Source organism: Anthonomus grandis, chromosome 15 (assembly GCF_022605725.1).
Source record: "Anthonomus grandis grandis chromosome 15, icAntGran1.3, whole genome shotgun sequence".
NCBI lineage: Eukaryota > Metazoa > Arthropoda > Insecta > Coleoptera > Curculionidae > Anthonomus > Anthonomus grandis.
The window spans coordinates 17513073-17657251 of record NC_065560.1 but is presented as its reverse complement, the minus strand read 5'-3'; the positions used below and the strand labels follow the sequence as shown (position 1 = coordinate 17657251).

General features: G+C 30.8%; 2 protein-coding genes and 1 long non-coding RNA gene across 5 annotated transcripts; 1 reads left to right on the top strand and 2 right to left on the bottom strand.

The window, feature by feature from the left end:
* The first annotated feature begins 30971 nt into the window (after positions 1–30971).
* LOC126744997 (cAMP and cAMP-inhibited cGMP 3',5'-cyclic phosphodiesterase 10A-like) lies at positions 30972–143715 on the top strand. 2 transcript variants are annotated; one of them, XM_050452631.1, is made up of 11 exons: positions 30972–31333; positions 56186–56386; positions 72947–73227; positions 77227–77539; positions 77600–77733; positions 123142–123257; positions 123369–123606; positions 138507–138662; positions 138839–139097; positions 139153–139339; positions 143575–143715. In XM_050452631.1, the coding sequence occupies exons 1-11, from the start codon at positions 31048–31050 to the stop codon at positions 143663–143665; spliced, it is 2262 nt and encodes a 753-aa protein (XP_050308588.1). In that variant the 5' UTR covers positions 30972–31047; the 3' UTR covers positions 143666–143715. The 2 variants fall into 2 exon arrangements, with proteins under 2 accessions (XP_050308588.1, XP_050308589.1); XM_050452632.1 differs by lacking the exon at positions 138507–138662.
* LOC126744998 (uncharacterized) lies at positions 72263–76000 on the bottom strand. Of its 2 annotated transcripts, XM_050452634.1 has the most exons (3): positions 75197–76000; positions 74629–74947; positions 72263–72454 (listed from the first exon to the last, which is right to left on the bottom strand). In XM_050452634.1, the coding sequence occupies exons 1-3, from the start codon at positions 75233–75235 to the stop codon at positions 72396–72398; spliced, it is 417 nt and encodes a 138-aa protein (XP_050308591.1). In that variant the 5' UTR covers positions 75236–76000; the 3' UTR covers positions 72263–72395. The 2 variants fall into 2 exon arrangements, with proteins under 2 accessions (XP_050308591.1, XP_050308590.1); XM_050452633.1 differs by lacking the exon at positions 72263–72454 and having other exon boundaries at positions 73856–74947.
* Positions 84474–86350, bottom strand: LOC126744999 (uncharacterized). Its single transcript, XR_007663391.1, has 3 exons — positions 86169–86350; positions 85997–86086; positions 84474–85794 (listed from the first exon to the last, which is right to left on the bottom strand). It is a non-coding gene; the product is annotated as an uncharacterized LOC126744999 (long non-coding RNA).
* Positions 143716–144179: the final 464 nt, after the last annotated feature.

The window sequence follows — 144179 nt, the reverse complement described above, 5'->3', positions numbered from 1 at the left end:
AACCAGAGTTATGAAAATGTAATAACTAATAGCGTTAACGATTGTTCCGATTTAATTTTTAGATATAATTTGATTAACCCTAAATGAATTTTAAAAATATTTTGATGTATTGTGTTTAAAAAAAAAAGTCATATCTCACTCAATTACGGTTATCTATTATTCAAATTTATTTTAAAATTAATATTTAGATTATACAAGACGACCCAAATGATCCTTTTTAAGTTTTGGACATAACCAGGGTTAAGAAAATAGAACAATTAATCATTATAGAATTGTCCGATATGATTCCAATTTCATTTTTGAAGTTCATTTGATGTACTGTAAATTATTTTTAAAATTTTTCTTATGAATTGTTTTTTAAAAAAATAATTATATCTCACTCTATTACTGTTATCTATTATTCAAATATAATTTAAATTTACTATTTCGCATATACAAGATAGCCAAATAATGTTTTTTACGGTTTGAATACAACCAGAGTTAAGAAAATGCAATAAATAATAGCGTTAATGATTGTTCCGATTTAATTTTTAGATATAATTTGATTAACCCTAAATGATTTTTAAAAATATATTGATGTATTTTGTTTAAAAAAAATAGTCATAGCTCACTCAATTACAGTTACCTATTCTTCAAATTTATTTTAAAATTAATATTTAGGTTATACAAGATGACACAAATGATCCTTTTTAGGTTTTGCACATAACCAGTGTTAAGAAAATAGAACATTTAATCATTATAGAATTGTCCGATATGATTCCAATTTCATTTTTGAAGTTCATTTGATGTATTGTGAATTATTTTTAAAATTTTTCTTATGAATTGTTTTTAAAAAAAATAATTATATCTCACTCTATTACTTTTATATATTATTCGAATATTATTAATATTTACTATTTCGCACATACAAGATAGACAATTGATGTTTTTTACGGTTTGAACACAACCAGAGTTAAGAAAATGTAATACCTAATATCGTTAACGATTGTTCCGATTTAATTTTTAGATATAATTTGATTAACCCTAAATGATTTTTAAAAATATTTTGATGTATTTTGTTTAAAAAAAATAGTCATAGCTCACTCAATTACGGTTACCTATTATTCAAATTTATTTTAAAATTCATATTTAGGTTATACAAGATGACCCAAATGATCCTTTCTAAGCTTTGGACATAACCAGTGTTAAGAAAATAGAACATTTAATCATTATAGCATTGTCCGATTTGATTCCAATTTAGTTTTTGAAATTCATTTGATGTACTGTAAATTATTTTTAAAATTTTTCTTATGAATTGTATTAAAAAAAAATAATTATATCTGACTCTATTACTGTTATCTATTATTCGAATATAATTTGAATTTACTATTTCGCATATACAAGATAGCCAAATGATGTTTTTTACGGTTTGAACACAACCAGAGTTAAGAAAATGTAATAACTAAATGCGTTAACGATTGTTCCGATTTAAATTTTAGATATAATTTGATTAACCCTAAATGATTTTTAAAAATATTTTGATGTATTGTGTTTAAAAAAAATAGTCATATCTCACTCAATTACGGTTATCTAATTTTCAAATTTATTTTAAAATAAATATTTAGGTTATACAAGATGACCCAAATGATCCTTTTTAAGTTTTGGACATAAGGGTTAAGAAAATAGAACAATTAATCATTATGGCATTGTTCGATTTGACTCCAATTTCATTTTTGAAGTTCATTTAATGTACTGTAGATTATTTTTAAAATTTTTCTTATGATTTATTTTAAAAAAAAATAATTATATCTCACTCTATTACTGTTATCTATTATTCGAATATAATTTAAATTTATTAATTTGCACATACAAGATAGCCAAATGATGTTTTTTACGGTTTGAACACAACAAGAATTAAGAAAATAGAACAATTAATCATTATAGAATTGTCCGATTTGATTCCAATTTCATTTTTGAAGTTCATTTGATGTACTGTAAATTATTTTTTAAATTTTTCTTATGAATTGTTTTTTAAAAAAATAATTATATCTCACCCTATTACTGTTATCTATTATTCGAATATAATTTAAATTTACTATTTCGCATATACAAGATAGTCAAATGATGTTTTTTACGGTTTGAACACAACCAGAGTTAAGAAAATGTAATAACTAATAGCGTTAACGATTGTTCCGATTTAATTTTTAGATATAATTTGATTTACCCTAAATGATTTTTTAAATTATTTTGATGTATTGTGTTTAAAAAAAATAGTCATATCGCACTCAATTACGGTTATCTATTATTGAAATTTATTTTAAAACTAATATTTAGGTTATACAGGATGACCCAAATGATCCTTTTTAAGTTTTGGACATAACCAGAGTTAAGAAAATAGAACAATTAATCATTATAGAATTGTCCGATTTGATTCCAATTTCATTTTTGAAGTTCATTTAATGTATTGTAAATTATTTTTAATATTTTTCTTATGAATTGTTTTTTAAAAAAATAATTATATTTCACACTATTAATGTTATCTATTATTCGAATATAATTTAAATTTAATATTTTGCATATACAAGATAGCCAAATGATGGTTTTTACTGTTTGAATACAACCAGAATTAAGAAAATATAATAACTAATAGCGTTAACGATTTTTCCGATTTAATTTTTAGATATAATTTGATTAACCCTAAATGATTTTTAAAAATATTTTAATGTATTGTATTTAAAAAAAATAGTCATATCGCACTCAATTACGGTTACCTATTATTCAAATTTATTTTAAAATAAATATTTAGGTTATACAAGATGACCCAAATGATCTTTTATAAGTTTTGGACATAACCATAGTTAAGAGAATAGAACAATTAATCATTATAGCATTGTCCGATTTAATTTTAATTCAATTTTTAGATATAATTTGATTAACCCTAAATGATTTTTAAAAATAGTTTTATGTATTGTGTTTTAAAAAAATAGTCATATCTCGCTCAATTACTGTTATCTATTATCCAAAATTATTTTAAAATAAATATTTAGGTTATACAAGATGACCCAAATGATCTTTTTAAGTTTTGGACATAACCAGGGTTAAGAAAATAGAACAATTAATCATTTAGCATTGTCCGATTTCATTCGAATTTAATTTTTGAAGTTCATTTGATGTACTGTAAATTATTTTTAAAATTTTTCTGATGTATTGTTTAAAAATAAAATAATCGTATTTCACACTATTAATGTTATCTATTATTCGAAAAAAATTTAAGTTTACTATTTCGCATATACGAGATAGCCAAATGATGTTTTTTACAGTTTGAACATAACCAGAATTAAGAAAATACGATAACTGATAGCGTTAGATATTGTTTCAATTTAGTTTTAATTTCATTTTTAGATATAATTTGTTTAACTCTAAATGATTTTTAAAAATATTTTGATGCATTGAGTTTCAAAAAAAATAGTCATCCCTTACTCTATTACAGCTATCTGTTATTCGAATTTAATTTAAACTTGGTATTTAAGTTATACAAGATGACTCCAATGATATTTTTTAAGTTTTGTACATAACCAGGGTTAAGCAAATAGAACAATAAATCCCCTATAGCATTGTTTGATTTGTCTCTAATTTAATTTTTCAAGTTCATTTGATGTACCGTAAATTATTTTAAAAATTTCTCTGATGTTTTGTTTTTAAAAAAAATAGTTATATCTCACTCTATTACTGTTATCTATTATAGGAATTTAATTTATATTTAGTATTTTGCATACACAAGATAGCCAAATCATCTTTTTTACGGTTTGAACTTAACCAGAATTAAGAAAATACGATAACTGATAGCGTTAGATATTGTTCCGATTTAGTTTTAATTTCATTTTAAGATATAATTTGTTTAACCCTAAATGATTTTTAAAAATATTTTGATGCATTGAGTTTCAAAAAAATAGTCATATCTCACTTTATTACAGCTATCTATTATTCGAGAATAATTTAAAATTGGTATTTAGGTTATACAATAAGACTCGATTAATAAATTTTAAGTTTTGGACATAACCAGGGTTAAGAAAATAGAACAATTAATCATTTAGCATTGTCCAATTTCATTCCAATTTAATTTTTGAATTTCATTTGATGTACTGTAAATTATTTTTAAAATTTTTCTGATGTATTGTTTAAAAAAAAAATAATCGTATTTCACACTATTAATGTTATCTATTATTCGAAAATATTTTAAGTTTACTATTTCGCATATACGAGATAGCCAAATGATGTTTTTTACGGTTTGAATACAACCAGAGTTAAGAAAATATAAAAAATAATAGCGTTGGCGATTGTTCCGATTTAATATTAATTCAATTTTTAGATATAATTTGATTAACCCTAAATGATTTTTAAAAATAGTTTTATGTATTGTGTTTTAAAAAAATAGTCATATCTCACTCAATTACGGTTATCTATTATTCAAATTAATTTTAAAATTAATATTTAGGTTATACAAGATGACCCAAATGATCCTTTTTAAGTTTTGGACATAACCAGGGTTAAGAAAGTAGAACAATTAATCATTATAGTATTGTCCGATTTGATTCCAAAGTAATTTTTGAAGTTCGTTTGATGTATTGTAAATTATTTTTAAAAATTTTCTTATTAATTGTTTTTTAAAAAAATAATTATATCTCACTCTATTATTGTTATCTATTATTCGAATATAATTTAGATTTACTATTTCGCATATACAAGATAGCCAAATGGTGTTTTTTACGGTTTGAACACAACCAGAATAAAGAAAATATAATAACTAATAGCGTTAACGATTGTTCCGATTTAATTTTAATTTAATTTTTAGATATAATTTGAATAACCCTAAATGATTTTTAAAATTATTTTGATGTATTGTGTTTAAAAAAATAGTCATATCGCACTCAATTTCAGTTATCTATTATTCAAATTTATTTTAAAATGAATATTTAGGTTATACAAGATGACCCAAGAGATCCTTTTTGAGTGACCCAAATGTTAAATCCTTTAATAGCGTTAGCCCATTTAATTTTAGTTCAATTTTTAGATATAATTTGATTAACCCTAAATAATTGTTTAAATTATTTTGATGTATTGTGTTTTAAAAAAATAGTCATATCTCACTCAATTACGGTTATCTATTATTCGAATATAATTTAAAATTGGTATTTATGTTATACAAGGTGACTCGAATGATCCTTTTTAAGTTTTGGATATAACCAGAATTAAGAAAATACGATAACTGATAGCGTTGGATATTGTTCCGAGTTAATTTTAATTTTATTTTTAGATAAAATTTGTTTAACCCTAAATGATTTTTAAAAATATTTTGATGTATTGTGTTCTAAAAAAATAGTCATATCTCACTCTATTACAGCTATCTATTATTCGAATATAATTTAAAATTGGTATTTAGGTTGTACAAGATGTCTCGATTAATATTTTGTAAGTTTTGGACATAACCAGGGTTAAGAAAATAGAACAATAAATCCCCAATAGCATTGTTCGATTTGACTCCAATTTAATTTTTGAAGTTCATTTGATGTACTGTAAATTATTTTAAAAATTTCTCTGATGTATTGTTTTTAAAAAAAATAGTCATATTTCACTCTATTACTGTTATCTATTATACGAATTTAATTATTAATATAAATAATATAATGAATTTAATTATAATATAATGAATTTAATTATAATATTTAGTATTTTGCATACACAAGATAGCCAAATCATCTTTTTTACGGTTTGAACTTAACCAGAATTAAGAAAATACAATAACTGATAGCGTTAGATAATGTTCCGATTTAGTTTTAATTTCATATTTAGATATAATTTATTTAACCCTAAATGATTTTTAAAAATATTTTGATGCATTGTGTTTTAAAAAAATAGTTATATCTCACTCTATTACAGCTATCTATTATTCGAATATATTTTAAAATTGGTATTTAGGTTATACAAGATGACTTGAATGATCCTTTTTAAGTTTTGGATATAACCAGAATTACGAAAATACGATAACTGATAGCGTTAGCTATTGTTCCGACTTAATTATTTTAATTTCATTTTTAGATATAATTTGTTTAACCCTAAATGATTTTTAAAAATATTCTGATGCATTGAGTTTCAAAAAAATAGTCATAGCTCACTCTACTACAGCTATCTATTATTCGAATTTAATTTAAACTTGGTATTTAGGTTATACAAGATGACTCGAATAATCCTTTTTAAGTTTTGGATATAACCAGAATTACGAAAATACGATAACTGATATCGTTAGCTATTGTTCCGACTTAATTTTAATTTCATTTTTAGATATAATTTGTTTAACCCTAAATGATTTTTGAAAATATTTTGATGCATTGAGTTTCAAAAAAATAGTCATCCCTCACTCTATTACAGCTATCTATTATTCGAATTTAATTTAAACTTGGTATTTAGGTTATACAAGATGACTTGAATGATCCTTTTTAAGTTTTGGATATAACCAGAATTACGAAATCATGATAACTGATAGCGTTAGCTATTGTTCCGACTTAATTTTAATTTCATTTTTAGATATAATTTGTTTAACCCTAAATGATTTTTAAAAATATTTTGATGCATTGAGTTTTAAAAAAATAGTAATACCTCACTGTATTACAGCTATCTATTATTCGAATATATTTTAAAATTGGTATTTAGGTTATACAAGATGACTTGAATGATCCTTTTTAAGTTTTGGATATAACCAGAATTACGAAAATACGATAACTGATAGCGTTGGATATTGGTCCGAGTTAATTTTAATTTCATTTTTAGATACAATTTGTTTAACCCTAAATGATTTTTAAAAATATTTTGATGTATTGTGTTCTAAAAAAATAGTCATATCTCACTCTATTACAGCTATCTATTATTCAAATATAATTTAAAATTGGTATTTAGGTTATACAAGATGACTCGATTAATATTTTTTAAGTTTTGGACATAACCAGGGTTAAGAAAGTAGAACAATAAATCCCCTATCGCATTGTTCGATTTGACTCCAATTTAATTTTTGAAGTTCATTTGATGTATTGTAAATTATTTTAAAAATTTCTCTGATGTATTGTTTTTAAAAAAAATAGTCATATTTAACTCTATTGCTGTTATCTATTATACGAATTAAATTTATATTTAGTATTTTACATACACAATATAGCCAAATCATCTTTTTTACGGTTTGAACCTAACCAGAATTAAGAAAATACGATAACTTATAGGGTTTGCTTTTCTTCCGATTTAGTTTTAATTTAATTTTTCGATATAATTTGTTTAACCATAACCTGCTGCTCTCTAGATATACTGAACGGTCACTTGCGAAGAGGAGAGAAATGCATTCGGTGAAATTCTTGTTTAATTTACTTAACCATAAAATTGACTGCCCATCCCTTTTGCAAAGGATTTGCTTTCATATACCACGCCCAGGATCCAGACAGTGTCCAGCTTTTAATTTGAACACAGCCAGGTCCAACATTCTGTACCAGAGTCCTATTCACTTTATGTGTCAAAACTTTAACACTATTGCTGATTCTTGTGACATTCACCATGACGATTTGGCACTTATCTTGAATCACCTGCGTATGGTCGGTGGGGGAGGCTAGGTTATCTAGGTGATTTAGTTTTTAGCTTTAATATATTTATTTACTCATTTTTTTTTGCTCTTTTGATTTAAATTAATTTTTGATTCTTATCCTAATTTAGTGTTGATTTTTATTATTTATTATCTCAAGTTCACTACTTTTTTTTTTATTATTATATAGCAGTTCTTTTGTAGTTCTTTTATAGTTTAGTTGCATGAATCTAATACAATTCATGCATTCGTACAAAAATCAATTAAATATATAAATGTACATTTATATATTTAATTGATTTTCCTGTAACTGGGTATATGTAACCTGTTGGAAGTAAAGCTTATTATTATTAACCCTAAATGATTTTTTAAAATATTTTGATGTATTGTGTTTTAAAAAAATAGTTATATCTCACTCTATTACAGTTATCTATTATTCGAATTTAATTTAAAATTAGGATTTCGCATATACAAGATAGACAAATGATCTTTTTACAGTTTGAACATAACCAGAATTAAGAAAATACGATAACTGACAGCGTTAGATATTGTTCCGATTTAGTTTTAATTTAATTTTTTAGATATAATTTGTTTAACCCTAATTGATTTTTAAAAATATTTTGATGAATTGAGTTTAAAAAAATGGTCATACCTCACTCTATTACAGCTATCTATTATTCGAATTTAATTTAAAGTTGGTATTTAGGTTATACAAGATGACTCCAATGATATTTTTTGAGTTTTGTACATAACCAGGGTTAAGCAAATAGAACAATAATTCCCCCATAGTATTGTTTGATTTGACTCTAAATTAATTTTTCAAGTTCACTTCATGTACTGTAAATTATTTTAAAAATTTTCCTAATGTATTGTCTTTTAAAAAAATAGTCATATCTCTCTCTATTACTGTTAGCTATTTTTCGAATTTAAATTAAATTCAGTATTTTTCATATACAAGATAGCCAAATGATCTTTTTTACATTTTGAACTTAACCAGAATCAAGAAAATACGATATCTGATAGCGTTAGATATTGTTCCGATTTAGTTTTAATTTAATTTTTAAATATAATTTGTTTAACCCTAAATTATTTTTAAAAATATTTTGATGCATTGTGTTTTAAAAAAATAGTTATATCTCACTCTATTACAGTTATCTATTATTCGAATATAATTTAAAATTAGTATTTCGCATATACAAGATAGACAAAATGACCTTTTTTAGTTTAAACATAACCAGAATTAAGAAAATACGATAACTGATAGCGTTAGATATTGTTCCGATTTAATTTTAATTTCATTTTTAGATATAATTTGTTTAACCCTAAATGATTTTTAAAAATATTTTGATTTATTGTATTTTAAAAAACTAGTCATATCTCACTCTATTACAGCTATCTATTATTCGAATATATTTTAAAATTGGTATTTAGGTTATACAAGATGACTCGAATGATCCTTTTTAAGTTTTGAATATAACCAGAATTAAGGAAATACGATAACTGATAGCGTTAGCTATTGTTCCAACTTAATTTTAATTTCATTTTTAGATATAATTTGTTTAACCCTAATAGAATTTTAAAAATATTTTGATGCATTGTGTTCTAAAAAAATAGTCATACCTCACTCTATTATATTCTCTTATTCGAATATAATTTAAAATTGGTATTTAGGTTATACAAGATGACTCGATTAATATTTTTTAAGTTTTGGACATAACCAGGGTTAAGAAAATAAAACAATAAATCCCCTATAGCGTTGTTCGATTTGACTCTAATTTATTTTTTGAAGTTCATTTGATGTACTGTATATTATTTTAAAATTTTTTCTGATATATTGTTTTTTTAAAAAAATAGTCATATCTCACTCTATTACTGTTATCTATTATACGAATTTAATTTATATTTAGTATTTTGCATACACAAGATAGCCAAATCATCTTTTTTACGGTTTGAACTTAACCAGAATTAAGAAAATACGTTAACTTATAGCGTTTGCTATTCTTCCGATTTAATTTTAATTTAATTCTTAGATATTATTTGTTTAACGCTATATGATTTTTAAAAATATTTTGAAGTTTGTGTTTAAAAAAAATACTCATATCTCACTCTATTACTGTTATCTATGATTCGAATTTAATTTAAGTTTTGTATTTTTCATATACAAGATAGCCAAATGATCTTTTTTACTGTTTGAACTTAACCAGAATTAAGAAAATACGATAACTGATAGCGTTAGATATTGTTCCGATTTAGTTTTAATTTCACTTTTAGATATAATTTGTTTAACCCTAAATGATTATTAAAAATATTTTGATGTATTGTGTTTTAAAAAAATAGTTATATCTCACTCTATTACAGTTATCTATAATTCGAATATAATTTAAAAATGGTATTTAGGTTATACAAGATATATATGTTATTATATATATGTTGTCTATTATTCGAATATAATTTAAAATTGGTATTTAGGTTATACAAGATGACTCGATTAATATTTTTTAAGTTTTGGACATAACCAGGGTTAAGAAAATAAAACAATAAATCCCCTATAGCGTTGTTCGAATTGACTCTAATTTATTTTTTGAAGTTCATTTGATGTACTGTATATTATTTTAAAATTTTTTCTGATGTATTGTTTTTTAAAAAAAATATTCATATCACACTCTATTACTGTTATCTATTATTCAAATTTAATTTATATTTAGTATTTTGCATACACAAGATACCCAAATCATCTTTTTTACGGTTTGAACTTAACCAGAATTAAGAAAATACGATAACTTATAGCGTTTGCTATTCCTCCGATTTAATTTTAATTTAATTTTTTAAATATAATTTGTTTAACCCTAAATGATTTTAAAAAATATTTTGATGCATTGTATTTAAAAAAAATTGTTATATCTCACTCTATTACAGTTATCTATAATTCGAATATAATTTAAAATTGGTATTTAGGTTATACAAGATGACTCGATTAATAGTTTTTAAGTTTTGGACATAACCATGGTTAAGAAAATAAAACAATAAATCTCCTATAGCATTGTTCGATTTGACTATAATTTATTTTTTGAAGTTCATTTGATGTACTGTAAATTATTTTAAAATTTTTTCTGATGTATTGTTTTTTTTAAAAAAATAGTCATATCTCATTCTATTACTGTTATCCATGAATCGAATTTAATTTAAAATTAGGATTTCGCATATACAAGATGACTCGAATGATCCTTTTTAAGTTTTAGATATAACCAGAATTAAGAAAATACGATAACTGATAGGGTTAGATATTATTCCGATTTAATTTTAATTTAATTTTTAGATATAATTTGTTTAACGCGACATGATTTTTTAAAATATTTTGAAGTATTGTGTTCTAATAAAATGCTCATATCTCACTCTATTACTGTTATTTATGATTCGAATTTAATTTAAAATTAGTATTTCGCATATACAAAAGAGACAAATGATCTTTTTTACAGTTTGACCATAACCAGAATTAAGAAAATTCGATAACTGATAGCGTTAGATATTGTCCCGATTTAATTTTAATTTCATTTTTAGATTTAAATTGTTTAACCCTAAATGATTTTTAAAAATATTTTGATGTTTTGTGTTTTAAAAAAATAGTCATATCTCACTCTATTAGCGCTATCTATTATTCGAATATATTTTAAAATTGGTATTTATGTTATACAAGATGACTCGAATGATCCTTTTTAAGTTTTTGATATAACCAAAATTAAGAAAATACGATAACTGATAGCGTTAGCTATTATTCCGACTTAAATTTAATTTTATTTTTAGATATAATTTGTTTAACCCTAATGATTATTAAAAATATTTTTGATGCATTGTGTTTTAAAAATATAGTTATATCTCACTCTATTACAGTTATCTATTATTCGAATATAATTTAAAATTAGTATTTCGCATATACAAGATAGACAAATAATCTTTTTTACAGTTTGAACCTAACCAGAATAAAGAAAATACGATAGCGTTAGATATTGTTCCGATTTAATTTTAATTTCATTTTTAGATATAATTTGTTTAACCCTAAATGAGTTTTAAAAATATTTTGATGTTTTGTGTTTTAAAAAAATAGTCATATCTCACTCTATTACAACTATCTATTATTCGAATATATTTTAAAATTGGTATTTCGCATATACAAGATAGACAAATGATCTTTTTTACAGTTTGAACAGAACCAGAATTAAGAAAATACGATAACTGATAGCGTTAGCTATTGTTCCGACTTAATTTTAATTTCATTTTTAGATATAATTTGTTTAACCCTAAATAATTTTTAAAAATATTTTGATGCATTGAGTTTTAAAAAAATAGTCATACCTGACTCTATTACAGCTATCTATTATTCGAATATAATTTAAAATTGGTATTTAGGTTATACAAGATGACTCGATTAATATTTTTTAAGTTTTGGACATAACCAGGGTTAAGAAAATAGAATTATAAATCCCCAATAGCATTGTTCGATTTGACTCCAATTTAATTTTTGAAGTTCATTCGATGTACTGTAAATTATTTTAAAAATGTTTCTGATGTATTGTTTTTTAAAAAAATAGTCATATCTCTCTATTGCTATTATCTATTATATGAATTTAATTTATATTTAGTATTTTGCATATACAAGGTAGCCAAATCATCTTTTTATGGTTTGAACTTAACCAAAATTAAGAAAATACGATAACTGATAGCGTTAGATATTGTTCCGATTTAGTTTTAATTTCATTTTTAGATATAATTTGTTTAACCCTAAATGATTTTTAAAAATATTTTGATGCATTGTGTTTTAAAAAAATAGTCATATTTTTTTCTATTACTGTTAGCTATTATTCGAATTTAATTTTAATATCATTTTTAGATATAATTTGTTTAACCCTATATGATTTTTAAAAATATTTTAATGTATTGTGTTTTAAAAAAATAGTCATATCTCTCTCTATTAGAGCTATCTATTATTCGAATATATTTTAAAATTGGTATGTAGGTTATACAAGATGACTTGAATGATCCTTTTTAAGTTTTGGATATAACCAGAATTACGAAAATACGATAACTGATACCTTTAGCTATTGTTCTGACTTAATTTTAATTTCATTTTTAGATATAATTTGTTTAACCCTAAATGATTTTTAAAAATATTTTGATGCATTGTGTTTTAAAAAAATAGTCATATCTCTTTCTATTACTGTTAGCTATTATTCGAATTTAATTTTAATATCATTTTTAGATATAATTTGTTTAACCCTATATGATTTTTAAAAATATTTTAATGTATTGTGTTTTTAAAAAAAATAGTCATATCTCACTCTATTACTGTTGTCTATTATACGAATTTAATTTATATTTAGTATTTTGCATACACATGATAGCCAAATCCTCTTTTTTACGCTTTGAAGTTAACCAGAATTAAGAAAATACGATAACTTATAGCGTTTGCTTTTCTTTCGATTCAATTTTAATTTAATTTTTAGATAGAATTTGTTTAACCCTAAATGATTTTTTAAAATATTTTTATGCATTGTGTTTTAAAAAAATAGTTATATCTCACTTTTTTACAGTTTTCTATTATTCAAATATAATTTAAAATTAGTATTTCGCATATACAAGATAGACAAATGATCTTTTTTACAGTTTGAACATAACCAGAATTAAGAAAATACAACTGATAGCGTTAGATATTGTTCCGATTTAGTTTTAATTTCATTTTTAGAATAAATTTGTTTAACGCGATATGATTTTTAAAAATATTTTGAAGTATTGTGTTTTAAAAAAATACTCATATCTCACTCAATTAGTGTTATCTATGATTCGAATTTAATTTAAAATTAGTATTTCGCATATACAAAATAGACAAATGATCTTTTTTACAGTTTGACCATAACCAGAATTAAGAAAATACGATAACTGATAGCATTAGATATTGTTCCGATTTAATTTTAATTTCATTTTAAGATATTATTTGTTTAACCCTAAATGATTTTAAAAATATTTTGATGCATTGTGTTTTAAAAAAATATTCATATCTCACTCTATTACTGTTATCTTATATACGAATTTAATTTTTATTTAGTATTTTGCATATACAAGATAGACAAATGATCTTTTTTACGGTTTTAACATAATCAGAATTAAGATAATACGATAACTGATAGCGTTAGAGAATATATACAATAACTGATAGTGTTAGCTATTGTTCCGACTTAATTTTAATTTATTTTTAGATATAATTTGTTTAAGCCTAAATGATTTTTAAAAATATTTTGATGCATTAAGTTTTAAAAAAATAGTCATACCTCACTCTATTACAGCTATCTATTATTCGAATTTAATTTAAAGTTGGTATTTAGGTTATACAAGATGACTCCAATGATATTTTTCAAGTTTTGTACATAACCAGGGTTAAGCAAATAGACCAATAAATCCCCTATAGCATTGTTTGATTTGACTCTAATCTAATTTTTCAAGTTCATTCGATGTACTGTAAATTATTTTAAAAATATTTTGAAGTATTGTGTTTTAAAAAAATACTCATATCTCACTATATTACTGATATCTATGATTCGAATTTAATTTAAAATTAGTATTTCGCATATACAAGATAGACAAATGATCTTTTTTACAGTTTGAACATAACCAGAATTAAGAAAATACGATAACTGATAGCGTTAGATATTGTTCCGATTTAATTTTAATTTCAATTTAAGATATAATTTGTTTAACTCTAAATAACTTTTAAAAATATTTTGATGCATTGAGTTTTAAAAAATAGTCATATCTCACTCTATTACAGCTATCTATTATTCGAATTTAATTTTTATTCAGTATTTTTCATATACAAGATAAACAAATGATCTTTTTTAGGGTTTGAACATAACCAGATTTAAGATAATACGATAACTGATAGCGTTAGATATTGTTCCGATTTAATTTTAATTTCAATTTAAGATATAATTTGTTTAACCCTAAATGATATTTAAAAATATTTTGATGCATTGTGTTTTAAAAAAATTGTCATAACTCACTCTATTACAGCTATCTATTATTCGAATTTAATTTAGAGTTGGTATTTAGGATATACATGATGACTCCAATGATATTTTTTGTTTTGTACATAACCAGGGATAAGCAAATAGAACAATAAATCCCCTATAGCATTGTTTGATTTGACTTTTCTGTTTCATATCTCACTCTATTACTGTATCTATTATACGAATTTAATTTTTATTTAGTATTTTGCATACAAAAGATAGCCAAATCATCTTTTTTACGGTTTGATCTTAACCAGAATTAAGAAACTACGATAACTTATAGCGTTTGCTATTCTTCCGATTTAATTTTAATTTAATTTTTAGATATAATTTGTTTAACGTGATATGATTTTTTAAAATATTTTGAAGTATTGGGTTTTAAAAAAATACTGATATCTCACTCTATTGCTGTTATCTATGATTCGAATTTAATTTAAAATTAGTATTTCGCATATACAGGATAGACAAATTATCTTTTTTACAGTTTGAACATAACCAGAATTAAGAAAATACGATAACTGATAGCGTTATATATTGTTCCGATTTAATTTTAATTTGATTTTTAGATATAATTTATTTAACCCTAAATGATTTTTAAAAATATTTTGATGGATTGTGTTCTAAAAAATGAGTCATATCTCACTCTATTACAGCTATCTGTTATTCGAATTTAATTTAAAGGTGGTATTTAGGTTATACAAGTTGACTCCAATGATATTTTTTAAGTTTTGTACATAACCAGGGTTAAGCAAATAGAACAATAAATCCCCTATAGCATTGTTTGATTTGACTCTAATTTAATTTTTCAAGTTCATTTGATGTACTGTAAATTATTTTTAAAATTTTTCTGATGTATTGTCTTTTAAAAAAATAGTCATTTCTCTCTCTATTACTGTTAGCTATTATTCGAATTTAATTTAAATTTAATTTTTTGATATAATTTGCTTAACCCTAAATGATTTTTAAAAATATTTTGATGCATTGTGTTTTAAAAAAATAGTTATATATTACTCTTTTACAGTCATCTATTATTCAAATATAATTTAAAATTGGTAGTTAGGTTCTCCAAGATGACTCGATTAATATTTTTTAAGTTTTGGACATAACCAGGATTAAGAAAATAGAACAATAAATCCCCTATAGCATTGTTCGATTTGACTCCAATTTAATTTTTGAAGTTTATTTGATGTACTGTAAATTATTTTTAAAATTTTTCTGATGTATTGTTTTTTAAAAAAATTGGCATATCACACTCTATAACTGTTAGCTATTATACAAATTTAATTTATATTTAGTATTTTGCATATACAAGACAGCCCAATGATCTTTTTTACGGTTTGAACTTGACCAGAATTTAGAAAATACGATAACTAATTGCGTTAGCTATTGATCCGATTTGATTTAGATTCAATTTTAAAATATAATTTGTATAACCCTAAATGATTTTTAAAAATATTTTGATTTATTAAGTTTTAAAAAAATAGTCATATCTCACTCTATTACGGATATCTATTATTCGAATATAATTTAAAATTAGTACTTAGGATATTCAAGATGACCCAAATGATCCTTTTTAAGTTTTGGACATAACTAGGGTTAAAAAAAATAAAACAATAAATCCCCTATAGCATTGTTCGATTTGACTCCAACTTAATTTTTGAAGTTCATTTGATCTATTATAAATTATTTTTAAAAATTTTTTGATGTACTGTCTTTTAAAAATATTATTATATCTCACTCTATTACTGTTTTCTATTCGAATTTAATTTAAATTTAGTGTTTTGCATATAGAAGATATCCAAATGATCTTTTTTACAGTTTGAACATAACCAGAATTAAGAAAATATGATAACTAATAGCGTTAGCTATTGATCCTATTTGATTTCAATTCAATTTTAAGATATAATTTGTTTAACCCCAAATGATTTTTAAAAATTTTTTGATGGATTAAGTTTTAAAAAACTACTCATATCTCACTCTATTCCAGTTATCTATTGTATGAATTTATTTTACATTTAGTATTTTGCATATACAAGAAAGCCAAATTATCTTTTTTACGGTTTGAACTTTGAATTTTAAGATACAATTTGTTTAAGCCTAAATGATTTTTTTAAAAATATTTTGAAGTATTAAGTTTTAAAAAAATACTCATATCTCACTCTATTACAGTTACCTATTATTCGAATATAATTTAAAATTGTTATTTAGCTTATATAAGATAGCTCGAATGATATTTTTTAAGTTTTGGACATAACCAGGGTTAAGAAAATAGAACAATAAATCCCCTATAATATTGTTTGATTTGACTTTTATTTAATTTTTTAAGTTCTTTTGATGTACTGTAAATTATTTTTAAAATTTTTCTGATGTATTGTTTTAAAAAAAAAAAATTGTCATATCTTACTCGATTACTTTTATCTATTATTCGAATTTATTTTAAATTTAGTATCTTGCATATACAAAATATCCAAATGATGTTTTTTTACGGTTTGAACATAACTAGCATTAAGAAAATATAATAACTAATAGCGTTAGCTATTTTTCCGATTTAATTTAAGTTTAATTTTAAGATATAATTTGTTTAACCCTAAATGATTTTTTAAAATATTATTATAAAAATGTAAATACGTTAATTATTCTCCTAGTTTTTGTACAATTTTTTTAGTATTCTGTAGTTAAAGTTGATTCGTAGGGTTTCTTTATGTTTCTACTTACGTTTGGTTTATTATTTTTATCTATAGTGTTTAGTTTTTAAGTAGTTTATCTTGTTCGAGAGCCCCATTTTGGCCCCAATTTAGGTTATTTAGGTAATATTATTGTAAATTCCTGTAGTTCTAATTTTCTATAATTTGTATACTTGCTTGCTTTGACTGTCAGTATTCTCTTAAAATTATTGGTCTCTTTGGGCAAAAGCAATGAAGATAAATCTAAATATTTCGAAACTGTTCCATCGGGTTTTAAAAAGGACGCGCTTCGTGACAATTCATTCAGTTTTAATTGTTTAGTCAGTTTTTACCTTGGAAACAATTAAACGACAGTCAAGGCGAGTTAGGTTAGTGTTTTTGACGTTCACAATAAACGTGTGTTCTCGAATTTCTTTACAATTGGTGTCAGAAGTAAAGGATATTTGGAAGCTCATTTTAGTGGATGCTTTTAACAAGAAGTCAGACCAAGATGGAGACCGAGAAATCGATGAAGCTGCTATTAAGGAAGTTTGACGAACAAAAAGTAGAACAAGAAGACCGAGACCGTAAACAGAAGGAAGAACAAGAAAAACAAGACCGTAAACAGAAGGAAGAACAAGAAGAGCGAGACAAAAAACAGAAATATTTTCTAAAGACAATTAAATCTCACCTGAAGAAGGAAAATGAAGACCTGATAAGAACCATGAAAGATGACCTAAAGAAAGAAAATGAAGACCTGATTCGAACCTTGAAAGATGACTTACTTAATTTACAAGATAATCTTAAAAAGGAGCAGGAGAAACGAGACAGAAAACAAGAGGAACGAGTTTTACAACTTAAAGAAGATCTGGAGAAGAATCAGAAACAATTAATGACTAACTTTGAAGCAACGGTAGAAGAAGAATTGGGGCAAGTACAAAAAAAAATCCAAGAACTAGAGATGAAAGTAAAAAATAGTTATATCTCACTCTGTTACAGTTATCTATTATTCGAATATAATTTAAAATTGGTAGTTAGGTTCTACAAGATGACTCGATTAATATTTTTTAAGTTTTGGACATAACCAGGGTTAAGAAAATAGAACAATAAATCCCCTATGGCATTGTTCGATTTGACTCCAATTTAATTTTTGAAGTTTATTTGATGTACTGTAAATTATTTTTAAAATTTTTCTGATGTATTGTTTTTTAAAAAAATTGGCATATCACACTCTACAACTGTTAGCTATTATAGGAATTTAATTTATATTTAGTATTTTGCATATACAAGATAGCCCAATGATCTTTTTTACTGTTTGAACTTAACCAGAATTCGATAACTAATTGCGCTAGCTATTGATCCGATTTGATTTAAATTTAATTTTAAAATATAATTTGTATAACCCTAAATGATTTTTAAAAATATTTTGATTTATTAAGTTTTAAAAAAATAGTCATATCTCACTCTATTACGGATATCTATTATTCGAATATAATTTAAAATTAGTACTTAGGATATTCAAGATGACCCAAATGATCCTTTTTAAGTTTTGGACATAACTAGGGTTAAAAAAAATAAAACAATAAATCCCCTATAGCATTGTTCGATTTGACTCCAATTTAATTTTTGAAGTTAATTTGATCTATTATAAATTATTTTTAAAAATTTTCTGATGTACTGTCTTTTAAAAATATTATTATATCTCACTCTATTACTGTTTTCTATTCGAATTTAATTTAAATTTAGTGTTTTGCATATAGAAGATATCCAAATGATCTTTTTTACAGTTTGAACATAACCAGAATTAAGAATCAGAAACAACTAATGACTAACTTTGAAGCAACGGTAGAAGAAGAATTGGGGCAAGTACAAAAAAAGATCCAAGAACTAGAAATGAAAGTAAAACGGACTCGAGACAATGACCCGAGGAAAGACTCAACAGTTTGAGGCCGATGTTGCTCGATTAGTAAATCTGGCTTACCCTTCAGCCCCAACAGAGTTCCGGAAAGAAATATCTATAAATTGTTTTATTGACGGAGTTCGAGATCCAGATACTAACCATGCTCTAAGGATGGCTCATGATAAAAGTATTTCAGAAGCTTTGGCCCATGGACTAGAGTATGAGGCAGCTTTTCAAGCAACTAGAAGGCAGACACGAATAAGACAAATCAGAACTTCGGAAAGTGATCTCGAAGACCGCCTAAAGAAGATTGAATCATTATTAGTGAGGAAACCTAAAAGACCATTGCAATGCTGGAATTGCAATGAGGAGGGGAACCTTAAACGTCACTGCCTCAAGAGATCCAAGGAACCAGGAAAACTTCAACTAGTCAGCTTTATGACGCGCAAGCTGGCTGGGTGCTACCACGCCCCACGTATAAGACTAAACCGGCTACCACAACCTGGAGAGAGCTTGGTAGTACCGGGAAAAAATATGCAGCCGTTAATGTGAGATGGTAGTGGATACAGGATCAAGTCATCGTGAACATCGTAGCACACTGTAGGCTTTCAGCACCACCCAATTTAATTCTGGAGTCTGCAAATGGAAAAAGGATCCCGATTCTTGGATTGCATGAAGTCACCATTGGCTTAACAACATTCCAACAGCCAGTACTAGTGGCAGAAATCATGGATGATGTCATATTAGGATTAGATGTTATGAATGCTCAGCAGTTTAAAATGGATGTATATAATCGGATATTGACGACGAGAAATGAAGAGATTTTTATGCACCACCTATATGAAGATAAAGCAAATACCAGAGTCGTTAAGTTATTCAAGGATATTACCATACCAGCAAATTCAGAGGTAGTGGTTAATGCTACAACTGGAGAAAAAGATGGAGAAACTGTTTTGATTGAGCCCATGGAAAACTGCAAACTATATGGTCAAGAAATATTTCCAGCCAAGACGTTATCTACGCAGAAGAAATCTACTGTTTTGGTTCGAATAGTAAATTTAAAAGGATATGATCAACACCTAAAACAAGGAGAGAACATTGGCGTATGCTCTGAAGTAGTGGCAGTCATGAAAAGTGCTGATAGAAGTCGTTATTCAAACAGACCTTTTCCTGTACGTTTACAAACCCTATTTGAAGAATCTTCTGCCAATTTAACCATGGACCAGTGTAGGAAATTGCTACGTCTTCTTGAAGAAAATCAGGATGTGTTTTCCTTGCACGATAATGACCTGGGAAGAACTGATTTGGTGCAGCATCGAATTAACGCTGGAGACAATGCTCCGATTAAACAAGCACCTCGAAGAATTCCGATAGCTAAACAAAGAGGAGTTTTCTCAATGCTTCAGGAAATGAGGACAGGACACAAGGAGTGATAGAACTTTCTCAGAGTCCTTGGACATCTCCAGTTGTGCTAGTGAAGAAAAAGGATGGATCCACTAGATTTTGTGTAGACTATCGGCGACTGAATGACATTACCAATAAAGACAGTTATCCCCTACCACGTATTGACGACACGCTATCAGGTTCACAATGGTTCTCAACACTCAATCTAAAATGTGGATACTGGCAGGTAAAGATGCACCTAGAAGATAAGGAAAAGACCGCATTCTCAACTGGAACAGGACTTTGGCAGTTTACAGTAATGCCCTTTGGACTCTGCAATGCTCCAGCTACCTTTGAGAGACTTATGGAAACAGTTCTACGTGGAATGACTTGGGAATCATGTTTAGTTTATCTGGATGATGTCATCATACTGGGAAAAACATTTGATGATCATTTGAAGAATATTCAAAAGGTATTTGTTAAACTGCGAGAGGCCAACCTGAAGCTAAGTCTTAAAAAATGTTGCTTATTTCAAAAAGAAGTTCGATACCTTGGCCATGTAATATCAGAAAAAGGTGTCAAGACTGATCCAGATAAAGTAGAGGCAATCGAAAAGTGGCCACGACCCACCGACAAACACCAGTTACGAAGCTTTCTGGGCCTTTGTACCTATTACAGAAGATTTGTAAGAAAATTCGCTAATCTTGCAAAGCCTCTACATAAGCTCACGGAGGACAAAATGGTATTTAGTTGGTCGACAGACTGTGAAGAAGCATTTCAACGGTTAAAAAGAGCACTATGCACATCTCCAATTTTAACATATCCGATTCCTGGATAAACTTTTATTTTGGATACCGATGCAAGTAATGTTGGAATAGGAGCCATTCTATCACAAAAATATGAAGATGACGAGCAAGTGATAGCTTATTTCAGTAAAACATAATCAAAACCAGAAAGAAACTATTGTGTCACCAGCCGAGAGCTATTGGCAGCAGTAAAAGCTATTGAAAATTTCCATAAATATTTGTATGGTCAACGATTTATCCTTAGAACCGACCATGCTTCGTTGAAATGGCTGTTTCAGTTTAAAAACCCCGAAGGACAAATAGCAAGGTGGCTTCAACGATTACAAGAATATGACTTTACAATAGAACGTAGGAAAGGCGCATATCACCAAAATGCCGATGCTTTATCGAGAAGACCCACTTGTAATCGTATTGGCCTTCACAGTTCTAAAGAGTGTGATGTAGCTAGTTTAATCCAAGATCAAAGTGATGACCCAGTATTTGGTCTAATTTACGAGCTGAAATCTCGAGAAATTTCAAAACCAGAATGGAAAGACATTTCTGACAAACCTCCAAAACTAAAAGCTTATTGGTCTCAATGGAATTCATTGGTTATAAAAGATGGATTGTTAAAAAGAGTCTGGGAAAGCGTAGATGGAAAAGAAAAGACATATCTGACAGTCCTTCCTCGAAAACGGATTCCGGAAGTTCTTGAAGCTGTTCATGGCGGTATTGGCGAAGGACATTTTGGTGTTAGTAAGACCTTGACAAAAGTGAGAGAACGTTTTGACTGGCTGAATAGTCACTAAGATATTGAACGCTGGTGCCGACAGTGTGAGCAGTGTTCGTCAAGCAAGTTCCCAAGAACCCGGACAAGAGGAAAGATGATGCAGTATCTTGTTGATGAATCCTTTGAACGAATTGCCATAGACGTAGCAGGACCCTTTCCTACTAGTAGCTCCGGAAACCGATATGCTCTTGCTCAAGAAGCAACAACAGTAGCTGAAGTGCGGTTCCAGAACTGTTCCAGAACTGGATTTGTCGATTTGGTGTACCCAGAGAGATACATTCAGACCAAGAAAGGAACTTTAAGTCACAAATATTCCAACAAGTATGCCAGTTGCTGGAAATCAATAAGACCTGTACAACCCCACTACACCCTCAATCTGATGGAATGGTTGAAAGATTTAACCGTACATTTGAAACCTATTTGAGGATGGTGGTAAACTCTAAGCAAACCGACTGGCATATCTGTATACCACCATTGCTATTGGCATATCATTCTTCTATCCACAAGTCAACTGGAAAAATCCCGGCAAAAGTTGTCTACGGTGATGAACTTCGTTTATCTTTGGACATTATTACTAGAGGACCCCATAAGTCCGAAACCCTTGAGGAGTACGTCGATTATTTACAAGAGCGTTTACAAATAGTTCACAAACAAGCACGGAATAAACCTCATCTAGAAAGTAACAGAATGAAATCACATAAAGGCAAATTCTACCGGTTTTAATCCTGGCGATAAAGTCTTGTTATACAATCCACGGAGGACGAAGGACAAGTCACCAAAGCTCCAGAAGGATTGGGAAGGTCCATTCAATGTAGTCACCAGAATCAACGACGTGGTGTACCGTATCCAGCGATATTCGACAACGATGATGAAAATTCTAAACATCGTCCGGCTAGCGCCCTATCATGACTCAGGTGGTCCCATGTTTGATCGAACGATGGGACGATCAAACTTGAGAGGGGAGTAGTATTATGAAAATGTAAATACGTTAATTATTCTCCTAGTTTTTGTACAATTTTTTTAGTATTCTGTAGTTAAAGTTGATTCGTAGGGTGTCTTTAGGGTTCTACTTACGTTTAGTTTATTATTTTTATCTATAGTGTTTTTAGTGAGTTTTTAAGTCCGCCATTTTGGCCCCAATTTAGGTTATTTAGGTTATATTATTGTAAATCCCTGTAGTTCTAATTTTCTAGAATTTGTATACTTGCTTGCTTTGACTGTCAGCATTCTCCTAAAATTATTGATCTCTTTGGCAAAAACAATGAAGATAAATCTAAATATTTCGAAACTGTTTCATCAGCTTTTAAAAAGGCCGCGCTTCGTGACAATTCATTCAGTTTTAATTATTTAGTCAGTTTTTACCTTGGAAACAATTAAACGACAGTCAAGACAATCAAGTTGACAATAAAAGTGTGTTCCCGAATTTCGTTACAATATATCTCACTCAATTACAGTTATCTATTATTCGAATATAACTTAAAATTGGTATTTACGTTATACAAGATGACTCGAAAGATATTTTTTAAGTCTTGGACTTAACCAGGATTAAGAAAATAGAACAATAAATCCCCTATAACATTGTCCGATTTGACTCCTAATAAATTTTTTAAGTTCATTTAATGTACTGTAAATTATTTTTAAAATTTATCTGATGTATTGTTTTTAAAGAAAATAGTCATATCTTACTCTATTACAGTTATCTATTGTACGAATTTTAACTTATATTTAGTATTTTGCATCTACAATATAAAAAAAAGTAAACTCACTTAATTACAGTTATCTATTATTCGAATATAATTTAAAATTGGTATTTAGGTTATACAAGATGAGTCAAATGATATTTTTTAAGTTTTGGACATAACTAGGGTTAGGAAAATAGAACAATTAATCCCCTATAACATTGTTCGATTTGACTCCAATTTAATTTTTCAAGTTCATTTGATGTACTGTAAATTATTTTTAAAATTTTTCTGATGTTTTGTTTAAAAAAAAAATAGTCATATCTCACTCTATTACTGTTAACTATTATTCGAATTTAATTAAAATTTAGTATTTTGCATATACAAGATAGCCAAATCATCTTTATTACGGTTTGAACTTAACCAGAATTAAGAAAATACGATAACTGATACCATTAGCTATTCTTCCGATTTAACTTTAATTTAATTTTTAGATATAATTTGTTTAACCCTAAATGATTTTTTAAAATATTTTGATGTATTGGGTTTTAAAAAAATAGTCATATCTTACTCTATTACAGTTATCTATTGCACTAATTTAATTTATATTTAGTATTTTGCATATACAAAATAGCCAAATCATCTTTTTTACGGTTTGAACTTAACCAGAATTAAGAAAATACGATAACTAATAAATAACGTTAGGTATTGATTTGATTTGATTTGATTTGATTTCAATTCAATTTTAAGATATAATTTGTTTAACCCTAAATGATTTTTTTTTAAATTTTGATGTATTGTGTTTTAAAAAAATTGTCATATTTAACTCAATTACAGTTATCTATTATTCGAATATAATTTAAAATTGGTACTTAGGTTATATATGATGACTCGAATAATATTTTTTAAGTTTTGGACATAGCCAGAGTTAAGAAAATAGAACAGTAAATCCCCTATAACATTGTTTGATTTAACTCTAATTTAATTTTTCAAGTTCATTTGGTGTACTGTAAATTATTTTTAAAATTTTTCTGATGTATTGTTTTTTAAAAAAATAGTCATATCTCACTCTATTACTGATAACTATTATTCGAATTTAATTTATATTTAGTATTTTGCATATACAAGATAGCGAAATCATCTTTTTTACAGTTTGAACTTAACCAGAATTAAGAATATACGATAACTGATTGCGTTAGCTATTGTTCCGATTTAATTTTAATTTAATTTTTAGATATAATTTGCTTAACCCTAAATGATTTTTTAAAATATTTTGATATATTGTGTTTTAAAAAAATACTCATATCTCACTCAATTACAATTATCTGTTATTCGAATATAATTTAAAATTGGTACTTAGGTTATATATGATGACTTGAATGATATTTTTAAAGTTTTGGACATAACTAGGGTTAGGAAAATAGAACAATTAATCCCCTATAACATTGTTCGATTTGACGCCAATTTAATTTTTCAAGTTCATTTGATGTACTGTAAATTATTTTTAAAATTTTTCTGATGTTTTGTTTAAAAAAAAAATAGTCATATCTCACTCTATTACTGTTAACTATTATTCGAATTTAATTAAAATTTAGTATTTTGCATATACAAGATAGCCAAATCATCTTTATTACGGTTTGAACTTAACCAGAATTAAGAAAATACGATAACTGATACCATTAGCTATTCTTCCGATTTAACTTTAATTTAATTTTTAGATATAATTTGTTTAACCCTAAATGATTTTTTAAAATATTTTGATGTATTGGGTTTTAAAAAAATAGTCATATCTTACTCTATTACAGTTATCTATTGCACTAATTTAATTTATATTTAGTATTTTGCATATACAAAATAGCCAAATCATCTTTTTTACGGTTTGAACTTAACCAGAATTAAGAAAATACGATAACTAATAAATAACGTTAGGTATTGATTTGATTTGATTTGATTTGATTTCAATTCAATTTTAAGATATAATTTGTTTAACCCTAAATGATTTTTTTTTAAATTTTGATGTATTGTGTTTTAAAAAAATTGTCATATTTAACTCAATTACAGTTATCTATTATTCGAATATAATTTAAAATTGGTACTTAGGTTATATATGATGACTCGAATAATATTTTTTAAGTTTTGGACATAGCCAGAGTTAAGAAAATAGAACAGTAAATCCCCTATAACATTGTTTGATTTAACTCTAATTTAATTTTTCAAGTTCATTTGGTGTACTGTAAATTATTTTTAAAATTTTTCTGATGTATTGTTTTTTAAAAAAATAGTCATATCTCACTCTATTACTGATAACTATTATTCGAATTTAATTTATATTTAGTATTTTGCATATACAAGATAGCGAAATCATCTTTTTTACAGTTTGAACTTAACCAGAATTAAGAATATACGATAACTGATTGCGTTAGCTATTGTTCCGATTTAATTTTAATTTAATTTTTAGATATAATTTGCTTAACCCTAAATGATTTTTTAAAATATTTTGATATATTGTGTTTTAAAAAAATACTCATATCTCACTCAATTACAATTATCTGTTATTCGAATATAATTTAAAATTGGTACTTAGGTTATATATGATGACTTGAATGATATTTTTAAAGTTTTGGACATAACCAGGGTTAAGAAAATAGAACAATAAATCCCCTATAACATTGTTCGATTTGACTTCAATTTAATTTTTTAAGTTCATTTTATGTACTGTAAATTATTTTTAAAATTTTTCTGATGTATTTTTTTTTAAATAGACAAATTATTCGAATTTAATTTAAATTTAGTATTTCGCATATATAAAATAGCCAAATGAACTTTTTTACTGTTTGAACTTAACCAGAATTAAGAGAACACGTTAGCTATTGTTCCGATTTAATTTTAATTTAATATTTAGATATAATTTGTTTAACCCTAAATAATTTTTAAAAATATTTTGATGTATTGTGTTTTAAAAAAATAGTTATATCTCACACTATTACAGTTATCTATTATTGGAATATAATTTAAAATTTGTATTTAGCTTATCAAGATGACCCAAATAATTCTTTTTACGTTTTGGGCATAACCAGGGTTAAGAAAATAGAACAATTAATCCCTATAGCATTGTCCGATTTAATTCCAATTTATTTTTTTAAGTTCATTTGATGTACTGTAATTTATTTTTAAAATTTTTTTGATTTATTGTTTTTTAAAAAAATTGTCATATCTCACTCTTTAAATTTAGTATTTAAATTTAGTATTTCGCATATACAAGAGAGCGAAATGATCTTTTTTATGGTTTGAACTTGACCATAATTAAGAAAATGCGATAACTAATAGCGTTGTTAGCTATTGTTCCGATTTGATTTCAATTTAATTTTTAGATATAGTTTGTTTAACCCTTAATGATTTTTTAAAATCATTTGATGTATTGTGTTAAAAAAAATACGCATATCTCACTGTATTAGGGTTTGCTATGATTTGAATATAATTTAAATTTAGTATTACGCATATACATTATACAAGATAGCCATATTGTCTTTTTTACGTTTTGAACTTAACGAAAATTTAGAAAATACTATAACTATTAGCGTTAGCTATTGAGCCGATTAAATTTCATTTTAATTTTTAGCCCTAATTTGTTTAACCCTAAATAAATTTTAAAAATATTTTGATTTATTCTTTTTTAAAAAAATAGTCATATCTCACTCTATTACAGTTATATATTATTCTAATATAATTTAAAATTGGTATTTGGGTTATACAAGGTGACCCAAATGATTTCTTTTACGTTCTGGACATAACCAAGGTTAAAAAAATAGAACAATTAATCCCTATAGCATTGTCCGATTTGACTCCAGTTTAATTTCTGAAGTTCATTTGATGTACTGTAAATTATTTTTATAATGTTTCTGATGTATTGTTAAAAAAAAAGTCATATCTTAGTCTATTACGGTTATCTATTATTCAAATGTAATTTAAATTTAGTATTTAGTTTATACAAGATGACCCAAATGATTCTTTTAACGTCTTGGATGTAACCAGTGTTTAGAAAATAGAACAAATGATCCATATAGCATGGTCCAAATTTATTCCAATTTATTTTTTAAAGTTCATTTGATGTACTGTAAATTATTTTTAAAATTTTTCTGATGTATTATTTTTTTAAAAGGTTATATCTAGTATTGTTTTTTAAAAAATAGTTATATCTCACTCTATTACTGTTATCTATTATTCGAATATAATTTAAAATTAGTATTTAGATTATGCAAGATGACCCAAATGATCCTTTTTAACTTTTGGACATAACCAGGGTTAATAAAATAGAACAATAAATCCCCTACAGCATTAGCCGATGTGACTTCAGTTTAATTTCTGAAGTTCATTTGATGTACTGTAAATTCTTTTTAAAATTTTTCTGATGTATTTTTTTTTAAATAGTGATATATCACTCTACTACTCTATTACTCTATTATTCGAACATAAATTAAATTTAGTATATCGCATATACAAGATAGCCAAATGATCTTTTTTACGGTTTGAACATAATCCGAATTAAGAAAATACGATAACTAATAGCGTTTGCTATTGTTCCGATTTAATTTTAATTTAATTTTTAGATGTAAGTTATTTAGCTCTAAATGATTTTTAAAAATATTTTGAAGTATTGAGTTTAAAAAAAATACTCATCCTACTCTATCACGGTTATCTTATTATTCGAATATAATTTAAATTTGGTATTTAGGTTATACAAGATGACTCAAATGATTCTTTTTACGTTTTGGACATAACCAGGGTTAAGAAAATAGAACAATTAATCCCTATAGCATAGTCCAATTTGATTCTAATTGATTTTTTGTTTTAAATTATTCTACTGCGCGTATTTTTATTTTGTTTATAGATGATTGTTAGTTCGATTTCAGCTGATTTATTTTGAAAATAAATATCGTGATTGTGTATCATCCGCAAAGCTTCGTATTTTATAAGTTTTTACAACCTTGCACATATCAGAAATATACAATAAAAATACCAAGAAAAGAATTGGTTTAAGGACTGAACCTTGACTCAACCTTTGTTGACACAATTTCACGAGAATGTGGAAATTCTATTTTATTCATTACCACCGCCTTTTTTAGGGGATGCATGAAAAAACATGACTGCAGTTTAATCGTATCCATAATACTCTAGATTTCCATACATAAAGTCATGACCCAAAGTATCAATTGGTTTGGAAAAGTTCAGCAGTACCAAGGATGAAATATTGCCTTTGTCAATAAAATCTGTTATATCATGTGTTATATTAGCTAAACCTAGTGGTACTAGTTTCAGGTTTACTAACCTTGAGCAAGGGTCTTTAAGAATAAATCAAAGAATATTTTCATCATTTTCCATTTCCATTTCCAACTTAATAAACAATAATTTATGATATGAGTAATATGACTTGAAATAAAATAGGTACAATATTGAATCATTTTAGCTGAATTACCATAACAACCATATGCATTAAAGGATATGTATATTGTTACAATATCATCCACAGTTGCCATTTTAAATGAGACTAGAATTAACTCAATTAACTTAAATTGTTATGAAATTTAGCATTTTTGTAAAAGTTTGCTGTCCCAGGACAATTCTTTAAATGTTCAGGAATTATGCAATTATTTTTTATTTTTTAAATCTAAATTATTTATTGCTTTTCATAGTTTTTATTGTAACTTTTACGCTGACGTGATTCCAAAAAAGATTTCTTTTCAACTCGTATAGCGTTTACAACAGTATTTTTTATTTGTTCGTAAAAACACCAATTTGCCTTACTTCTGAATCAATACCTTTACTGATTCCGAGTTCTGCTCTTTCTTTACCATTAAATCCATTATGAATCTCAAGATTAGTAAGTGCCTTAATGTAAATTATAAGAAGTTTAAAAATGATTGTTCATTGTGAAATTTTAATTTTTATAATTTTTTTTTATCAGATATTGTTCTCCGTCCCTTAAGTAATCACAAGTAACCACAAGTAACCTCGATCTTATGGTGTGTCTTTATAGTTTTTCAAATAATATATTAATGGTTAGTTTACACCTGCTTTTAAAATTATGTTTAACAGGAAGATTACCGGTACTGTCTGTATCCAAAATAAATAAAGCATGTTTAGTTTTATTTGCTAAAAAATTTCTTAAAAAGGTGCTTATCATTATAATGACACGTGTAGATGATACTACTGATGAGGAAGGTCTATACCGGGTGACATAGGAAAAAGGGAACAGTTAATAACTATTTTTTTGTTTTTTGTCGGTAGGAGATTGCGTTTTGACACTTTCTTCAATTATTTTTCAATATAAATAACACATGACATCTTTTCAAGTGCAATTTTAATGTTTACTAATACTTGAGAGGTTTGCGAACTGTATTTTTGAAACACTGCATTTATAATAAGTTAAAAAAATGAAATAAATGCCAATAATACTGGTGTGGAAACTTTAAATAGGCGTGTATGGCGATGGCAATACGTTCAGAGGGTGGTCTTCAAAAAACTGCATCATTTTCCTTCTGATGCGGGTTCTTGGACCCTTAGCTTAGTATTCCGTATCCTGTCAGCACCAGCATTTAATATCATGACCGTTCAAGCACTTCAATTTTTCTCTCACTTTATACTTCCTACCAAGGCTTCAAAATAGTCCTTTACCAATGCCGCCATGCTAGAGTGTCAGATAGATTTTTTCTTTCCATCCATGCTCTCCCAGATTGTTTTTGATAATTAATTTTGTGTAACTAACGATTTCTGTTGAGTCCAGTCTTAACATTGCTGGATCTGTATCTAAAATATATATCTGCCTATGAACTGGATAGATCAAAATTGGACACCGCTCTTTTTTGAAGGGCCTATTCGCACTCTAATGACCAAGTAACTGCATTCTTTAATTCGTAAACTATGTAGAAGCTTTGCAAGGTTAGAAAAATTTCTTACAAATCTTCCATTCATTTTAAAACTGCGACTAATAAGACGCCTCAAGTGGACATCCTATTTTTTTTGCTATTACAATTTTTCAAATCGTTGCGTTAAGTACCCGCTTAGCCCTATAGGCACAACAGACCAGGTAATATAATGTCAATTCACCTTTCTTTAAAAGTGACATTTTAGTTGACACAAGAGTTTTAATTATATATTTTTCTACACACATCCTAACATATTTTATTTTTACAAGAAAATGTCAAAGAAAAAACCCGATAAGAAGGAAATTATTAAAGATCAAATGACACTAGATACAACAGATAAAGCAACAAGAAGGGTGATAGCCCCTTACGTAAAAATTGTACGCAAAAGTAGGACCGGTTTGGATAAAACTAAAGAAAGCCAAAAGTTTAGTTTTTATCTGCAAAATAAACCCAGCGTATTGATGCAAGATCTCTCTTCGTTTCTGTCCGATAGCGTCGATTTAGCTTCGGTTCTGCAAGAAACGGCCGAGGTTCTTAAAGTGGTGACAAAAGCTGGCGGTAAGTAAAATAATAAGTAAAATTATGTTCTTAAGCAACTTTTGTTAAAATGCAATATTTCAATTTTCAAGAAGGAAAATTTGCAATATTGTCATATATCTAATAAAATATGTAAATTTTGTAAAAGAAAACATAAGTAATCTATTATTTTGGAAGTGACCTATGATTCATGGCTGCATTCTGGAAACAGATTCCAACTTAGGTTATCTTTCATTCAACATAAAATAGAATCTTTTACCCGTGTACACAGAAATCTTATACTGGTTCTGTTCTGAATTTTTAATTATCAAAGGTATCTAAAAGAGATGGTCATTAGAAAATAAGGATAAAAAAGATTTGCTATTCTGGACTAGGACAACATAGTCATTATTTTTAATAATATAAACAACATATGTGCTAGTGATGCTATGGCATGCCTGAATTTAAGATAAAAATAAGTAATTACGTTTAAATACAATTTCAGATTAATAGTTTAGGAAGAATGCAGAATTTGCGGAATTTTAAATAATTTTCTCTCATATTTTATTACACCAGACCACCATACTTTACCTTTCATATATTTTTTTTAATTAGCATTTTAATTAATAAATCAAATGGCACTATATCGAGTGCTGACTGATATATTGCTTTCGTTAAAGCGTCGTAGTTTGTATAGTCGTCGACCTTATTAAACCTCCAACTTTAACAATTTTCGATTCGCAGGAATTTGTTTTATTCTATTGAATGGTATTTCCGCAATGTTTTAAAGTAAGTATATAAACTAGTTATTTGAAAATACAATATTTTCATCTTTGCATTAATATTTGGATTAATAAAAGGCAATTAAAAAATTTTTTTCGAAATCAAAGAATTATGAGAGGTTCATATATTTTATACAGATTAATCGTAAAGTCTTGTAGTTACATATTTCTGGTTATTATAAGTGGTGATAGTAGTAACTTGGGGAACCAAAGTCCAGCGGTTAAATTTAAGAGACCCTTTTTGCAAATCCCGATAACTCCTGTCGTCACAACTGACCGTTCTCTATAATCCTACCGAGTCGACCTACTAATGAGGAAAAGCAGGGGTCCGTTACAGTAGCCCCCCCAGTTGTTTAAGAGATAATTAGCTCCCCCCGGTGAAAATATTCTATAATTCGCTGGGGGGTGTGGTGCTAGCTCTGTAAGTTGGGTGCTAGGTAGTGCTAGGTAAGAGCTATAGGATGCTAAAAAATTAATGCTCTTAAGCACCTGGGGGAGGGGCTACTGTAACGGACCCGAACTGCAGGGCTTCCTAGTCCAGGTTATTGATTTCCTCTTGTGGCAGGTGTGGAGATGCCATAGTTTCAATCTGCAGCCTAGCTTACCAATCGCATTCTCCTATGAAATCATAAATCTGTTCCTGATCCAGTTTTGCTGTCCGATGTAGGACTCCGCATCGACCACAACAATCGAAAGAGACGATCCGTGCCTTACGAAGTGGTTCGCTCGCTCGTTTTCCTGCACTCCACTGTGTCCTGGAACACAACTTCAACCAGCATCCTTGCACTCTTGCACCAGTTTGCACCTGGTTCTATGTGCTTGGATGGCCTTTTAGGCAGTCTGACTGTCATAACTAATATTAATCACCTTTTTTGGTGCTCTTTCGACTTTCTCTCATTTGGCTACCTCTAGAATGGAGAACAGTTCTACGTGGAAAACCGTTGTGAAACTTCCCATCGAAAAGGCAGTATCTCGGTAAACTCTTGCTCAGTTTGCGCCATTCTGGAGCCGTCTGTCTACCATATTTAGAAGTCCTTGAAGGAAATTTGCCAAATGTTACTGAACATTTGGCAAATTTCCACTACTTCACTACTGAGTGCAGGTCAAGATTTAAAATGTTGCTGTCAATTTATTTTTTACATATTATTTTTGGTGCTAAGATTTTTATATCGTATTTAAGATTTTTTTATAAACTGGTGTGTACTATAAATTTATACGTAAAAAAACTACAAAAATAGTCAAAATCTTAAAGACGCATGAGAAAATTTAGGTAATTAGCGTATTACCCTAAATAGAACTGGTATGAAGACGCCATCGGTGACGGGGAATTGAATCGAACTGACTGAATGTGATTCTCCACGTTTGAGATTCTTGGGTCTGCGGCGAAATGAACAACTTTAAATTTTATTTTCTTCGTTGTTATCGTCGGTATGAAACGTTAAGGTAAAGTTTCTAGATGTCCGAAAATATTTTATCAAAATTTAATTGGTACGAAAATTTATTAATTAATTAAATTATAATTTTTTTAATTTAGTAATTATAACGTAATACACTTAAGTAGAAACTTAATTAAACTATATTTAATAAAGTTGTGCTTAATGGGTTGGCCATTATACATATTTTTTTTTATTTAATTTTTAACTGCTTGTCGCTAGGATCAAAAATATTTTTTAAACATTTTTTATCGCTGGGATACCCTGTATTTTGTTTTGGTTTCTTTATGTTTGAAATACTTATAAGAGAGACTAGTTTAAGATATAAGTTAAATGGCTATATAAAGTATTAAAATAATGTTTAACTATGCCGAAATCTGAATCTGAAAAATGTGTTTAACATTGGAATATAAGAAATATTAACGCAGAGAGAATTCCAAAAAAGTTGTGGCATCGAAATTAAAATATTCTGTGGAATAGAGGCAAGACTTAAGCTCATCAAGAGTAATGGTAAATTATTGCAGGTGATTATTATTTTTTATAAGTATTTTAATTATACGTTCAGATTCCGCGAATGTCAGGGGAATGGTAAGTCTTGCATGGTAAAATTTAGTGTCAAAATAACAGATAAATAAATTAAAAAATCATGCGAAATCGGTAAGATACGACGTTTAGTAACATTAAAACTTCGCCAAAGAGAAAAATCAGCGCTATGCCTAACAAATCTGAAATTTCTGCGCAATCTAAGATTGCAGAAATGAAAATAACGATTTTTTGACAGAAAATAACAGTTTCTTTAATAGAACTGCTTATCTAACAAATCTAATTAACTTGTTTTCAGGATTCTAAGATTGCTTAGGGGATGTCATTTGGGCAGACTCAAAGCGACCAACATTTTAGAAAAGGTATTGTGTGCCGAAAAATAAATCATTTCTTATTTGAAGTGCTCTAAAATCAGTTTGACCAATGATAAATCTTTCCAATGATGAGCCTAATAGAGCAAGTTACCAGAAAGGAAAGGAAATTGTAAATAAATTAGAGATACCTCTACTAGGCATTGTGTCGGACAGTTGCACCACTATTTTTAGTAGCAAAAACGCAAGTGACAAGCAAATTAACCAATGACATCCCATGAGTAATGTTTTAAAAACGTGTATATCATTCATTACATTTATGAGCGAGTAAGGAATGTAAGAACTTAACGAAGTTGATGCAATTGATAATACACATTTTGTTCCTATTAAAAATATATATTTGGGAATTGTAGTGTTTTATGATATTGTTTTTTTAAAATACTCAACTAAAATTGATTTTCTTAAACGCTGTCGTATTTTTTTGAAAACTGCTTTTTTCGCGAAAACAGGTTCTTTGGCCGGTGGGAGAAAACTGACTGTGCCGAATTATCTGAAACTCATTGAAGTCAAAGCCCTACATGGAAAGCAGTGCAGAAAAGGCGCTTTTTAAAATAAACCCTTTAGAAGTAGGAGTACGCTTCTATGAATGTAATTTAAACTCTTTGCGCGGTACCTTGCGGACTTAACCGGTTGTGGAGCCTAAACGGTGATGTTTCCGATGATGCGGATAAAACTATGCTTTTCTACGTAAATGTAGCTCTATTTTTATTTTTCTTTTTTGGTAAAACTGTTTTTTGCAAAAAGAAACTGCTTCCCGTATAAACGAGCTTAAACCTATTTTTTTTTTTAAGTGAATTTTTAAAGAAATTATTTTTTTTCTACTAAACTTTTTTTCTTGTTTACTCTATTTGAAAGCTTAATCCTTAAGTATTAAATTTAGGTATTACTCATAGCGCTGGGTATTATATAGGCTGAGCTGTGTTAACAAATACGAACCTCTTTTTGAGCCTTTTTTAGTTATCAACTCTTTATTTACGGCACCTAGGGATTTCAAGCTTTCAGCATTTTAAGAACTTCTTAAAACTTATTTTTTGATATAGTCTACAACTTTCTACATAGAGCAGTTTTCGCTTTACACCTTTTCTACAAAAAATGGTGTATTTCTGTATTTTTTGTATCTTTTTACTATTTTTCTTATATCACGGCTTTTATAGGTTCTATTCAATACGTTGTATAAGAATTTATCTTTTTTTTCTTTTACATTTTTTTATTTTATTACAATTGCCTTCGATCTTTAAGCAGAAAAAACAAATTTTGAATTCGAAGAATATTTTGAAAAAATGTTAATTTTGATCCAGATTTTGTTCGAGAATCAAAAAATGCAAAGAAATAGGTTTTCTGTTCATTTTAAATTCAAATCGAATGTAACCTTTTTGAAAGATATTTTGAAGTGATACAGGATAGAAAAGTACAAAATTTAAAATTTTCCATAGGGCTCTTGATAATTCGATATTTATGTTTCATGGTTTTTTTTCCATTCTCTCCGATTCTATGACAGCTAGAATAAATTCGTTTTAACATACCAATATCTCGTAATATTCTCGAGAACTTTTATTTGATACAAAAAGTTGTCAGATTTATAGTTTATTAAAAAAAATAAAAACCATTTTTTTTTCAACGAAAAACTCGGTTGTATTAACATAGATTCTTATGGAACCTAATCTTTCCCTTTATATTGGATCACTCATATAAATTGTGGAAACTTTTGTCATAAAGGTTTTTTACTAGTTTTTGAATGATTTTTCACCAGAAAAACGAAATGTTGAATTTGGAGTATATTTATATATAGTTCCTTTTCGATTTTCGACCAAAAAAAAATTACTTTTGCTTTTTTTACTGAAAATTGCCAATTTAGGGCTTATTTTAAAATTTACCAATTATAATTGCCAAATCATTTTAGGGAAAAAATGGTACCATGGGAAAAAACCTGTTTTTTTTTTCTTTTTTTTACATTTTTACTAATATCTTGGCTTCTATAGCTTCGATTGAATTCGTGGATGGTTTCTATTCTTTATTCCTTCTGTTAATTCTTTAAATTTTAATTCTTCATACTTAATATATATATATATATATTATATATATATTATATATATATATATATATATATAGCTTTTTCCTTAAACCTTTTTTTCCCTACTACCCTATAGCAGCCTCACTATAGCTTAAAGGCAAGGTGGTTTGGTCGTAGTAGGTTGAGCAATGAGAGACTATTGGGAGTAGAACTCAATTCTGGTTTATTCACAAAAATTAACAACTATTAATATTAATCTTAAGATAACATATCGAAATAATTATAAAAATCAAGTTGTGCAACGTAATCATAATTTTAACTATTTGCTAATTACGACCTTGCAAACTTATAACAAACGTGATTTGTTATAAGTTCGCAAGCACCTTGTGTTTCATCGCAGTGTTCCATCGCAAACACTTTGACCGACTAACATAAACAATGTTATATAATTATGCATATCCATGCATCCACTTAAAGCTACCAAAAAATGTAAAATAATAAAAAATGTCGTTTAGACATTTATTTATTTTATCTTGGATGGCTTTTTCAATAGAAAGCTTTACTTTATTTACACTAGAAAGTTTACTTAAGTTACTTTATTTACTTAGAAAATAAATAAATATAAGTTGAAAGTATAGACCTACCTCGGTTTTTGACATTTTCTTTAATTTCTCCCTGGTTAACCTCTTTGCACGTGCAAAAATAGTGAGACTATTCATTCTATTTTTGTCAACAAAGTGAGAGTTACATACCAATGCATCGATTAAAGGTTTTTTTATCCTTTTGCCTGCAAGGAACAAAATTTATAGAATATCTCACTTAGATGACGCTTTTCGCTATGATACTTTCAATCTGGAGCAAAGCACATATCCTTTGGTACTCCACTAAAATCACAAAAACAAAATTAAATATACCAATAAAAACATGATGGCATAATCTTAAAAGTTATGCATTTTCATAAATTTCCAGATTATTTACTAAAAATTGATAATTATAAAACTGAGTTTTTAAAAAAACTTTTGTAGGTATGTGTGTAATTATAATACTTACATTTTATTTTCATATAGGAAAATACAAAAGATGTAAAGATTTAAAATATTTTTTATTTTTGGATTTTGGAAACTCCGGTTGCTGGTGGCGTTTATGCTTGTGGGCCGGCAAGTGACACTTTCGATTTTTATGGCTTAAGCCCGATAGCAACCACCGTGAGTCAGAGTTATATGGCATGCAAAAACATGTTAAGATGGCTTTATATAGAGCAGCATTACTCAAAGTGTGATCCGTGAAACCTCCGGTAGGGCTCCGCCAGCAGTCATAATAAGTGAATGCATGTACTACAGTGGACCCTATAAGAATAAATTTACTAAGATAAAAATAAACAACCAAAAGGAAACGCCTACTTATAGGTGTTACTGGTACATATAAGAAAATTTAATATATGTACTATTAAGTGAATGCCCGACCTATTACATTGAAATGTTACAGCGTTACTCGTACGCCACCATTCGCTCCCGGACTATAAGCAATCAAATGACCTCGGTTCGTCTCGCTGTTTCTCGATGTGTACTGGTTTTTTGTCACAAAATTGACCAAATCAAATTAGTGTTAAAGAAGAATGGAGCGCTGGCTTAAAGGTGTTGCAAAAAATGTGGTTCGCTTGGATGATGCGTCAAATTCAAATCAAGGTGATATGACGGCGTTAAGTTCTAGTTTTATGGTTTCAAGTTCAAGTAGTAAAACATCTAATGACACACTGAAGGTGAAAAAAATGTGACGAAAATATGACGAATCATACATTTATCTCGGATTTGTTGATTCCAACGGCTCACCTCTTTGTATGTTGTGCAGCAAAATCCTTCCTAATAGTTCGATGGTACCTGCTAAGATGCGCCCAAGCAGGAGAAGAGCACACTATCGCTAAAAAGCTAATGAAACTATGTGTGGTAGACATAACAAAATATATGCTCGACGAAAAATCTGTAAAGCATCTTTCTACAGTGCCGCTTTCGAACGATGCAGTTACGCGCCGAATTGGGGATATCGCAGCAAACATAAAATAAGAACTGGTTTCACGGCTTCAAAATAACCAATTTGTCTTGCGAATGGATGAGTCTACTGTTGTTGCTGAACTGGCCATCTTACTAGTAAATGTGCGATATCCATATAAACATTTACTCGAAGAAGACTTGCTTATGTGCTCATCGCTGCCTAGTAACATAACCGGAACATTTTTAACACGATTAACATACTTTTAAAACCAACTCGATTGGAATGATTGCATTGATATTTGTACCGATAGAGCCGAGGCAATGACAGGTAGAACAGCAGGAGCAATATCACGAATAAAAATGAAAGCGCAAAATTGTAGTTCTAGACACTGCATCCTGCATAGCTTCGCGAGCAATCACTCGCGGTTAAGAAAATGCCACCAAATCTAAAATTTGTTCTTGTTGACTCAGTAAAAATAATTAATTTTGTTAAGTCACGTCCACTACAATCCCGATTGTTCTCAATATTATGTGAAGATTATGGTAGCGATCATAAAACACTATTGCTCTATATTGAAGTGAGATGGTTGTCTCGGGGTAAAACTTTGACAAGGCTTTTTGAACTAAGAACAGAATTAGAAGCTTTTCTTACAGATGTTTCTTTTAATTTAAAAGACCGTTTGTCCGATAAAACCTGGCTATTTAAACTAGCATTATCAGACATGTTTGGAAAACTTAACAAATTAAACCTGTCACTACAAGAAAAACAGGCAATAGTTTTCAATGCTAACAACAAAATAACTGCCTTTAAAGGAAAATGAGATTTTTGAATTACTTGTTTTGGTAAGAGAGAAATCAAAAGCTTTTCATTGCTAAGTGAGTTCCTGAGTCACTATAGTGTTAGTTATACAGAAATATTTTAAAATAAAATATTTGCTGAATTGGTGCAACATCTCAATGATCTGCAAGGGTCTTTTCAATACTACTTTCCCAAAAAACAGAATACAAAACTGAAAATAAACTCACGGATTTAAAACCCTTTTTCATCTAAATTGCAGAAGCCTGAAAATATGTCAATTCAGATCTATGAATAATTTCTAGAAATGACATCGGATATAATAATATGACATCGGATATATTCAAAATAATTTCACTAAATGATTTTTGGTGTAGGGTTCGTGATGAATATCCACAACTTGCCACAGAAGCTTTTAATGTTTTTCTGCCGTTCCCAACAACGTATTTGGGTGAAACGAGATTTTCAGCATATACAGCTACAAAAACAAAATACCGCAATAGACTGGATGCCGAACCAGACATGAGGATTCAACTTTTTTCTATGAACCCTGACTTTACCAAAATGATGAGGGATAAAAACAACTACATGCCTCGCATTAAATGAAATGAAATGAATCAATCAATCAAATATGATTTTAAGTCAAAAAATTAAAAAAAAAATTGTAGACAAAGCTATACATAAAAAAGCAAAACACACTTAGTGTTATCATTTGCTTACTAACTCACTACTTACGTATCTATCTTTGTTTATATGATTATTAATAAACAATTCACATATAACTCCTTTTGCTTTTAGTTTAGAGTTTAGGGTTCCGTTAAAAATTTAGTTTTTTAAAAGGGTTCCGTCACGAAAAAAGTTTGAGTAAGACTGATATAGAGGAATTAAGCTGTTTTCCTTCCAAACAATACCAGCGTTGTCAATTTGTTTTTTTAAGCCATAATTAACAATTAAATTATAAATAATGGTTGAGAGTTAAACGGTACATTTTATATTATTAAAATTAATATTAGACTTAGCAACATTTTAAAAATATTTCTAATGTTGATCTGGTTTTAAAGTTAAAGTTTTGAGAGTACTTTTTACTAGAGTAAAACTAAAAAGCATAGTACGGAGCGTATTGTAACACATCATGGTTCTCTGAAGCATGATGCCCTGAAACAATTAATATTTAAATGTATTTTATTCCTTATTATTATACATAATAAAACCGCCTCTTTCCTCTTCGTATACTATCGCTGTTTTTTTTTCGAAGTACTAAAAAAGAAAAAGTTGGACAAAGGATGTTGATAAAGACTAAGATTTGAACTCAGAGTTTTGCAAGGATACTACAGGTTTTTTCCCCACTACGTATTTAGGGCACTCTTTGGATAATTCTCGAGTTTTTTTTTCGTAGTTCTAACAAAAATTAAGCAAATTTCTACTGTTTCCCATAGACTAAAGTAGACGCGAAGCGAATACAAGAACTCTACATTATTTTCAAAAAACTTTCGCTGCTTTATCTTTAAATATTTTTTTTATGAATATTATTTTTTTTCGATAAATTAAATATCAATATCATACGGTAGCGTAAACACTTATTTAAATTGAGCGCACTCGTTCTTGCTCCACATGACATAGTCTTCTTCGTCGGCAATAAATAATATGTGTGTAAGGATATAAAGTGCCGCCCACACCTTCCGAACCGCTCAGCTCAGCACAGCATTGTTTTTTGTATTTTCACTAGGTCAAAAACCGCCGATGATGCACTGTATCTGCGAGCATCAAGAACAAAAAAAAATTTTTAATCGTTGTTTTTAATTAATTTATTTATTATGGCTTAATTTTTAAGTATGTTGGATAAGTTATTTATTAAAAAGTGTGTGTTTAAGGATATCCGTTATTATATAATTCGAGTGATAGATATGATTCTTTATCATATCAGGAAACAAAGTTCGCCATAGGTTTCTCGCTTAAGGTTGTTTCAAATTCAAAATCGTCTTTTGGCTCTCTCTTAAGCACACGTAGCAGTTATAATCGAAAGTTCTTTGAAAGTGCTCATTTTAGCAAAATAAGATGTATGCATATTTATTATTATTACACCTTGATAGTCAACGCTAACTTAAACTGATATTATTGACGTAGCAGTAGCAGTGATAATGCCAGCCGCGCTAGCTTTTCTGTGCGAAGCCATACCGAGTGGATCACCTTTTTACTTAAGCACATGTAGCAGTTATAATCGAAAGTTCTTTGAAAGTGCTCATTTTAGCAAAATAAGATGTATGCATATTTATTATTATTACACCTTGATAGTCAACGCTAACTTAAACTGATATTATTGACGTAGCAGTAGCAGTGATAATGCCAGCCGCGCTAGCTTTTCTGTGCGAAGCCATACCGAGTGGATCTTAAAAACTAAAGACTTCCGTCACCTTTGTTTTCAACCACGGATGTGGCTGTTCTCGCAGACCCCTTCCTACCCCTAGTCGGTGGTTGACTAAATCTAGAGAACTTACGCTGTTAACCAGGTCCGCATGCATGATAGGATAAGGACTACCGTGTCCCGAAATTAAGAATCTGATATTTATTTTGCTGCTTTTTAAACGAGTTTTAGTATTTAAGGTACTGACTTAACGTGATTTGTGCTTATTGAAAAGGTAAGCATATAAGAATTTTCATATCTTTTTTCTCATGCTCAAAGATTCTAAAACTCAATTTAATTAAATTGGGCTAAGAAAATTTGTCTGGCGAAAGCTTTATAAGTCGGGATTCAGAGATGCCATATGTAGCTAATAAAATAATTTTTTAATTTTTTTTCTAAATAATTATTCCTTTTTCTGACAATCACTGACATGCGACTTTTCATCATAGAGCTGCCCTTTTATTCATTACTTTGAACTTAAATCCAAGTGTATTTAAATGTCTCCGGAAGGTTGAAAATTGATTATACATTTGTAATGATGTTTTATAAATTATTTCAATTGTAGGAAATTCATTGTTTTTGAATTTATTAAATAAAATGCTACGTAATTCAGCAGTCTGCAATCTGCATTTTTCTTATTTTCCTCGCCAAATATGAAACGCCATTTAAAAAAGCTGTTTTTTGTTAAATAGTTCCGCTTTTTAAACTTAAGGTCCTTATTTAAAAAGTTTAAATTGAAAGACCTTAAATGCTTATTAAAACAAATCCATTTTGCATCTTCACTAACACACACACACTGGGTCTACTATCTGAGTCTAGGTCACTCTTCAGGTAAATTTTACTAAAAAGTCAATACACTCTACCAAGTTACTTTATTAACAAACTAAATTCACCTAACCTGACCTCAACACGTAAATACGTATAATAGCGTAAACAAAACAAAAATCACAAAAAAATGTAACACGGCGGTCCTAAAATTTCCTGGAAGCACTACTTGGCGCGACCTGTGAAGTAAATAATTTAATAATTTTTAAGAACAATATAAAATTCTGTATGTGTGAGTGAGATTAGGAATATATAATTACACATAGATTATTTATGGCTTATAAATCGCTAAAAATTTATACAAACCACCAGATTAATTTTGGTGGTTATATAATATTTAACTATTTAATTTAGTATAATTTAATAAAGCTTTTAAAGTCTTAGATTAGTGGTTATAAAAACAGGGTTTGGGTTTCTAAGGAAAAGTAATCCCCATAGAAAAATTAACCCTAGGTTTGTAGGTTTGAATAATTATAAAATTATTATATACCATTATACCATTCCATTCTGGGGTTCATGCTGTGCCACTCAATTTGAGCGCGTATTTAAGTTGCAAAAGAGAGCGATACGCTATTTACTGGGACTTGACAGTACAGCTCACTGCCAAGAATACTTTAAAAAACATACAATATTAAACTCTTCCTTCACTGTTAATATTTGAATCTGTTTGCTTAATCCGAAAGCATGTGTCAGAATTTCCAAAGAGGCCTTCTCATAACTAACCACTTAGAAAAGCAGAGCATGATATTTATCTGCCAACGCCATGGTCGGAATTAGTAAAAACTTCTATACTCTATAGAGAAAAAAAATGCACAATCAGCTTCCTTTTACGATTAAATCTATGACAACGTTTTCCTGTTTTTGCCAAGCCTTAAAAGCTTTACTATTGGAAAAGGCTTTATACAAGTAGAAGACTTTTTTAATCTTACCTTTTAAATACCACACACACACTGGCCCTATTTACTTTATAGTCTCCATCCCTAGAATTAGTTATACCTATATTGTGATAATAGTCGTAATTTAACTTCAACTTATTTTGTATACTTCTTTTACCTAATTTACATTTTTGTATTGTTTTATATTCTTTTTAATATCAACAACTGACTTTATAAACATTTAGTTGTATAAGTAATTTGACCATGTACAATAGGTTACCTATTTGTGTTTTTATTTTTTGTGTACTCATGTGTTTACTTGTATATGTTTAATTATTTATTTATATTAGCTTTGTCTACAAAATTTAAAATTTTTTGACAATAAAGCGATTGTATTGCATTGTATTGTATTGTATTATCAGTTTCGAAAATAACGATGTTTATTAATATACAGTGAGGTGACTTTAACTGGAATAAATTCAGTTAAAACCAATCAAATTTTATCTCGCAAAATTCCTGAGACCCGTCGATTTTTGTTTATTTTTTTTTACATTTCAAGATAGTTTTTGTATTTTTTCCCCTGCAGGGGGGGTCCAAATTAACCCAAACTTTTTTTTTTCGATTATTATATAATAATTTCACCGCAAAAAAAGCTTTCTCTTGTTATATTCTGAACGTGCGCACTAAATCTGAGATCTTCGTCGATAGTTAAGTCAAGATTTTTTTGTGCTGGATACATATTTTAATGTAGAATTATTTTTTTTTTAATTTTAAGTTGTTTTTAATAGAGCTTCTTTTGGTTTTACTTTTAATACATAATAGCTTAATTTTGTCAGAATTTAAGTTCAGGTTATGTTAAGCAGATAATTTTTTAATTACTTGAACATCATCTTTTATTTTTTCAGCTATTTCTTGCAATTTGTTATAATTAAAAGAGACATAGATTTGTGTGTCACCCGCGTATGATTGTATTATTTATTATTGTATTGTATTATTATTTATATTGTGATTTAGGTGCAAGAATTATATCAACGGTCTAAATAATAAATAGGAGGGGTGACAAAATAGCTCCTTGTGGCACACCCGACAGAATATCCAACGGATCCAACGTGATATTATTATAGACCATTTTTGCGACGGTTCGCTTAAAAATGAAATTATTAATTGAAAAGTCCACATCGAACCTATAATATTTTAGCTTAACTAGTCTAGCTAGCGGTGATCCAGAGTATCAAAGGTCTTGGAGAAGTCTAGAAGTACAAAAATATTTATGATGTAGCCTTCATTGCAGGCCTCGAATATATCATCAAGCAGAGATGGTAAAGCAGAAACTGTACTAAAATTCTCTCGAAATCCACATAGAATATTAAAGAGGAATTTGTTAACAGTAAAATTAGTGAATATTTCTCTATAGAGAATTCGCTCAAAAATTTTTGACAATGGGGGACGAATACTTATGATCCTTAACTCAGAAAAGTGGCAAAGCTGACGATTCTTTGGTAGTGGGATTTCCAGAACAGTTTTCCAGATTGTTGGAATTTGTTTCTTCTCTATGGCCGTGTTAACAATGTGTAAAATTGTATGATCTATTAAAGGGCTATATACAGTGCTTTCATTTCAAAACAATCCACCCTTAATAACTTTCTTAAAAAAAAAAAAAAAAATCAAATTAGATATACAAGGGGACGTTTAATTATGCATTTACTGAAGTTCTGTTCTTCACCTACTCACCTCCAGCTAACCTCACTTTAATATGTCAAATGGAAACTTCCATCGTGTGATACATCATAGTAAGCAGCGTAAAATTCTCTATTTAACGGTACCAAAAAAAATGAAATCGGTAAATGTGTAAGCAAATAGTTAGCGAAAATGTCTAGAAATAATGAATATTTTATTTACGCCAAACTTTGGTATGTCAAATGGCTACCCCATGGTGTGATACATTGTTTTAAAGGGCATTTATTATGCTATCAATTCTGAAATATTGCATTCTTGAAATATTCTATTTTTTTAAATTCTCAATACTCTCAGGTGGGGTTTTATAAACTTTGCTTCTTAAGTAGCCGGGTTAGGTCCGGAGACCGCGCAGGCCATTCGATTGCACCACGTCTGCCAATCCACTTTTCTCGAAAATTTTCATCAAGCCACTTTCGAACTACCAAAGTGTAGTGCGCGGGAGCTCCATCCTGCTGAAAATGTATATTATTTTCATTCAATAATATAGCACCATGTTGATCTCCTTGATTTTCCATAGATTGGATGATGGAAGGGTATATTGTATTTTCTAAAAGGTTTAAATAAATTTCGCCAGTCAAATTTTCTCCAAAAAAAATGGCCCGATTATTTCATTCCCATAAATTCCTGCCCACACATTAATTTTTTGGGGATATTGGGTATGGCCTTTCCAAAAAACATGCGGATTTTCATTATCCCAGTAACTACAGTTATGTCTGTTCACCAGGCCATTTAAAAAAAAGGTCGATTCGTCACTGAAGCAAATGTTCTTCAATATATAAGAATCGTCGTGAATTCGCTGGCACATCACTTCACAAAATTGAATTCTCCTATCAAAATCATCTTCTCCGAGTTCATGAAGAATATGAATTTTATAAGGAAAAAACTTATTTTTTTGTATGTACAAAACCAGTGGAAATATTTGTTAGTTTTGCGGCCTTTGGTATAGAGAAAATTGGATCCATAGCAAATTGTCCTAGTACTTCAACTTGGCATGCTTCATCGACAACTCTATTTTCATATTTTTTCTTATTGCAAATCGATCCCGTCTCTTCAAATTTTCGTATCAATTCTAATACGTATTTATGGCTTACGTTTTTATCTTGATACCTTTCATTAAATGCTCTCGCGGTTTCGCGAGCACACCGATCTTGAGCTCCATGAAGGAAAATTATTTCTATTCTTTCGGCGTATACACCATCTTATTAACTCACTGTTTTAACTAAAATTGAAAAATTGCACGCGTCAAACTGACAGTTTTAACAATAATAAATCGCCTGCTTTTTAAACGCCTTCAAAATGTAGAGTATCGCAGTGTTTTTTTGTACCTATTAGGTAGGTTTCGCAAAAATATAAGTGAAATAAATACTCATACAAAGTTATAAGACTGCAAAGATTTTTGCAAAAAATTTGAAGACACTCTTTTTTCTCACAAATAACGGTACATATTCTTTACTAACTATTTGCTTACACATTTACCGATTTCATTTTTTGGTACCGGATTTTTTTTTGGTACCGTTGAATAGAGAATTTTACGCTGCTTACTATGATGTATCACACGATGGGGGTTCCCATTTGACATATTAAAGTGAGGTTAGCTGGAGGTGAGGAGGTGATTGACAGAACTTCAGTAAATGCATAATTAAACGTCCCCCTGTATATCTAATTTGACGTGTTTTTTTTTTTTTTTTTTTTTTTTTTTAAGAAAGAAAGTTATTAAGGGTGGATCGTTTTGAAATGAAAGCACTGTATATGTTATTTCGCACCACTCAAGAACCCCTTTTTAAAAAAAATCTATTTATTAAATATTAAAATTTAAACTGGCATAGTTTCTGCCTATAATTATTCTTTAATTAATCTGTAATTAATCTGTTTTTTACAATAAAACATAAACCTATTTATACTAAATCTAACTGCTGACTACGTAAGAACTGTAGATTCCATAATATGGTGTGATTCGATTCAAGGATGCTGATTTAGCGGTTCCCATGAGAAAGGTCGCCCACGTGCATGGGAAGATCCAATATAACAGCTCCCCATCAAATAAAAAAGTTGATGCTATGCAACAACTTTTAAATTGAGCTTAACTGGATGGTTTCTTCCCGGATCGGGTCTTCTGGATGGATGCTGGTTCGTCTCTTGGGAACCAGTCTTTTTAGTAGATTGGTTCCAGGTCTTGGTCGTGGTGGTATGTCATCGGTTGCAGGAAGGCTTAGTCTAAGCGGCTTGCGACGTCGACATTTGCAGAATATGTACAAAACGATGAGGGTTACTACCAAAATTGTTGTCAGGATAATAAACCAGTGGACATGCTTGGTTATACAGGGCTCTTCGAGTAGCTTCTCCAGTGGCTCGGAATACTGATTCAGCTTATGTTGAGCCACATTCAGGTCGTCAGCGTTGAGGTTGCTGAGCTTAAGGGGCTTCAGTTCGGGAACATGGAACTTGGTTGGGAAGCTCTTGCAACAGTCGTACGGTATCAAGACAGGGTGACTTCTATAGGTAACATTTTTGTAGACTTCTATTGGGTAATTAGAGTGAACCCTGGTACTGCCAATAAAGGAGTTGCATTGGGGTTGGCGTCTGAGAAAGGTGTTCCCTCAGATGATTTTCGTCGCAACTTCTGTTTTTCCACACTGGGTGGTTACTGGTAGGGGTCCTGAGACGGTTATTAGCCAGTAGTTTTGGTCCAACTCTTGCACATGATAGTCTGACGTCTGAAGAATGGAAGTTTGACAAGTGATCGGTAACTGGGTACTCTGCCTCAGTAGCTGTGCCTCACATATTGCATCGCTATCTATGGAATATTGTAGGAGGTTGGAACAAATGTAGCTATTGATTTGAACCAGTTTGCAGTTATCCAGGATTGGAGGTAAAATGTAGAGTAGAGAATCGTCATCACACGCAATGTATTTATTTATTGTTGGAATTACATGAGAGAGACCTGTTCGATTATCCAAAATTGGGATAGGAAAGTTTCGGTATAGGGTATAGGTTTCAGGTTCAAGTAATGGAATGTTAAGCACAAATACTATTTTGTTTTCAATTTGAAAGGCTTGCAATTCTATTACATCAAGATACTGAGCAGCGTATTGAAGGTAGGTAGGGAACGGTAAATTATTCTTTGAAAGAGATCGCGAGACTTTTTGTAGAGAATTGATTAAATCCCTTGGGTTTATGATTGAGCTATGTAAAATCTTTGGGCGAGCAAACGTTACGGAGTTTAAAAGATCATTTAAATAATTTTCCAAATAAACATAACTTTCCATTAAAAACTCGCAAAGCTCTAAAGTTTTTACTAGGCTTTCATAAAACTTCAATGTATCTGAAATGTCTATCATTGATGTTTTTATTTCTTTAATATCGTGATTGAATGTTAATTCATCTATTTAAATTTTTTGTATGGTTAAATTAAAACTTTTAATAACTGACGTCGTTACCGATATTTGGTTTTTTAACAGGGTTTCAAGTTCTCGTTCATCGTGCGATAATTTGTCTATGCATTCATTAAAATATTCGCCGTCAGACGAATCTAAGTTGCCGGTTATTGATTTAAAGATACTACCTATTCCGTTTATTAATCCGCGCTTGATTCGATAGGTATAGTCTTTAGTATCAGCCGTAACTTCTGACAATTTAAAATTAACAGAGTCAGCGTTTCTTAAAAGAGGACTAAAATGAGCTTGAACAATACTTTTAAAGGCGGTAATACGGGGAGAAGAGTCAACAGTTAGGTCAGAGAGGATAGAAAGTAACTTATCATTATGATTAATGGCTTGCCTTATGGGCTCTAAATCTTTGTACACAAGCAAGGTCCATTTATTATTTGACACTCTTACTTTTCCTTCTTCGTGGAAAAATATGCCAACCGTGTTATTTACAGGCGTAAGCAGGAATTGAGTGACCGCTGCTGGGATCAGCAAGAGAAATCTGAAATAAAATAAGAGTGTTCTAGTCATAGTAGGGCTTCAAACGATCAAAATTGACTTAAATTTTTCAATTTTGCAGAATTTCGATAAACTTCGAAGGGGCCATTAAAGAGGTTTTGCGCTTTGGTGGTGATTTGCGACTCTTTGATATAAACTTTTTGTCCTACTTGATATCCTGATTTATTTCTATTTACAATGCGGTCAAATCGAATTTTAGCTTTTTCTTTCCTGTCTTTAGTTCGAGAGCGAGCGAGTTTGTAATAATATTTCATAAGATTATTTAAATCTCGGACATATTTCGTTATTAACTGTTCTTGATTGTATAAGGTTTCCGGTGGTCTACTGGACGTGTGACCAAAAATAAGCTCGTAGGGTGTAAACTTATGAGTTTTATTTTTAGTGTTGTTGTAGCAGATTACCGCATACGGCAGAACATTAAAAGGATTTTTATCAGGGTGTTCAGCGCTATGGGCTCTAATCATTTCAGTCAGCGTCGCGTGAAATCTCTCAAGCGAGCCATTTAACTGGGGGTGGCTTACACTGGAAAACGTTAGTTTAATATCATAAAGTTTACAAAGATCTTTTAAAAGGCTATTGTCAAATTCTCGCCCTTGGTCAGAATGGATCCGCAAAGAGGTACCGTAGTGTTGAAAAAATAATAATAGTGTATTAACTACAGAGGATGCCTTTTTATCTAGTAGGGGGTAGGCTTGCATGAATTTGGTTAATCCGTCCCTAATAATTAATGCATAATTTCTAATCGGATATTCAAAAAGATCTATGTTTATTCTTTCAAACGGTGTTTTGGTTTCAGTGATTACAAGGGGAGTACTAAGATTTTTTCTATAAATTTTTACCTTTTGACAAATATCACATTTTTTTATAAAAACTATATCGCTAGTTAAACCAGGCCAGGTATATCTTTCTTTTATACGCCTGACTGTTTCGTTTATGCCACGGTGTAGGTCATTTTTCCCTGTGTGGTATTGATCTAAGATGATAGAGATTTGGTCTTGATCTGGTGTTAAAACGATGCCTTGACATATTCTTAATCTTAATCTGTCGGCAAAGATATACGAAAATAATTCGAGAACCGGTAGGTTAAGGTTATTTTTAACACAATAAGTTTGAGTAAGGTCAAATTCATTACTGCACGTGTAAAGAGCATAGAAAAGGTGTTGAGCAATAAATCTTTAATAGCTGGCAAAAGAAAAATTAAATATTTTCGATGTTTTACACTTGTGCTTGACAGGATATTAACTTTATTTTGAGTTTCAAATTCGATATTCTCTTCGAGTAAATCGTCCATTATTTTATAATGAAGATCTTCGAGTTTAGTTTGACAAAAAAGAAACTTACGATGTTTTTGTGTGATTTGTCTGAAAGTTGTGAATTAGAAATTTTGATTTTTAAATAATCAATAATCGACTGAGTACTGCATAAATTTACGAATCTATTGTAGTCTTGGGTCATTTCTTTATCGTCATCATCGGGTTCATCTTCATTGGAAGGAGGTGTTTCTTTACTAGTCGAGGGCTGATCTTCATTGGCGGCAAGGCTAGTAATTTTTGATTGAAGATCTATACAATTCTTGACATGATTAATTTTTACCCTTGAAAGAGCGTCCGCATTTTTGTTTATTTTACCAGGCTTATATTCGATTTTGTAGTCGTACTCCTCTAGTTTTAGGCGCCAACGAGCTAATCCACTGCCGAGATCCTTGATTGAGAAAAGCCAAGTTAAAGGACGATGATCAGTAATTAGAAGAAACTTACGACCGTAGAGATACGGGCGGAAATGTTTCACAGCCCAGACGATGGCTAAGAGTTCTCTTTCTATAGTGGAGTAGCTCGTCTCAGCACTACAGAGAGTCCTTGATGCATAGGCTATTGGGAGGTCCTTTCCTACAGCTCCTTGTGAGAGTACAGCCCCAATAGCGAAGGCACTAGCATCGGTTGTCAGAACAAACGTTTCTTCAAAGTTTGGGTATATCAGAATTGGATCGGATAAAAGAGACTTTTTAAGATCGTTAAATGAATTCATACACTCAATTTTATTAGGATTGGATTTAATGCCGTCCTGGGTGATGAGATGTCCCAAATAAGCGACTTCCTTCCTAAGAAATTTGCACTTGTCAGGCTGAATTTTTAAATTTGCCTTATGAAGACGTTTAAAAACCTTAGTAAGTCTAGCGATGTGCTCATGAATAGTAGGCGAATAAATTATTATGTCGTCCATGTAAACCAAGCAGCGTTCGTTCTAGATACCAAGAAGAATATTGTCCATAACTCGCTGGAAGGTAGATGGAGCGTTCTTCAGACCAAATGGCATTCGGACGAATTCAAAATGACCACTTTCTACAGAAAAAGCTGTCTTGGGAATGTCGTCTGGATTTATCTCGATCTGATAAAACCCTGAAGCGAAATCGAGCGTAGTGAAGTACTGACATTTCCTTGACTGGTCGAGAAGATCGGAAATATTCGAAAGAGGATACTTGTCTCCAACGCTGATCTCATTGAGTTTGCGGTAATCAATCACCACTCTCCATTATTGTTCTCCAGAGGCGTCAAGTTTTTTGGGTACGACCCATACGGGGGAAGACCAAGGAGACGTCGAGGAGCGAATGATATTTTGATCGAGCATTTTACTAATTTGCTTTTTAACTTCTTCCTTATGTACCTGGGGGTAGCGATAAGATTTTGTGAAGACAGGTCGAGTATTATTGGTATCGATACTATGTTTGATTTCGCTGGTGAACGTTAGTTGGTCACCTTTAAGGTAAAATATGTCAAAAAAGTTTAGACATACATCAGTAACAAGTTCCTTTTCTTCGTCATTTAAATGTTCAAGTCGAAGTTGGTCTCGTATTTTGGCTTTACGATCAAGACTTTTTTTATTGGGTTTTGAGTTAAACTTCAAAATATTTTCTTTACATTGGTCTGTGTCAACATTAAATGGTTCTATTTTGAGTTCTGAAAAATCAACTGTTTTTGGTATGGCATTAGCATTAACTATGGTGGTTAAAAATTCGCCACGTTCGTTGACTCTAACCATTGCATTTGGTAACCTAACTTTATCTTTTACATCAGAGTAATAGTAAGGCATCAGTATTAGACAAGTTACACTTGGGTTTAAAAATTTTCTCTGTCCGGGGATTAATTGAAATTAAATTTACAGATGCTGTCTTTAGCTGAAAATTTTCTGCACTTGATTTTATGTTTTCAACTTTATGCAGGGGAATAGTTTTAGAGTTCGTTATTAGCTGTTTTGCATTTAATTCTATTACGCATTCATAACGTTCAAGAAAGTCTAATCCTAGTATTCCATCAAAATCGATATCGAGGCCGTAAATATACACCTTATGTGGCTCTCCAGGGCCAAAGGAAACGAGGGTAGATTCTTGAATTTTTAATTTTTGATCCGTAATACCTTGGATAGTAAGGTTTTCAGGAAATCTTTTGGGTAAATTTTGAGTCGTTTTTTCTTTAAAAATTGAAATGCCTGCATCAATGTCAATGAGTAATTTAAATCTATTTGATGCATCCTTAATATAGTAAAGGTTTTTAGAATTTACAGTAAGTAAGGATTTTAAATGAAATGTTGTTCCGGGAAGTTTAGGTTTGGGTCCATGTTGTCCAGATTTAGGGTCTGTATCTGCGACTGAAGTTCGGCTACTGGGTCCTGGGTGTTGCTTTCTGGGGGTTGGCTGGTAGTTGGAAGCGTGAGAAAATCCTGATAGTCATTAGTATGAATAGGAACATCAAAAGAATAATTATAGTAATCGCCAGAATTTTCAGCATATGATTGATGATCCGACTCGTGTTGCAAAGAATAATTCGTGTCGTATTCCTCCTGGGGTTGTTCATAGTGCATATGGTGTGTCCTCTGCTGCGGCTGGGAATACTGGGGTTTGTTTTGACTAAAAGAAGGACGATTTTGGACCTGATTTGGATTAGCATTTCCAACATTCCTGTTCTGGTTTCCATTGTTGGTTCTCCATTGTTGTTGCAAAAAAACTATTTCCATTTACACCTTGTTGTGGTTGATGATGGAAATTTGGTGGGTTTGGATTATGACGTTGAAATGCCTGTGGGTCACGATAAGAAGGCGAGTACGCGAGAAGGCAAGTCAATACGACCACAAATTCCACATTTAGGCAATTGGGTTTGCCTTGGCATCATTGGTTGAGTTGTTATGGGGGATTTGCATAGGGGATTTCGAAGTTTTCTGATTCTCAAAATATGAAAACTAAAGCTCCCTACGGATTCTGGATCGGGCTTCTAAAAGTGTGGAAGGGTTGCTAGCTTAAATGAGTTGTCCTTGACGGTGTTCCAGACCCGTTAACAAGGTATTTAGAGCCATAGTCTCAATTAATGTAGTTTGTGCTAATTTTTGCTTTAGTTGTTAATAAAGGTGATTTTTGAATGCACGAATGCATTTTTGCGTTCAAAACTTGTAAACGGTTAAAGAATGTAAGTGGCGATTCGCCCGGTAGTTGCTTAAGACGTTGCAGGTCTTGTATAAGCGAAGACAAGTCTCTTGAGTCACCAAAATGTAAATTCAAGAGTTGTTTAATTTCAATATATGACATGGGGTTACGCGAACTAATTCATTGCGCTGCCCTACCTCTAAGTTTATTTTTAATATGAATTACTAAAAATACTTTTTGTTGTGCGTTTGCCATATTGTATGCGCAATCGCACGCATTGATAAAATTTCTTAGAAAAATTTGATCACTCTCAAACTCGGGTACAATTGAAAATATTTCAGAGAGCTTATAAGGCTCTCTCTCAACACTGATGTTCGCATCTTGAAAACGTTCTTGACCTTGTTCGGCCATTTTGTTAAATTTACTTAAAATGCAAAAGAAAATATAACAATTCAAATACTTGAGTACGTTAAGGAAAAATTGGTTAAAATTAAGTATCTAATAAATTTTATTTTATTTCAGGGAATAGGTTCAATAATATAAATATTTTTGAAAAATCGAACCGTTTCAAGTTATCAAAACACTTAAAAAAAAAATAAAAATGTTTAAAATCAATCAAAAAACAAATATTATAAACGAGACGATTCTTTACTTACAAAATTAATACTCCATGAGAGCCGTGTTCTCGTTCAACTGTCAGGTGGTTAAAATGCTTTTGTTCCTCCTAAAGACGTCCCAGTTTCTTCGCAGGTTCTTCTGTTAAGGGATGGAATCCGCCGCTACTAGTGGGAATTCTCCTGTTCTAATAGCGTTGACAAGATCCTCCCTCGACTGCGCCAAATTGTTATCTCGCACAACTCAAGAACCACTTTTAAAAAAAAATCTATTTATTAAATATTAAAATTTAAACTGGCATAGTTTCTGCCTATAATTATTCTGCAATTAATCTGTAATTAATCTGTTTTTTACAATAAAACTTAAACCTATTTATACTAAATCTAACTGCTGACTACGTGAGAACTGTAGATTCTATAATATGGTATGATCCGATTCAAGGCGGTTCTCATGAGAAAGGTCGCCCACGTGCATGGGATGATCGAATATAACATATATTTAGCATTCTTGCATTAATTTTATCTGCACCAACAGCGTTAGTTCGGATGCTATGTTGAGCGGAGTGTATTTCATCTAGTGTAAGTAGAGAAAATTTGAAATTAACTTCTGGGTTGAATATATAGGTGTTATAATATAAAATTTTATTATCTGAGGTATTTGATATGGATTGCAAAAATGATTTAAAACAGCTATTATTTTTATTGGGATTTGAGAGGTTACTTGGTATAATATAGTATTGTAGTAACAGTCATACGAGACACTCGTGTCTCCGCTCGTATGCTGTACCAGTACTGAATCTTTGATTTGTTTGTTTTGATAATTTTTTTTATACATCTATAAGTTTTGATAGTGCGGTGCATTTATGTATAATTTTCGCGTGTGTTACTACTAGTTCCTGCTTATCAATTCCTGTTTTACTTAATCTAATATTATTTACAAACTGCTTTTGTTAAAAAATTATACAACAATCACTAGATTTAATAGAAGTAATTTTTCTCATAGAGGTACCATAATAATATTTACTAACAACGATTTTTTAACTGTTACCAGTTTTGGTAATCTGCTATCGGAAAAAGTATTTGGATTTTCTATTATCTATCATAAGAATTATGATCTCTATATTGTTTGTATTTACAAAACTCCCGACGCTGACTTAAATATAATTTTTAGAAATTACTGAGCTTGCTTGAGTCCTTACCTTTAAAAAGCAAATTAATTTTATGTTGCGATCTTAACATTGACTTCTCGAGTGTGTGTGCTTCTTAAGAATCTCTCCAGTCGATTTTCGACTCATTTGGTATATTCATATGGTATAGTGACATATTAACTCACTAACTAGAATTTTTAAAACTAGCTCTAGCACCATAGAATATGTAGTTTCATCTTGTGATCCAGGACCCGTTGACACTACTATCTTAAGTTCAGGTTTCTTTGACCATTAAACAGTATTGACAAACTTTGTGTTGTCGTCAAACAGGCAAAAATTCCTCGCAAAAATTTAGCTGTATTTTTTCTAACAAAAATTTTGTACATTTCACGAACCTCTAACAACTGACTGGAATTTTCTCTCTGGAGATGTTGATACCAAATTCTCTTCTTTTGTCAAAACATTATCTGATTTAGCATTTCACTCATTCCAACAGCTCTATTTTTATATTAATACCGTCAAAAAAAGTAGTTGTGAATTAATGTTAAAAGAAAGGAAAATTATATAATTGTGCAAATGTAAAAACTTTACAAAGAAAAAAAAGATAGTATAAAATATATAAGAAACAAAAAAAATATATGGTATAATAATACGTGTTTTGATAGAAAATAATATTCTGAGAATACTAATACCGCATTTGCTACTTTTCGTTTTATACTAATAATTTTTTTGAGTATTTAAATAGGGTGCCATGTTTAATGACTACAATTTATGGTATACTTTTTGGAAAAACAAATTAGGTAAAACAGATTTTTAGAAATAACTTCTTTCCTTCCACTAAAGAAAAAAAGTTTATTTTAAGCAATTGTTTATTTCAAAATATAATTTGATGAAAATTGTTCGTTCTCTTTTAACCTTGGAACTTATAAACTTAAGATTTGTTATTTTAAGTTAATTCATAGATTTTCACATTTAAGATATATTTTACTATTTAAGTTTTACTGTTTTATTGTAGGTGTAACTCTCTATATGGTAGATACTGCCTCTGAGGAAATATTTCAAGTTCCCAAAAATGTAACTGATGAAAGGCACAAGGTAAATTGGAAGATTCAAAAGGGCAGTACAGTCGCGGCTTACGTTGCATACAAGAAAGAATTTATACTGGTTGATGATATTTTATGTGATGAACGATTTCCAGCTGGATTAGGATATCAAGGTATGATTTATTAAAAAGTAGTAATGTACCAAAATTAGTAATTGTGGCTACACATAATCGACATTGCTATGTTATGGCTTATCAAAGAAGTAATTATGCATTTATTAGTAGTTAAATAAGAATTTTTTATAAGTACAATTATTATTAGGCCATTGGTTTTGCACCATATTAGTTATACGATGAAAAAATAATTATGCAAAACATATCACTGTTCGTTTAATGCCAAAATCGAATTTATATGATTATTCTATCTATATATTCAAATAATTATTTTTTTTGAAAACTACCTTTAAAACAACCTTTAAAACGAAGGAAAAAAGTTATTTTTATAACCAAAATAAATACTATTAAAAAATGTTTCTTTAAAAAAAAATAATCTAAATACCTAACTTGTCTCCCGTTTTATCGTCAATAATGGACGTAAATTTGTCAACAACAATAATGTCACCTATCAGGTCCATTTTAACTTGCATTGGTATTACCAATATCAAAAATTTTCTTTTTTTCTTTTTTACTTTTAAAGCTTTTTTATTCTATGTTTTATCTTAACTATTGATAATATAAACTGAAGGTGTTTTGGTGATGTAGTAATGCTACAAAATAAGTACATTTAGTAGAAATTAAACCCATACACCTAAATAAGTTTAATTGTTAATATTATAACTAAGTATTTACTAATTTTATTGAGTATTACGTCACTACCCACGGCGCTACCGGGGTCGGTTAGAAGTAGTTTTATATTTTTAATTTATTTACCTTGATTACGGTAATTGAGTTAACTAGCAAAACGTTGTTAAAATTAGATCTTTTTATTCAATAAAAAGGACTATCGTTTTTTTCAATTTTAATAATAAAATAAAGTTAGATCGGATATTGAAAAGAAGAAACGAGCTCAGAGGTAAGTAGATATAATCTCATCTTCTGGGTATATAAAAAAATCTGTTATACCTCAAGTATTGTATTCAAGATTTATTGGAGATTTAATCAAATATAACGGATGATGTTAAAGATTTAGTGATTATAAAATAGTAATGTAATACCCAAATAAGTAAATAATTATGAATTTGTTACAATAATATAGATTTTGTTTTTGAAAGTGGTAGACAATGGTACAGTGAAAACATCTTGTCGAACTTGCATTGTCTTATTTATTTAATGTAACACGACGTTTCGGTTTGTAAGTATCTCCAACCGTTATTAAGTGTAAACTGTCAGTTTACACGACAGTTTGAGGTTCGAGCTTAATTATTTTAAATTTTATTTTAGTAAGGGCTTGACGTCGGTTATCAAAATTTTAAAAATATTATGCGGCATTGGTATATTATTTTTCTAATACAGGAATTACATGTGTAAAACCCGCATAGATTCTCTTCATTTTTCTATTCATTTTTTATGCTGTGCATTGCATATTGAAAATTAAGGCGTTGTTAAAGTAATTCTTTAAATAAAAGGCTTTAGAAGGCCTCCTTTTTAAGATAAACATACGGTTAGGCTATCGTAAAAACTGTTTCTCACTTCCAAAAGAATTTAAGTAAAATGGAATTGGCAGATTCAACTACTTTGTTTTTCAAATTTTCTAAATTTATTGACCTCAACCAACCCAACCCAACGCCATAAATAAAAGTCAGTTGGTGACAAATCGGAAGATCTTGGAGGTCATTTAATATTGCCAGTATCACTAATAAGGCGGTTAGGAAAAGTATTTGTTAAAAATTCTCTTATTCTAACTGCATTATGAGCAGTTAGAATTAGAGGACAGCCATCTTATTGAAAATAGACTGACCCCAGGTCTATATCGGGGAGGAGTTCAACGGCAGGAAGAACTTGCTTTTGTAGCAACTCAAGGTATTTTTCGCATTCAATTTTGTTATCATTGAAAAATGGCCCAATAATATGGTCGCGCAAAATACCAGGCCAGCCCAAACAATCAACTTTTGTTGATAATGAGTACGGAACTGAAAACTTCTATCTTAGTTTTCCTAAGACCAGTAACAACCAATGGAAGGATTATGTTTACCATCCGGTGGAAAAGAGGACTCATCTAAAAAAAAAAAATATTCCCTAAGAAATTTTAATTTTGCATTGTACTGCCGAAGAGGCAAAACCATTTAATCAATTGAACTTTTTCGGAAGAGGTAAAAACAGTCATAATGATAAACGTTTCAAAAAATTAAAATAGCGCTTTAAGGCTCAACAAGTAAGAAATCATATAGCAAATTGAGGTCTGCTGATTATACCATACCGAAAATAGCAAATCAGACAATCGGAATCCGCCGCGCCGCTCATCAACCAGAAAGTAAGCGAGAAGTGGTGTTATCATTCTTTCTATTCGCCAACCTATATACAAGGTGTTCCTTAAATACTATACTAACATAATCTGCGTTTTAGAAGGCCGTCATCAACACATTAGCGAGCGAACTGTCTAACTCGATAAAAAGAAAATTAATTAAAAGGTCTTAATTTTTATTTGCGTTATTATTCAACATATTGAAAATATAAAAAGACAGTTTTGATAGAGCTTTTTCCGTATCACACGATTATGATATCTATTGCGTTGCAGCAGTGGCGCACCGAGAAAATCTGCTTGGGAGGGGTTTTGGGAAAAAGAAACAAGACCTCCACGGAGACGAAATTTTTTTGGGTGCTACGCCCAAAACAAACACATTTCGGACATTCACTTTTAGTTTAAGTAAAAATAATTAAAGTTTAAAAATGCCAAAAGTTAATATGTACCTATAAGCTATAGGTACAGCTAGTCCCAATAAATTTAGTTACGACTCCAGAAAGTTTTTGGATTATTTTGAGCAACTTAATCCATTTAGTTGCTATATTTTTCTTCAAATTTATTTAGACAAGACATTTAAGAATTGAGTGACATTGTGAAGTTGCCTCAGAGAAAAACGAAATACAATATACAAATCAAATTTACGTAAAAACTGCCTTAAGTCGTAACTAAATTTCTTGGGCCCAGCTGTACCTATAAATACGAATATTAACAGTATATTTAAAATAAAAAGATCGTAATTAATATAAAACATACCTTCTATCGGGCTCAATGGCCGTCGTGCATTGGAATTTCTTCCTGACGTTTCGCTAGCGCGCGTGGCTACTGGCTAGCTTCCTCGAAAGGCTTCCTCAGAGGTGCTTCCATTGCCGATGTTGGAATGTTGGAAGCGGACTGACTGACAACATCGGCGACGGCGATGGAAGCATCTCTGAGGAAGCTAGCCACGTGCGCTAGCGAAACGTCAGGAAAAAATTCCAACGCACGACGGCCATTGAGCTTAATAGGAGATATTTCTCTATATAGAAAACTCCGACCGCGAAAGGAAAGCCTAACGAATTTTTTTGAATATAAAACATATTTTATTTTTAAAAGGAAATGTAGATACAAATGACAAAATATGCATTTAAAGTAAAATATCCAAAGGACGTTGTTTTAGAGCCAATTGGTTTAATACGTCTTCTTCTTCTATTTGAGTGTCGGGGTGAACAAACATCAAAGCTAAACCATTAAGCCTTTCTTCACCAGTGGAATTTCTTAAATACGTTTTAAGCAACTTTAATGAAGAAAAGGACCTTTCACACGTACATGTTGTTACAGGTAAGGTAGCCATAATCAAAAGTAAATCATGAATAATTGGAAATAAATTCTTATTGCATATATCTAAAGTTTCAATTGCATTTTGTGGCTTTGGTTCAGTACCTAATAAAAACTGTTTCCAAAGTGTAATTTCTCCTCTTATATTTGAGTCACTATTGCTGTCATTAAGTTCATAAAAATCTACCAAAGTTTTTATTAATTTAATTACCTCCTCGTCAGATTTTAGGTTTAGTAAGTCCTGAAATGGATTTAAAACATTTTTGTGGGTCACAAATCTATCATTTATAGACTGTATAGTTTTGTCAAAAAAAGGAATAAAAACTGACCTTTTGTAGTATTCTTCTGGAGATGATGCAGGCACATTATTTCTTTTCGTTTGAGAACTTACTGTTCTTGGGACAGATATAATTATATCAAATTCGTTACAAAAATCTGATACTTGTCGAAAAATATTGGCAAAAACATCATCTGCGTTTTGTCTTAACTGTTGTAGCGATTTTTTTGTCTTTTCTGCAGAGTCAACAGCTAAACGTAGGTCTAGATTTACGGTTTGAAGGTATTTGCTAAGCGGTAACGTAAATTCAAATAACGAGTTGACAACATAAACACTCAATAAAAAATTAGATTTGCAAATAGCGGATGACAGCAACTGAGCATCAGTCGCAGTTTTCTTGTTTGTCCAATTTGTAATAATTTCCAATGCCTTAATTATGGCAGGAAGTAAAGAAATAAATGCACGAACTGAATCATGTCTTTCAACCCACCTTGTAGCACACAGTCTTTTTAATTTTTCGAAACTTGGCTTCTCATCTAATTGTTCTATTTCATTTGCTAAAACGTGTTGTCGTTTGGGAAAATTAAAAAAATTGTAGGTAGACTCTATGGTTCCCATACAATTTCGAATATCTGGTAATGCACATCCTTGAGATATCGCAAGATTAAAACTATGGGAGCAACAATGCACATACATAGCCCGGGGATATTCTTTCCGAATAATGGTTTGAACACCCTTTATGTAGCCACTTATTGAACTTGCTCCATCATATCCTTGTCCTACTATATTTTTCCCATTTAATCCTATCTCTCGTATAAAGGAACAAATAGTATGAGCTAATGCAGCACCAGTGGTTTCAGTTACAGGAATAAATTATAAAAATTCTTCATGAACTTTATTATTTTCTACGAATCTAGTGCAAAATGATAATTGAATTGTACCGCTAATATCAGTCGTTTCATCACACAGAATACTAAAAAACTTGGCATCATTAACTCTTTTTACCATTTTATCTAAAATAATGGTATTGAATGTAGAAATAATTTCATTTTGAATTCGCCAACTGATGTAAGTAGCATTTTGTCCGGTAGATTTTAAGTGATTGGTCAAAATATGATCTCCTGCCTCAACCCTGAATTTTAAAAGAGACCGAAAATTTCCTTCTTCTTTATGTGGTGGTGAATTGAAATCCAAGGATCCAAAATCGCGATGGCCTCTAAAAGACAGTCCCATTTTAGCAAGAAAAATAGCTGTCTTAATAATAGGTTTAAGAGACTCTCTATTTTTTTGTATTTGCAATTTTCTTCCTTTATCAAGCATTAACTGATTATTTTCCTGTTTGCCGGTATACGTTGCTAAAAAGTTAGCTGCTTTCTTTAAACAACTTTTATCATACAGATTTTCTGAATGTTTCTTAAAATCTTCCCTCGCATTTTTCCAATTTCGAAATGGTGTCTTAACTAATTTTCCTGCACTAGACCCCTGTTGCCCAACAACTGTGGAAAATAACACACAAAACTTGCAAAAGGCTGCATCCAATGATGGAGAATATACCAGCCAATTCCAGTCAGTCATCCAACCAATTTGAAATTTCAAATTCCTCGGACCAGAAGATGGAAACTTGAATTTATAAGAATCGGGAGTCCAAGGCTTTTCTAGAAGCCTTTTCTTAGTAGCATCATCCACCTGAAAGAAATCCGCATTTACCAATATTTACAAATTATTATTTCTCACACCGAGAAATAATAACCGTCTTGGCGAACAACTGAACAACAAATATTCGCTTGGCTGTATTTACTAACCGTTTTAGAAAAATAAAAACCAAAATCATATTCTACCGACTGCTGACTTTGACTTTGCACTGTTTCACAAGATGAAGTGGAAGCTATTTCGTTATCCTCAGTATGAGGTTTCGGCCCATGCACCTATAAAAAATACCGGAAAAACGCAATAAGGTTCCTTGGTTTGTGGCAAAAACTTTATCTAATAATCAAATCAAATACTCTAGGCAAATTATACTAGGTTATTGGTAATGGCAATTCGACCTATTCGCTGAAAATGGTAATTCTAGAGGTTGTTATAAATTAATCTGCATATAAACTCGGGATCGGAAATGAGCGATTTTTGAGATATCGGCAATTAAAAATTCTTTAATACTCCAAATCTACATCTAACAGCATTGTATTTCTATTAGATTAAAAAATTTACTATCACATTTTTATCCAAAATATTTACTTATTTAGTAATTTAGTTCGACAGCTTTCAGAAAAGCCAAGTAAGTTTTAAAAGATAAATAGTAGGTATCCTTTTTCTTTTAGTTTTTTTTGGTTGGTCCGTTAGTATGCACCAACTTTTCAATAATTCTTAAAGTGCAAATTAAAATTTTTCAAACCCCTCACTTGTGACTCCCAGTTTATGGGGATTTATTTATCACAAATAATCTCTTTCCACTTTGAGGGGATAGATCGAAATACCAACACATCACCCATCACCCTGTATCCTGTATGTCATACTAGTCATACTTATATTATAAAATAATTATATTATGCAAACAAACCTTATTTGCTTCTTTTGGGTCCAATCTTGGCCTTTTAATTACAAATTTATCCATGATAAATAATTAATGAACAAACACAAAACACAAAGCATTGCCAGTATGCCAGTATTGCCACTTGCCACTCCACTAATGACGCAACAAAATTTTATAAAAACGTAAATACGAATTCTGTGATTCCCCGAAAGCAAAATCTCGGTCTCGATAGGCTACGGCGCGCGCCGCCGCCTCCAGCTAAACGGGTACCGGAGAACTTAAATTTGATTTACTTGCTGCTTTGCTACGGGGAGCATTTGAAAATTGATTTATCCCTTCACTATTATAATAATTATTATAGAAAATGGATTACTGCGGACATTTTCTGATGCAAAATCTAATCCTACTAAAACTAATAAAATTCTTAAATTATATTTTTAAATAGGTATTTTCTATTAATATTATTTGTAATTATTTTTTTTCTTTTAGAGGTCCTGCAGTCCTGGGGGGGGTTTTAACCCCTAAACACCCCCCCTCGGTGCACCACTGCGTTGCACTGATTTAGGGTTTAAAGATACTAAATAAATTTAAGCTTGTTTAAACCCCCAAAATATACATAGCACCAGTAGCTAGACAACTTATATATAAAACTTTATTTTTTAACCATCTATCACACTTGTATATCAGATAAGTGTTTGCGGTAATTCTTATAAGAATATTTATTTGAAAGAAATAAAGAGATCCCTCTCCCCCTTATAAGTCCTTATTTTAAATACTAAAACTTCTTATTTAATATTCATGTGTGATATACCTTTGAAAAGGGAATTAAATGGGCTGCTAACTGGTGTTAAAATATACAGTGTTCTATTGAAAAAAACATAGTTTTATTTCTTATTACAAAATACTAAATCACTACAATAAAACAGATAGCATAATCATGTTCTACAGAGAAAACCCTATCAAAACCATTTTTTTACTTTTGCAATTATGTTATATTTAACAAGAATTAAAAAAATAAAATATGGGTTTGATAGGGTTTTTCCCGTTATTATTATAACGGAAATACAAGGAGGTCCCAAAATCCTAAAGTTTTAAAAGTTACTCAGTAGATTAAAATTTATGACAGTTGTCAAAAATTTAACAACGGCATATTTCGTTTCTTAAATATTGTAAAGACCGCAAGGCTCTATATCTCCTATAACAACCGAGATAAATTACAATATTTTCTAGTTATGGATTCTTTTCTTTGCAGAGTTGGGTGAGGGACTTAGATCAACTGTCAAAAAATACATGGCATATTACTAGAACAATCAATACTGCGCCGAACAAAGCAAAATTAAATATTTTTAAAAGAATTTATCACTGTCAGTTTAAAACTAAGATAAATAAATTGAAGGGCCCTAGGAAAAAAAAACATTTTTCAATAAATATAGATTGTTCATCTCAACTAATAATAGTTATTAGGAAGCAGGAATTTAGGCCACGAACTAAAGATAAAAATATTGATGTTTTACGGGAAAATTGACCTTGCATTATAACTTTCAAAGGTATGATCATAATCATACGGTAGACAGTGAAGCTGCTTTAACAAAGAGACCCATAGGCAACAGAACAAAACAGGAAATCCTTCAACTCTTCGAAAAAGGCCACTCGGCTGCCTCAGCTTAAATTACTTATTGTTCTAGCAAGATGGAGGAATTAGGTGATAGGTACAACCAACTTGTTTCCGAGAGACATTTTCCAATCAAAAATGATTTTTCAAACATGTGGAAATCCCATTTCAAAGAACAATATGGTGATCGAACGGATGCCAATATGCTAGCTCAGTTAAAGACAAATTTAAAAAGTTATAGTAGTATAAAGTGTAAGATAACTTGTGAGAAGGATGAATATTTCGCAGTTGCCTTATGCACACCAATAATGTAAAAAGCAGCGGAATATTTAGTCTAGCCATCTGAAATTATGTTTGTAGATGCTACAAGCAATTGCGATGTACAAAATCATAAGCTTTATTTTTTTGCTATCCAGTCACCAGCAGGAGAAATACCGTTAGGATGCGTAATTACAAACTCCCAAAAATCATCCATGCTTGCCGTTTGTAATTTAGTAGAGATAATGCCTCTAAAAATCGCACCTAGCCTTATAATGACCAACGATGACTTAACAGAATGTAATATACTGAAAAAATATTGGCCAAGATGTATTTTACTGCTCTGTACATTTTCCGTTCTAAAGGCTGTGAGGAAATGGAAGTTCTAAAGGCTATGAGGAAATACAAACACACCTAAATTTATTCCAAATTTCTAACAAATACCCAAAATAAAAAATATGTCGATAGTAAAATTGAAAAAATTGAGTAGTGGTGCTTACACTATCGCCAAACACTTATGACACATGGTACTGATACCAACAACTATATTAAAGTGATGTTTAGGCTTTTTAAAGACATTTCTGTATACAGCGCGCGGGCTGGTGCAAATAATGCGGTATCTCGAGCGCTTGATACTATATCAACTCGAGAAAGCTGAAGTCGCTATTAAATACGCTCGATACGAATATGCCACCGAATAAGTGTAGCTTGGCAAGAAACTTTGATTGAAAAAGGAAAAGCTTAGTAATAAATTTTCTAATTTTGTAACTTATTAAAAATAAAGAAAATTCAATAATACTTACCGTATTCTTAGTTGATTCATTTAATGGGTTATTAAAAATGATAACAATTTAAAGTTCTTCTGATCTCCTAATCTCTCTGACTTTTGAATCTGCAATATAAAACTTTCTTTAAGTTATTTACTATTAAATAAAAGTAACTTGGTATAATTTGATGTATCACCCTTCGTTCTCATTTATAATAAATTATTATAAATCAATTGTATTTAAATTAAATTATATTTCTATATTAACCTTTTTTAACTCTTTGCGAAAAGATCCTCATAATCACTGAAATTTTGAATTGACAGATTTTTGGTCAGCTCCTGTGTCATATTAATTTCAAATTTTGACTGATTGAAAACCGAGTCATTTAAAAACCAAAGCCTTTGCCACAAAGCCTGACTCCTTTGAAGATTTTCAAAATAGAAGTATAAATGAAAGTCAGTTAACAACGCCCGAAATTTTCGGTAATGTGCGAAGAAGTTTTAAACAATAAAATAAATTGTACTTTTGTATGGATGTCAACGGAGATCATTTTCATTAAATTAATTTCATAAAATAAGTGTTAGAATTTTTTTTTTATCCACGATGACGACTGAGAAACGCAATTTCTGTCAATAAATGTCCCTTTCTATATTAAATTTGACGTGTTCGGCCGTTTTTTGGCTGAACAATTTATTTTTCAAGATTTTTAGGTTAGACTGGTTTATTTCGAAAAGCCTGAGGGTGTTCGAAGAAGAAAAACCACACCTGACATTGCATAAGTACGTTATTCCGACGAGGAGGTGGGATGCATTTAAATAATTAGACAATATCGTACTGCATTGTCATAAAGTTAGGGATATTTTTGAAGCAATATTGGTATCTGATGGATTTGCATTTAGCAAGTTAGGATATGACGCACTTATTGCTGCTCTAATTTCGTACTTCGAGTCAAAACTATTCCCGAATGTTTTTTGGCTTGTGCTTTAAAAAGAAGTAGCAAACTTCTTAATACTTCAGTGTACCATCATTGTCGTTTTGATTTACTCTAATCTAGGGCCTACAAAAATATTATCAAAGAAGAATAAATCGAAGAACATAAAATAAGTCTTACAATTTTCCCCTTTAGAAAATGTTCTATAAAATCTTATTTCAAGGTACCTTTAAATCGACAAACTAAAAAGAATGATGGCTTATATTCTTCGCTATAGGTATAATATTTCTTTGCCCCGCAAAAAATATAAGGGTACCCTTACTTCGGTGAAGTTCACAATGTACTCATGTTTTTCGTTAGACATGTTTAGGAGCGAACCTTTTCAATAGATATAATAGTTATTCAGAGAAATCAATTGCTGTTGAAGACCCTTAGAAAATTGAGTATATTTTCAGATAATGTTATTGTACTCTATGTAGATAGTAGATTAAGGCTTTATTTAAGTTAAAACAATATTTATAGCGCTCTTCCTACTCAGTAATCACTAGTGTACAAGGCTTGTAGTTACTTTTTTTCATTTAAAGTATTTTCACTCGGCAATTTTGGATATTATGATCTAAGACTATTATTCATCGTATTCTTGATAAATGTATTTGTTTCTTTTGATGTAGGCCTCAGTCGATTCAACCTTCGATGGGTGGTTTGCCTGCATCCGGCGTATCACGCCAAAAGTCTACCGCATACCGCAGGTGATTAGGCTGCTCCTATTAATGCAATAATGTCAAAGTCTATATATTTCAACAAGTCGGATTACTTAATAGTTGTTCTCCTCGAAAAGGTGGAATTTTTCGCGTGGAGTCGTAAATTATGTTTGCGTGCATCGATCGATACGATATAAGACGCGTTCGCGAAGGTCTCAAAGGAAATCTATTTACGGGGGCAATAGAAAAGTAATATTATTTTAAGATTATTTACGCTAATAGGAATTTTGGTTAATTAATTCTGAAAAATGTTAAATTAATTACATAACGTGTATAAGATAAAATACAGTTGGTATTTTTAGTACGCAACATAGGATTTCACTTGTTAAATGTTTTTATCAAAATCAGCACATGTGTGTGCCTCTTGGAAATTCAAAAGAAAAAAATCAATAAAAAAGAATTGGATTTAAAACCTATAATACATAAGATGCATAACAACATGATGTTAATAACACATAACACCTTAAATGAAAAAAATATATTAAAACATAAAATAAACAAATATTTACGATTTGATACGATTTTTCGAAAAATCATCGCAAATAGAACATGTATGCTTAAATATACATTTACTTAATAAATATCTACATACATGTGCTAATCAATTGCCTTTTTCTAAAAGTAGGTAATTTTTGTTGAATCCTTATTTTGAATATATAAATTCGAAATAGTATTTTTTGTTGCTGGAAAAATTCAGCTTTTTAATTCTGGTGTTATGGTATGCAAATTGTCATTGGCATTCTCAAGATAGTTGCAACCTTCTTTTTCATCGCAATACTACTTTTTTAGCACTTTCCATAATTTTCAAGTTGACAAATCGTTAATCTCCCGCCATAAATAAATCTTAACGTTTTGGTCACATCCTTTTCTATTTCTTCATTTGTTTCTTTGTCATACATTCTTATTACAGTTTTTAATCTTAAAAATAATTTATCCATTTTATCTGAAAATTTACTTGTAAAAACCCATAAATGCTTGGTACGATTCCAAAGCGCTTGAATTTAAAATATCAAATAATATATTAATGTTGTTTATAAAGTTCGCTGTTATCATAGCTTATTTGTCATTTTTTTCTTTTTAAAATCAATATGCTGATGATTATTATTACAACCGAAACAGAATTCATAAATAATTGGGAAGAAAATGTAACTAACTCTCAGATCAAATCATTCAGACTGAAATGATCATCAGTTAGCCTCGACGCTAACCGAAATTGTTCTGCCTTTTCTAGCTTATATATTGTTGCAATGAAACATTTTTTAGTACCACCGTCCTAAAAAAAAGAAAAAAAAATACTTCTTGTTGATTTTAATAAATGACAAATGTCAAATAGAAAAAAAAATGGATAAAAAATTTAGTTCTTGTATTATTAATTTATGAGAAGATTTAACTATATTATAAAAGTCTGGTCTTTGATCTGATGTTACGGCTAAAATATCTTTTAATTCATCAACATTTAAGAAGTTTTTTGTAAGAAAATATGACATAGATTGTTTTTAACTATATGATATTCCTCTTGCTATAATTACCAAGGCACTTGTGGCTGGTAATATCTGTGGTTCTTTTATTATAAAATTCGGAAAAAAAATATACTATTTTAAGCTAGGCACACCCGGTCAATAGCAACATTAATGCAATGCCACCCTATAACCAGATCCGCCGACGAGGTGCTTACTTAGTTAGTCTGAATGTCTGTCCGATGGGCCAGACAAAGCGTGTCGACAGGAGGGGAACTTTTGGGGAATGTTGAGAGTGAGCGGACTTGTTAAAATATATAGACTTTGATAATACGTCATTATCGCGGATGTCATACAAGTAAGGCGTATTTACAATAGGGAGGCCTGGGATGCAAAAGTTGCAGTTATCAAAGTCAGTGGCGTCATGGGGTCCTCTCTTGAATTTAGAAGATTAGCTCCTAAAACAAAAAAGTGTATGTCAGTTTGCCATTTTAGTGGGAAGGTGAGCATTACAAATCTTCAAACATGTAAAAAAACAGTCACATGGAAATATTTGAGCGCCATTCATCAGACATTCATCATCTATACGCTTTATGTCTTTCTGATAGATATTAATCTAACAAGTAGTAAGCGAAATGTTTTAAAAATAGGTAGGAAAAAAAAAGTTTTTGAGCGTGTCGATATTCAAAGGAACGTTAAGTAAGCAAAAAAATTGTCTTATACAAATGTCTGACAATTTGGACGCGAGTAAAAGTCATGACAGATTTTTATAAAGACGGTTCAACTTGATGTCCTGGTCGACCGAAATGATAATCTAACAATTATATGGAGGGACGATGTTAATCTTACAAGAAAAAAAAAGTTTTTTCTTATTACTGGATTTAATTAAACAATATACAATTTTATGTAAGATTCTGTCATTTATTAATAAAAAATAGATAAAAAATATTAAAAATAGGAATTTTATTCTTTATCCTCGCTGGATTCCTCTATACGAAGTTGGTTTCCACTTGGTCAACTTCTTCATCATGTGGTGTTTCTGTAAATAGACATGGTGATGAATATAACACTTATTAAAAAAAAATATAGTTTTTACATTATTAAAAGTAAAACGTACCTGAATATATAGTAACTCCTAAAATATCAGGTATGACAATATCTTCCTATGCTTCTAAATTTTTTAGAACAAGACCAAAGGTGACTGGGTCATCACCTTTCTCAAGTAACGTGTAGGAAGCCGCTTCTGCAAGTCCGCTTTATTTGCGATCGTATCGCAGTCTCTTTCTTCCAGCTTTTTTTTTCGTTCAATAACTTTTAAATCCACCAGCTTTGGCATTTTCACACACTTTGGTCCGATTTATTAAAGTTTGTGTCCCCGCGACCATTCCGGAATGATGAAGTACAGTTGACATTCGAGGCGTTGCCAATATCATTACAATACCTGCCTTGATTCAACTCCTCATACTACCAATTTTAATGGAGGGACAAGATATGAGGCTAGAAAAATTGTATATTAGAACAAGTGGTCATAGTAATAAGATATGAAAATCAATCACAAAGTTTGGACTATGTGAAAAAATATGTTCAGCGACACAAAGACATAACAAGACAAATCAACTTAGTTATTAGAGGATTGTCCAAGATGTCCAAGATGTCAAGATTGTTCAAGGTCAAGTGGGGAAAGAAGCTATGAAAATGTTGACATTTGTGGATGAGATAATTTAAATCGAGGATTTATCTTCTATAAAAATTATAAAACATGGGGAAAATCAAGAGTTTATGCAAATTTCTATTACAGGCTAAAAAAAAGCGATGGTATCTTAGATTCTTGAATGCCTAGAATAGGCGTAGCTACAAACCATAGATAAGGTCATTATCTCAAATCTGATTCTCGAAATTAACTGGTTTAATCCAAATTGGATACATAAATAATAAATTACATAATACATTCTATTTAAGTAGGTTTATTAGAAACGTATCATCCATTTTTTCTCTAAGAGACCAAACGAAAACAAAACAAAGGTAAAAACACAAAGTCACGGTCTCATCAAATTCATATAATTTTTTAAAAGCTATCGCTTTTGATTTTTTAATCATTTTAGATCACATTACGACTAACAACAAAAGAAAAGCTAGGTTAAGTTAACAATTCCCACCATAGATAAAAATCGTTCACACATACAAGGACAGGGCTCTTCTTAGCTTTAGTTATTTCCATTTTTTCTAACAAGTCCAGTTTTTTGCCTTTTGAGCACTCATGCAAAATATCCGCTCCCTGAGTTAAATTGGGGAGAGGCCTATGGGTTAGACGCGCGCCTGTGAATCTAAAGGTTGCTGGCTTGTTCCCCACTGGTGACATTTTACATTTTTACTTCTTCATTTTTTTAAGCATATATTTTTATCTATAGTGGGAATTGTTAACTTAACCTAGCTTTTCTTTTGTTGTTAGTTGTAATGTGATCTGTATAGGTCTGGGTAATGAGTTTTATAAGCGTTCTTTTTGTGAAAAATATTTTAATATATTTTTTAGGCCTGATGATGCTACGATAAGAGCGAAACACGTGTAGCTTTTAAAAAATTATATGGATTTGATGAGACCGTGACTTTGTGTTTTTACCTTTGTTTTGTTAAGTAGGTTAAGATATTAATAGCTAAATATCTAATTATGTATGTATGTAGTTAAGTTAGTATACAGGGTGTTTTTTTTTCTAAAACTTCAACTTGAACTTCTATGACTATAGTACTCATTATTGGGTCGTCTTTTACATTTTGACTATTTCTAAAATATCTTCCACATTAGATTAGTTATTAGATTTTTACTTTTCTTGTTACATGTATTTGGCTACTGTTTCATAAGTAGCCAAATACATGTAACAAGAACACGTATCACTTTCATTATATTTTGCAAGAGGTGAAACCACATTAAGAAAAATTATCAAAGAAACTACAGAGATTATCTGGAACGCATTAAAGGATATTTACATACCTATTCCTAGAGGAGAACAATTTAAACATATAACTGATCGTTTTGAGCTATTATGGAACCTTCAATTACAAACACTTCTACTGTACTAATGGCATGCTACGATGCAGATGGCTTATTTACCATTGTAGAACCAGGTTTCGATAGACGTAATAGTGATGGCGGTATTTTTAAAGCCTCTGCGATAAACTACTGGCTAACCCATGGCGGTTTTGACATACCTTTACCTTCCCCATTATGATATAACGAAACAGACACTCCGTTTCCTTATTACTTCGTCGCAGATGAAGCGTTCCCATTGTCACGCAATTTATTCAGGCCCTATTCAAGCAGAACCCTCGACAATGTTAAGAGAATATTTAATTATAGATTAAGCCGAGGTAGGAAAACTATTGAATGTGTGTTAGGAATGGCAGCAAAAAAGTTGGCAGTATTTAATGGGTCCATAAGATGCCGTGATCTAACAGAAGTCAATAATATAATAAGAGCTTCTTGCATCCTTTAGAACTTCGTATGGAAAAAAGGGACTTTTTAAAAAGGGAAAATTATTGTTACCAAAGAGATATAAACGAGACCGTGGACAAACCCAACAACATATAAAAACGAATTTTCTTCTGGCACATTTCTACCAAGGCAGTGGAAAAAAGCGTTACCAGGAATTAATACAGAACAACATTATAATGTATTTATTTCCAAATAATGCAAAAATAAATTATACAAGTTTACATACCCAACAAATTCATTTCGAGAGCAACTTGTTGCCATGCTTCCTCTGTCAAATCTTTCCTTAAGTATCCAGGAAGTTTGTAATTATACAGCTCTTCGTGTTTCTCTACTTTACTTCTTGATCACTCTGACCGCGGCAGACGGTTGCGTACGATCGATCTGGAACTGATTGCAAACTAGTTTTAGTCGAATCGACTCGTGTATGGCTCCACACTACTACATGTTGTCGCGGTTTCAAAAGAGTTGGAAGATCAACTCAAGTCTCAAATGTGTCGCACCGTATGCGGTGCATAATGCCCGACTTAAAAAAACATTACACGAGTCTCCATCATTTACTTTAATAAAATCCATTAATAAATAATACTTTAATAAACAACATAAATAAAACCCAAATCAACAGAACTATGTGATAATGATCCTACATAGTCGCAGAAATTATTATATTACCGACCGAAATTATTATAACAAGGGGCAATAATAGTTTTAAATCTCAATTTATTGAAAACATAATTTCAAAAAATTAATCGTATTTCCCTATAATTTACATCATATATTGCTAATAATTAACGTCTAAAATAATTTGTTGTATGAAAATATTTAAAAAGAAAATGTTTAATGGATATTTAAACATATAAAAGATTTTGTTTTCTATTTTAGATGACATGGTAAAATCTGTACTATGCGTTCCCATAGTAACAACAGACGGTGATTGCTACGCCATTGTTGAAATGTATAGAACTATCCCAGATGTACCTTTTAATAAAGACGATCTAAAAATATCAATAGTAGTGTCGGGATGGATGGGTGCAGCAATTCATCAAAACAGACTAAGGTTGGCTCTACAAAAGCAGCAAGAACTGAATGATTACCTTTTAGATTTGATTAAGTGTTATTTTGCTGATAACGTATCTCTGGAGAAACTAATTAGTGAAATTGTGGTACGATTTTTTTGTCTTTATTTTATAATTATTAGCTTCTCTGAACTATATAGTTATTAGGTAAATTGCTAAAAACCGTTTGGCTTTGAATGAATTCGAAGAGCAACGCAAGTTGACAAACTAAAATTTTGTATTCTGATTAAAATATTTATGGATTTACAAAGCATTCTATTAAAATAAAGCCAGTAATTATTCTCATTTGTAACCCAAAGGCTCAGGTAAATTAAACCAAGGTTATTAGCAGAAGGTTATAAAGTCGAAATTATACCCATTTGTAGTTACGTCATCCAGGTGAGAAAAAACGTATGGCGTAGATATTTTTGCCAATCAATATTAGATTAGAAACTTTACCATAATAATATCGCTTTCAGAAAATAATAGTCTGCTATGTATTTTTATACGTTTAGAAATTAACATATGATTTATTTTAGGAGCATATTATTATATTTTTATATTCGTGTATATACTTTCATTCCCAAAAAATTTTAAAAAATCTTGTAGTATTTATTGTATTATTAACAAACTTAACAATTAACAAATATTATTATAATTAATCATAAATAATGGGATATAAATAACAAGTCCGAAACGGAATTGCACTTCAAATTGAGAATGTGATAGAGCGAGCCGCAGATGCAACAAAATTGAGCACAACAACGATCGCAAATATAAAGAAGAATGGGATAAAAACAGATCAGTTTTTATCCCATTACGCTGCTCATATATTTTCCAAGCAAAAGACCGCAAAAACCAAATCTACAACATATTTGAAAAGTAGAATTCGGCACGAGCAGTAGACGTAACAAAACCGAGCTTACAAAAATTGTGAATAATGGTATAAAATTATTTTAACTCACTAGGAAAATTTAAATACTGACAATTTAATTTACTTGTTCATGAAAAAAAATGCTGCTTGAAGGAATATGATAACACATTAAAATGTAAATACCATTCCAAAAAATAAAACATACAAACTCAAAAAAAACACGCCATATTGCATTACCAAGTTAATGAAATTGCAACGATATGATTGAATTTTTAAACGGCGATCATAAAATAAAATTTGTGGCAGAATGTCATAGGCATCACACACTTGTATTGCCTCCCAAGCCTTTTCAATTACCTTTTCTGTATGAAAAACATATTTTTGCCAATGATCTATAGAAATTTCGTTTATTACCATATCCCATGTAGTCAGAACTCCTGAAGGTGACCCCTTAAAATTGGAAATATATTGACCATGTTTTCGTTTACATTCCGACCATACCATTTCAATTGCATTAAACTGGCAATGATATGGTGGCAGTCGCAAACTTTTGTGTCCTAAAGGTTTAACATATTCATCAAGGAAGTACTTTTTTTCACTAGGGCCGTTTCTGCGTGCAATACTCCATATTTTACCTTTAATGGCTTTTTCTGGAAAGCCAATATTCTTTTTCTTCAACCATTCGGTCAGTAAAGCAGTACGATCAGTCTGCTTTGTCCAAGATTTTCTCGGGATTTCTTCTAATAAACCAGAATGGTAACTTGCATTGTCCATGATTATAAATGACTTTGGGGGACGATTTGGAACCAGCTGAGTTTTAAACCAGTTTTCGAAGTTTTTCCTGTTCATATTGTCATGATAATCTCCCGTCTTTAATCCACTCTTGAATATTAAATTTGCATCCTTGATGAAGCCATCTTTGGTTCCGGCGTGGACCACGATATAACGATGACCCTAAAAATAAAAGATAATTCAATTCTCTTCTTTTAGAAATCATTCTTCCAAAACATAAATTTAATATAATTAATAAGTAATGTTCCATGCACATACGAGTAGTGTATGGAGTTAAATTCCATTATATTGTCTTAGAGAGAAATTACATGAAACTATGAAACAGATGAAATTATGAAGTTAGAGGGCCCTTACAAGGGCAATAGTTTTTATTTAAAAAAAAATCTAAAAAGATAACTAGATAATTTTTACCTTCACTGTTTTTCCTTGAATCCGTGTGCTTGGTGTCATCTTGGCAGCTACTACGAAATGATCCCTTGCTAAAAATCCACGTCTGGTCAATGAAAACTGGAGTAAAACCTTCCGGGCCTACATTTCTATTTTTGATATACTCCCTTAATAAAATTGATAAAATAAAAATTGATTCTTTTATGAACAATATTTGGCAAGTCCATCAAATATTTTCTGTTATTTGATTTTTTCCACTTGAAGCCTATACTATTGATCCATCTTCTTAAGGAGTCAATAGAAAACTCAAAATATTCAATTTCTTCCCTGAACTTTTCTCTTATTGTTGCCAATATTACATATTCTTTTCTGGCGTAGAATAAATGGCATAGAATAAATTGTGTCCCGAATTCTATGTTTCAAATATGTTGTAATTTTGGTTTTTGCTGTCTTTTGCTTGGAAGATATACGGGCTGCGTAATCCTGATCCAATTTTATCCCATTCTTCTTTATATTTGCGATCGTTATTGTGCTTAATTTTGTTGCATCTGCAGCTCGCTATATCACATTCTCAATTTGAAGTGCAATTCCGTTTCGGACTTGTTCCTTTTCCAGTTGAAAAAAAGCCAATATATTTAAAATCATCAGATGCGATTGTTCATTATACCTATTATATCTTTTTTTAGGCATTATCTAACACTTTTCGAAATAAGTTTCAAGAACAAGTTGACAAACCAATATTTTTGATTGACAGTGACGGATATTTCACATAACCTAGTATATAAAAGATGAATAATCATCAGACACCAATTTTTTTCAAAAGTTTGTTGTCGCCGCTGTTTGGAATATGCTAAACAAAGATAAACAAAAATGACGTCATTACAAATGGGTATAATTTCGACTTTATTATGGCATCATTTGTATCTGGTCATGCTACACCATAGACGTATAACCAATTATGGAAAATGTTTCTATTAAACAAAATCATATGCACATATGTATTTATAGGGTGTTCGAAAATAGGTTGGTAATTACTTGAATTTGATTGCGTGCAAGGAAAAAAAATTATTGTAGTCAAGAAAGCTTACGAACACAGATTAAGCTAGCTACGCAATTGCGAATTTAATCTGTGTTTCGACTGTTAAAGTTTTGTATGGTTTTAGCCGTAAATTATTCGTGGATCGTGTTAGTTGGTTATTTTTATCTTATCGGCCTTTAGACTACATTCATGTTGTAGTTGTTTGGTATCTAAAAAGGAAAAAAACTTAGTTGCTAAGGATTAAATAATAAATTCCCGTTTTATTTCAAATCTGGATGTAGAATAAAAAGAGTAGAGGCTGTATTTAGCCACAGAAAATTAAAATAGTCATCTTCAGTGGTATAACAAGACTGTTTCAGTCAAGCTTGATCTATTCTTGATTATAAGTCTATGTCATATACATATTAAGTATGGTTTTTGACTGACAATCAAAATTTTTTATTAAACACTGCTTGACTGTTCCATTTAAGAGCAATAATTGCATTTTTTTACTGGCCCCGTTCTTTTCAGAATATCAAGATAGCCAATTAAAGTATTGTTAACAAGCTGTTTTTCTTCTTTTTTCCTATTTATCTTCCGGACACTCTAAATTTATAGGGTGTCAGTGCAAGGAATATACAATTCTTTAAAGGGATGGTACCTGACCTAATATCGAACATTCAAATCCAAACATGTATACCCAAATTTCACACTGAATCACTAATACAATTGATATCTTAGTTTCAAAGTTTATTTTGTTTCGTCTTATGTTTATTTAATCAAATACTATGAATTTTAAGCATCTGTATTACTGAAAAAAAGTAAAAAGAAAAAGAGACTGGATTAGGTCCTATTATTAGGGTTATCGGAATAAGGGCCTTTATTGTGGGTCACCTCCAGTAAAGTAGAGTAAGATGGTAGAATCTCCAACCTGATTTAAAAATTTCTTTCAATATAATCGTTTAAACTTATTTATTCAATAAATAATCAAATTTTCTTTGGCTAGTTCCATTTGCTAACAGCACAAAAATTGTAGAAGTTTGCCAAGGCGACATTAGGTGCTGAACGAGGGGCTTTTTTTATCATCGACCCCGAAAGTAGTGACATGACCGCTGAAGTTTTCGATGAAGGAATTGATGGCACCAGTACAACCATGCATAAGAAAAATATCAAAGTAAGACTGTCCAAGGATCGAAGTATTCCAGGCTTGGTGGCTAGGACTGGAGTCACTGTGAATTTAAGGGACGCCTACAATGATCCTAGATTTTTTACCGAAGTGGAGGCAAAAACTGGCTTCATAACCCGATCGATACTATGCATGCCCATCGTTAGTGTTGATAATATTTTAGGTAGAGTACTTAAATAATAAGACTTGTGCAAATGACAATGATTAAAAAAATCGCTTTTAGGTGTAGTTCAAGTAGTAAATAAGATTAATGGAGTGGTATTCACAGCTTCAGATGAAAATCTCTTTAAGACATTTTCAGTGTACTGCGCTTTGGCCTTACATTATGCAAAGTTAAATGATAAAATGAGGAGAACCGTAAGTCTTTATATGTTTTTTGCGTATATTTTTGTAGGTAAATTTTCGTTTCTTCGGTTTACGGATAAACATAAACGTTCATGATGTAATAAAATCCTAACATCAAACCAAATTAAAAATAAACGAACATCAGTTTTTAGCTTTAAAAATATCATTTTAAACTTTGCTAGGTCAAATGGTTGCGCCTTATAAGTCTATACAGTGCATCCGTAAGGTAGCGGATAAATTGAATAAAAATGAAATAGACCGTTTCTAAAAAACATGCCTGAACCCGTCGATTTTAATATTTGATTTAGGCTTTTTCTACGTGGAAATTAAATATACAGGGTGACTAAAAAAAATGACGTCATCAATAGGTTTTTTTAATTAGAAACCGCAATTTTTTAATGCAGAATCAGAAGAAACGTTTGTACTATCTCATTTTTTTAAAGGATATAGTACAAATGAATAGTGGTAACATAGGCAATTTTGAATGAAAAATGATGATAAAATATAAAATTAAAACCTATCTAAATTATATGTTCGAATTGAGCACCATTAATAATCTGACAATAACCAAGGTGATTTAAAATTTCTTCCTTGTCCACCTATCCAACGAAGTGTTTCCTTATCTAATTGCAAACAAGTAAAACATAGTGTGGCGAGGCTCCATCTTGCTAAAAAAATGATTACGTTGGTGCAAGTCGGATTCTTCCAAATCCGGATATAAAGTTATCAGCGCGAGGATCAGATCATTTTGAAGAAAGTCCAAATACCTCTCACCAGTGAGAGTGTTATCAAAAAAGTAAAGTCCTAAAACTCTTCCTTTTACTATACCTCACCACACATTACATTTTTGAGACATTCTGTGAACCCATGAGGGTTTTCGGTCGCCCACTATCGACAATTCTATCTGTTCACATGGACGTCTAGAGTAAATGTTGCTTCGTCAGAAAATATTATTTGTTTTACAAGATTATTGTTTTTATTAAACAATTGCTGCATTTGTTCACGAAATTTATTTTAGCGATCAAAATCATCTTCCGATAGCTTTTAAAAAGTAAGAATATTTTATAAGGGTGGAACTTTGCTTTTTTCAATACTTTATGTACAGTAGATAGCGATAAATTAAAGTAAGAAGCCGTGCCTGTGATTGTGGCTTTAGGATTATCCTGGACCGTTAACAGAACGTTAAGCTGATCTTCTTCAGTTATTGAACCCCGACCAGTTTTTTGGATATTCCGAACATACACGAATTCACAAAACTTTGCTTCAACTCTGCTTATCATGCTATGGCTAATAGGCGTGCAGTTGTTTAATCCAATCAGAATGAGTTTAATTAAACAACTGCACCATCTTCTTTTGAGTACGCGACATATCTCTGAAACCAATCATGCACAAGATTTCGATTTGTTTACGTTCGGTTAATTTTCTCATATTTCATACAATAACAGTATATAATAAAGTGTAGTTATTAATAAAACGCCGGATGACAATACTTTCGCCTCTCAAGAAGAATAAACACCACTTGCAAATGTAAAAATACTTTAAATAGTTACACCAAAATAAATTCACTTTTTGTGCTGACAACAACAACGATAACAACAAGTAAAAAACCAAAATACCAAAATTTAATTTAGATATGTATTTCTTTAATTTTACATTTTATCATCATTTTCGGTTCAAAATTGCTTATGTAACCACTATTAATTTGTACCATATCCTTTGTAGAAAAATGCGTTCTTTCTGATTCTGCATTAAAAAATTGTGGTTTTCCTTTAAAAAACCTATTCATGACGTCATATAATTTTTTTGAGTCACCGTGTATATTTATCCACGTAGAAAAACCCTATATCCGATATTAAAATCGACGAGTTCGGGCATTATTTTTAGAAACGGTCCATTTTATTTTTATTGAATTTATAAGCTACTTTACGGATGCACTGTACCGGGTGGCCAAATAAGCGAGGTAAGCGGCTGTATCTCTGGACCTGTACATCTGGCAACAATGGAATTTTTTTAATTATTATAAAAGTGGCCATGAGAAAATTCTGGAATTTATTTTTAAGTTCTGTATTTCACCGCAAGAGGGCGCAACTAAAAATGAAATAGGAGAAACCTCTTTTTCTCTGAAAACTTAAACATTAACTTATACTTTTGATATTATTTTTAGTAAGCCTAGATAATTTGCAGTCAATCATTTTGGTTTATGAATTATTGACGTACGAACAAAAGTAGGGGTGGGGGAAGCTATTGAAAGTGGAATCATTAAAATAGCTGTAAATTCTAAACCACTCATTTGATTTTAGCAATTCAAAATTTATTTGCTAGATAAATGTAGCTGCTTTAAAAGTCTAATATCATCAGTACTCTATAGTTTCTAATAAAAGCGCCAGAGGGCGCAATTTGTAATAATTCCAGTTTTTTTCATTTTGCTCTAAAAATTCAAATTGAATGGTATATTTTTGACATCCTATTTAAAAAGTAAATAAAATTTGTAAAAGTACTGTGAAAACCGCACGATGATATCTTTGCTCGAATTAAAGTTTTTTACGCACCGAGCCTAAACTTACGTACCGCCATCTAGTGTCCCGCCTAAAAATCTCTAATTAGTATTACCACAACTAGGATACCATGATGTTGTCATAATTAATAAATTATTAAAATAATAATTAATTAATAAATTATAAATTAGTAATACCTATGTATCACAGAATAACTGGAAGTTTATGTGACTTTCTTAAGGTGAATAATTTTATTAACGAATTTCTTTTTATATTTTAATTATGGTCCTGAAAAGGACCCAAGGATTTTAAACTCAAACATATTTGGTATTTAATGCCTCGATAGGTGTTTAAACTGCTTTCCATCACATTTCAAACAAGCTTCCAATCTTCTTTGGGAGGATAAAACTACTGTTTCGATTTCAGCAGCTGATATTTCATTTATTGCACCACGGATTCTGTTTTCCATATCCTGTCTTGTTGTAGGTGGAGTTTGGTACACAATATCTTTTAAACGACCCCATAAGTAAAAGTCTAAGCATGTTAAATCGGGCCGGCCAAGGATATAGACTCCCCCTTCCGATCCAGCGCCCTTGAAAGTAATTATTTATATGATGCCGCACCAAACTGGAAAAATTTGCTGGGCACCCGTTCAATTGGAAATACATGGTCCGTCTTACTTCCAATGTCAAATCTTCCATTAAAATAGACAAGGAATTTGTTAAAAAATGCAAAAAAAAACATTACCGGTTAATGTGCCATCAAAAAAATAAGGACCAATAATTTTCATTCCGATAATGCCACACCACACGTTTATACTCCAGCGGCCTTGGTGCTGGACTTCTTGCATCCAACGAGGATTTTCAACCGACCAATAATGCATATTATGCCTGTTGACTTTCCCATCGCTACAAAAAGTGGCTTCATCGGTCCACAGAATCTGTCACAAAAAATCCCTGTTTTTGCGAATCATTGCTTGTATCCATTAGCAAAAATCAATTTGGCGCCCAAAATTGTGTTCGTTTAGAGCTTGATGTAGGATTATATGGAAATGGTGTAGCCTTAAAATAAAAAGAAATGCCTATATTCGAGAAGAAAATTATATTATAATTAAAAAACAGTAGTTTGAGCTATTCCCAAATCTAAAGATCACGCACGAGTTCCAATATGCCTATTAAACTCTACGTAGGCCAATACATTAATAATGTTTCCTTCAGTTCTTCCAGAAGAGCGACGCCTTCTAAATTTGGCCCGACTAAAACTCCCACTATCGCGTAGTCGCTGTATACCAACCGTGAAAAAATTCCTCTGCGATAATGGCGGGGATCTGGAAACCAAAGGGCATACTGTCTTTCGGCTATTGCTGCATTTTGAAACCACTCAAAGAAAACCGCAATCAAATCCATAGCTTCATTATTTGTCAAAGGCATTATACAAGAAATCAAGCAAAGAAAATTGAAAACAGATTTAAACAGGCCGTCTAATAAATATTTAACGTTTCCATACAATCTTTTTTAAAAGTTTTTTTGTTTTTGCCGCCTACTATACGTTAACTAGACATTCAAGGCCGAGCGCTAGATGGCGGTACATACGTTTGGACTCGGTGCGTAAAAGACTTTAATTCGCTATAACTTTAAAACAAGCAAAGATATCATCGTGCGGTTTTCACAGTATTTTTGTAAATTTTATGTACTTTTTAAATATGATGTCAAAAATGTATATTTTTGACATCATATTTTATTTAATTTAAATTGAATGGTATCATTCAATTTAAATTTTTGGAGCAAAATGAAAAAAAACTGAAATTATTACAAATTGAATTATTATAAAAATAATATTTAAAGTATAAGTTAATATTTAAGTTTTCGGAGAAAAACACGTTTCTTTTATTTTGTAGGTTTTGTAGTCACCAGACGAGAGATACTATACTCTTAAACACCAAAATAATACACTCGTTAACGGGTAACAATACTTTATTGTACCAATCGTACAAGAAAACGGCTATATAGCTTAGACACGTGAAAGTCAACGACTTTTACAACCAGTCTCTGTCACGACTCAGGTGCAACCTAATCCGCCATAATGGATCGAATACATCCTGATAATTGACAGCCTCCCCTCCACTCTCGGAGTGAGTGAGAGAGCGATACAAGTCCCCACAATTTCATTTTTAGTTGCGCCCTCTTGTGGTGAAATACGGAACTTAAAAATAATTTCCAGAATTTTCTCATGGCCACTTTTATAATATTAAAAAAAATTCCATTGTTGCCAGATGTACAGGTCCTGAGATACAGCCGCTTACCTCGCTTGTTTGGCCACCAGGTATAGGGTGGCCAGATAAGAATGCAAAGTGCCTAATTTTGGAAACTATTCGTCGTAGAGACTTGCGGTAAAAAATTTTATGACTAAAGTAGCCAAAAGAATACCGTGGAAAATATGTTCAAATTTCCAAGATGGTCGCCAGGAGGCGTAACCGCCATCTTAAACTTTTTAAATGATTTTTACTGAAATCTGCCCAGTAAATGTTACAAAAAAATATATGCCTTTTAAAGCTCAGCTTTACTCGAGTAATTTTTGTTTAACACTTTGTGACGTATCTAATAAAATAAACTGGTGGGGGGTATTTCAATGTTTTTTTTTTTAAAAACTGCTGTAACTCCTAAAAGACTAAACGGATTTTAACAGAGTTGGTGTCGTTGGAAAAAACATTTATTGCTTCATCAAACTCGTCTTATCTGTGATGTTCTTAGTAATGCCGCTAGAGCGCGTTTTTTTAAATATAATAACAGAAATTTGCAAAATTCTCTAAAAAATTAAATGCAATAATATGACTTTTTTTTTCATAAAAATATAGTGAAATGATAGTTAAATAGGCCAGTGAAAACCGTATTTTGATATCTTATTCGTAGCCTGAAATATCGAAGAAAGAATATTTACTTCTCATATAATTTTAATAACACGCTATTATACTGACATTTATTGTTATTTATTTGTCTTTTTTTAAGGTTTAATGATAAAATGTCTTAATTTATTAATTTTAAATTAAAATATTCTTTGCTCAAAAATTAAAAAAAAACGCATAGGGGCATAATAATGCATATAAAATGCAAGTGCAAGGTAGGCAGAATATTGAAGAGTAGGCCATGGAAGAAAAAACAAATGCCTAAAATCAATTTGTCAACAAACATTAAAATTAGGCAGTCCAATTTGTGTTCGTTGCACACATAAGTAAAGTGCTTTTACAAATGATGAAGCTGTCGATATGATTGCGGTATATTTTGAATTTCTTCAAAATGCGACATTGGCTCAAAGGGTATACAGAGCTCGATATCCAAATCGACGTTTACGCAATGCGAGAATTTTCCCGCGTTCAGTGCGAAATTTGCGTAAAAGCAAAGTTTACAGAATAGAATACAAGTTGGTTCACTCGGCGCCAGCTCTTTGAAAATCATCGTACAAAGACTTCTGCAGGTGTGAGCTATAAAACGAGTGTAGAGACCGGAGTAATAAGAGCCAAAACTTGGCAATTGATAGTATTAACCTGGGTGTAGGGGATCGCTGGAAATTCCATAGGCTCCTAATACCAATTCACGAGTACCTATTTCCATCAATTTGTTACCTGTTTGTACCTATTTGGTCATGAACATATTTGGGATTGTAGGATATAAAACTAGGTATATAGGTTATTAGTTATTATTGTAAATAAAACAAAGTTAATAATTACAAAGACTGGTTAAAGTTTTATTAAAATAAGTAGATACATTATAAATGGACGGAGAGGCTGACCATTTTATTGATATAATAACTTCATTCTAAACATATTTTTTAACCTAAATACGAAACACATCAACTTATATAAAATAATTATTTAGTTTGATACATAAGTACTATGAGTATTTACAAATGTTTTAATATGTTAAGCTTGCTTACATAAACATCTTTACCTTTTTTTAGATTTTTCTTTTTTAATATAGGCATTTATAAATTTTAATGTATAATAAATACGCACCCTTATGTATAAACTTAAAAAATAGTCAATGGAAAATTCATTACAGGGATGCTTCAAGGTAAAGTTAGAAAATAGTTTTTTAAGATTATAGCCCATTGCTTCTTGCGCTGATAATTTATTAAATTTAGCGATAAAAATACTTTCTAATTTTATTATGTACTCAATAATGTCTTTTGAAGGTATGGTTAGACCACCAAATAAGGTATTATTTTTATATGCTTTTAATTTACAATAAAATAACTCTTCATTAAACAGGGCATTTGACTCAGTTGCAAAATTAATGCATATTTTACAAGAGTGACGTGAGAGACATTTTTTAAATAGATATCTATTTAAATATTATTTAAATAAATATTCTTACTTTTAGGTTTTTAAAAAGGTATTCTTTCTATATCTTGCAATAACGTTTTTTGTTTTTCAGTTCCCATGAAAGCTTGAAAATCTTGTAAGTTAATGGAGTTTAAAAAATCAAATAGATTATTCATTTTAAATATAAAATTGGCTGTTATAGTTGCTTCTTTTGACAAGGCGTTAAATTCAATATAAGTATGTATAGCTACCGCTACAGAGCGGCTAAATACTTGCGAAGCTAACTTTACTTTCATTTTTTGAAATTTATTAGGATAAATGTGGTCGTTTGTTAATTTATGGGCCATTTTGAACTGCTTCTTTTTGTCAATATTATACATCATTTCTAAATATTTTTTACTTGTTTTTCGTCGACCTGAGTAGTGGGGAACATCAAATAAATAAACTAGTTTTAAATTTTCATCGTCAACAAAGAATGTGGGATTATCTACTGTCACTTTTAAAGAACTTTTAGCTTGTTTTTAAAAATTAGTACCCTGATCTGATACAACCCCAAAAATATTTAAACCGGTTTTGCGTATCCTTCGGAAAGTTTCAAATAAAATATATTTTAAATGATTAACAGGTGCAGATGTATTATAAAAAAAATAGGCAATGAGTTGTTTCCAATTGTTAGCAATTTCCTTTGCCATTATCGTTAATGCACTTCCTGCAACTTTATATAACCCTGAACCAAACCCTACAATTTTGTCTTTAGAAATATAATAAAAAAGTGAGATTTTCAACATATTTCGTCCATGCATAAAATACAGTATCTTTCTTTTTCTTGCAACAATTTTACTCTACATTCAATTACTTTAAACACAAACTCGTTAAAATGTGATTAATTACCCATTGTTGTGTAAAACGGTTTAATGTAGATTTTGATGGTAGAGGATAAACTTTGGGTAAAATTTGTTTGTAAGCTTTTGGACCCAAAAAAAACACACTTAGAGCAAACTGTTTAAATCCATTGGTATAGCTGCGTCCTTTTGAGTCCTTATTCAGCAATAATGTTTGAGTTTTTAACAGATTGCATGTTTCTTCAGAAAAAATTCAGAACGTCATTACCATAGATGACGTTCTAAATTTTTTCTGTTTCAAGGCTTCTTTTACAAGTGTGGGTAGTAATGGTTTTTTCTAGTGTTTTTACTGTCTCCTTAAATAAAACTTCTCTTGGCGTATCTGCTGAAAGTTCTACAGACGTTTGGGTTCCTGCAACTAATTTTGCTAATTTAGATTATATATTCAATGTTATGTATTCAATTTATATAAAAAACTTAACTAATTTATGCCGTTTATAATCAAATCTACGATGGATTGTCAAGGCGTAATATGTTGATTTTGGTATGTTACAAAAACATAACGACTTTTTATACGTATTAGTAGATTAGAGGTATTTTGATTTAAATAAATATCTTACCTTTTACTAACGGCTGCTTTGGCTCATTTACTTCGAAGGGTTCTGTCTAAACAATGGCATCAATACTGGCTTTAGGAAAATGTGCATCGTCTACAATATATCTTATATTATTTTAGTTTGAAATCAATAAAAAATAATTTGATTAGGTTTGAATTTATAAAAAAAAACATACCTTTTTGGGTAGGTACTCCAATCGATGGGATAGCATACGAATAAATTTGGGTTTTCGAGGAATTTGTAAAACTGTCATCATTAAAATGCAAACTACAAATTCTAATACGGTTATAACATTGCGTTGGAGTATTATCCGCGTATCTATGGGATCCTATAAATCCAAGGGCTTTTTTCCAGGCTTGACACCTAAAATTTTTGTTATTTGAAATAATAGTTGGGTGGTTAAATAAATAATTATTATATTTGCAATATTTATTTACTAATATTAATCCCTTGTAAAGGATTAAATAGAAGGTTGAGTTAAAGTAATATAAAGATAATTAAAACTCAATTTTCATAATTAAAACTTATTTAATAGAATCTATATTTGGTACATCCACTGAACAAATATTTCGATTAGACATTTTTATAATACTCTTCACCCTACTCCAACTATACACCGAAACGTAAGTAAACGTGAAATGAGCTTGGCGCGCTCGATATACATCGATAAATAAATGTGCATCAGACCTGGTGCACCGGGCAGACGAGGAACTGCGGGGTGGATTTTGACGGCCGACCGGAGTGACCCAACTTGTATTCGATTCTGTAAACTTTGGTATAAGCAAGTAGTAATGGCAGCTTTTGACCTCAGTTGCGAAGATACTCGGTTAGACCAAGGGAAGACAATATTATTAATATCTTAGCATAGGTGGAATTCAATCCCCACGTTAGGTCAAGAGCAATGTCTCGCGCGTTGTGTATATTACGTACTACTCTTTTAAACATTTATATAGATTTACATAAAGGATCACAGGTAAGTTTTTATGTCACAAAAAATACTACTTTACATATTTCGCAATGTGTTTCTTTCAAATTTTTAGACTGCGCCCATATTATATGGTTTTACATTAAGCCTTGAATCACGAAGACTTTGACCGACGGTTAGATTATTGTAATTGGATGTTGGGCAGCATTAGGAAAAATAGAGAATTTTTATCCGAAATTCTTTGGACAGATGAGGCCACTGTCACTAAGAATTTCGGATAAAAATTCGGATGGAAATATTAATTTGCATAATATGCATTATTGGTGTGACAACAATCCTCACTGGTTGCGGGAGGTCCAATATCAAGGCCATTGGAGGCTCAATGTGTATTTATTTAACGCCCTATTTATTTGATCAACCGCTAAATGGTGCCATATTTCTTGATTTTCTGGTGAACAAATTACCTCTTTTATTAGAAGATATACCCCTGCAATTACGACAAAATGTGTTTTTGCAACTAGACGGTTGCCTAGCACATTTCTCAAGAAATGTGCAAGAACATGTAGATATAAGATATCAACAGAGGTGGATTGGTCAAGGAAGTCTATTTTTTCGGCCACCCCGATCCTCAGACCTCACTTGTTTGGACTTCTATCTATGAGGCCGACCTCATAGATAGATATTGTTTACCAAATTTAACCAACAACTAGAGACGACATGAAAATATGAATACAAGAACTCATTCACAGCCTGTCAAGAGCAGAAAATGAAACTGCTGTAATGTCTACGCATAAGCGGCTTTTGTTTGATGGAAGACAGTTCGAGCATTTTTTTATAGTAGTTTTATTTCAAAATCGGTAATCTTTTTTAATATGCCCATACGCGTTTTTTTCTTTTAACTTCTTGAACAAAGAATATTTTAATTATTTAAAAATTATTAAATTAAGACATTTTATCATTGAACCTTGAAAAAAGACAAATAAATAACAATAAATATCGGTGTAGCGTTTTAAAATTATATGATAGCTAAATATTCTTTCTTCGATATTTGAGGCTACGAATAAGATATCGAGATACGGTTTTTACTGACCTATTTAGCTATTAATTCACTATGTTTTTATGAAAAAAAATCATATTATTGCATTTAATTTTTTAGAGAATTTTGCAATTTTCTGTTATAAGATAAAAAAAATCGTGCTCTAGCAGCATTACTAAAAACTAGACATATCACAAATAAGACGGATTTGATGGAGCAATAAATGTTTTTTCCAATGAGACCAAGTTTGTTAAAATCCGTTCAGTCGTTTAGGAGTTACAGCTGTTTATTTAAAAAAACATTGAATTACCCCCCACCACTTTATTTTAATAGATACGTCACAAAGTGCTAAACAAAAATTACTCAAGTAAAGCTGAGCTTTAAAACCATATATTTTTTCGTAACACTTACTGTGTAGATTTCAGTGAAAAATAATCACTTAAAAAGTGTAATAAGTGTTCTACGTTTAAAGTCAATAAAATTATAAATTAATTTTATAGCTTATATTTTGGGAATTTTCGGGTGAATAATAAGAAATTATGGCAGGAAATGATACAGACTAAATATGAAAGTAATGCTTTAGGATCATAAACTAATAATAAATTACGTACGGAAATTATGCACACCTAAATACATACAGGGTGTCCATTTCAAAACTTCCCACCACGGTTATCGAAAGCCACTGTTAAAAAAAAACGCCGAAATACGTAAAAAGGTTTGTCAAGGGGGACAACTTTCTAACCGCAAATTACTTCACCCTCTGCCCACCAGGGTCATCCCCTTAAAAATTTTAAATGGCAAGGGGTATCGAGAAATAGCTTGTCTAAAAGGTCTTTCAAAGTCTTTTATTTTGACGCTTGATTTTTTTAAATCGGTCGATTCGTTTTCAAGAAAATTGGGAAAATCTTTGTTTATCTGAATTTGTTCAGATAGAAAACAAAAACATGAAAATATGTTGCTCATTTTTTGGCCAAACAATGATATAGGCGATGTTCAAATTCCTGACGGACATTTTCAAAAACACGTTGTGGGATATCATGGCAGCTGTCGATGATGCATTGACGAAGTTCATCCAAACTTTCAGGTTGGAGAGAAAACACAATAGATTTCAAATAAACCCATAGAAAAAAGTCTAACGGCGTTATATCAGGAGATCTAGCAGGCCATTCTATAGGCGCCCTTCGCCCTATCCATTTATCTGGAAACTCGTCGTCTAGCCATTGCCGAACAAAAAGGACATAGTAAGGAGGAGCGCTGGTCTTGCTGGAAATATATTTCAGCCATAAAGTATAGTGTTTTTTTTATCATCATCGATTTAGTTTTCAATGGATTCAGTGATAAGCGGATTGATGGTATTTTCCAATATATCCAAATAAATGTCTCCATTTAAATTTCCGCTAATAAATAATGGCCCAATCACTTTATTTCCTAAAATGCCTGCCCATACATTAATGTTTTGAGGGTACTGGGTATACCCTTCTACAAATGCATGAGGATTTTCATTGCTTCAATATCTACAGTTATGCTTATTAACAAATCCATTTAGATAAAACGTGCATTCATCGCTGAAGCAGATAATAGAGAACAGAGCTAATAAAATACCAGTGGCAGCAACAATTTTGCGTAATGAAGTATTTGGATTTATTCCAAAATGACCTAAAACTTGAGCGGCTTTATCGAAAATTCGCCGATGATCACGTTTTTTATTTGCAATAGATCCAATTTCAGTAAACTTAGTAACAAGGTCCAAAATATACCTATGCGAAGTTATTTTTACCGGATGTCTGACGTTAAACGTAACGGCAGTTTGGCGAGCACATTGATTTTGGGCACCATAAATTAGAATAATTTCCACTCTTTCGGCTAGTGTATAAACCATTTTGGAAGTCAAATCTTCAATTCAACAAATAAATTTTCACTATTCCAAGACTGTCACAAATGTAACTGACGGCAAAATAAATTCTTTATTTTACTTAGCAACTATAAACTAAGCAGGTATAACAATAAATACAGTTTGCCCAGGATATCTGTGTTCATGAAAAGAATGCAGAAAAAAATTCAGGTTGTTATTTAGTTTTTTCTACGTCTAATCTTTGAAATTGCTGTTTATGTTGGTAGTTTCCGTTTTAATTTATAAAGGAATTGTAGATTTGGCAAACCCTAACGGGCAACATTTTGAACACTTATTGAAATAAAAACTGATATTTTCGTGTTTTTGTTTTCTATCTGAACAAATTAAGATAAACAAAGATTTTTCTAATTTTCTCGCAAACGAATCGACCGATTTAAAAAAAAAAACAAACGTCAAAATAAAAGACTTCGAAAGACCTTTTAAACAAGCTATTACTCAATACCCCTTGCCATTTTAAATTTTTGAGGGGATGACCCTAGGCGGCAGAGGGTGAAGTAATTTTAGGTTGGAAAGCTGTCCCCCTTGACAAACCTTTTGACATATTTCGGCGTTTTTTTTTAAACAGTGGTTTTCGATAAATCCGTGGTGGGAAGTTTTCAAATGAACACCCTGTATATAAATGGAGCAAAGCAGTTTTACTTTAGTCGTGTGGTCTCAAGCGCACTAATTTTTGTTCCTTTAGGGACATTTAAAATGCAAAGTTTATAAAATTCCAACTGAAAATATGAATGATTTAAAGGATCGAATTACTCGCGAATGTAGAGATATTACTAGTGGCAATGCGTGAACTCTTTTTTCGGGTAGACAAACAATAAAAATCGTTAATAGAAAAAAATGTGTATTCAATATTATTTACTTTAATGAAAGCGCATGAAATATTGACTCAGAGAGAAAAATTATTAAGTGATATGTAAGAAACACTTGGGTCCATTATTATTTATTTAATACAGCGGCTTTGCCGACCGAGCCGAGATATAAGAACCCATTATATTTGTTTATGTTACGATATCGTTTTTGTTGATGTTTCAGTTTTAAGATTTGGGCGTTTGGTTGTTGTGTTTAAAAAGAGAGTGGATTAGAGTCTTACGAGCTTAGCCATATGAATAAGTACCTTATATAATTTGATAATTATTTTGTCATTATATTAGTTTGTTTTGAGAAGTATCGCGTTTTGTTTTGCTTACAAGTCAGAAGTGGGATAAGAATTAAAGCTAGTAATTAACCGACCTCCTGACAAAATGGGAAAAACTTATAAAAAGGGCGAAAAATCGAGACGTAGTCGCAACCGTGGGTCTCGCAGAAAACGTATCCGTGATTCGTCGTCGTCAAGTAGTACGGACAGTGATACGTTAAAACAACAATTGAAAGTGCTTAAAAAACAAATTGACGAACTTAGAAATCAGCCGTCGTCCGCTGACATCCGCCATCCGCCACAGACGCCACCGCTTTGTTTATTAGTGACGAACAAGCGATTCCGGTATTTGATTCCTCAAGGGATGATATTAGTATCGAAACGTGGGTGACTAAAAACACGTTAGGTGAACGATATAAGTGGAGTGAAAAGTACGTTATAAGGATTATAGCAAGCAGACTTAAGGGACACGCACTGCAGCGGTATTATGAGCAGACGAAAAACGACGTGTCATGACATGAAAACTATAATGCTGGATCATTTCCGTTCATTTTTACTAATTTGTTAAGAGATGCCTCTAATTATGAAGCAAGACCTTGTCAAAATCTTAGCGACTACTGTTTTCAAAAATTAAGCGCACTAAAACTTCAGATACCTGACGAATTTTTAATTGATGCTGTAATTGGAGGTATTAAAAACGAGAATATTATTAGAACAATACGCGCAGCTCAAATACAAACTGCTGATAAACTTTATTGCTATTTAAACACATTAGGTTGTATGCCAGGTGCAGGTTTAAAACAAAAATCCGTAAATTCTCAACATAAATCCATACCGACGGAGTCGCAAAACTTTAATGTAATTCAACCTTTTCAAAACAAAATACAATACTCTTGTTATAACTGTGGTATAAGTGGACACAGAGCAAAGGATTGTAGGAAGAAACGATTAGAATGTTTTAAGTGCAAAAAACTAGGTCATATTTCCCAGAATTGCCCCATAAAAGAATCAAATAAAAGTTAATATTGTACAAAATCTGGTTCAAAGTCTACCTAAACAAGTGGAACACATTTTTATTAAGAAGGCATTTGTAAATGGTCATAAATCACGTTACCTGGTTGACACGGGTAGCGCTAAAACTCTTTTAAAGAAATCTGTCGTAAAGAAATTTAATCTAAACAATATTTTTACTAGAGAGAACGCTCTTCAAGGCTTTACAAAGAACACTTTATTTTCAAACGAAAATGTACCCATTACGATAAAAATTGCCGAAGTTTGTTGTGTTGTCGACGCAGTAATTATAGAAGATGTTTATTTAAGTCAAGAAATTTTGGTCGGACGTGATTATATTGAACAACCACATGTTTTATTGATAAAGGAAAATAACACTGTTACTTTTAGAACCTTGCCGGTACTTAAGGAAGTTGTCGTGAATGTTGTTGATTGTTTATGTAATTCTGCGCTGAGTGTAAACGATCTTTCTTTTAAACCCACTGATGATTTAGATAAATTAAGGTGCTTAAAAATATTAAATGACTTCATTGATTGTATATCTTTTCTTTTTTTAATGTTTGGGTAAAACCCAGGCAGTAATCATGGAAATCAAACAATAACTGATACTCCCATTGTTTATCATCCATACCGCCAGAAAAAGAAAAGGTTATATTACGAGAAACGATAGCAGAATTACAAGACAATCAAATTCACCTTATGCTAGTACAGTAATTCTAGTAAAAAGTAAAAGTAATTTTGGAGATTATCGTACTTGCATAGATTATCGGCGACTAAATTCAATAACGATTAAGAAGAATAACGATATGAACAACTTGATCGATTAGGAGGTGGAAATAAATATTTTACATCTTTAGACTTAGCGAATGGTTTTTATCAAGTGCCCATGGAGGAAAATTCGATTGAAAAGACTGCCTTTATTACGCCCGATGGACACTTTAAATTTTTACGAATGCCGTTTGGTTTAACAAACGCACCAGCTGTTTTCCAACAACTTATAAACAATGTATTAGGAAACTTGAAAAATACAGTTGCTTCCCCATATATTGATGACATTGTTATACCATCCGTTACCATTGACCAAGGACTAGAGAGGTTAAATCAAGTTTTAACAAAATTTAGAGAACATAATTTGACTTTAAAGATAAGTAAATGTTCTTTTCTCAAGACAGAAATATCATATTTAGAACGAAAAATAAGTGCTTAAGGAGTGAAAAGCAGTTCTGAATATGCCGGCCCTCACTAATATAAAATAGTTAATACAGTTTATAGGATTATCCAGTTATTTTAGGAAATTTATAGCTGGATATGCTATTATGGTAGCACCACTTACAAGTTTGACAAAAAAACATGCCAGATGGATATTGGCAAGTCCTCAAAAGAATGCTTTTGAACAAATCAAAAGGGCACTAACGAACGAGCCAATCCTTACTATATTTGATCAAAAGTTAAGGACCGAGTTACACACCAAGGCATGTCCGAATGTCCGATATGTGTAGGAGCTATATTACTACAGTTTGACTCAGAGGGAAAACAACACGTAATATTATATTTCAGCAAGCAGACAACAAATGATCAAAGACAATACTATGCATATGAACTGGAAACTCTGGCAGTGGTATTTGCCTTACGGTATTTTCGAGTATATCTATTGGGAATAGATTTCAAAGTCGTTACTGATTGTAATGCTTTACGAACGACGCTTTCAAAGAAGGATCTTTTACCTAGAATTGGACTTTGGTGGCTAGAAATACAAGAATATTCATTTCTTGTATTTCTAGCCTCAGTTACAAGATAAACAGTTAAAAATAATTAGAAAGATACTTGTATCAGGGAATATTACAAACGAGAGCAAGCAATATTTCAAGGAATATGAACCTAAAAATGATAAAGTATACCGCAAATTAGATAATGGTAAGACAGCTTGGGTGGTTCCCAAGATGGCCAAAATGCAAGTATGTCGTCTTTGTCATGTTGATGCAGGGCATCTAAGTGCTGAAGTGCTAAAAAGACGTTACAACGAATCCAAAAAAAATATTGGTTTCTTAAGATGCGAAGGTTTGTTACGAAGTACGTAGGTGCTGGTTTAAATCGTGCTTATTATAACTGTCTATTTGATTTTTATTTTTATTAAGAAAGTACTGTATCGAAAGCTCACTGTTGAGAAAAGTGGACTGTATTTATTGTTTTTTTTGACAATTAATGGTTGTGAGACCTTACCTGGTTTTCTCTCGATTACAGTTTTGCACTCGCGTTAGCTGGCCAGCTTTTTGGAAGTACGAAATGAATTAGCACTAGAGTTCCAGGAGAGAGGTTAACAATAGGCTTATGGCATTTGGCACGTTGATGTAGCGTGTGCAAATACTCACTAGACCAACGGCGCCAGAAATCTTGATGCATTTTTTGGAGCATCTGCCAGCGATCGAAACGATTTACAGGTAACGAGGTCACATCAGTCTCGGGGAGAGCAGTCAGAGGGTCCAGTACTAAAAAATGCCCGGGTGTCAAGGCGGTCAGGTCGTTTGGATCGTTACTAAAGGGTGTAAGAGGACGTGAATTTAAAAAGGCTTCAATTTGAATTAAAACTGTGTTTAATTCTTCATAAGTTAAACACTGATTACCAATCACGCGATATAAATGGATTTTAACAGATTTTACCCCCGCCTCCCACAGCCCTCCAAAATGAGGAGCGGAAGGTGGATTGAAGTGCCATGATATGCCCTCAGTCGAGGCAGAATTAACCATAAAACCGTTCAATTGGTTAGACACACGAGTAAAATTGGTACCGCAATCGCTATATAAGTGCTGATAACGGCCACGGCGAGAGATAAACCTACGTAAAGCAGCTAAAAAGGCCTCGGTAGAGAGGTTAGAGACCAATTCAAGATGTAAAGCCTTGGTGGCAAAGCAAACGAATAGGCACAAGTAAGCCTTAGTGGTACGACTGTCACGGTAGCGTGACATTATTACATTAAAAGGCCCGGCGTAGTCCACTCCGTTGTGAAGAAAAGGCTTTACTTGGGAGACGCGCACAGCAGGCAAATCACCCATTGGGGGCTGAATAGACTGGGGTCTACACCTAAAGCAGGTACACATTTTAAAATAATTTAACGAATAACCCTTTTGGAAGATACTATCCAACATTGTTGCATGATAAGAAACTGAACGCTTTGGACACCTGCATGAAAATATTTTAAATGAAAATAAGTTACTACAAGTTTTGTAAACTCGTGAGTACCAGGTAAAAGGGCAGGATAATTGTGATTGAGTGTTTTACTTTATTGAACTCAATGAGTGTTTTAAGCGACTACCCACGCGCAAGATATTGTCACTATCCATAAAAACGCTTAACCGTCTAAGCGGCTTCGAAGGCAATTGATTGCTTTGAATTAGCCTTATGTCTGAAGCAAAGGCCCGTGACTGAACATGCTTAACCAAAACCATTGTGGCGACATGAAGTTGGGAAGACGTAAGAGCGCCTGTAAGTTTTTTAAGTGGGAAACAAATGTTATTTTTGTAGCGAAAGATGTAAGCAACAATGCGCGTTAATTTATAAATGATAAAAACTTCAAGATGAGGCTTTCAAAAAATCGGGAACAAGCGGGAACCAATAAACAAGTTTTATTTTCTTCACGTAAAGAAGCGACATTTGAAGAAACATTTACAAAAGGGATCCAGTTACGGTTTGAATTAAGTAAAAAACTCGGACCTGCCCACCAAAGCGAACTATTTTTTAACTACCGGAAACAAGCCTCTAGAACCTAAATCCGCAGGATTGTTTTCAGAGGAGACATGATACCAATAAGAAACGGGTAACCTTTCTTGGATAAAGGAGACCCTATTATTAACAAAAGTACTCCAACAATGTGGAGACGCTTTGATCCACGAAAGAGCAATTGATGAGTCACTCCAGGCGAAAATCTTATGAATTGCGAAAGATGAGGTATAAATTTTGTAAACATGTGACAGCAAACGAGACAAAAACACGGCTGCGCATAGTTCTAAGCGTGGAATCGAAAGAGTTTTTAGCGGTGCAACTTTCGACTTAGCACATACAAATTGAGTGGCTACTTCTCCATCAGGAGTTAAACAGCATAGGTAAATTACAGCGCAATAGCCCTTTGCGGAGCTATCGCAAAACCCGTGAATTTCTATGGCCTTATAACTGAGAGGGAACAAACAACGAGGAATTTTACATTCCGATATAGAAGATATCTCCGAATAATATTTATTCCAAAGAAAAACGATCTCGTTTGGAGGCGTTTCATCCCAACCTAGCTTTAAGTACCATAACCGCTGAATTAAGTGCTTAACAAGAAAAGTTAAGGGAGAAATTAATCCCAAAGGATCAAAAATCTTTGCTAAATTAGACAAAAGTATTCGTTTTGTGCATTCTTTATCAATTGAACTAACTGAAAACTGGAAAACATCAAGAGAATGATTCCACTGAAAACCTAAAACTTTCAAGGGGCTATCTGAATCGAAATTAAGTGCAAGACTTTCATTATAAAGAAAATATGGTTGAAAATCAGCTAACAAACAAGGATCATTACTACACCATTTTCGAAGTTCAAAACCACCTTTCTGAAGAAGAGACATCAAATCCCTTTAAAGATTTTTCGCTCCCTCAATGGTTTCTGAGCCACCGTTGACGTCGTCAACATAAGATGACCTCAAAATAATTTGGGAAGCTTCAGGAAAATTAATCTTTTCCTCTTCTGCTAAAGCTAATAACGACCTAATGGCAAGATAAGGTGCACAAGTTACCCCATAAGTAACTGTAAGAAGGCTATAATCAGCGATAGGTTGATCTTTGGAGAAGCGCCACACGATTCTTTGATAATCGGCGTGTGCGGGGTTTATTAAAATTTGCCTAAACATTTGGCGAACATCGGCTGTAAAAACAAAATGATGAATTCTAAAGCCAAAAAGTAACTCGAAAATATCAGTTTGTAATTTGGGTCCAGGGGGAAGACACTCATTAAGCGACATGTCCCCGGGAGATTTAGCTGAAGCGTGAAGCGTTAAATACTACGCGAAGTTTAGTAGTAGGACTGGAATCTTTTAACACACAATGATGTGGGATATAAAATGACCGTTGTGGTATGTCCCCTGAAAGTAGTAATTCCATGTGATTTTGAGTAAGGTATTCCTGCATAAAAGCAGAATAATCACAGTACAGCTTTGGATTCCTTTCGAGTCTGCGCTCTAACGATAAAAAGTTTCGCACAGCTAATTCTCTACTGCTAGTAAACTCAGGCTCCTGGATTTGAAATGGCAAGGAAACTACGAATCTCCCATTTTCGTTGCGATAGGTAGAATTAGCAAATATTTCCTCCCATTTTCGATCCTCTGAAGATAAAGTCTTGACGTGAGGTACCTCCTCAACTTCCCAAAACTTTTACATTGTATCATTAATAAGCGTATTAAAGCAAACGAGAGACTGTGAAGCATGAGGCAAAAACCCTGACGACACTTTATTCATCAAAATAAAGCCGAAGATGGTGTTATTAGCGACAGGCTCATTGAGCCGACCATTAAGACGACCCTCCTCCAAAATATAAGGCAACAAAGAAGCACCTATTAACATGTCAATAGGACCGGGGATGTTATAAGTAGGGTCAGTCAGCACGGCATTGCGCAAGTGAGGCCATGTTCCTTTAGGCAAAGGGTATTTTGGTAAACTACCACAAATTTTTGGAAGAACTGCTGCTTCCAAATCAACAATAGGGGTAAGTTTGTTACATGGGCGAATTTTTGTGAAAATACTTTTTGAACAATTAGGTACATGGGTTTCTCCCACACCCTGAACGAAGCAAGGCATATTATAAGGAGAAAGCCCAAGGCGTCTAACACAATTTTGCGAAATAAAATGAAGTTGAGAACCCGAATCCAATAATATTCGAACTTTTTGAAAGTTTCCAGATCCGTCTAACGTATCCACCAGAGCTGTGGATAGTAAAACATTAATTGAAGCATTATCATTAATACTACTTGCGACTAAAAGCGAAGAATTTGAAAGATCAGCGGGCAAGTATGACCGCGCATCATTATCTATAGGAGAAGCTGTAGAGTGGGGAGTGGAGATAATATGATTGCTGTTACCAGAGCCAGTGTTTTTTTCCAAATGCAACAAAGTGTGATGCTTCTGTTTACATTTATGACAAGTGTGAGTAGATTTACAGTCCATAACAGAATGAATATTTATGCTTAAGCAATTTATGCACATTTTTAAAGATTTTGCGAGTTGATATCTGTCATGTGGACCTTTTGCTAGAAAGCTGGGACATCAATAAATATTATGATTTGATTTGCAAAGACTACAAAGACTTGATTTGGATTGATCATGGCTGAAAAGGGAAACTTTTTGAATTGGGAAATGCTCCTCTCTCTTCGCAAGTTTTTTCTTCTTTCCATGAACTTGCGTAGAACAAACATTATCAAGAGCCGCACAGTGCTTATGCAAATAAGTAGTGAGTTGAGCAAAGGAAGGGGTAACACTTAGATCGTACTGAAGTTCAAATTTAGTAGCCACAGAAACATGAATGCGTTTAAGTAACATCTGAACTAGAATGTAATCCCAAGGGTCTACAGGGAACTGAGGATTACGTAAGGCAGAAAGATTATCTGGAAATATATCCAAAAGCTGCCGTAAATCACTGGAATTTTCTGTGGTAAGCTTTGGAGCATTTTTGATAGCTGCCCAATGCAGAGCTGCAACTAAACGAGTGTTTTGGTAACGTTTTACCAGTGTTTCATAAGCTGTTGAATAACTAAGGTCGGTCATGGGTATTTTTTGAATTAATATTAACGGTTGGCCACGCAAAAAACTCAAAAGATAATTAAATTTCCCTATATTGCTCAAACTGGCATTGTTATGTATCAGCGCATCAAACATATCTTTAAAGGTTGCAAATTGTGTGACGTTCCCGGAAAAGATGAGAATTTCAATTTTTGGTAAAGTTACATGCGATTGATTACCAGAAACTGAAGACGAGGAGGAAGGTTCAGAGCCAAGTTGCTCACCGAATAAGTCCAAATATGTTGATTTAATGCACCAAAAATCTCGTTCAAATGAACTTCTAAGGCGATCCTGTATAATAAATTCCTCATCATCTAAGATGCAACCAATCACAATATTGTGTTGTTTAAAAAATTCTAATTTAATGGACTGTAAAGACCCATAACGCAGCTTAAAAACTGTATGATTAGAGTTATCATTTTTTGCACTTTTAGAGATATCAAGCAAGTCCGAGAGTCGGTTCGCTTCACTCTGTCTAAGAAGTTTGGCCTTTTTTTTTATCAGACATTTTAAATAGTTTAGACTGTATATATAAAAAAAATACCAAATGCACAAAAATTCTTTAGAAACTAAAGTAACTTCAAGTAAGGAATATATAGAGAAATGACCACTCGTTACTCTTTAATAAAGTGACGATAGTGAATTCGAAGTATTAATTTATGTTTGAGTCACCCTGTAAATATAACACAAAATACGACCCTGCACCAAGCACCAAGAAACGTTCAACAGTTAAAAATATTTGCGGTGTTTATTTTTTTTATCAATTTATGTTTTTTAACTATTTATGTTTAAATTTTAGCAAAACCTGAGCGTAAAACGACCTCTAACAATGAAGGCTACAAAACTTTATTTAAAAATTATTTGTGATCAACAAATAACTGCGATTTAAGAAAGATATGATAATTAAAAAAAATGATAATCGGGTCGAAGTGACCAAAATATCTATTTGATTTTTATTTTTAATAAGAAAGTACTGTATCGAAAGCTCACTGTTGAGAAAAGTGGACTGTATTTATTGTTTTTTGACAATTAATGGTTGTGAGACCTTACCTGGTTTTCTCTCGATTACAGTTTTTCACTCGCGTTAGGTGGTCAGCTTTTTCGCAGTACAAAATGAGGTTTATCCCATAAACACGGGATTGTAGCGGGTGGTACTAGATACGTGAACGATGCGGTTTAGCGATTTACTTCTTCTGATAATGGGTTTCAACGAACTGGCCCAGTATGTTGGACGCGCACCTTTTTATAAGGCCTCAAAACATTCTTTGGATGCATTTGAAAAGAAATACTTTGACTAACTGTTTCTACACAGTAAGCCAAGCGAAATTGAGTTAAAGTTTAAAGTTTAATGAAAATTTGAAATAGAATGAAGAATGAACTACTTGATTAAAATTATTGTAAAATTTAAGAAAACTGAACAATAACAATGCATCAAGTAGAAAACAGTGCAAATTGAATCCCATCGGAAAGCAACCAATTCCTTTCCACACGATTCATATTGATCACGTGGGACCGTTTGAAACCAGCAGGAAAAAAAAAAGTTTATATTGGTAATTGTTGACGCCTTTACGAAATTTTGTCTGATTGAACCTGTTAAAAGTCAAAAAGCAAAATATGTTGTTAATGTATTATTGAATATGATGTATATATTTGGAGTTTCGAGTCGCATTATTAGTGATCGGGGATCGGCATTTACATAAAAAACATTTGAAGACTTCTGCGAGCTATACGGTATCAAGCACACGTTAAATGCAGTCGCGACACCAAGTGCTAACGGACAGGGTGAACGATATAACAGAACAATATTAAATTCGTTAGCTACAACAGCTGCTGGTAAAAATCCTAACGAATGGGATCTTTACGTAAAACAAGTGCAAAGTGCAATAAATACTTCTCACAATAAGGCAATCAATGTTACGCCTATAGAGGCTTTGATGGGGTATAATCCAAGACACATTGCTGATTCATATATTTTAAACGAAATCCAAGAAGACTTGCATAGAATGGATTTGCAAGAATTACGTAACAAGATAAGTGACCATATTTCCAAAGACCAAAGAAAGCAGAAAGAACGACAAGTCAAGACGAGAGGCCATTAAGTACACAGTTGGAGATCTAGTAATGGTAAAAATCAAGAGTGAGCCAGCCACTGGCGAAAGTCGAAAACTAGTACCTAAATTCAGAGGACCTTTTCGAGTTACAAAGGTTTTGATTAATTGATGCGAGGTAGAAGATTTACAGAATCATCGAAAGACAACACGAACGGTTGTTGCTGCTGATAACATTAAGCGATGGCTTAGTTTTCAAGACGTTAAAGTAGGTCAACGGATCTCTTAGACGAAAAGATCCGTTGATCTTTACGTATTACGCAGAGATCAACGGATCTCTTAGACGAAAGATCAACGGATTTTTACGTATTACGCAGAGATCAACGGATCTCTTAGACAAAAGATCAACGGATCTTTACGTATTACGCAGAGGTCAACGAATCTCTTAGATAAAAAGATCAATGGGTCTTTAGGTATTACGCAGAGACAAACGGATCTCTTAGACGAAAAGATCAACGGATCTTTATTTATGAAGGGATCAACGGATCTCTGATAGGTCTAAAAAGCCTAATTACAGGCTTGTCTGTCAGGATATATGAAACACTGGGGTCCATTATTATTTATTTAATACAGTGGCTTTGCCGACCGAGCCGAGATCCAGGAACCCATTATATTTGTTTATGTTACGATAGCGTTTTTGTTGATGTTTCATTTTTAAGATTTGGGCGTTTGACTGTTGTGTTTAAAAAGAGAGTGGATTAGAGTCTTACAAGCTTAGCCATACGAATAAGTATTATATATATAATATAATTTGATAATTATTTTATGTCAATATACAAGTATTAGTTTGTTTTGAGAAGTATCGCGTTTTATTTTGCTTACAAGTAAAAAAGAAAAAGATAATATTAGATAACATAAAAATAAATACTACTTACAAAAAACACAACTAAAATACAATTGCTAATATCGAACAGTCGGTCATAAATAACCACTAAAATATCTACTAAAAAACCTTTTCTATACACCCAAAAATAAAAATACTACTAATTATTAAATTACAATAGCACGCGCCCGCACCAAATGCCGATTCATCAAAACAAAACAAAACTGAAGAAGTAATAGGTAGCCGACCAGACCAAGCGTGTCCCTAAACAATCACCTTCAATAGCAAATTAAAATAGCTGGTCGACTTCGATAGACAAAAGCTCGAATGTCTTTCCCGCGAGTAAATTTCGCAGACTAACAGGCTGAATGCTAATTCGGTCGGATCTCTGTCGCCTGCTTGATCCGTATTTGGATTAGATGCTCCGAATTTCGGAAGACAAATGTCAATGTGTCTTTCTGGGGATAACATTAATTGGGTGTTGCAGGGCTATCATTTTTATTTTAATCGGTGCGGGAGGCGGGGCGCGCTTCGGATTATTCATATTTAGATACTATACAGGGTGTTTTTTATATATTGCGACAAAATTCAGAAACATGTTCTTTGGACAAAAATTCGCAAAAATTTCCTATAAACATAGGTCTCAAACCTTTTAGATTTTGAGCTACAGGGTGGTAAAGTTTTAACAAAAAATTTATTTTTTTTCGAGACCTTAAATACCCCTGTAGATATTTGTCCAAAGATTGGTATGCAGGGTCTGTGTATCCAGAGCCATTTACCAACATACTTTTAACATTTTTATATTCTCCAGTGGCGTGTGTGCGGGGTTTCCACTGAATACTTTTATAAAGAAAAATAGTACGCCACTGGTTTTTCTTATATTAAAAGATATTTTTAAATTCGCTGTTTTATTTGCAATATTTTTGATCCCTTGAACTTTTGTCCGTTAGATGCACGGTTTTTGCACAAAAAATTAAAAACCATGGACATGTTGCTCAGATTTGATTAGACTTTCTTTATTCTAGTAATTATTCCTTTTTTTTAGTTTATTGCAATTTTAATAATAAATAATAAAATTTTTATTAATTAATTTAGTACAAAAACTAGCCCAATTTAATAAAATTGTAATTGAGGATTTAAAACTTTTGCTTCTACAATCTTTAATTTAAAAAAGTTTTTAAGTGATAAAAAAATATTTAATTTTTTATTATTTATTTAAGTAATATTATTATTTTTACAAAAGTTGTTCAAAGTTGCTTCTCCAACATCAATACAAGCATCTAATCGACGTCGCATTGATTGGCGGACACTTTCAAAAATTCCTGGTGTCTGCCGAATTATGTCACAAGACATTATAATGCGATTACGCAATTCCTCCACATTATCAATTGGATTTCTATAAACCAGTGATTTAAGGTGGCCCCACAAAAAAAATCCAGCAGATTTAAGTCGGGAGACCGTGGGGGCCAAGGGTGAATACTACCCCGACCTATCCAATGATTTGGATACGTAATATCCAAATACTGCCGAGCCACTAAACTAAAATGGGCTGGAGCGCCGTCATGTAAAAAAAACATTTGCTGTCTCAGCTGGATGGGGATATCTTCTAGCATCGCTGGTAATTCATTTTCAAGAAATTCTTGATACACTTGTCCAGTCAACCTTGCTGGTAAAAAAAAATGGACCGAGAGAGTTTTCAATAATGCCGACCCATACATTAAGTGAAAACTGGTGCTGATGACGGTTTTCTGCCACAGCATGTGGGTTCTCATAATGTCATATGTGGTTATTGTAGAAGTTCATAATTGCGTCTCTAGAGAAATTAGCCTCATTGGTGAAAAGTATTTTTCTTATAAACGGTGCATCTTGCCTTATGCATTCTTGCATCCAACGACACAAAGCCGTTCTTTTCGGAAAGTCGCCTGGCAAAAGTGCCTGCACCCGCTGAATATGATACGGGTATAAGAGGTTTCTTTTAAGAATATTCCAAACTGTAAAGTTACTAAAATGTACCGCCTGAGCAATTTTCCTAGTGCTTGTGGTGGAATCTTCCTCGAATTCATTGAGCACCTGTTCTTCAATTTGAGGAGTAACTGTTCGGGGATGTCCGTTTTCAGCGGTGAGTGTTTTAAAGCTGCCGGTTTCACTTAGACGTTGGTGTAAACGCATAAAAATGGAGTAATGAGGAATAACACGATTCGGGTAACGTTCAGCATAAATACGCAAGGCTTTTCGTGCGTTTCCGTTAGCTAGTCCATAAATGAAGTGTCGCTCGACCATATCGCACATTTCATTATTTGGGTAATTTTTAGCCATTTTTTTAACAAATTGATCTTGTCAACTGGCGGACAGTGACTATGATTTAAAATTTAAAATATCACAAAATCTTACAAATATCAACTCTATCGTGGGCAGAGGAAGGATGTGGCAAAAAGATTAAACTCTTAAACAAGAATGTGATTATCGTTGCAGCGACGTTGTCCGTAGTTTAAAAATTATGTTCACAGGCTACTTCGCGATTTTGGAAGTGTGAAATATTAACACGTTACTCATATGTCACTTTTTTAACATGTTAAATAAAGTGACATATTATGAACAACAATAAAATGTTAAATAAAATTAAAAAAAACTTACTTTTTATAACGATCATAGAAAAAACTAATTTTAGCGATCAGTCAAGCACAAAGCACAAAGTCCAAGGGATCAAAAATGTTGCAAATAAAACGGGGAATTTAAAAATATTTTTTAATACAAGAAAAACCAGTGGTATACTATTTTTCTTTATAAAAGTATTTAGCGGAAAACCCGCACACACGTCACTGGAAAACATAAAAATGTTAAAAGTATGTTGGTAAATGGCTCTGGATACACAGACCCTGCATACCAATCTTTGGGCAAATATCTACAGGGTTATTTAACTTATCGAAAAAAAATAATTTTTTTGTTAAAACTTTACCACCCTGTAGCTCAAAATCTAAAAGGTTTAGGAACTTTTTTGCGAATTTTTGTCCAAAGAACACATTCCTGAATTCTGTCGCAATATATAAAAAAACACTCTGTATTATAATGGTAAGGAGAGCGACTACGTTCTGTGTTAATTTTTTTTTAAATGTTAATTCAACAATTACATGAAATAATTAGATGATAAATTAATAATAAATAACTAAATAATTTTGGGTAGACAGCGTCTACCTTGTTTACTCGTACGCTTCGCCACTGGATATTACCGGAGAAACACTTTTCAATGTCCGTGAGGAATTTCAAAACAGACTTTATTATCTATATTTATCTTTTTGCGAATAACGAACCACATTTTGAGCACTTAATAAAATAAATTTAATGAATTGATTAAATTGTTTATTTTTTAAACACCTTTTTATATCCTTGCACTATGAAATCGATAAAAGGGCGGCTTATATAAAAAGTGGCGGATTTTATTCATTTTAAAATAATGGAATTTATACACCGTGGATTGTATTAATACATTTAAATTAAAATATGGATTTTGCTATTAAGTGAGTTTTAGGATGTTGATGAAAAATATAAAGGTCACGTGACTATCAAAACTTTCTTCCTATTTGCCCGATTTGATTGAAATTTGGTATTTGGGGTTTATTGACCTTTGACAGATATTTGACATATTGAATTTTAAATTCACGTGACTTTCATAGTTCTTTTGCTATTGATTTGGTAAAACACGCACGGACAAACACGTAAAAAAAACACGCTGACTGTTTCATCCTCTTCTTAAGTACCAGTGACCGGTTAAAAGACCTGTCACCAGCCGAATTTCGCGTCTTTTTAGGCGTAGTAGATTTTTGGTGAGACAGGCAGAGGGCCCACCTATGTGCGCTTTGGCCTGTCTCATACCAGGGGACTCAGTCCATCTTCGGTGGGTTCACTTGTCCAGCAGACCCTTCATTGACGCGACCGCAACGCATTTGGCGATACCAACTATGGGTTCCGGCTACATCGGCACATTCAAAGCATATGCAAAAAGAATATTCCTTCAGTAATAATGTTTATTACAGATTATATTTAAATTACAGATTTAAAAATAAAATACAACTCTGTGGTTTTATATAAAAAAAATATAATATTTAATTATCTGGAAAATAAAAATACAAGATTTTAAATATTCTAATACAATACATAATTAACTCTGTTAATTTATAATAGAATGCAAATTGTATTCTTTAACTATATCTGTATTCTTAATCTGACATAAAGAATACAAGAAAATAGTAATAGATTGCCCATTAACAAGAAAGTGATATAGAGTTGACTTGTTGTTAGTGTACTCAATAGTTGACTATTTCATAGTGGCTCTTTGAGTGCTACCTTGATCACAAATAGTTGCACAGACCTTCATCCCAATTGACTGCAAGTCTTTAATGCAGTTAACTATGAGAGTTTTTAACACCTCTGTCTTAACTGCATGTTGTGTAAAAAAATAGGACACTGGAATTTCATACGTTTTAAGATCTCAAATCATGCATACAAGAGCATGATTTGTTTGATAGGAGTTTTACCCAGAGTCTAACATTTTTTGACTGGATTTTGCACAAAAAAGTTCAAAGACATAACGCTAGCCTAGTGTATATAGTCGCCGAACTTATAATTTGAATATTAATATTAACCAATTGGTCATCTGAAAATAATTATCTTAGTTTTGGAAAAAATTAACAATAACTGAACTAATACTAACAGAACCTGAGATTTTAGCGGAATCCATGAAGTTGCATGAAACCTAAGCTTTGACCCAGAGGGATCATCAGGGTAATTATAATTATAAATTATAATAAAGTCAAAAAAATGGTCGCAATAAAATTTTAAGTTATTGCAATCCTTTAATGAACTGACCTGGCCGAGGATCTGGCATACCTCCATCCATATTTCTTTAACATGGGGTTTATAGGAAACGTGAAAAAAAGTTAATTTTTATAAGTCCCTAGACAATAAATAACGTCGATATTCTTACACAAGGGATATTTACATGCTGGTTTTGTTTTAGTTTTAGATTGTGTCATGAAATAGACAATTCTGATATTTTTCTTAGTTATAGTAATAATAGTCATAAAAATAGGAAAATTTTGAATAAATATATAAATAAATTACATTTAAAAAAAACGGTTAACTTTCCAGTAAATAATAATTTTAACTAATAAATGTTTTAAACAGGTCATGTTCTTTTCCATTCGTTTAGCCCATGTTACTTTTAGGAAAATTATATGCCTTTTTATGCCCTAATTCTACAAGAATGAAATATCTTGAAAAATATCTTGATAAATGAATAAATCTTGAAACTAGAAATAAGGGTAAATAGAAAGCAAATGATTTTAGCAAACTTTTCTTGTCCCACGAGGCGACTTAACGGCAGAACTGTCAAGGATATCACCAACATCACTGCTAGAGTTTCCTAATGTCAAATTACCCTAAGATGATCACTGTTGGAAATTCCGCTTTAGCGAATCATATCAATCATGCCATAAATGATACGTGATTGCGTTGCCACGTATTATGGTCCAACAACGTTTTCAAGTTATTAATTCTGTAATATTTTATCACTTTAAAAAGTATGTAATAATAAATAAGTACAATAAACCAACCTGATTTAGTACAACACTTTATTGTCCATATCTTTTATGTCTAAATTAAACATTTTGTTCAAAACATCTAGTTAAAAGAATTAAAGCAAAGCCGTACTATAGAAATTTGTGATAGTTCGTTCAAGTAAGAATAAAATGACTATAACGAATGTTGGTTTTAAATTTAGGTTCATTTAAGGCAAGAAATTTTATATGGTTTGGGGTTTGGGGTTTTAGTAGAACGTAAAAACAGGCTGAAAAAGGCATATATATATTATTTTTGAAAAATAAATTGTTTAAAAATGGCCGAACACGAAAAATTTTATGTTGAGGACATTTATTGACAGAAATTGCGTTTCTCTGACGTCATCTTCTCACCCCCCAGAGGACCCATGATTTAACTATCTTAACAACCAAAACGCCTTTTTAAAAAATATTATTTTATTTGAAAATTAATTAATACAAATTACATGCTAATTGTCTTAGCGACTTCAATTGACTAACTCGATAATAAGCAATGAAACAGTTTTGTTGTAATAAAATGCAGGGTCAGCAGCTAGTGGCTTCCATGGTTGTACAGGGTGGCTCGTCACATAACTCCTCCCTCCTAAAATTCAACTTCATAGGCTAGGGTGGAAGTTGAACATCTCCAACATTGGCAGCTTCTGGATTGGTCGATCTTTTCGAACATCTGGTATACAGGAACTTCTTGTAGCAGAAATAACTAGTTACAATTATTAATAATAAATAAATAAATATCGTCCATAAACTAGGGCTTCCAATTATTGATTGTTGTTCGATTAGGTGAAAGGGCGGATTTTGCAAAATTTGATGTTTTACAGCATGAAGTTCGTCCAATCTGATGTCGTCAAGGTGGATTTTAAAATTTGAAGATTTTTCTTCGAACGTTGGTTCCACGATTCTTGGAAGTATCATTAATTGGGTGCTTACAATTGGCTTATCGATCAGGAACTTCGCTTGATTGGTAACAATTTCACAATTTTGAGGTACGTTAAAAAGGAAACTGCCTTTTAAACGAATTGACTCAATTTGTTTATTACAGTTGAAATTAATGACCTCTTGATTAGGAAGAATTCCAATAAACTGATTGGATTCTTCGATGCGCAGAATCTTGGATTTGGTAGCAACTATTTGGACCTTTTTGCAGGTGGAAGTATTTTTATTCTCCAAAAGCAGGATCTCACAGGGTGCTTCGTCAGTAATATCTTCAAGTGTCATCTTCTGGCATATATATTGTTGTCTGGTAGCTTTCTTGCAAGGGTCGCTCGTGAAGGAATAGTATAGCTCATTTTTAAGCAAAAATTTATTTCGTGGTACAATCGCCTTAAATTGACTCCCATTAAATATTGGTGCAGAATATAAATGATAATATGTAAAAGTAAAAGGTTGCATAATTGGTATTTTTAGGAAATATGTTATTTTATTATTTACAATAAAACATTCTATATCGTCAAACTTTTGAATTAAAAATGTATTTTCTAATGTTACTGCAAAAGGTAACTTTTTATTATTTAATTGTTTTTCGAGTTTAAGGAGTTCATGATGTAAATCTTTTATTTTTATAATACTTGGATGCATCACATTTATTTTTGCAAAAGAGATAGAATTTTCAATATCTTGTAAAACAGGATTAATAACTTCATATAGATTAATAAATTGATCTAAATAATCTTTGATAACCAAATAATGTCCTTCAGATCCTAAAATCAATGAGTAAATATCATTCATTTTATTTTCCAATATTTTTTGATTATTTATAATTTTGCTTATCGTAACATTAAATTGATCAATAACATTTAAAGATATTTTATATTGATTATACAAGTTATTTGCCAATTTCTCTTGTTGTTGGTTTTGTTCTAATTGTTTTATTAACGTATCATACCGCTCTCCATCTGATGCATCTAAATTACCACTAATTGATTTAAATATTGACCCTAGTCCATTGATTAAATCTCTTTTTACTCTGACATTAGGTAATATTTCATGAAGCTTTATATCTTATCTTTAATTAAACTTAAAATTTTAAGCTGATTAAGAGAATCATTTTTATAAAAATTCTTATCATTTTCTAATACTAAGGTTAAATTATTAGTTTTCTTATCTAGTTGTCCTATCTCTAAAATTAACGGATTAAGGTTAAAATAGTGTATTAGATTATAGCTTGATTCTTGAATTTTTGCAGATCCTAAATTTATTGGAATTAAGCCAGCATGGCTACTTAGGTTTCTAATTTCTATATCGTCGTTTCCTTGCATTCCCACGATGAACGTGAGCAATCTAAAAGAAATAAGATAATTGAAAATAAACAACTCTAGTCGTTGTTATCAAAGTTTCTTATTGTTATAAATTATATTTCTTATGTTAATAAAGTTTCTTACGCGGTCTTTTTAAATTGTTCATGTGAATCTTTTTATCAAGTTCTGTGGAAACCGTTTTTTGAACATTATCAGTAGTTTTAAGAATTGTCGGTTTTTTAAAAACATTAGCGGTTTTTTGTCATATGTGTTTTCTCACATATGCTTGCTGATCAGGTGCAAATATTTCAGGGTCGTCACGATTTTTATTGCGGGTTTCAATTACAGTTTCTTTATTATGATGTAATTTTTCGTTTATTTGGGAATAGAGCAATTTGACTTTTTCTTTATGCGAATTGACATAATCGTTAATCAATAGTTGATCAAGTTTTATATCAAAAGGACTATTTTCCGTAATATGGCCATTAACTATATCAATTGGTTTAAATTTTGTAGATGAGTGGATCGTATGATTATATGCGAGAACAGAGTAAATCATTTTTTTATTAGTGGGTGTCTTTAAAAATCCAGTGGTATTTAGAATTCGAATATGCTCTAAAATAGTTTAATGAAATCTTTCTATCATACCATTTGAATCAGGATGATTTGGACAAATGAAATGGATTTTAATTTTGTGTATATCAAGTAATTCTGAAATTAATGAATTTTTAAATTCGGTTCCATTATCGGTAATTATTTGTTTCGGTACAGAATGGTGGGAAAAGAAATTTATTAAACAATCAGCTACTTCAATAGATTCGGCTGTAGAAATTGGGTAAGCTTGCGCATATTTTGAAAAAGAATCAATTATAGTTAAATACTTATTTTTTTTAACAGTAAAAACATCAATATGGAGAATTTCAAATGGTCGATTAGCTGTTGGTATAACATTCATTTTTACTTTGACTGAATGGCGTTCATATTTACATTGTTGACAGATTTCACAATCATTTATAAAAGTTTGTTCAGAATGTTTTAAATCAAGCCAATAGTATTTTTCTTTAATCCTTTTTTCAGTTTCATCCATTCCTCGATGGTTTGTTTTTGATTCATGATAATTTTTTATAATTTCTTTTATATCGTCTTTGTGTGTGACATCTATTAATTTAGTTAAACAACGCTTTAATTTTAAAGATGGCCATTTAAACGTTTTTCTGATGACTTCACAAAAAGGTTCAAAAAACTGAGGATTTTCGAAATATAAGTGATATTGTAAGCCTGGCTTTACATAATCGTTTATAAAATTTATTATATCATTATCGAAATTATTTTGGGATATTTGTAAATTAATTCGTTTCTTTTTTTCAAACAAAATTTTAATTTTGGGAATTGCCGGGGAATGTAAAACAACAGATATTATTATTTGGTTTAACCCGCAATTAACTGGTGTCTCAACGATCGGTATACCTACAATAGGATTTTGTTCAGCATTGGTATAAACAGTGTCGTCATTTGCGTTATCGTCAATAGGAATATCAGGTTGCACTATATCGTCTGTGTTTTCGACGGGAAGATTTTCAGTGCCTTCGTTTGTTTGGGGGCATTGATCTGTAGGGTCATGTTGCACAATCATTGAAATATTGTCTTGGTCAGGGTTTTCATTTTCTGGGTTTAAATTTTCGAAATTTTGAAGAGACTGATTTTAGTTTACCCTTTTTATAATAAATTGTATAATTATATTCATCTAATTTAATTCGCCAACGTAGTAATTTTGATGAAGGATCCTTTAGTGAGAATAACCATTGTAAAGGTTTATGATCCGTAATTATGTTGCCTAAAGTACTTCGTAGCCCAGACAATACAGAGAAGTTCTTTTTCTATGGTTGAATAATTGACCTCACTATCATTTAAAGTACGTGATGCATATGCGATTGGTAGGTCATTACCAATTGGTCCTTGAGAAAGCACAGCACCTAGTGCTATATTGCTTACGTCCGTTGTTAAATTAAAGGGTTTGTTAAAATTTGAATATTGTAAAATAGGGTCGTTCATTAAAAGATTTTTACAGGTTTCAAAGCAATTTATAAATTCAGCGTTATGTTCTATAGTGGCTCCTTTTTTTAAACATTTGGTTAGAGGTTTAGTCAATTTAGCGAAATTATCAATGAATTTCCTGTAATAGCCTAATAATCCTAAAAATCCCTTAATTTGCTTAGTAGTTTTTGGAATAGGATAACTTTTAATGGCTTTAATTTTTTCGGGGTTTGGTTTGACACCTGAAGGGGTAACAATGTGTCCTAAATATCCTACTTTTTTTTTAAAAAAATCGGTTTTATCTAGCTGTAATTTGAAATTGGTTTCACGAAGACGTTGGAAAACGGCGCGTAATTTATCGATGTGTTCTTGTAAAGAGGTAGAGTAGACAATTATATCATCAAGGTAAACGGCACACTTTTCGTTTTGCATTCCACGAAAGACATTGTCCATTGCGCGTTGGAAGGTCGCGGGGGCATTTTTCAGGCCAAAAGGCATACGCAGAAATTCGTAGTGCCCATTCTCAAAACTGAAAGCAGTTTTCGGAATGTCCTTTTCGTTCATTGGAATTTGGTGGAAACCACTCGCTAGATCGAGGGTTGAAAAATATTGACATTTACCTAGCTTATCGAGAAGATCTGTTATATTGGGTAGAGGATACCGCATATCGATGGTAATTTCATTCAGTTTTCTGAAGTCTATTACGCATCTCCATTTTTGTTTTCCGCTAGAGTCAATTTTTTTTGGTACTACCCAAATTGGTGAGGACCATGGGGATACACTGGGTCTTATAATATTTTGCTCCAACATCTTTTTTATTTGAGGCTCAACTTCTTGTTTGTGAATAAAGGGATATCTGTATGTTTTCGAATAAAATGGGTGTTTCATCTGTGGTTTTAATTTCGTGTTTTACCTGACTTGTGAACGTAAGAGGAGTATTTTCATCATAAAAAATATCAGAGTATTCTTTACATAATTTTAAAATTGCAAATTTTTCTTCTTGATTCATATGATCTGTTCTGATTAGTTTTTCCGGTTTAAAATTAGGAGATTTATTGGTAAAATTATCGATTAAGTTAAAATCAGTGGATTCTAATTCTTTTCTTTCAAAGGGTTCAACTTTTATGGGTTCGGAAAAATCTAATAGAATTTGATCAGTAGAGCTATTTAAGATAGTGGTGAGGGCTATGCCATTCTTTGCAATAGAGAGACTTTCTGGGATTTCACAATTTCCTATTTTTTAATATGGAATAATGATTTCACCATTTTTAATTGAAGTTTTAATTTTTATAACTTGTTCGCATCGGGGTTCTACACTTATTTGATTTAGGTTTCGTTTTGTGTTTTGGAAAAGTAGTTTTATTTCAGCATAAGGAGTACGTAAGTAACCATTGCCAAAATCTAAATTTGTTTTTAAAATTTCAAGATTATCTACTCCTATAAGACCATCAAAAATGTCATGGAATTTAAATAAAAAGAATTTTAATTGTAAAGGTTCGGGTAAGTTAAAAATTCTGGATGTTGGTATAAGAGTACTAAATTTATGAGCTGACATTTCTTTTCCACGAGATACAATAAACGGGTCTTCTATTATATCCTTTTTGTAAAATTTGCGAAGTTAGGGTTAATGAAAGATCGAGATAAACCGCTATCAATTAAAAAATTTAAATTATGTTCTGGAAATATAATGTAGGGTAGTTTACTGATAGTAATTAAATTGAAGCTTATTATAGGAGCTACTAAGGATTGGGCTCCTCTAGAGGCTGTTTTGTAAAATTTTCTAAAGTTTCGGGTTCTTGTTGATCGTCATATGCTTCATACTGAAATTGGGAATTATTTTGATGAACCTCATCATCAAAAGTTGTGGGTTCTTTTGAATCGCAATAATAATTATCATCATAATCATCATAATATTGATTAGTCTCAGTATTATATAATTCTTCTGATACAAAATTACGAGGGCCTGAGGGCACAAAGTGATTTTGTCTAGTTTGGAAGTTTCGTTGTGATTGATTAGGATTATAAGTTTGCATAGATTGATTATTTCTAGAATTATGGGAGAATTGTCTAGAAGTTATGCTCATAGGCGTCGGTCGGGGAAGATCTTTTTCTCTCATTTGATTTGGCCTAAAAACGTTTCGATTTTGGGGTGGTCTACCAAAAACTTGCGAGTTTGTTGGCAGAGGACGTTGAGGTAAAATTCTAAGGCGTATAGGAACTGGTTGAGATGGAAAAGCATTTTGTCTCATAAATAGATCATGGGGTGTACTTGAGTTAAAATTATTATGAATATTTAAATTTGGTTGGATGTAGTTGGGTTGTTGTATAGATTTATTAAAACTTTGATTATACTGAGGTTTATTAATTTTATTATTATTCTGAAAGTATAAGCTATTGTTTTCTTGATTTACAAATTGAGAAGCTTCGGCTAGGGTTCTTGGCCGCATACACCGAATATTTGTCCCTAAAGGCTCTTTAAGACCTGATACAAAGGTTTTAAGTGCTAATTCTGAGTACATTGTACGTTTTAAATTTTTAGCAACATCTGTAATTTCATGACTATCAATATATGAACAAAGTAAATTCAATAAATGCAGTACATTATCATAAAACTGATTGGGATTTTCATTTGAATTTTGCCTAAGCATAACAAGGTCGCGATTGAGGCAAGCCTCTTTGATCAGCAAAATTTCTTTCAAGAGTTAGTTTAAAATCATTCCAAGTACTTACATTTTGAATATTTTCCACAATTTTAGCATTTCCAATTAATTTACCTATTAAGCAATTAAGTAAATAAACATTTTCAAATTTATTAGGATCCGATTGATCATAAAAGTGCTTAATTAAAGTTTCACAGTTTACGAGATATCGGTTAAGATCATTAGGGTTTCCATCAAAATTCGGGACACAATTTAAATATTCCGATTTAAATGTGGGCATCCTAGTATTTAAATGTAAATTTTCTAAATTTAAATTATTATCTAACGGTGAGTCAACTGAAGAGATTTTAAGATTATTCAATACAACGCTTAATTCATCTATATTGGACATTAACTTAATGAGCTGTACTTACATAAAGGCGATGGTCATTTCTATAAGGGACAGTCTAATATTCTGCCTCCTTGCGTAATTAGATGATTTGTATCTAATCACCGATGAATCTCCAATAGTGGTCTTCTTGTTTCAGCAATTTTCGATAAATTCACTGCAGATACCTCCACCGAATTTTCATCAAATTTCGTATAGTCCGATTAATCGTTAAAACGAACGTTCGATACACTAACCGATCTAACTCCGGACTATCCTACCGACTGCGCCATTTAACTATCTTAACAACCAAAACGCCTTTTTAAAAAATATTATTTTATTTGAAAATTAATTAATACAAATTACATGCTAATTGTCTTAGCGACTTCAATTCACTAACTCGATAATAAACAATGAAACAGTTTTGTTGTAATAAAATGCAGGGTCAGCAGCTAGTGGCTTCCATGGTTGTACAGGGTGGCTCGTCACATAACTCATGTCAAGTTTTTTAAATGGGAAATAGAGGTCGAGTTATATGTTGACTTAAAGGTAATTTTGTTCTCTACATAGCCCTATTTTTATTTTATCAATTCGTTTTCAAGAAATATAAATAACCGTTGATAAAAAAATAAACCTTATTTTAAATGACAAAAAAAGTATCTAATACCTATTTTATTAAATATTGAAAATGATCTTCGTTGACCTCTATACAAAAATACAATTGTTGTTTAAAACGTCTGAGCACAATACCGAACATTTCAGGCGTTATTACCTGACATTGGTTACCAATTATATGTCAAAGATCTTTAAGTGAGTCAGGCTTTGTGGCAAAGACTTTGGTTTTTAGATGACTCCATAAAAAAATCCAAGAGCGTAAGATTGATATAGTACATCGGTAGATCTACGGTTAATCCATGGTCCAGGAAATCCATCATTCAAAGAACGACGAGCATAATGTGGTACGAACGGCGCAGTATAATGTGGTAGTGCCAGATTTTGTTGAAACATCAGTTCATTTTTTAGAAGGTTCTCATCTTGTTTAAGTAACTCAGTTATTATAGGATTGATGGTGTCCTGAAAAAGTTTCAAGTAATTTTTAGTATTTAAAATTGTAATAATAAAAAAAATTGAATTATATAATCTCTCAAGATGCCAAGCCATAGTCGCTGCATATGAGTTTCTTGAAATAAATGAGGATTATCACTCCAGCATCGACAATTGTCAGCACATTTCTCTTATGATTTGACCTGTAGTATAATAATAGAGGCTTTAAATTATATAATATTATTTAGAATTAAGTTATCACATAGTAGGTTATTTATGTTATTTAGCTTATAGTAGGTACCTACATACGTAATATTTTAAGTTACTATAATTACATATATTAGTCAATAGCTTAGTCAGGGCTCCTGCCAGTTCATTTGCAGAAGTATGTCAAATAATTTAACAATATTTTTATTAATAATTGTTTTATGTGTAATAGTTTAGCTATAATAGTTTAGCTAATTTGAGATTCTTTGTACAAAATTATTAAATTAAAATATAGACTTATTTTAGACATGAGAGAAACAAGTTGTTTTAATAAAATATAATTAAACCTACCGTTATCACAGACCTAACCTATGGTAATAGGTATAAAGTACTCACAAACATGTACCCGACGAACATTCTACGACGATCATCCGCATTTAGCTTATGTACTAGTTTGTAGGCATTATATTAGTGTAATTTTAAAATTTTGTGAAAGGTAGTTGTAGACACGAAGGGCTTTTCACTTTAAGACTTATCCGGATCATTGCCCTTAAAAGCAAGTGCTGCTCTACCAGACTGATTTTGATGATAATAAGGACCCACCAACTCAATTCTTTCTTGCAGCGTATCAGTCAATATTATCAAAACTATTAATATCAGCAGGACTTATTTAAACAAATACTTCGTGCTACTGTTATTATTGCTTATTTCAACAAAACGCCAATACCAAAATAAAAATAACTTAACCAACAAAAGCCTCGAAATATGCAGGTATTTATTACATATTTTGATGTTTTTGACAAAATAACTTTCGAATTTTCGGATTGTATTTTTCATTAGAGATGCAACACCTGGTTAACAAAAAAAAAGAACATTTATGCAGGCAACAAAATTGCAAGATTTATTATTTATTATTATTCGAGACTTTGGGAGGGGGGGGGGGGGGAGAGATAACATCAGAGAAATGCAATTTCTGTTAATAAACGTCCCCTTCAATATTAAATTTTGACGTGTTCGGCCGTTTTTGGTTAAACAATTTATTTTTCAAGATTTTCAGGATGGTCTGTTTCGTCTCGGACGCCGAATATAGAAATCAGTTGACTTGTCAGGTACGAATTCCTTAAGTAAATTGACCAATTTTAAAAAACTTGAATTTTTTTACTATGATAAAAGAATAGACCAAATTCGAGATTTTCGACATTTGAAAGGTAAAAAAACACCGTTGCTAGGGGTGAAAAAATATACTTTTTAAGGGATTTTGTTGAAGATACTTATCATAGATGCCTTTTAAAAAAGCCGACGTATTTTAAAAAACTATAATTATTGTACTATGATAAAAGAAAAGTCCAAATTCGGGACATTCGATAATTGGAGGGTAAAAAAACACCGTTGCTAGAGGTAAAAAATTATGATTTTTTTCAGAATGATAATATAATATCTATAGATACTCACTATATATGTCGTTTAAAAAAGCCGACGTATTTTAGAAAACTAGAATTTTTTTAGTATGATAAAAGAATAGACCAAATTCGGTATTTTCGACAATTCTAGGGTAAAAAAATACCGTTGCTAGGGGTAAAAAATTTAGATTTTTTTAAGAATGATAATAAAAAATATCTATAGATACTTACTATGTATGTCTTTTGAAAAAGCCGACGTATTTTAAAAAACTAGTATTTTTTTAGTGTGATAAAAGAATAAACCAAATTCGGTATTTTCGACAATTCGAGGGTAAAAAAATACCGTTGCTAGGGGTAAAAAATTAAGATTTTTTAAGAATGATAATACAGTATCTATAAATACTTATTATACAGTGCTTTCATTTCAAAACAATCCACCCTTAATAACTTTCTTAAAAAAAAAAAAAAAAAAAAAAAACGTCAAATTAGATATACAGGGGGACGTTTAATTATGCATTTACTGAAGTTATGCCAATCACCTCCTCACCTCAGCTAACCTCACTTTAATATGTCAAATGGGAACCCCCATCGTGTGATACATCATAGTAAGGAGTGAAAAATTCTCTATTCAACGGTACCAAAAAAAATAAAATCGGTAAATGTGTAAGCAAATAGTTAGCGAAAATGTCTAGAAATTATGAATATTTTATTTACGCCAAACTTTGGTATTTTAAATGAATACTTTTAGTGTGGTACCTACATCATTTTAAAATTTTTAAATTTTTTATAATAGATCATCAAAAAAAAATACAAGCAATTTAGAAGTTAAAATGTGTGGTAACAAACAGTACATTTAATTCAAGCAAATTATTTTTTTTTTTAAGTAAAGAATGTGTACCGTTATTTTCGAGAAAAAAGAGTGTCTTCAAATTTTTTGCAAAAATCTTTGCAGTCTTATAACTTTGTATGTGTATTTATTTCACTTATATTTTTTGCGAAACCTAATTAATAGGTATAAAAAAACACTGCAATACCTTACATTTTTAAGGCGTTTAAAAAGCAGGCGATTTATTATTTTTAAAACTGTCAGTTTGACGCATGCAATTTTTCAATTTTAGTTAAAACAGTGAGTTAATAAAATGGTGTATACGCTAGCCGAAAGAATAGAAATAATTTTCCTTTATGGTAACGTGGAATAGAGAATTCTACGCTGCTTGCTATGATGTATCACACGATGGGGGTTCCCATTTGACATATTAAAGTGAGGTTAGCTGGAGGTGAGGAGGTGATTGACAGAACTTCAGTAAATGCATAATTAAACGTCCCCCTGTATATCTAATTTGACGTGTTTCTTTTTTTTTTTTTTTTTTTTTTAAGTAAGTTATTAAGGCTGGATTGTTTTGAAATGAAAGCACTGTGTATGTCGCTTGAAAAAGCCGACGTATTTTAAAAAACTAGAATTTTTTTACTATGTTAGAAAAAGAGATCAAATTCGATATTTTCGACAACTGGAGGGTAAAAAAATACCATTGCTACGGGTCAAAAATAAAGGTTTTTTTAAGAATGATAAAAAGTATCTATAGATATAGATAGATACTTAATTCGGTATTTTCGACATTTGAAGGGTAAAAAAATACCGTTGCTAGGGGTGAAAAATTAAGATTTTTTTAAGAATGATAATACAATATCTGTAGATACTTATTATGTAATTATGTATGTCTTTTGAAAAAGCCGACGTATTTGAAAAAACTAGAATTTTCTTATTATGATAAAAGAATAAACCAAATTCGGTATTTTCAACATTGGAAGGGTAAAAAAACACCGTTGCTTGGGGTAAAAAATTAAGATTTTTTTAAGAATGATAATACAGTATCTATAGATACTTACTATGTATGTCTTTTTAAAAAGCCCACGTATTTTAAAAAACTAAAATTTTTTTAGTATCCTAAAAGAATAAACCAAATTCGGTATTTTCGACATTTGAAAGGTAAAAAAATACCATTGCTAGGGGTGAAAATTTTAATTTTTCTAAGAATGATAATATAGTATCTGTAGATACTTACTATGTAAGTCGTTTGAAAAAGCCGACGTATTTTAAAAAACCAGATTTTTTTTAATATGATAAAAGAATAGACCAAATTCGATATTTTCGACAGTTGAATTCATGTGTGTATGTGAGAACTGTTTAAGGCCTAGTATTTATCTACTTCCTGATACTTTATAGTATGAATCTTTCCTTTGAACACGCTTGCACCATTTTTTATCAGGTATTTCAATTGTTTTTTATTTACAGCGCAAGATTTTATATTTATTTCTAACATTATAGTCTTACGACAGGACATGACAGGAATACATATACTCTAACATTTCTACAGAATCTACTACAGGTTTTTATCGAAGCTCTTTATGCAAGAGATAATTTTTTATATAGTTAAAATAATTTTTTCCTTAGGCATTGCTGGAACGACCTCTAATAGGAACAGATAACCAAAGAGGTAGGTAAGAAAAGTAATTATAAATAATATACAATAACAATGTCGGATTAAAAAAATTATTGAAAAACTAACACCGCCATTGCACATTTGTAGATTAATCATTTCTCGGACTAAAATAAAATATTAAAAAAAAATAAAATAAAATATAGATTTTTAAAAAAAAATTTGAGTTTTTTGTTTGCTTCGTTTCTTGTGATTCTGTTAAATTTTTTTCCAAATCAGTATTTTAAAACAATAGGTGTTTCAATTAAAAAAAAATTAAATTTCAATAGCTTTTGTTCAGCAAAGGTAAGAGTAAGAATATCAAATTTAGAATCTAATAATATTACAAAATACCCAAACCAATGCACGAAATCCTTAATATTTGCAACATTAAAAGTAGCCGCAACAGTTTTCCCTAACAAAACTTAAATATTATACTAAAATGTTTATTAAATATAATTAAAAAAATTCATAATGTGTGCACAACAAATCTGAATAGGAATAACTGGACTATTGACATGTTTATAATTTGTAATATATTGTAATAAACTTATTTTGTTAAATTATGAAAAATTGGCCATTTTCCGCTATATTTATCAAAAAAAAAAATGTAAATTTATTGAGCCAGTTTAAATTGTTATATAATGACGCTGGGATCAAATCATTTTAAAACCTGGAGATACGCATTCATTTCTCTCTTTAGCGAACCCTACTCTTACTCCTACCATATAATACAAAATCCTGTTTTTAAAAAAAATCGCTTTGCTATCTGAAACATGATAGGTTGGACAATACTACCAGTGGCATCTAAATGTAAAAAGACCTTTCTATTATTGGATTTCCGAATAGAGGATATTAAAAAGTCATTTTGTTTTTTGCTGAAAATATATACAGTAAGTATACTAGCAAACATAGTAAACTGAACATACTCCAGATGATGGTACCCATTAAACATCAAAGCGATTATCAGATTTGCGATTAAGTTGTGATAAAAATTCCGCCGTAATATTTTTATAGATCTTATCACTTATATTTACCTGTAAATTTCTTGTCAAATTGAAAATATTATTAGGTTTCAAAATATTTTTCATTTTTATTTATAAACAAGTTCTATCCCTAAAATGTGTCCCTAATAAAGTTTTTTCAGTTCCTTACTTGCTTAGTCAAATAATCAGCATGTTTAAAATTAAAATTAGAACTAAACACACTAGAAATATAATTCGAGCATTCTTCTCATAATTTCTTAAATACAATAACCATAAACTCCTATGTGTATTTTCTGATGCGATACAACTTTACATAAAACAAAAATGTATTATAACTTTTTTTAATTCTTTCTTTTAAGTAATATGCGTACTGACGCTCTATAAATTTAACAATATTAGTTCCAAAATTATAATTTAGCTTTAAATTGTGTTATTGTGATCTCAAAAGAACCTTTACAATCATTACAGCTATTATATATAAATTTCCTTTTTTTTGTAGGACTTTGGCCTCTCAGAACAATATTAATTGAACCACTAGGTTATAAGATATTAGAAACGTTTTCTGTTTTATTAAATAAACTACCAAAGGTATCTGACATGTGACAGAAATTAAAATAAATAAAAATATGTTAAATTAATAACTAGTAACTAAAGAATAGTAGAGTAAATAGTAAAAGAAAGGAAAATAAAACAAATTTACGTAAATTAAAAATAAAAGTTATATTAAAGCGTTAGTTATAGAATAAACCCAATGAACACCCGCATTGGCATCCTTTAATGTAACAACAAACGCATTGCCTTAAACCTTAAACATTACGCAATTGCATCAGCTGTCTCTTTTTCGCACACACGCTTGGAATAACTTATTAGCAGGATCTGAACGATCCGCGTGTTTGGCGTAAGCGTCTCAAACACAAAAAAACAATGTGGTCAAATAAAAATTCTGGACAAAAAAATTTCTACTGCGTACACACTCAAGCAAGATTTAAAAAAGAACTTAAAACTGAAAATTTAATTTTATATTCAGAAAATTATACCTGGAGCAAAGGTGTTTTATACCTTTACGTGCTAAATCTAGCAAAATTAGTTCGTTCTTTCATCAGTAGAAATTAATTCTAGTTTTTCAAAATATGCTGTGTTGGCTTTTATGACATACAAAAAGTAGATATTAAATTATCAGCCCTAAAAAAACCTAATTTTCACTCACAGCAAAAGTGTTTCTTTACCCTCTTCTCGGTGAAACATACCGAAATTAGTTTCTCTTTTTATCAGAATAAAATAACTCTAGTTTTTTAAATTATGTCGGGTTACTCAAACAGCTTATAGAGTACTCGAATAACTATACATGTTGAATTAGAATTCCTAAAAATATTAATCATAATTAAAGTTTTTTTACCCTCCAATTGTCGAAAATCCCGAATTTGGTTTATTCTTTTATCATAGTAAAAAAAATCTAGTTTCTTAAAATACGTCGGCTTTGTCAAAAGACATACATAGTAAGTATCTATTGATACTGTATTATCATTCTTAAACAAATCTTAACTTTTTACCCCTAGCGACGGTGTTTTTTTACCCTCCAATTGTCGAATGTACCGAATTTGGACTCTTCTTTTATCATAGTAAAATAATTATAGTTTATAAAATTGGTCGACTTTCTCAAACGGTATATCCAGTAAGTAGGTATTGTCATATATTGAGTTGTCATCCCTAAAATCTTAAAATTGCGGCCATACCAACGGTGTTTTTTTTGCTTTTTAATTTTATTTTTTTATCGAGTTTAAAATAATTTTTTTCCAATTAAATTTTACACAATTTTGATGCTAAGGAAGATGAATTTTTTGCGTTGAGAAAATGCATCTAATGGAAGTTCTAATGCATCTAAAGTTTTGCATGTGTTGAATAAACTATCAATTTTCATAAGCGCCTCTTCGACATCGCGCGCGACTCGTGAGGCGGCAACCTGTAATAGCCGGGTAATAAGGGCAAGTAAAACAAAGAAGATTCCTCATCTAAAACTATTTATTGAATGAATTGAAAAGTATTTCCATACAAAAGAAATTGAACAGCGTTACAGTTACCTAATTAGACACGAGCCGCGATATAGCTTATTTTGCAAATAGCTGCTATAGTAGGTCGACTAATTATTGCAACCAACTATTAATGTTTATAATAAATAAAATGTAACCTACTTTGCTTTTAAAGAATTTGCCTACTAATATAAATAAATCCTTTACAAACCGCCGTTGTTGGTATTCCGTTGCTAACATTACTCCGGATATCTTTGAAGGTAAAAAAATAAGTTTTTTTTATGTTTGCTTGAATGAGACAAAATGTAAATATTAATTTTCATATTGTCAAATTAAAAAACATATTTTTAGGACCTCCTAAATGAATCAAATCTGCAACTGTTAAGTTTGCAAATAAGGCCCTGTATACATGATTCGACGTCATTTGCCAAAATACCTGAAATTGATATACCGGGTGGATTTAGTGAGTAAGTTCTTAACTAAATTTTATTTTGAGGTATTTTATATTTATAAATAAGCTCGATCAAATAACTTTAATTAATTAATTTTAAACTAAAATAATGTAGTTTGTTTTCTAGTTTTAGATGGTACATTTCAGTAGACGAAGAACCAGTAATGCCTCAGATGGTTTACTACATGATCAAAACTATTGTCGGCTTTGAACAAATAAACCTTTATAACTTAAGGGAATTTATATTGACAGTAAGGAAGTGTTATAGGGCGAATCCATACCATAACTGGGAGCATGCGTTCAATGTGGCTCATTGCATGTACAACATTTGCCTAAGAAATATGGAACTGTTTAACGACGTAGAGGTATTAAATATTAAAAAAATGAAATATTAAGTGTAAGTGTAGCAACAGGGTAAGAAATAACGTGAAAAATAATTAGAAGCAAATCGGTGATTAATTTAAATGCTCTAATTTCTCTGCGATAGCTTGCAAGATTTTATAATAAGATATAAAATTCATATGTTAGAGAATAATACTTTTTAAAGCAATGATATAAGCTTATGAAAATTTAATTATTTGAAATTAAAAGTCTATAAAGTAAGTAGAAATTATTTAAAGTTTGTCAATAGACTTACTGGACTTTTCTTTATAGTCCTTAAATAAAATAGGAATCATAAAATTGTCATCCAAATAACTTTTTTGCAAAAGCAATACTTTAACATTAACATTTTCTTTTCATTAACGTAGTTTGTCGTGGACTAGCTCTAAGGGACATACATGGAAAATGATATGCAACTTTATTTTAATGAAATATATTGGTTTTATGAATATCTTCTTGACTAAATTTGATAAAAGTGATAATCTAGTGCCAACTCGAATCTTATAGAGAGATGGAGACCAATAGTAAGAACATAACTATATAATCTCCTAACATCCTATTTTTAATGAATTTTAAAAATTAATATTTAATTTCATAATCTGTTATTGACAGATACAATAAAAACAATAAACTTATAGGGGAATGATATCAGAAAAAAAAATTTAAACCATGTATGCAAATCCTTCATTCAATCACCCCATTAACAAAATCATAGTAAATATACTCCTAAAAATTAATCCTCAAATTTGCTATAAATTACTATTATACCCTATATTAATAATATTTTTAGGAAAAGTTAATCCTGGAAAGTTTGAATTTCTAATTAGTAATGTAATATAATCTGTTTTTGAAGGTGGTAGACAATGGTACAGTGAAAACATCTTGTCGGACTTGCATTGTCTTATTTATTTAATGTAACACGACGTTTCGGTTGGTAAGTATCTCCAACCGTTATCAAGTGTAAACTGACCACCAACCGAAACGTCGTGTTACATTAAATAAATAAGACAATGCAAGTCCGACAAGATGTTTTCAACGTAATATAACATGAAACAAAAAAGTCTAGTTCTAAGAAGGCCAAAACTAAAAAAAATTATTTTAGTTCGCGGAAAATGCTTTTAAAAGGATTATGTACTTATAACTTGTTATATTGTTATAGAAATGTAAAACCAATTATTTTTTAACACTGTTTGTCTTATTTTTATAGTTCAGGCTCAGCAGTAAGAGGCTTATACTTATACTTTTTCGTTTAATTCATTAGTTTTGGCTGTAAGATTTTTCTTTAAATAGTTTGCCTTATTTAAGTTTCCAATGTGGGCTCCGATTTAGGATATTTTATTGTAAATCTTCATAGCTTAAAAAGTATTATTCCATGAGTCTTTAAAAAAAGAACAAGATGAGAAACAAAATCAGAACAAGATTAAAAATAGGCACTAATAAAAGGAATTCGGCAAAAAACCGAAGGAAGCCGAAAAATAATTCAAGAAATAGAAAAATGTGTTAAAATCGGAACAAAGAAAATTAAGACTAATAATTGTGACAAAAAACAGAAAAACTTGTCGAATACTATGAAAAAAAAACTTATTAAATATAAAACCAGAACCATTGAAACCATTGACCAAGACCATTTGAAAAGTAAGAAGAAATAGATAAAAAAAAGAAAAATGAACAAGAACGAACATAAGAATAACGAGATACATACCTTCTTACTTAAAGATCTTGATCAAGACAAAACAAAAAGTATAATGATTAACTTCGAAGCACCATTTGAAGAAGATTTAACCCAAATACAAAAAAAAGGCACAAGAATTAGATATAAAAGTAAAGTTATTTAATATAAATTTAGAAAATACTATCTTATATAGTTAATCATTGAAAATAATTTAATGAAGAAAAAAATATACTTATCAATACCATTCTATTTTTGGATCCCCATCGACAAAAATAAAGAAATTTTTCTTAATATCTATTTCGAAATTTAATATGGAATATTCAAATGACGCCCCCAACTAAGATCAATTAGGTCTTACTAGAACTTACTATTCTTACTTATCTAGAAAAATTATATCTTATATAATTACTGCGAATTACTTAAAACTGTTATTCATTATGAATAAATAAGTTCAACATTTAATTGTTTGATAATGATATTGTAAAGACCGAGAAGCCAGCTGAATGTCCCTCATTCCGGAATGACACAAGTGGTATAACGCACGACGTCTCGAAGGTTAGCGAGAATGATGTATCACATTATGTAGCTAAGGATTTTTAAATGTCTGGAGGCATAGCTAAGGTTTTCTGTAGAAAGTTTCGGCAAAATTCAAGCTCTGCGTCGCTCTAACCAAAATCGGCCAATCACTCAAGATAACCGATGAAGAGACTGGTAGAAAGATCTTCTGCCTGGTTTTTTAAGAGGCGTCATACCAGAAGCCAACCTATAAGAAAATTTGTGATGCTTTGTGTTCTCTAAAGGAGGAGTTGCTTGCCCAAGATCTAAAAATCCTAGCGATTTTTAAACTCACATGCGGACTCGAAAACCTAGGCTGGAGGATGATTCACAGCATGTCGGTGTAACGATATTGAAAACACCGAGAAACTAGCTGATTCTCCATCATTCCGGAATGACACAAGCGTTCAGTCTGGAATGACAGAGAATTCTACCGAGTATATAAGAGGACGCTTCGCCGATAGTTGCCAGTTCAGTGAAGTTCGGCTTATGTATGTGTGTTTGTAGTGAAGTGTGTAAGTAAATTAGATGATTATTTTTGATTCTTTTAATTTTCACCTAACGTCACACATAACGAGCCGGAAAAACGCTACAATATAAAATGCCTACATATCTAGCCTAACCTCAATTTTCACCTACACCGAACTCACAAGCTGATATACCACAAATACGCCGCAAGGCATAAGTTTAGATACAGGAAACAGATAAGATGTGCAAATGGACTTCCTCAACAAGACAGAAGTACAGAAAAGCCAAGCATAAAAAATGTAATAGAAGTCAACTTCACTGAAATGTCAAACTGATGTTGTAAACCGTAAGGATATAGACAGTAATTTCCTTGTAATAAAGTTTATTTACATCTGAGCAATAATTAAATGTTATAGTAGGAGTAAAGACATATTTTGAGATTGGTTAAATGTCTGGTCATACTGGCGTATTTGTATATATCTATGATAACAAAAAGAGTATATCGCAAGACATTACGTTAATTAACGTGCGACGTGACGTGTTATGTAATGTATGCTAACTGGGTCATTATGGCATATTTATTAATTTGTTTTAATTTGGAAAAGTCCAGTGCACCTGAGCCCCTGACAGTGGGATTTGCGTGCACTATCAACAATTCAAATAATACACTAGTTTCAACGTCGCGCAGACTTTCACCTTATACAAACAAAATTAAAAGTCTAATCAAATTAATTTATAAATTAAACTTTAATTGATATAAAGCCAAGTCCAATAAATATCTAGGAAAATTAGTCACTGATTTTTAAACCAAAATTATACAAAATATATGATATACCTACTTTCTTCTTTAATTAATTAACTTTTAGTACTACTTTTACCAAAGGAAATACAAAAATTGCAGTAATTAATAATGATCTCAAATTTCTTATTCTCAGAGCTTCTCAACGCAAAGAAACTTTATAAGAGAGAGAAACTAAATAAGCTTATACTAAAAAATTTAAGGCTTTTTAACTCAAAAAATATCAAAAATTTGGCACATTATAACTTGAGATAGATTAACTCCTCCATCTCTAATAGCAAAGGAGGTTATTTAGATATTAATATTTACCACATTTGAATTAAAAGCATTGTTGTTTGACAATCCTATACTGCCATATGATTCTGAGCACCCAGCACTAACCATTCATTATGACTGTGATTCAGAAATTGAGCTCTAAAAGTTGGATTATTATTATTACAATTTTAAGATGGCAGATTATACAGTTATTAATATGTGGTTAAGTAGTATTAATTGGGAGTATGTTTAAAGTCAGACAAATATTGAGTGTTCTGTGTAATTATTTTATGATTTGTTATATTATGTGATTGTAAATGTAATGAAGTTCAACAACGAAGTCTCCAACATTTCCTAAGTGGCATAAATGAGCGTTGAATGATTTAATTTTAAGTAAGAGGAAGGCTCACAAAATTATAAGCCATGCAGTTCTCTGGTGAATTATAACACATTTTCTGAATTTAAGGATATTATTAATAATAAAAAGGAATTTTGGACATAGAAAAGAAAGTTATGGTATACATACTTAAATGCACTTGGATCATAAAAAAATTTATCATCTATTGTTAAAATAGCTAATTTGTTTTGTGAGCATTTTTCCACAGTTTATGATAAGGATAATGAACATTTTCTTCAGAATACTTGTGCTTATAATTTTAGTTCTGTTGCCAATAGTTGCTGTAATGTACACATTAATGTTATTGATGTCTTTAACATCATTGAAAATTTAAATATTAATCTAGGTGGGTCAGACGGAAATCCTGTTATTTTCTTGAAAAAAAAACAAAGTGTGTTCTGTCAAATATCTTGCAAAGACACTTTGAGTTTGGGTATATGCCCTGTGCTCTAGAAACAGAGTTACATTACACCTATATTTAAAAATGGTGATCGTTCTGATGTCGATAATTATAGAACTATATCCAAAATGTCTCTTATACCAAAAATGTTGGAATCTCTTATTACTAAAGCTACCAATATATAATATCTAATATACCAATTTAATCATATGTTGATTCAGCAACAATACGGATTTATTAAGTTTAAGTCAACTATATCTAACCTATTGGAACTTCAATCTACTGTGCTGGGAGTCCTGGAGAGTCATTATCAAATGTATACAATTTACACTGACTTATCGAAGGCTTTCCACCAGTTAAATCATTGTATTTTACATTACAGGACGAACCCAAGAAGTAAAACTGAAGAATATCTGTAATTATTATTGTAATTAATTGTTTCATTAATGATCTGTATGGTATTTTGACTTGTGATTTTTTACTGTATGCCGATGATTTAAATACCTAAAGGTTATTTATAACTTTTCCAGATTTCTATTTTATTATATTATTATATATTTAAATTTTGTAAATGGGAATTCAATCAATAAACTTCATTTATTTATTTATCAGTTTCTTGTTTACTATTGTATGTATATCTTCCCTTCTGACATATCGAGTTTACTAGCGCCCTCGGGAGACCGCTAACAAACGCTTAAACCGCCTTATACGGTGACGTCATGACTTGATCGCTTGAATGAGATGTCTTAAAGACCCTTATAGGCGCCTACTCGCTAAAATATGGCTTAAAAGTCAAAGGCTTCAATTTTTATTTGGTATTGTGGACTGGGATACCGTAAGATAAATTTGGAATTAATAAGAGGATAAAACATTAGGACCTTCATTTTATCTATATCTGTGAGTTATTCGACAAAATATGGTTCGGGATGGCTAGATTCGAAATAAGTTTCTATATTGATTTATTCTTTCACAGACACAAAATTTCTAAAGCATGTATGAAGTTATTTGACTTATTCAGCTGTTTTGTTAGCCTTAAAGGGCAAGCTATAGAGACTGATTGAGGAAATGGAGGTTTAATGATAGCTTGGTTCGTTGGATAAAAATAATTTTCTTTTCTCAAAGGTTTGAGCATTTGAGGGGTAATATCTGTGAACTTTTGGTGGTCATTAACTGAAAAAGTTTTGGTGGGCTCCTGGATACAAAATCAGTTGTAGGTGATGTAAAGTATCTTAGGTGATTGCAATATAGGTTTTGAATATTTATAATGTAAATAAACTGTTAAAATTAATACACGCATTTTTTCAATTTGCAAAGTAAAATGAGACTTGCAGTTTTATCATCAAGCTCGCATAGTGTTTTTGTAATAATTCTTTGCACTGGTTTTGCCTGATGATTTAAGCCTTTAACTATTGCGATAAAATTTGATATAAATTTCTATATTAATATTCTAGTATTTTCTAATTAGTAACCTTCTTTTTAATCTAAGTTAAAATTTCATAAAGGTTTAGCTTGATGTGCTTATGAACTTCAAGAAGGGATTGAACTATGAGGATTTAATCTTAAAACGGCCAGATAAACGGACATTAAAAAGTAATTTAGTAATACAGTATAATTAAGCAAGAATTCGTAGACGCTATACTATAAGTCGCTACTCAGCCAAAGGTCGTCCTATAAAGATGGAGATGAAAATGCTCTTATCGCTGAAGAACTTTTGCCAAAAGATGCCAAACTGCTGGATGGTTAAAGGACATAAGTGACGTTGGCTTAGCGTCCGAAGTCTCGGTGTTGGCGGTAGAAATAATGCAAAATCTAACCACTTTACTCAACGAATCTCTCGCTTTTCTCTTTTTTACGTCAGTAAGACACTTTCTGATTATAAATATCCTTAGATTTGAATAGTGTACGAAGATTAAAAAATAACTTCTAAACGAAGAATAAATAAAAAATCAGGATCGCACTGTTGTTAGAAGCACCAAATAAGAACACCGCTTTGCAAAGTTATAAAAAAAAAGTTTATTTCACAAAAAACGGTTATATAAACAGCAATTTGCTTTAAGATTAATGTTATGGAATAGACAATTTATCGTCTTACATATATGCTATATTTATTAATAAATCACGACTAATGAATAAATTGAAATTACGGTTTGGTATGTTATAATTGGGTAGTTTTACTATAAACTACCAAAATATAACATTATTACAGGTTGGATACACAAAACACATAAATGAAATTTCTCTTGAAGAACAGGTCTGCAAGTTTACTGTGGAGAATATAGATCGGGCTGTAAGTGGTAGAGTCTAATATGAATATACATAGTGTCCCTGAAGGGTCTGTACGACGTTCTACCATGGGCAGTACGGTACCCGAGAGATTAAAAAAAGTCGACTTAACCTAACTTTCCTTAGTCCAAAACTTGATAGTAACCAAGATACAGAATGTTAAATAAATACCAATAAATAATTTTTTTTTTAATATTTTTCGATATTCCTTATCAAATTTCTCAAATTTTTGTATTCGGGTTTTTTTTGGTATAAGAAATTTAAATTTATTAACGATTTAGGTGTATCTTTTAGAGGTCGTCACAAGCGGAGATTCGAATACAGTTAAATGGTTAAAACTTTTTTGTGCCTCGGTGTATGGCAGTTTCGGAAGAAAAAATCTTTTTTTACGCCTTTTTCGCTTTAAAAAGGTATACCTCATAGGTAGTCTTAAAAGCAACAGTTTGTTGCATTTAATGATGATGCAAATGATACAGTTGATACAGTTAGAATAAATTATCAGAGTGAGTTGAAAGCTAGCTACAGTATAGTTGAAAAAGTCGATTTAACTAAACTTTAGTACAAATACGTAAGTTAATAAGAACTGAGATACAGGGTGTTAAAGGTAAAAAAAAATTAAATCACATTTTTCTTAAAATATTCCATTGCTCCTATCAAATTTCACGAATTTTTGTATTTAGATTTATTTATTTGGATTAAACAATTATTTTTTTGGAATGACAATTTCAAATTTATTAAAGGTATAGTTGTATTCTCTATAGAGGGTGCTACAAGCAATACCAGTTTGCCTTAGAATGCCTAGAACTTTATTAATAAACTATTCAATAAAAATAGAACATAAAATGTAAAATTCGTTTATAACATCCCGTTATGACTGATTTTGAATACGCTCGCAACATAAGAACTCCTGAGATAGAAGAACGCATTTTAGAGTGTATCAATATAGAAAGGACTTTATAATAAGTTGTAGATGATTGGGTTTAGAATTAGATATACAGTGAATTATGTAACAAAGGAATAATTATTATATTCCTTTCATATTGAGATAGTCCAATAACTGTTTTTGAATTGCAGCTTGGCTTTTGCCGTTTCATGAATGGGCAGAAGACGCAAGATTCTCCTACATAAAAAAATTCATAGATAAAACTTGTTTTAATACAATTGGAATAGCAAACGTTCATAATTAATGAAAATTATTACAAATTTTGAAATAATTAATTTCCTGTTGAGAAAACAACTAAAATGCTTGTAAACAAAATTTTATTAGCCTTTAGATTTTATTGGGATTTAAACAAATTTTCTTTAACTTTCAATATTAAACATTTTTTGATTAATTTATTTTTTTATTTCAAATTTTACGTAGCCTATACATAGAGCTTGCACTACATACAACTCTATATAGAATCAATTCGATATATTTAACTGTAGCCTAGCCGAAATTAAAAAAAATCGCTTAGTTTAGATAATCTTTTTTTATTTATATTTATTAATAATTTATCATATCTATAATATTCATTTTATTTTGCTAATTTTTTATCAAATAATTATTATATATTATGATTTATATACATCGTTTTCACTTTATTATTGCAGTTTCTCTGTTGAGTGATGTAAATATATAAATAAATTAATATAAGTATAAAATAAAGGCCAACTGATCTAAATAAATCTGAAAAATCTAAAAAATAATTAAGCATTTATATACTCTAGGAACTGAAAAATCGTCTACGGCCAAATTCAGTAAAATAATATAATAAGAAAAGAGTCGAGCGACACACGTCCCACCAATAACACTCTTGGTCCGCGCCATCATTCTTACTCGCAATTATTTGCATTTTAACATTGCGCAACTATGTAAATTTGTTCTCCTATTTTCCCCCTTTTTGGCATTATTACTTCAATTTTCGTAATTCAGATTGTGTAATCCTTTAAGGACTATTTAGTTAATAAATGCAGAGGTGTTACTCCAGAAAGTGTTTTTTTTTGTTACACGGATGAATTACTGATCCTTCGCTGGTTATGGGGGCATAGTTAAAATATCAATAAACCCATAACAAGAACCAGCTTAGTAGCATTGGAGCATTAGGCAGACACAGCCATTGTTGGTCTATATTCGAACTGGATTTTGAGTCTTATGATATATGAGAAAAATGATAACCAGGATTTTTGGGACTTGTATCTGGACGGACTTTTTACGTGGGATAATTAGGACTTAGATGGGACTGTTGACGACTGGTGAGCTACTACAGGGATTTTACGGCTCACTGCTCCAGTGCAGGAATTCAGGATTAAAGGGATTTTCTACAGACTCCAAGGAATTCCAGTGGTGCATAACTGGTACTGGGAACGATGTGACTCATCTCTAGAACATTGGGTATTGCAAGATGGTTTTTTAAGATCAGATTTTTTGTGGGTGTATCGGATTATCAACGACAAACTTTTGTAGTTACATTTCATTTCAATTTGCGCAACAACGTTTTTTAACTACAACGCGTTAGATAAACGATACAGATATATGCAGCGTTAATGTATCAAAAGAAGATAAAATGATAAATGTCAGTGGTTCTAAAACAATTACTTTCATAACAAACATGCCTGTCTCGTTTCGATTGACGGATGACATTATATGTCACAAGATAATTTAAATTTCAAATTATGGAAAAGAAAAAGCCTTTTTGTGGATTTCTAAATCTTCAAGCCAAAAAAATTGTACTTAATGTTATTAATTACTTCGAAAACGAAAAAGAAAATAAAGGGTTGCCTAAGAATGTACAAGAAGAAGTAGCTAAAGCGCTTGGAATTAGTTTAAGAATGGTGCAAAAGGTTGTATATGAAAACAAGAACAATCTTATTCCTAAGAAGGAAAAAAAGTGTAAAAGGAAGAAGCCGAAGACTGAAGATTTAGGTGAATGCGTAAAAATGGAAGTAAGGGATAGGATTTATGAACTATATAGGATAAAAACAAATATAACGATGCCATTTCTGAGGGATGTTTTAAAGCAACGCAGCACTTTGGAAATTGGACTTTCTGCTTTATCAAAATTAATTAAAAGCATAGGTTTTCGGTATAAAAAAGACTGCAATAGAAGATATTTGTGTGAACTACCAAATATTGTGAGCCAACGAATAGGATTTTTAAGACAATATACACAAAATGAAAAATCAAAGTTAAGGAAAGTAGTATTCTTAGATGAAACTTGGATATTTTCAAACAGGAGTGGAATAAAATCTTGGCAAGATGAATCTGTGAAAAGCGTGAAAAGAAAAAAAGGATATAGTCAGGGAAAACGATTTATTATTTTACATGCCGGGTCTTCAACGGGATTCGTTCCAGGTGCAAGTTTCATTTTTTCTTCTAAGTCTAAAATTATGGATTATCATGACAATATGAATTGCGAAATGTTTGAAAAATAATTAAAGGAACAGTTAATACCGAACTTGCAAGAACCTTCCTTAATAGTATTAGACAATGCGTCGTATCATTCAAGAATTTTGAATAAACAACCAAATGGAAGTTGGAGAAAAAGCGAAATTTATGAATGGTTAGTAAAAGAAAATCAGAATCCCTTACCATATATGCTAAAATCCGAACTTCTTTCAATTGCAAAATCGCTAAAAAGACCAAAAATATATGCTGTAGACGAAATAGTACGTGAATATGGCCATGAAGTTTTAAGATTGCCACCATACCATTGTCAGTTTAATGCCATTGAGCTTATATGGGCAGGGTCAAAATCTTATTATGAGAAGCATGTGGGTGCTGGGCTTAGATCTGACCAGGTTGAAGCTGTTTGGAATGAAGCATTGAATCACATCACAAAAGAGTATTGGCGGAAATCAGTGGATCACACAGAAAACATTATTAGAACCTGGTGGAAGAGAGAAAAAGTACTCGATATCCAAGTTAAACCATTGATCATTGCTCCATTTGAAGAAGATTCGGAAAATGAGGAAGAGTTTTCCGACTCTGTTAGTGATAATGATAGTTATAATTAGTTTATTTTTTTAGTCAAATTTGTTACTTCATTTCTACACATTCACTTAAATCTTCAGTCTTCGGCTTCTGCCTTTTACACTTTGTTTCCTGCTTGGAAATAAGATTGTTCTTGTTTTCTTATACAACCTTTTGCACCATTCTTAAACTAATTCCAAGCGCTTTAGCTACTTCTTCTTGTACATTCTAAGCAATCCCTTATTTTCTTTTTCGTTATTAAAATAATTAGTTTTCTTTTTATAATAATTAGTTTAAATAATTAGTGTATCAAACGTATAGATTGGGTCGAACGACAAATAATAAATCATAAAATTAAAATGTCGTTTTAAAAGTGAGATTGTAACATGAACTTGCCTTTAAACAAAGAAATTAGTTTTCTGGTCTCTGACTGCACTGCCTCAGACACAATACAAATTAATTGTTTGTCATTATACCAAAATGTATAGTTTCCCAATAATTATTACAAAAAAACAAAATCACACATAAACAAAGAAGAAGACAAGATCAAATAATCGTTAAAAATTAGACGCTGTGCCCTGAAATCGACAAATTAGTATGTTATGCACATACATAGGGTGATGCTAAATCGTATATTAATTTCTTAAAAATTTAGGTAACAACCATTTTTAAATGAAATATGTACAACTTTAATGTAAGGCATTTTTGCTCTCATAAAAAAATATAAAATGCTTAGATTTAGATATTATTGCGTAAAGAAAAATTGTTATTGAGAATTCCGCCTATTTCGGACAATTTTTCAAAAAAGAAAAGTAAATATTATGTCTGCCAACTTAGCAGAATATCGGGGATTCTAGGCATATACCGATGAGGCGTATACCCAACGGACTTTATACTTATGGGCTTTTTCACGTTATGAAAGGAAATAACCAACGTATATTTTACATATCGAATCTCGGATACGTAGTATTCCGCAGACATTTTTACGGCGTTAAAGGCATTACGTCAGTTAATAATTATGATCTAAGGTATATACGCGGCTTTAATATGTCACATGACGGCGTTTAATGTATTGTCAAACTCTCCAGGAAATAACATTTTGGCAGCCACTGATTTTTCAATTTGATTCATATTACGTGGTGACCTTTGAATGAACCCGCACGATAAGAGCGAAGGCGACTATAGGCTTTATTTTTTTTAAGGATAAGAATTAAGGTTTTTTACAATTTTGCTCGGTGTTTTGAAATAAGGTTTGGGAATATTTGTATATATATGAAAAAGGTTTTTTTATAAAAAAAGAATTAAAATTGTGTTTAAATATTAAAACAAAGGTTTATACTACATTTATAAGATTTATAGGGTCTTAAGGTATAAGGATTAGATATTTAACTTAATTACAAAAGGCTTAAGTTATTGGTAAACAGAGATTATGTTTAAAACTTACTGTTTAGTATAGTTTATATAAAAACTCGATAAAATTAATAAGGGATTTGTGAGTTGTTTGTAAAGTTACTGTTTCTTAATAATACCAAAAAATTTTGGAAACACTTGAGGAGCATAAACAAAGGCGCACAAAACTAAAGGGTGCAATTACTAGAATAGAAACTTTTGTTTTTAATAATGCAGATAATTTAAATGTTACTACAAGTGAATTTGTTAATCGGGAATCACATTTACAAAAAACATTAAATCATATTATGATTTTCAATTAATAATAAAGGATGAAGAGGAAAATAAGAACCAAGAATTAGCGGAAAGGGAAAATGTTGAATCAAAATATTTTAGTATTTGTGCCAATATAAAATCTGTTATTCAGAATGGGAGTTGGATACCATCTAGAGTAGTGGATCCTACTTTACAATAATCTATATTTTTTTATTCAAGGGGTAATTTGCCATTTGCCTTACATAAATGCACCTACTTTCTCAGGAAAATACGAAGATTTAAATTTTTTTTTGTTTAGTGCGTTAATCCATAATACTCAATTGACTGACGTGCAAAGGTTTTTATATTTAAAGGGTGCACTGTCACATGAGGTTTTAAAGTTAATTGATAATGTTTGTTTAACTAATGAAAATTATGCAGTAGCTTTAGACATTTTGAAGAAAAGGTATGACAATATTTAGTTATTATTAATCACATTTTAAAGGGTTATTTGAGATACCACCAATAATAAAAGTATATGGGTGTCCAAATAAGGTCATTCTTGACTAACATAAGACAACATTTAAATTCATTAAAAGATTTAGGTTTACTGGTAGATTCGTGGGATATATTACTAGTTTATATGTTAAATCAAAAATTGGATTTTCAGACTCGGGCTTTTAAATAAGACAAAAATAACACAATGTTACCAACTACTACTAAAAATCTCTTGAATTTTTAGAAAGGGGCTCTTTAGCCTTAGAAAATATTTAGGATAAGGAGACTGTTAAGTTCGACAAGGGGCAGAACTTTTGGAAAAAGGAAAGGAGCTCAACTTTTGTTGCGACTCATGTTAAATAAGGTTGTAGTTTTTGTAGTTCAGAATACTCAATACATAAAGGTTTTAAATTCAGAGATCAGGGCCTTAAACAAAAAGTAACTTTATACTAGGTCACAGGTTGTGTTACAATTACAAAATTGAAAACCCAACCCTATAAAGAATCATTAATAGTAGGGGCTAGTGTTACTCGGGTAAATAAAAAAGCAAATATTCAATTGGTAGTAGGGAATAAAGGCAAACGGATTACATTGGCTTAAGTTAGCAGATCCACTTTTATATAGAACAGCTCAGATGGATATGCTCATTGCAGCTGATATTTATTTTGAGGTAATTTTACCACGGTTAATTAAATTGTGTACAGGGGTGCCAGTTTTTTAAGAAACACAATTGGGGTAGTTTGCACAGCAGCTCCAGCTATGATGAATTGTCATTATAAGTCTTGTAATTTTGAGGTTTTAGTCAAATTCTATTAAAAGTGACCTTAATAAAACAATGGAAAAGTTTTGGCACCTCGAACATGTTGCGAATAGAAAGATCTTATCGTCTGAGGATAAGCTTTGTGAGAAAATGTTAAGTCTGTGAGGACATTAGTCAATGGTCAATATGAAGCAGGTTTACCATTGCGAAGTTAATAAATTAGAAGATTTCTTGCAAATTGCATTGAAAAGGTTTATTTTTCTAGAAAAAAGGTTTTCTACAAATTCTGATATTTTTTCTGATTATAAAAAATTTATTAAATAATATATTGAATGTAGACATGCAAGGCATGCATTAAGTATAATTTGGAGCATAATATTAATGAAAATGGTATTCAGAGAAATTTCTTATCTCATCACTGTGTGATAAAAGAGTCAAGTGTGTCTATCACATTAAGGATTGTTTTTGACGCTTCTTATTTTTTGCCTCAAAGGATTTGGTTTTTACAGAAATTCATGAATTCTCTAATTTGTCCAATGCTGCTTATGAAGCATGCATTTATATCAAAGAGGTTTAAAAAAATGGTGCGATAAGTTGCAACTTAATTTGTTCTAACTCGAGGATACCACCCTTAAAGATTATTACTTTGCCACGCCTTCAACTTTGTGAAGTTTTATTGCTCTCAAAATTGATTAACAAGGTTGTTCCTATATTAAATTTTAATTTTAAAAAGGTGGTTTTATGGACTGACTTTTATTATATTTTTGTGTTGGATGAAGGCTAGTTCTTCACGTTGGAGTATTTGTTGAATTCTCTTATTTGTTGCAAATCTTGTAGCTGAAGTTCAGGGATTGACACTGAATTACGAATATCTGGTTTGGTTGGGTTAGGTAGGATGATCCAAAACTTTTGAATCTGTAATATAACAAACGTAAAAAAATACTTTATTAAAAAAAATTATTAAAGTTGTTTAAAATGAGGACCATTATATAATATATATAAATGAAACTTATAAACTAAATATAAGTAGAACCTTTAATTTAATAAACTAACCAACTTAAACTATAAAATAAGAGTAGAAAACTAAAATCATTGTAAAAATAATTAAAGTATTTATATTTTTGTAATATTTTTGAATTTAAACAATGGTTTTCGGTCGCAAAAAAATATTTTTCCTTTTACTTACACATTACAATTTTAGCTCAAAAGTTTAATTATAGCCTGTGTCTGCCACGACTTGGATCACGGCGGCTACACAAACAATTTCTTACAATTGACAGACCACACTTTGTCACAATTATATGACGAGTCGTTTTTGGAAAATCATCATTATCAAGTTGCCACACTTATTTATAAGGTAATATTTTCTATTTGTCATTGACTGCCAAATTGTTACTTTTTTTAAATTTCAATTTAGTACGATAAATAGTATTAGAACATGCATAAACCCTATTCATTCAACATTTAAATATTGCAATTAGAACGCAGTACCCTCAATAAACTTCAGTATCGGCCCTTTTTTGTTTATTGCAGGTTTTTCCTTTCTATGATATACCGGATAAGGTATGGCAGCTTATAACTACCGAAATAAAACAATGTATCTTAGCTACAGATCTGGCGAACTATTTTAAGATCAGAATGAAGCTGATCCAAATATTAAATGAACAAAAAATTGATTGGAGTAATAGACATCATAGACATTTATGTAAGGCGATTATGATGACGAGTTGCGATTTATCTGGATCCTGTAAACCTTACATGATTGCAAAAACTCTTACAGATAACGTTATTAGTAAGAAATCTCCTTTTATCTGGCTTAAAGGGACTAACATTATATTTATTTTTAGAGGAGTTTTACAATCAAGGGGATAAAGAAAAAGCAATGGGTTTAAATCCTTTGTCTTTAATGGATCGTGAAAAATCATCGCAAATACCAGAAGATCAAGTAAATTTTTTAACGATTATAGTGCTTCCATGCACGGACTTGCTTAAGAGTTTTTTACCTAATTGTGCAGATCTTAGCGCTGAAGCCACGTAAGTGCACTAATAACATTTTTAAATTATTTTATTTTATTAAAATATTTTTTTTATAAATATTGTTGAAGATTTAGTGAGAAGAATGTCACAATAAGAGCCGCGTACTAATTTTTCTACCCTTATATAATGGGCTATTTGTATTTACTGATATTTTAAAGCATTTTAAATCTGAATTAATGTTACCTATTGGTTAGCGTTTCCACTTTTTCTCCTCTTCCTCTGTCAGACATATCAGATCGAAAGCTAGAAATTGTACAAATATCTACCTGTCAACCATCTTCGTTGATCGTGATAATGAAGCACTTCTTAACCGTTTAGCTTCGTCATGTCTATGGGTAATAATATCGAAAGGTAAGCGAAGTTCATCTCCGAAGACAACTTGACGGGATTTTCCCATGAGTCGTAACATTTTTCTATAGGCATCTCAGTTATTTTTCTTAGAGTTTACCACTATCCTCGAATAAATTTAAAAAATCATATTAAATCATTTAACCATCTTATCAGTGTGTGGCTAAAATCCCAGAATTAGAACAGCACTTTAGCGACTGTGGTTGCTTCTTAGTTTGGAATGAGAGAAATCTCAAGCCAGTTATTAAAATAATCCAAACCATTAAAAACATATTGATTTTCGCAGATAAAAAATAAATATTCTGCTATGTCGATGAAAATTCATTCGAAGCATGCGCCAACAAGATATTACATCATTTTCGTTCTAGCCAGGGTTTTTAGGACTATAAACTATTCCCTCATTTTTTTCAAGTTATTACTTACTTCAAAAGGTCTGCTAAGACCACCATGGACAACTTCAAGAGAATCGATTGCCGAGGGCTTTTTATTAAATGTTTAGTTTTTCGTCGAAGTCTCCAAGACCCTTTTTAGTGATCCATCCATACAATTTTATTAAGACGAGTGGGCTATCTAGTGGTGAAGATCGGTGGAATATCTCTCCATTCTTTTTGAAGTTTCTCATGGTTTTGGTTAGATATTTCTGCATTTGGTTACTTTAAAAGAACATCCCTATAGCATTCCCAGAATATTTGCATATAGGCTAACCAAAGATTTCTTATATAGGGTGGAAACTCTAACTGAAATTCGCTAGAGCTCTTAAAAAAAATATCTTCGAAAAACACAAAAACAATTCTACTAAGACTTTTGGCCGGCTTTAAAAATCTATTACATTTTTTTAACCCCGCCGAAAGGGTGAAATCTAACCCTATTTTTTTTAATGGGATAATGCCACTTATGACACATTTTTAGAAAGTTCTTTTAAAAAAGAAATTGACGATGTATCCTTTTTTTTTAATAAATTAACCCTTTATTCGTTTTAACCCTGGATCCGTCGTTTTATGTTCATGTAAAAGATGCCACTACATGCAAAGAAACCTATGATAAGATTAAGAATGTGGGATTTACCAGGAAAATGGGACAGTTGCGCAATTTAATTTCTTCGGCGTTAAGTAATTGTGAGAATATGCAATCGTATGTCCATCAAGTTATTGAAACTAAAGCTTCGTAAAATCAAGTTTAACATTAGCGAATAGTGAGTTGGTTACTTTTGGCATGCAAGCAAACTTCTTGATATACACCCAGATGGCTCGAATAGATGCTTTCGCAATAAATTCTGGCCGTTATAAGAAGCAACCAAGAGGTCGAGCTGCAAGCACTAGAAGAATGAAATAAATAAATGATCTTTCAAAAGCAAATATCAACCATGACAGGCAAGAAAAAAGTAATGTTCGAATGCCTTTGAATTAATTTCAACAATATATTTTTACTTCGAATGCAGACTAACGAAAGATCCGAATCACGGATCCGAATTTTTGTTCCGGTATTTCAAAATTTAAATCGTCCAGCCAATTAGGTTCTTCTCACCATAGTTTATTTTATTATTATTAGCAGCTGTACAACCCCTTGTAATTAAATCTGCGCGATTTTCATTGGTCTTGATATATTTTTTTGGAGTGTTACGAACTCCTGCACAGAATTTGCCTCTGAAATTAAGTCGTCGATATAAAAACTCAAGCAATAATTTTCTTCTTCTAACTTTCATTTTGTTAAGCCAACTACAGGATACAGCAAACCGCTAAATATGCTGCGGAAGCGCAAGCACATGTAACAGTATTTAATTCGTACAACTTAATCGGATCGTTTTTATTAAAAAATAATCTTACAGAATTAACTTAGGAATATAGATAGGAATTTTAGAGGAAATATTTGTTTTACCGATAAATGTATATTTAGCCTCAACAATGAACCATGTTTAGAATTGCCGGTATTGGAGCAAAGAAAATGAACATCGCTTTGTTCATACTCGGACACAATATCCCCAAAAAACAAATGTATTCGTGGAAATTATCGGACACCATATCATTGGACCCTTTTTTATAGACTATAAACCAACAGCTGAAACCTATTTGGACTTATTTCAATATCAAATTGGACTTGCCTTGGAAGAAGTTGTTCAGGAAGATCAAGTGATCTGGTACCAAATGGATGGTCGCCCGGCCCATTATGCCCGTATGGTCAGAGAGTGAAAAAATGCTTTTAACGGCAATATTATTGATCCGCGGTACCGGATACTTTGGCCAGCCAGGTCACCTGATCTTTCACCAAATGACTCCTTTTTGTGGGGTCATTTAAAAAGTGTCATTTATAAAAGTGAAAAATTTGAGAATCTAAACCAGTTACAAAACGCTATTTCGTTAGAATGTAATAAAATATCCCAATATCAACTTAGTAATGTTAAAAATGAATTTTATGATCGGTTACGATATTGTTTAGCTGTTAATGGGGGGTTGTTTGAACATTTGATTAATTGATGTTTTTATGTAATTTTCTATTATTTTTAAAAAAGTTATTGTATTTTTTTTTGTCCACACTTAGTAAAATATTAAGAGTTCTGTTCTCTCTTTTTTCGGATCTATTTTTGATCTTCTGAGTTAAACATTTACAATTATTTATTGCAATGTCATTGGACTCGAATTTACTAACAATAGGTTTAATGGTCGAAATGGACCAGATAGGCTTGATGGGAAAGTAAATTGAAAATATTTCAGATACTGGTATTGGTTTAATTAAATTCTAAGTATGATAAAATTATTTTTTTAATAATCGATAATAATAATTGTTATTGGTTTAACTTCATCGTTATATTAAACAAAGTTTAGATGAAAAAGTAACGTTAACGTGTCTTACTTTGAATGTATGGTTGTGAGATTGATAAAACGAAAAAAAAAACATTTCTTGTATTCGGCTGTACGTCAGATTTGACAAAGCCTTATATATAACAAATTGATTGCTGGTGGCTGGTGACTGGTTTTACCTGAACCGAAAATTTGGTAATTTTGCAATTACATTTAATTGAATAATTCAAGATTCGCTTAATAAAATTTTTTGAAACTTTGCACGAGAGTTTGCCAGATTGGTCTCTTTAAAAAGTTATCTTAAATTTTTTCTGTAAAATGTACAGGGAAGCCAATAATTGACCACCTTAAAATTTACATGGGATTTCCTATGTTCCACTTGGCGACGCACTACCCGGTATATGAATCTTTTGAAAAAACAAATTATTCATATTTTTCGATGGCTAGCTAGCAATTTGAATAAAATTTGAAAACAATAAGACGGTTGTCTTGCTCGTAATGCAAACGTGATTAGCAACTTTTTACAAGCTTCGTTCTTTTATCTTACGTGTTAATGTTAGGATTAAATCACCTTATAGGTCTCCTGATTTTTTCTTTTTATCACGTAAAAAATTTATAGGCACAGTTATGAACATGCCTCAAACTTATAAACTTTTTGTGCCAAGGTATTAACACTAAGTTATATTTAAGCAGTAATGGTGTAAAAAACTCGTAAAGAGTTTTACAGAACGCTATTGTTTTGCACAAGCTAGTGGTATTTTTAACATCTATTTAGATTATTTTACAGGATAAAATATTCTTTTTCATTCTTTTTAAATTTGTTTATATTTTGTTTACGACAGAATACTACTTTAAGTTCGCTTAAAAACTTTGGAAAAAAAATCCACACATAATCACCGCTTTAAATTTGCATTTCCAAAGTATAACAAAAGATATCATTTTTAAAAGATTTAATTATTATTCTAAATCTGCCACTATTTTATACATTTATTCATTACTGCAATATTGATTATTACACAACTAGTTGTTTTTAGCTATAAGTTGTATTACATACATTTGATTTTACGATTAGCTTAATATTTTCTGTAGGATTCTTCGCAAAACTTGGCAAGAAATAATCGACCTGAAGGGAAGAAAAAGTTGGCGTCAAGATGATTCAGTTGTAAATCCTATAGAATAGAATGTTACAAAATTGAAATGTATCATAAATAAATTTTCTCTTATAGTATATTTTATTTCTATATATATAAATATATACAAATATATATATATAAATATATTATATTATATATATATATATATATATATATATAATATAATATATAATTGTAACGAAATTCGGGAACACACTTTTATTGTCAACGTCAAAAACACTAACCTAACTCGCCTTGACTGTCGTTTAATTGTTTCCAAGGTAAAAACTGACTAAACAATTAAAACTGAATGATTTGTCACGAAGCGCGTCCTTTTTAAAACCCGATGGAACAGTTTCGAAATATTTAGAATTATCTTCATTGTTTTTGCCCAAAGAGACCAATAATTTTAGGAGAATACTGACAGTCAAAGCAAGCAAGTATACAAATTCTAGAAAATTAGAACTACAGGGATTTACAATAATATAACCTAAATAACCTAAATTGGGGCCAAAATGGGGCTCTCAAACAAGATGAACTACTTAAAAACTAAACACTATA

Excerpts from the sequence above, each read along its gene's own strand:
- LOC126744997 (XM_050452631.1), top strand. The coding sequence starts at position 31,048 with ATGTCAAAGAAAAAACCCGATAAGAAGGAAATTATTAAAGATCAAATG. Across the intron at positions 31,334-56,185 it reads AGTGGTGACAAAAGCTGGCG|GTGTAACTCTCTATATGGTA; the intron begins GTAAGTAAAATA and ends GTTTTATTGTAG. Across the intron at positions 77,734-123,141 it reads ATGATAAAATGAGGAGAACC|GACCTCCTAAATGAATCAAA; the intron begins GTAAGTCTTTAT and ends ACATATTTTTAG.
- LOC126744998 (XM_050452633.1), bottom strand. The coding sequence starts at position 75,235 with ATGACACCAAGCACACGGATTCAAGGAAAAACAGTGAAG. Across the intron at positions 74,948-75,196 it reads TTCAAGGAAAAACAGTGAAG|GGTCATCGTTATATCGTGGT; the intron begins GTAAAAATTATC and ends TTTTATTTTTAG.